The sequence below is a fragment of the Aphelocoma coerulescens genome, chromosome 10, assembly GCF_041296385.1.
Source record: "Aphelocoma coerulescens isolate FSJ_1873_10779 chromosome 10, UR_Acoe_1.0, whole genome shotgun sequence".
Taxonomy (NCBI): domain Eukaryota; kingdom Metazoa; phylum Chordata; class Aves; order Passeriformes; family Corvidae; genus Aphelocoma; species Aphelocoma coerulescens.
In genome coordinates, this window is record NC_091024.1 from 8,544,843 (window position 1) to 8,689,021 (window position 144,179).

A 144,179-nucleotide genomic window follows, 5' to 3' on the forward strand; every position below is an offset into this window, starting at 1 on the left:
AGAGTAAGTTTTCTTCATAAATGAGCCTGAATTGCACCATTATAGAGATGGAGGTGCATTTCTTCTCTTGGGAATCCATGGCTTGTTTGCTAGTGAGGGAAGAGGGATGCAATCTCCTTGGTCCTACCAGTAAATCTACCCCACATAAAAGCAAATCTGAGTAAATTGGGTGAGGGTTTTGTTTGCTTTTGTGGGGTTGTTTTGTGTGGAAACATGTGCCTTGTTAGGTGGTGTCCATCCACATCACTGCAAGTGCTCCTGGAATCCAAAAGTGTTTACAGGGTAAATTTCAAACGAAGAAAAAATTCCAGTGTCCATTTTAAATTATGGGACAACTTATGAGACAGATTTTCTGCCACATTTGACCTACCTGCTACAGTCTTGACAATTTTTTTTAAAAGCTGTCACCTCAGTACTGTTTCTTAAGTGATAGGAAAGAGGGACTATCCACTCATGTAGGAGTGCCATGAAGAGAGGATTGGGGCAATGGAGGAAAAGAGGCAGTTGTACAAGTTGTGGCTAAACAGATGATCCAAGCTGGCATCACTGGTGAAAAAGAAACTGAGATACAGTACGAAAGAATGAAATATGTAAAAGAAGAAAGGATATGGGCATCTGGAAAGGAAGGTTAAGAAGTATGACCTTGCTGAAGGATGGAAAAAAAAGCAGTGTAAAGGTTATCTGGAGGGTTGGCACAGGACGGTGGGAAAAGTGATTTGTCACTTGGTTTTTGGGATGGGCAGACAGACAGGAGGCTGTGGTGAGGAAGGAGACACAGAAAGGGGCACACAGCAGACCAGGCTGGGCCTCAGAAGGGAGGTGGGGGGAAGGTGACAGGCGGTGCAGGTTGGGGGGAGGTGGGGATGGCTGCCAGCCTGTGTGGTGATGGGGTGGCATTGTCAGTGCTGGTACTGTCAGGGATGGCAGATGACAGGAGTAGGAAATGGGGAATATGGGAGAAGAAAGCACTCTCAGCCCCCACTACTGACACGGGAGGGGTGAGTTCAGCTTCCATCTCTCAGCGTAGTTCCTCAAAATCTGGGGCCATCTGGACACAGTCCTGTCCCTCCTACAAGCTGTCAGCAGCACCGAGGGATTGCTCTGGCAGCCAGGACTCCCTGGCACATCCAAGAGCCTCTGTGCTCATGGCCAGAAGGGCAGATGGCACCGGATCCACTACAGTGGCTTTGCACCACCTGGTGTCCCCTGTTCGGGGGAGTCCTGCAGAGCCAGGTGAGCCTGGCCCTGGGCACGGTCCTGTCACTCAGCCGGGTGCTGCAGAGCCACAGCGCCATGAAGGGACACCTTAACACCTTGGAGGATGGGAGCCACGGTGTGAATGTTCAGGATGGCCACGTTTGGTTCTGGCTGGCTGTGTTGTGTCAGGCATCACGAGAGAAACAGCCTGAGATGGGTGACAAAGCAGGAGAGTGAGAACTCGGCTGACACAACGTCTGCAAAGGAACAGATACTTGCAGTGATCAGCGTCTTCAACTCATTTCCTCAGCACTTCCTCTGCCCATAAATTAAAATTTCGGCTGGTGTTTTGAGTTGCTCCTGCAATGGGTATGAGTAAGAGTTGCTGAAAGTATTGGCTGTTCCTGCTCATCCTCACCTGTGCATCAGGGATTATTTTATTCAAGAAATGGAAAGCATTCTTCCTAAGAACAACACTGGTTTATTACAGCAAATCTGATAAGAGGGATCTTCAAAGTGAGTGCTTTGGGGTAAGAAAGTGATATGTGTTTTTTAACTTAGAGCTGCAGAAAATAATGCCAAAGATTGCAGCTCTTCATTCTACAAAAAACCAAACCAAACCAAACCCGACAAACAAACACACAAAACTAAAAAATCATGCCAAAAATCAAGGTTTGTAATAAGGACATGTATGAAATTTTGTATTAGAGGAGATGACATGGGAAGCAAGTGGTGACTGTGAATTGGTTAAAGGGTCAGTTCTCCCTGGCTGAGGAGGGCTGGCTGTTTCTCCTGTCACCCCAGGCATTGCCTCCTCATAGAGGTTGTTCCTGGGAGAGGGAAGAGGCTGTGGCTGACTTGTCCAACCCTCAGCCCTAACAAACTCTTCTGGAAGAGGAGACCGTGAGACTTTTAGCTTGAATCCCATATGTGCATGTATTTCTTCTACTGGAAAATAAAAATGCTTAAAAATAAATGACATCTATTTCTGTTAAACTGTGAGACTTCTCCAATCTAGGTGTGACATTCTGGCCAAAACTTTTAAGGCAGAGATCCTCCCAGAAGAAAAACAAATTGACCCACAGTGAAGATATCCACAGACTGAAAAAGAAAGATAAATAGAAAGTTTGAACACAAGTTTTCTCTGCATGATAAATGGGTTCCTCAAGCATTGATTTATTAGTCATTCAGTAAAGTGGAGGAGAGAAAAAGAGAATAAAAAAGATTCTGGATTGATAAATTTGCAAATGTTTTAAATTTATTTTATCACATAACATGAAAACACATGCAATGAATTCATACATAAACAAATAATGAAATATCTATAAACACACAGATAAGTGTGGACACATATTGCAATTGTAGAAAGCAGAGCCCAGGTTCCAAAATTGATCTCAGACCACACTAGACTGCCCAGCTTTGCACTGGGGCATCAGTCACTGTATGATTACACACCCTGCTTTGGGGCTGCACTAACGTGACAATTTGGGAAGTACATGTAAAGGAATGATCTGAAGTGTGTGACACCAGCCCCTGTGATGGCCTGCCCCAAACTCCCCTTTTAGGGTGAGAAGATAAAACCCTGTAACGCTGTAGCCTTGGCACCAGTGCTTTATAGAAAGCTCTCAGCATGGTGGGTGTGGTTCAGGGGAGGGACGCATTAGCTGCAAATATCATTAAAGCAGCTACCAACTTAAAAATGCATAAAAGGCAGAAGAAAGGGAGCCAGATCAAAACCTGTTAGTGATAAAATTGGAAAGAGAAGCACTGCATGCCCAGCTGGTTAAATCATGATGGAGGGCAAAATCAAGTGAAAAATAAACAGCAGATTTAGAAGCACACTTGATATATCTGTCAGACTGCAGGAGCTGGTGCCACTAAGGAAGAGATGTCTATAACCACGTCAAAACTGCCCAGTTCTGTTCAGACCTATGCATAATATTTGTACCCTGCAGGGTCTCAGCCACCCCCACTTGAGCAGTAAGCAAACAGTGACCCTGCTCTGCCCTTGCTGTCCCTGCTGACAGAGAGGACTGGACTCAGACTCTCAGAAAGATTCATCTCCATAGAATCATGGTGCCGTAGAATCCTAGAACGGTTTGGGTTGGGAGGGACCATAAAGAGCATCTCTTTGCAACCCCCCTGCCATGGGCAGGGACACTTTTCACTATCCCATGTTGCCCCAAGCCCCATCCAACCTGGTTTTGAACACTTGCAGGGAAGGGGCAGAAACAACTTGTCTATGCCAGGGCCTCACCACCCTCACAAGGAAGAATTTCTTTCTAATAGCTAATCTAAATCTACCCTCTTTCAGCTTAAAACCACTACCACTCATCCTATCACTACACTCCCTAATACCTTGAACATCTATATCCCCTCTAAGGATCTAGAGGCAGTTTTGCAATCAACAGAAAAAAATTCAGGAGAATGGTATTTTTACCCATTAGGTGACTTGGGTGCTCAACATCCATTGATTTCAACACAGAAGAAGTTTTTAAACTTAAATAAAGTTTTATTTTCCTGATTAGCTCCCATGAACACAGCTTCTGGGTGTCCAAGCTCTCACGAAAAATCAAAGGAATCCTGCATGCAAAGCAAAAGCACAGTTGTCACTTTAGTTTACTCATGCTTGTCCCAGAAAATGAAAAGAGGCTCTTTCTCACTGTTTTTTTTTAATGCACTCTTGCAATACAGTTGTGTTTGGAGTTAAACTTCTTATTGTCACATTGGAAACCCAAACTGTGAATGCAAATCTCCTGATGGCTTAGTACCAGACCTCTGAGTCTCATTGCAGAGACGTCTTTGAAAATTTGGCCTCATTTTGTAGTGACAAAGTGACAGTTTCTTCTTGTAAGGAAATTCTGGTGAGCAGAGTGCCTGGAGGTTTGGCTAATTTGCTAGGATTACAATTTGGGTTTTAATGACAGTAGCTTAGTTTTCCCTCAAACCAGCCATCAAAATAGAGCCCTGCTTTTAGAGAAAACCAAATCCATAAAAATACAAAAGTAGGGTTATCCCACCTGACTGATGTTCCAAATCTCCCAGCTAAGCCTGTGTTCCCCTTGTCACATTTCCTCTGCTAGAACCTGGGTCTGGTTTTTAATGTTCTTGCATTGCTTTGAGCAGCCAGGATTCTTGGGAAACTCACTTTCACCCTGTTTATTTCAGCAATTAATTGAGATTTCTCTCCCACGCTGATCCCAAGCATATACCTTATCCTTTTAGGCTCTCCTTTAAGGACCTAGTGGGATGGGTGGGATGGTTCCCCTTCTCCCATCCTGAACTTGCATTGCTCTGCCACACAAAAGGGAAGCCTTGTGCCACAATCAAGTCCACCAATTCCTTCACTTGTTCAAAGACACTTTTTTGTGATAGAAATTCTCCTCAAGCCCTTGCCAATTAAGCTCAGTTTAATAACTCTGACCATTTATGTGACATATTTCATCTTGGAAGAGCTAATAAAACCACAAATTACTGTTCACAGTGCTCCCAAGAGGCAGATCATCATTATCACATTCTCACTCCTTTGATAGGGAAACTGAGGCAATTTGGTTTTTAGGACAACAGAGTGGAGTCTTTGCCAAACCACCCAGGTGAGTTCAGTGCTGTGCAGTCTCCCATGTGGGACAAAAGTCTTCTTCTGATGGGTATAATGGGAGAATCTCCTGTTTTTCAGGAAGATGCAAAGGTGAAAAGGGGGAGCCAGGCTGTGCAAATGATATCTGTGTATCTTCCAATTCTCTGCTGGGCATTTGAACTTAAAATGCCAGCAACACTCTTCTCCCTTGTTCTCGAGAGGAAAGCTATATCTGGAGTAGGGCAACATGCCTTAATTTGAGAAATTTAATGCCTTCGAAACACTACCAAAGCACAATTAGCAAATAAAAAAACCCCCAGAAGTCAAGGCAGGAGACCTGAGTATGTAGTTCAAACATCAAAGGAATATTACCTGTGCTTTCATCTCCCTTTCCTCTTGTGAGTCAAAGATACAACATATTACTGCATATTTTAAGCATTTTCTATTTTGAAAGCTTAAATGCCAGTGTAATTACCCCAATGGTAATTTCTGTTGTGCTCTTCCAGGCTGGTACTTCAGCAGAGTCGCCCAGTTTTCACTTGATTATCTCCATCTCTGCCTTTGATAGGTTTGTCTTCAATTCACTCTGGATTTGAACTGGTCCACATTCCCTGAAAATCTGCTTTGAATGCTGTCAGACGAGGTATGGTACTGTCTTTTGTGGGGCATTTTTGATGTCCTATTTTCACCTGGTTCCCCCATCCTCTTTCCCGAGTGCAGGATGATCTGGTTGCACCTAGACCCACAGTTCAGAGCAATCTGTAGTGTAACTACCTGGAACAGAACATAACTTTTACCTTTTTCTTTTTTTTCCCATCTTTCTTTCTTTAGAATGAACTTTGCAGTTGAGGATTATTGACAAATCTGCTTGAAAAAGATGCGTGAAGAACATCCTTTATGGTCCATCTTGTGGTAAAACGTGGGTATTTCTTTGCTCATTTGAATGTCAGTGGATTATTTATGCTGGTGCAATGTTTTCAAGAGATAAAATACTCCCCACTGTGCTACATGCAAATCTCTGCAATGTAAACATAAATAGTTGTTGCACATGCATAATCAAAGACATTTTTTATAATTATTGTTGGATAGTTCAGTCCTCTAATAGCATCATCTGGTGTAAATCAGTGTAGCTCTACTGAAGCCTGCAAAGCCCCTACCAATTTGTACCAGATGGGGCTCAAACTCTTCTCTCTAAGTTTGGTCCTTGAAAAAAAAAAAAAGAGAAAAAACCTGGTAGTCCTTGAAAATGAAGTTCTTTATGAAGTTCTTTGTTCTTTCATGGGAAGCTGGTAGGGCAAGAGTGGCAGGGAATTCTCTTGATCCGTACTCAGCCGTTATCTAGGGAGAACATTTCTGCCACGAGGGAAAGCAGGAGGTTCTGTGCCGAGTGAGTTCTTGGCCCCTCTGTTCAGACTACTGCAAAGATTTGCCAGATAATGTCATTTATAATGTGAACTCATCTCTGCCAAGATTTGGACCAAGACCACCAGCTCTTTAGCACGGGCCAGCAGACACTGCCAGATGCTAAGAATTTTCAGTCGTTCACAACCTGTGCTGCATTTTTAGACACCTAAAGGTAAAGGACTGGAAATCTGGTTTTCTGTCCCCAGAGCGATCTTGTTTCACTGTCATTCAGCATTATCTTTTCTCCAACATTGTACACAGCACAAAGAACTTTCTAAAGCTACTTTGACACCTGATTTGACTCCAGCTGAAGAAAACAACCTCAATCTCATCCTCCTGGTGCTGTGTAGAAAACTGTGCTCTGAGTTAATATAAAACACAACAATCAGCAGCATCTATTTTCACACATTAATTTAGACTACATCACCCAAATAGGTACTAGTGGAAGCTGCCCATGTGGATTTTAATGCTATAAATACACATTTATTTCCAAATCATCAACAGTGTATTAACTGCTGTACATAGTGTTTTATCAACAGACACAAAGTTAACTTTGCTTGCATAAAAAGAGGTGGAAAATTAAGAGTTTGCTCCCCTTCTTTTGAATGCTGATAGCAAAAATATCCACTAAATACTGAATATTACCTATTAATAATAGACTGGAGGAGAGAGTTTTGACAGAAGTGAAGAATACACACATACACACACTATATATGTACCCACCTTTCAAACAACTAAAAGTCTGCATTACTGTGATCAGTTCTTTCAGGTTTACCTGTCAGGTTTTTTTCCCCGTGTTCTCCATTTTTCGACAAGATCCTCCAAAAGAGTTGCTGTTTTTCTTGTATAGGCTTGACATGGACATAAACTTTTTTGCAAGAAGCCTGAGCTACTGCTAGCAGCTCCTGAAGAGCTCCAAGTCCGACGTGGGTTTAATTTGTGGTGAGTGCCATGGCAGAACTGTCTAACAATATAAGTCTGTTGGACATGTTGTCTGGGCTGTCACGTTCAATTTGCACATGACCTCCTGGCCAAAAAATGGGAAAGAAGTGGTAGAATGTGGGACTGAAAGCTTATATTATTGCTTTGACAGCTTCACTCATCTAGAAGTAATGCAAAATGCAATTTATATTTATACTCTCTGACCTTCTGTACAGAGAGTGAAACTATCTAATGATGGGCCATGGTAGCAGAGAAAGAAACAGATCTCAATACAGCTGGAATTTGTCTACATTTTTTGCTTTTCAACCATTCAATTACAGTCAAAAGATAAATGAAACATGAAGAGTGCCTTGGTTAGGTAGTGACACAATTATTTTATAGTGAGTAGGTTCTGGCTTTGAGCCTTGGCAAAGGTTGCCATGCACGCCTTGTTTCACTAGATACAGATAATCTGCCTGCTCCCACCGGACAAATCCCCTCTGCTTGGAGGTGTGTCCTTCTGCCCATCACAGGAGGAGAAGAAAGACACCAGCAACTCGGTACCACTCTTCCCCTGCATTTCAATATCCTCCAGAAAGGCTGATGCTCTAATCCTATTAACCACGATAAATCAAGTCAGGCCCAATTGTAAACGGGACGTGAAGCATTTCTGTGGAAAATAGGCAGAAAGGAAGAATGTGCCACGTTCTTCTCATCTGAGGAGCAGCACATGGGTTTGTGTCCTCCTAGGGAAAAGAAATAAATCCATCACCCTTTGATTCTGACAGGATCCACCAGGTAACACCTGAGGATCCTTAACAACACATCTCAGAGCTGATATCGTACTGCCACAGCTCAGCATCCTTCAGAGGGGTTGACTGCAGCCACGACTGTTCAGAGCAGCACAATTTGGCTCAAAAATTCAGCCTCCAGCTGCACCTGTTTCTCCCTTCTCATCCAAACGAGACACAGGATTTTCAGGGAAAGTTACTTGCAGGAATGAGCATTAAGAGAAGATAGCAAACACAGAAAACAGGAAGTGTGGGATTTATGCATCTCAGTGTATTTTGGACAGCTGCATCAGTTTGAACTCATCTCTTCACTCCATTGATCCATCCTGCTTTAAATAGGAGTCGATCCAAAGTCCACTGACCTTAGTAGTGAGAGTTTCATAAATGGTTGGCGGCTGTGAAACAGGTTTAGAAATTAGGTGTTCATATAAACCAGTCACTCCTTTTCTTTTCTATTGTAATTGTTTTGTTCTGGTTTGCCATGTTTTGTTCTTGTACATTGAACTAATAAAAAAAAATATAATTGGATGAAGATTTCAACTGATATCCAATTTTCTCCATGGAATTCTTTTTTTAAAAGATACATGTTGACAATAATAAACCGTGAAACTGATGGTCACTATACAGTTAATGTCAGAAAAGAATAAAAATGTGGAAACAGAGACTATGAGAAAGTCATGTTTCATAAATAAATACGAAAAGATGAGATAACTAAGACAAAGTAGTTCAGTGATGAGAGGCTGAGTGAAGATTAATATGTAATTTATCTTTCTTTGGGTTTGTTTCTCACTGAAAAAGAGCAGTTTGTTCAAACTGTTAGTTATCCTACAGGTTAAAAATTTCTTACTTCTGCACCTTTTGGAGCAGAACATGATTATATTTATTAAATTATCAGTAAACTTGGTATCTAGCTGATTTTGTAGCTTCTTCCCCTGGTCCCTGCAGGCTGGTGCACACTCCTGGCTTTCCAGAGTGTAATGTTTCAGCCCATGGGTTTAAGCCATGGGCCACACGTGAGGACTGGGACCCCTGGGGTGACTCCCTGGAGGCAAGGGGCAGCTCTGAGGGTGGCCACGGCTGTGTGAGGGGCACTTTGCAGCATGAACCTCGCAGCTGGTGCTCATGGTTTAATGAATACCCACCTCCCTGGTGCTCCTCCAGCCACAGAGCGCTGCAGCCTGACCAGGGGGGATCTAACCAGGGGATCTGCTTCCCTTTCGTTCTTTTTTTCCCAAGTGGACAGCTAGAATAGAAAACATGAGTTAAAACTCCCCAGACAAAAAACTCCCCAGATCCAAAAACTTGTCTAGGTCTAACTTCTGGTACCACTACAGACTTTGCCCTTGGCAGAAGGAGGAAAGGGATGAGGCCTCTGATTTGGGCGGAAGGAAGAGGAACGCCCCCAGGTAATTGCAAGGTTGCTTTTTCAACCTCTTGCCCAGCAGCTGGTACAGCAAGCAGTGTGTCCTCTCACACACTCCACGGATCTTTTCCAGCTGAGTCACTAAATCAGGAAAAAATGGAGCAGTTGAGCTGGCATTTCAGAGGACTGATTTGGAGGGGGGTGGGAGGAAGAAATTCCCCTCCTTTGTCTGTACCTTTTTTTTTTTTTTCACCAAGCTGCTGGAGTGAAGCAGTTAATAGTGATTTTTTTTTTCCATCATTTTTAATCCACAACCCTGCCCTGTACCTGCCCTTATAATCCCCTAGCATGTGCTGGTGACATCACACGGCCATCAGCTCCCAGCTCCATCCCTGTGACTGTCATTAACTGTTGCAAGCAAATGAAAAATGACTGGGAGACTCGGTGGCTCCCACCAGTGACCTTGGGTATTATTAGAATGACCTCGCTTTGGCTGGACCATAAAAAAAAAGAAAAACCTTTCTTGATATCATCGCTGGGGCTGACTGAGGCTGTTTGCAGCGAGGAGCGGGGAAAGGAGTGGAGAAAACCATTAAAGAGAGCAAAGTAAATGTTATGCAAAGATGCAGTGGCCATAAATAGTTGATCAGAGGCTCAGCCCCAGCAGCAGCCCCACAGCCTGACCCCTTGCCAGGACACGCTGGGCTATGCTGGGGTTACAGAGCACCTTGCTGGGAGTATTTTTTAACCAACCTCCTCTTTGTTATTTGTTTGCTTGGGCTTTAAAGGAAAATAAATCGTGTGTAACCACTTAAGGGCTTATTGGCCTCTCACACCTTATATTCTGACATGCTTTTCTGGTCCTACACACAACTCTGTCAGCAGAGGAGGGAGCAGACTGGGCAGGATGAACATTTTTTTGTGCAGTACAACACAAGGAAAATGTGTGTTTATGTCTCCATGTACATACACCTCCTCTGTGTGCAAACACACATGTACATTACATGTTTATTAATGTACATATGTATAGAAGCATAAATACATACACAGCACTTATAGATGTTCATATTTATGGTGGTGTAATATTCTCAATGCACAGGAATGTGAACGTAAAAGGAACAAATATTCATTGCAGGTGTCTGATGTTGCCTACTATATAATATATAATAGTATATATATATATCTGTATCATATTGTGGTCGTGTTTCTTCCAGTGTACTCTAGACATATCAGCAATAAAAATAAGGAATAAAAATGAGAGTCAGAATTAATAAGAATGGGAATTACAATGACAATGAGAATAAGAATAAATAAGAATAATTCATGTATCTGTGCTGGGCCATGGATGTTCTGCTGTTTAGTGCTCTCCCTGGCAGGGACCTGCAGGCTCCCCCAGGGCAGGGGCTGCCCAGGACCCCCAGCTCTGGTCCCAGTGTGGTGCTGGGTGACCACGACATGCTGCAATGCCCTACCCGGGGGGCTGGGTGGGGACCGGCTGCCCTCGGGGTGCCTCGTTGTGAAGCCCTGGAGGCGCACAAAGGCAACCCTCCCGCCGCTGTCTTGCCTGGCTTCTCCGCTGTCAGCTGGAAATGGATCTGATGCCCTCTGGACTTTAACTCCCAACGAAAAGGGCATTTTATTACAGGTTATGACAAGTTGCAGAGAGACTCGGAGAACTCAATAAGAAGAACCAGCAAGTGGAATGAAGGGGCAGGAGGGGGGATGCTGCAGATGTTTGGGAGGCAGAAGGAAGATGAGTTCAGACGGGAGGTGTGGGCAGGGACGCTGCTGCCGGCGGGAGCGCAGCGCATCCTCCGCCGGGCAGGGGCTCCGCGGAGCGGGGCGGGGGCTGCCCGGCAGAGCCCCGCTTCCAGCGCCAGCTCCTCATCGGGGAGCAAGGAGCAGAGAGCACCAAACCTCCTTTCCCTCCCCTATTAAATCGGTGCTTTCTGCGTGTCTAGAGAGCTTCTGTCCCTTTGCGCCGCGCAGGACATGCTGTGTGCGGCTGAGGCGGGAGGGACCGGCTGCAGGTGGCTTCCCCACCCAAGCCCTCCGTCTCTCTCCTGTTTTGGGGCCAGGAGGGCATCTCTGCCGGGCTGCAGGGGGGTGGTATCGCCCCGTCGTGCCAGGCGGAGCGGGCAGGGAGCGGCGCTCCGCCGGGCCGCGCTCACCCCGCGGCTCTCGCATCCCGCTCCTTGGACCTGTCACGTATCTAGAAGGATGCCAAGGACTTTATGGAGTCTGTCAAGCACTCAGTACTCCTGTCTTTAGTGGCATCCTCATAGACAAACTTCGCAGGTGTTAAAAAAATATGCCGGAAAATACTAATACTAATACTAATGAAAAAACCTCAACAAGCTTAACAGCTGCTCAGGGACACTGCAAACCATCTGATTTTGCAGGATAGGGCTACCATCCTAATTCTCCCTGGCAGCTTTTCAAGTGCGTTTCATCGCTGGTTGCCAATGGAGAATGGCTCTGTCTCTCCCTTCGAGCCCTGCTCGGCGCCTGCCGGGTGTCTCTGGGAGCGGTTTGGCACCGGGAAAATCAGCTCCCATCTCGGGAGCTGGGGAAAAAAAAAAAAAAAAAAAAAAGAAAAAAAAGAAAAAGAGTGCTGGTGTCTGGAAAAGAAATAATAATAATTTTTAAAAAAAACTTTTGAAGTGTCAGACTGCAAATTTAAGAGTTTCAGCCGGGATAATGTTCTGCCTTATGGCAGGTGAGCACTGTGCGGGGAGCCCCTCACCCTCCTCGGGGAAGGGACAAACGCGACAATCGCAGACAGTTTGGGGACACTCGTGTGCTTTAAGTGCCCAAGGGTGACCTCTGTGCCAGCCTGTCACCCCTGTGCAAGCCATGAGGCACACAGGGTTTCATCGGGAGGGCTGAAGGCAGAAATCAAAGCACGAAGCACTTCTGCATCCCTTCCCAAAGGATGCTCCCCCAGCCCTCTCCAGCCGGCCGGGCGACTGTCAGCTTGTTATTTCTCTTTGGCTCATGGGTCTTGTTTCGGGTTTATATTTATTTTTGAAGTGTTGAAGCCCCAGTAACACAAGGGGTTTTCTCGGAAGGAAAAACAAACCCCAACGAAATCCCAGAGCAATCTTCACCGCAAAGCAGAGCTGGCTGTTTCTGGAAATGATGCTTGCAGAAAGGGTGAAAGTCATGAGCCTCTAACCAAAAATGTAACAAACCCTGGCCGGTATCACAAGGGCAAACTTCCCATGGGCCTCAGGGTTTGCTGTTATTCTTACTCAGACTGATAAGTCCTTTTGCTAAATCCCCCAAAGTTGCTTGCTCTTCCCTTTCATGTATAAAGTTACCAAAATCTGACAGATAAGACAGATTTACTGTTTCTGGATAAGACTTATGGCCACACATAAGAGACCACACTGCAAAAGATCAGTTAAAATGTGTTGCTGCTTCAATGAAAGACTGTTGAAGAAAAAGTGGTTTTACTTTAAACGATAGCATGAGGAAAATAATAATAATATAGTAAGAGGGGAAAAGAGGCAGCTCCCAGAAGAATAAAGACACTTTCTGCTCTGCTGTCACTCGTGTTTTCACCTGTATCTGCACTTTCCAGAGCAGGCAGTGTGGCTCAGGGAACTGCTTTTCTTTTCCTTTTCTTCTATTTTATTTCAAAATGCAGCTGACACCTTCACAGGTACATGACATTATCCGCACTCACACTCGAAGATAGGGCTGGGGAATGTGGTGGAAGAATGTGTCAAGGATGAGGCAGGAAAGTGGAAATTTAGAAAATCTTGGAAGTTTTTCTAAAAGCCGTCTGAAAAGACAAATTAGTGGGGATTCCTGGGATTATAACATATAATTTTTGAACTCTTTTCGGAGACCTTTATCATTTAAGGAAGGGTGACTAATTTCCTAAGAGTCATCTACTTGTTTGTTTCCCTCCAGTGACAAGTTTTTGCCTACATTTGAAGTCGCTGGTGTTTTGTTGCACCGCTGCTTTAGGGGAGGAGAGCCCAAACCCAACTTCCTCACCTCACTTCTAAATCTCAGCTTTGCTTTGGTTATCCAAAACTGTTTGAATTTCAACCAGCGAGTCCTGAAACTTTTACAAATCTGAGTAGAGAAATATCCCGTGCAAAAATGTATTAGCACTCAGGGAGGCAAATCACAGCACAGTAAAACAAAAATTAAATAAAATAAAGTACGGGTTCTCACTGAGGTTTATTTGCAATTTACCTGTTTTACATTTTGTTTTTAGTTTTTATAGCAGTAAAAGGATCAAAAGGATGAGCAAGAGCTTTTAAGGTAAATAGGAGAGGCGAATGAGGGATCCTAGGAAGAGGAAAGCCAGGCAGGAGTGCAGCTGCTGGAAACCAGGAGTTCCTTTGCTCGGTCTCTGAGAGATGGGTGAGAAGACACAACTCTGGAGCCAGGCAGCAGGAATTGCCCCTCTGCCAAAGGCAGAGAGGGCATCGCCCTTCCCTGGGTCCTCCCAGCCCTTGGATAATAAACTCAAGTGTCTGCTTGTCTCAGCCCTGCCCATCTTCTTTAGCCAACTTGACAAAGTGGAAGAAATATGACATGTGAATTATTAAAGAGGAGGCAGTTGACTCCTAACCTCTGTTGCTTTTTCTCAGAACCCATTACCTGAGAATTTATCTTGCAGGAATTACAGTGTCTGAAAGCTTCGGGAGGAGCAGCGAGGAGGGAGGGGAGGGTTTGAATAAGAGTTTTGAAGAAATACCGCTGAAAAGCACCAGGTTTCACCTTAGCATTTGCACCACTCAAGAGGTGGATAACGTGTTAGAGAAAACAAGCCATTCCTCCTTAGAAGTGGATCAGGTCGCCACAGGGAGCCAGGGAATAAAATCCGGACTGAATTTAAAACGGCTATCACCACTTAAATACCTTTAAAAAGTAGAAAGGGGGAAATGGAGAGCTTTAGCGTGCTTAAAGTTTGTCCTTTAGCCCCGTTCTTAAAGTTAACGAGGGCTCTTGATAAATAATCTCCCCATCCGCCCTGGGTGAAGAGGGGCTCTGCAGTGGGTCCCGCTCATCCCCCGGCACCCAGAGACGGGATTTAGTTCCCTGCCAGGGATGCAGCGCCCGGAGTCTCGGGGGAAAAAAGCACAAACTCTAGGTACAGGCTCCAAAGTTTAGAGGTTCTGCCACAACCTTCCCTACAAAAGTTTGACAGTGTGGTGGAACTGGCGGGTAACTCAAGCCGAGCAAAGTATTGGCTGATTTTTCTCCAGGAATTCGTAGCAGAGGGACAGATTGAATGGCACGGATATTGATTTTCCTTTTCTTTTTCTTCCTCCCCCCCCCCCCCCCCCCAAAAAAAAAAAAAAATTGTATTTAGGAAGGGGAAAAACACTTTGGGAGAGAAGAAGACGGGGGTGATTTTTCCGGTCCTTTGGGCATAGATTTGTATCTACCGCTGCCAAGCCTAAGGTAATAATTGAATCTCTCCCAAATCTTGGTGATAGAGCAGTCAGAAATGACTCCATCTGACAGCAGAGCCATGAGGCAAGTGATGGATACTATTGTCCAAGCCTGACCCTCCATTAACACCACCTATCAGCATCTGTATTCTGTCACCAATTCCCATGCCGGAGCCAAGAGGGGTGACTCTAATATTCTGAGCACATTGAAGGCTTCCATGCTGAGTTCAACCCTGCATCAACTAAATGGGTGGAGAGGATGACCTAAACCTTGCTCTCTCTATCTCCACTCGCCTTATTACCCCACTCCAATCCCATTGTTTTGCAGGTGCCTGCAATTTGCTCCTTATCTCCTCACTGTTTATGAGGGCTCCTTTTTATTAATACAAAGGGAGAAATGTTATTAATATTAATTAACAAAATAAAAAATGAAGCAGTTTTGGGAATCCACCAAATGAATAATCTCATCCCCTAATTGGAGATGAAGTGGTGGTGGGGGGAAGGAGGTGTAAGAGAAACAGATGACCTACTGGGTGACAGGCACAGGTTGGAAGGGTGACATTTTATTGTAAGCCTCCCTATGAAAGGAAGAAAAGGAAAGGACCAGTCAATTTAATGCAGGGACCAAGAGTGCAAGAGTGTTGCTAAGAGACAGAGATGCTGCTAAAGTTCTGTGAGAAGCTGTACCCTGACCTTATGCAAATGGAGGCTTCCAACTCTTTGTGGAAAGGCTGCAAATTCCACCCACTGTGTCACCAATACCTGGCATCGAGCCTTTTATTCAAATGTTCTCTAAAAACACACACGCAGAGGATGTGACAAAGCATGACACATTTAGGGCTGGAAGGGGGGGACGCGAAGGGGGGCAGCAGGGAGGGGGAAGGACGGATCTCATGGTGGAAATGTCACCCATCCATACCTCCCAGCGCCTGTCATCTTCCCGAGCTGAGACACTAACCTAAGGATTCCTAAATTACCTAAATCCAGATCTATTAGGAGTCATAAATAGCATCTATTCCTTGTGCGTGGGAGAAGCTTTGGGAAAACAGAGGAGCCACCACGATCTGCTGGCTAACAGATCTCTGTACCTACATCTGCAGCACCTGTAGTCGGCCAGGGACTTCCTTCTGGATCTGATTCCTTCCCATGGTCAAAATAAGACAGAGAAAACCCCTAGGTTACCCCTTCGCCAGGGCCCAGAGCTATGGGAAAGCGGTATGTCTGGGGGAGCAGGGAGGTGGGAACACTCCCAGTTCAAGCACAACCTTCACCAAGGATTCAAGGTGAAGAGAGCGACTCTAGAGCTGTTTTTTCTCACTGCAATCAGCAGAGTAAATACCCAGGTAAATCAATACAGCTCCCCTCCTAACAGAAAACAAGGCTGGGGTTTTCTTAATGGAATCTGAGCTCCAGACGGGCATCAGAGTAATTGAAGAGTTATCCGGGAGAAAAAAAAATCTAAAAACCCAGTTATGCCAAATTTCTTCCTAATATAATAAACACCTGTGGATGCTGCACGCGGGGCTCCCCAAAGCCCCCAGACTTTTCTCTCCCTGCACCTTCCTCACACACAAATGACAAATTTATATTTTGCCACGAACGTGCAGGTTTGCAATGCAGCGAAAGGAAGGGCTGTTTGTGCTCAGAATGATAAATAATAATAATAAAAAAGAGCAGAATGACCTGGGCATCTCCCTCGAAAGGGAGCGAGATAACGTGCTCCAGGACAGGCTCATCCTGCCGGGCTGAGCTTGCGGTGGTTAAATTCGATATCTCTCTGTTTTCCACGAGATCTGGAAATTATCGGTTTACTTTCATTTCAGTTGATCGTCGGGGCCGGGTCGGGATCGTTTGGGACGCCGGAGGCCAATTTTCCTTTCACAAGAGATAGGATTTCTCTATCCTCCCTCAGCAGGAACTGAAAAGTGACTCAGCTGCGGTCTGCAAAGTAAGGGGATGCCAGATTACTCATCTTTGAGACACTCAGGGTTTGCTTGGACTTTAAACCGTCTCAGAAAGTCGATCTGGGAGAAGCAGTCAAAAAACTCAAAACCCCTCTGTCACCATCGGACCCACCTGATTCTCCTCGGCCCCATCCCTCAATGCTTTGGGCATTTCCTGCCCTCAGGATGCCCCAGACCAGATGGAAAACGTGACCCTTCACAAGTAAATGACTCAGCCCCGTGGGTGGAGGTGGCACTGAGAGGGCCACGCTGCTTCCTGCAGTGACACAAGGGCTCCGGGGCTGCTCCCCGCGCAGCCCCACTCCGCCCCGCGTGCCCCGCGCATCCCCCGCACCCCCGCGGGGCCAGGGCTGCAGGTCCCCTCTGCACCAGGTGGACACAGCAAATGAAGTTACCCGTGCAAATTGCCCGGTATATACATATATATTTTAATAAGAAGAATTTTCATAATGTGCACAATACTATTAATATTTCATATTAGCAGCGCGTGTATGGTGAACTTTGTAATGGGAAATTCAATCGCCGCTGTAAATATTAATAGAATATGAAATGAAGCCACAGCTTCCATGTAGCACTGACAGTAAAACGGAGTGAACATGTGGTGGCCCTGGGGCAAGATAGGCCTTTCCTCTTGTCTCTCTCGCTTTATTACATTAGCCAGAGCCTCTCTTTACAGTCCTGGGCTCAGAAGCTGAAGTTCACAGGTCAGCCATGACAAATGTCCCCACGTCTCGCCAAACAAGACCCCCTGGCCTTGCCATTACATCTGCCCAACAAGCCCCTGGAGAGTGCTTAAGGGTGGCTGGTGCAGGTAAAGAGCTTTTTAGCGCAACTTTCCGAACACATCCGAGGCGCGGAGACGCCCGCAGCTCCTCCAGGGCTGGCTGCGGGGACCCTGCCAACGCCCCGGCTCTGGGCTGAGCCTCCCCCCGTGACCGCGCCCACCGTGGGTGCCCTGTCCCCACGAGCTGTGATTTCCCGGCCATTTCCTCCCCCTCCGAGGTGCCCCGGCGGCACCCGCAAGGTTCGGGGCATCCCCGGGACGCCCACCCGCGACAGGGCGGCCTCACGGCGGGCGTGGGGTTCTCCAGAGGCGAAGGAGAGCACCGGGAGCCAAACGCCTTTCTGGCTCCTCAGCTCCGTATTTTTTGGCTGACATAGTCCCGGACCGACAGCCTCCCGGGCTACTGGGGTTTTTCCAGTCTTTCCCCTATTTCCAGGATTTTTCTTGTATAAACATCACTTCCAACCGCTTCCTTTCTACAGCGGGCATTAATCTCCATTTGTTAGGGGAAACCTTGTCAGAATTTCCTCCCGCTTTTCCCCACGGAGGTTTGGGCTGCCCAGTGATTTATGCCGTGTCTCCCCGGGGCTCAGTGCTGACTTTTCCCGTGCCTTGAGGAGCTTCAGGTGGGCGGAGAGGGCGCTGAACCCCGCACTGCCGCCGCCAGCCCCGCAAACGTGCCGGGGGCTTTGCAGCCCGCAGGGAGAGCCCGCAGAATCGGGGCCTGTCGGAAAGGGGAGTAGAGGTGGGGAAGTGGGACAAGGTACTGCGAAGAGAATTCAAAAGGGACCCTTAAGTGAGCGGAAAGCGGGAAGTTAACAAATGGGCGATAATCCCAAAGCCTACTCGGGCGACAGCTTTTTATCTCAGTAGGCAAAACTCACCTGAGAGGGGAAAAACACATTGCACCCCTAGAACCCCGTCCCTTCCTACATTAAAAAAAAAAAAATCCAGCCAAAAAACCTGCGATCAGCCCCTACCAACAACTTTTATTTCAACAAATACCCGGGAGAACTGATTTCTATTTTAAAAAAATTAATATTTTGGTATTTCTCTGACAACCTCTCTTTAAAAAAATCTAAGCACGCGTGTCTGCTGCTTCTCCAGCCGCTCCAGCTGTCCGGCAGCTGTGAGAGATGCCGAGCTGGGAAGGAAGAACCCCCGGTCGCTTCCTCCTTGGCGGGGCTTGTGCCTAATTGCATGCCAAGAAGAAACAGTTCTCGGGAGCCTTTTAGCCACCCGGGTTGTGAAATCATGAATGAAAAGGAAATAAACCCTAATGCGCAGCCAGGAACCGACTCCGGCCACTTCTACATTGACTTGTTCTTTTAACAGCTTCTGTATTTTTCCAGCATCGTGGCTCACGTACTTTGCACAGTGTCGGTGGCTTCATTAAAAGCTTTCTATTATATCCCCCAGGAAAATGCAACTGTCACCTCTCCGTGCCTTTTAAGAAGAGTTGCACTTTCAAAGAATATTTTTCTCCCGTTTTACTAAAAGAAACAGCACTGAATTCGGGTTTTGTAAGTGTTAAATAACTTTCCCAGCGTGTATTAAAGGAAGACTGTATTTTATCAACAGCTGATTGATGCGGCCATGTGATCCTCTCGGTTTGTCTATAGTATCATATTTATTTAACCTGCTGGGGGACTGTGTTCAGGGGCCGCTTGCTCCCGCTGGCAAGAGCACACACATTACACACTACCCCAGGTATTCTGATTGATTGTTCCCACCCCACAGCCTTTGGATCATAATTTAACACAGCAGGTCCTACAGCACAGAGGAGGTTTTCGTGAAATGCAGTGAGGGGTTTCTCTGAGCCAGTACCGCACAGCTACCAGGCTTTTCTGAACTAAAAATTTGATGTACGGGGAGAGGTGGAGGAGCGCCTGCAGAATCGTGATGCGAACGGTGGCACACGCAAATGCCTTTAGCCTCTGCACTTAATCCAAGCCCTTCATTTTTAACAAGTTCTTCCTGCAAATGAGCATTTCCCGGGACTTTCGGAGCAGCCGGGTGCAGCACCATCAAGCACGTCAAACGCTCCATAGCAGCAGTCGGTCAATTATATTCAAGCATATTTAAAATGCGGAGAGAGTCAGACGCCAGTTTTCCCCTCACTTTCCTCAAATGAAACAGTTCAGAAAGTCTTTTGGCTGCCAGCTGCTGTTTGGCCCCAGAGAGGAGATAAAAACAAAACATTCATTCCCCCCCCCCTCCCCCAAAATCCCCCAAACTCCTCAACCCCCACAGTCCACATCATGCCCGCCCTGCAAATTGTTTAACAAGCTCTGTGATGAATTAATTTGCGCGGGGAGGTCTGGATCCCGGCGGCTGCTCCCCGCAGCGGGGCTGCTGGTCCCTGCCCGGGCAGCGGCGGGGCCGGAGCAGGGCGACCCAGGGAGAGGTGCGGGGTGCGGGTGCGGGCTGCCGTCCCTCTCAGCCCCTCTGCGGGGCATCTAGGGCAGGTTTAATTAAGGCATTACTTTTTTTTTCATGTTTATCCTGTGTGCAGCCACGTTTTGCTACGGAAAGCAACGTTTTCCTACTGTTTGGTTTTTTTTTTTTAAGAATTATTATTTCTATTTTTAACCCCTTCCTCCAGCCGGGTCAAGGATACGCTCATGGGCAGGTCTTCGCCCCCCAGCCGTCTCTCTGTGTCCGTGAGGGACTTTTTTCCCCCTCTGGCTCGTCTGTGCCCCTTGGAGAAGTGGGGAGCTCCCTCATTTACTCTCTGAAGGCTGCACCCCTGTCCCGCTGGAGGCCCCAAACCCAGCCTGACCCCCCGCGCTGGGTGCGGGCCGGGAGCAGCCTGGCACCCGGCGGTGTTTACCCATGACTCAGGGCCAGGCGAGGGATGCAGGGGCTCGGCAAGGTGAGGGAGATGGCAAAGGAGGTGCCAGGTAATGGATCGGCTCCAGCCCCGCAGTGCCGCGGGGCAGAGGCGTATTGACAGATCACGTTAATCAGTAATTTTTTTATTTTTTTTCCTCTGGTGGGTGCTGGTGACAAATAGCTCCACTCTCCGGGCTCGTAACCCTTTTGTGGCCGGGGCCCTTCTCCCTGTCCACCTCCCCGGTACCGATGTGATCTTGTCCCGCTCACCCCTCGGGAAACTCCCCTGGGGGAGGCCGGATGGATTTCTCCGCGCACTTCTCCTTCCCAGCTTATTTTTGCCCTGGGGAAATCCTGTCACTTAGGACCACCTGTGCTGGGACTTCTTCAGGAAAGGTGGTTTTATGGTCCAAATGTGCCTTTCGGAGGAGGGCACGGGGAGCGCTTTTACTCTACAGCGGAGACTTTCCGCATTACCCATTCTGTTGACAAAGTAAAGTAAATCCCACTTAAAAACATGGTTCCTAGTCTCTGTGAGAATGAAGCATATATGTTTTTAGGGCTTGTTAGTGCCAGGTCATATTGACTGATTCCTGAATAGTTGCCATTGTGCCGCGCTTGCTAAAGGAACCCGAGCAAACACCGCCCGAGAAAGGCTTGTGGTTCCCTTCCACCGCCGGCTGCAGGCTCGCAGCCAGCCTCTCCCTCCCCTGTCTAATCTCTTCCTCCTAAATTTGTTTAGGGAAAAAAAAAAGAAGATAACTCCTGGGAAGGTGGGGAGGCAGAACGGATCAAACAGCACGGGGAGGGTCATGCACCTCCGAGGCAGTCCCGGGGCGAGCATCAGCCAGCGGGAGATGGAGCGCGGCCGGGGGTTCCCATCGCTTTTCTCGCGAAGGGGCCGATTCTCCCTTGCCCAGGAAAGGGCTGAAGCACCCTCCGCGGACTGCGGGGCAGAGTGGGGCTGTCGCCTTTGGCAGGGTGCGGGGCAGGCGACGGCTGCTGCCTCTGGCAGAGTGCGGGGCAGGACCGCACCCTGCCCGCCCCGCGCTGCGGGAGCGCCGGGGCCGGACCCGCCCCGACCCCCCGTTCCCCCTCCCCGAGGAGCTGGGGGAGGAAAACAACAACGTTTGTTCATTCCAAGCCTCGGCAAACAGCTAAACTAGTTTACACAGTTGGTTTTGACGAACGAATAAATTGTTTTCTTTAAGTACACCGTCCTAAGCAAGCACACACTTTAACTAGTTTTCCTAGGAGAGAGCTTTTTACTAGATTGCTTTTTCATTGCGTGGCTATCGGAATGAGATAATGACCAAAGAGGTGGAACCTAATCAGCCTTTTAGTTGAGTTTAAAGAGTCTAGAGGTAGCTTTAAGGTAGCTTTGGTCATGTTTGCTGGGCAGCTGCGATGTTTGCACTACCACGTTATGATGGGGAGAGTAATGTGTTCGATAGATAAGGAAAAGAGGCTAGCCAAAAAGCAAGGTCAGGTGTGATAAGACTTGACACTTTTACTCATTTTTCACACACATAAAAGGAAACTTTAAAATATGAAGCAAAAAGAATGAAAGACTCAACATGCTAACATCTATCATAAAAACTGTACATTAACAGACCTTACTTCTTATTTAATTAGCTCAAAACCTTATCATAGTTTGGAACATGTCATGCCATTAAAAAAAAAAAAATTCTTCTATTTTGTTAGCACCTAGGTATGCTCTAAAAATAAAACCTGCCTGTTCATGGGATAACCACACAATTCCCTTTCTCCTCCTTCATGTTTTATCTTCACTTTCTAAAGTAGTTAATAAAATAAGTTATAAGCTGAAGATAAGAGTCTGAGTGCAATCAATAGGGAAGGGAGGGCATAAGGTTCTAATAGAGAAAAAAATCCTGAAGGAAAAGGAAAAAAAAATTGTCTCTCTGGATGTAAAATCTGTGCAAAATAAAACCACCAGGTACTGATGAAGAAATACAAAGTGCGGTGTAACCCAACAATCAATGGCAAAACTCACTGCCTTAAATAAGACCTGTTGTGACTCGAATGGTATTTTAGAAATGCTGGTGTCCAGGAGCACAGGTACGTATTATTGGTCCTTCATTCTAAGAAAATGAAGTGATTTTTGCTATATATGCAAGAATTCTAAACCAGAACTTTCTACATTTCTTCTTACAGGAAACTTTTCTGCCATCTTCAGTTGAAATCTAAGCTACCTTTTGAAGATCAATCTCTCCTCAACACCCACATTCTATAAGAAAATTATTTCAGTCCCCATTCAACAAAAAAGTAGTAAGATAGTATTTGCAGAGCCATCTAAAACTAATTTTCAAAGGCAACTCAGTCTAGTGTACAGAGGCACTTACACAGCCATATCTAAAATGCAGCTTCTCAAAACGCCTGTGCAGCTGCTGGTCAAAATAAACACAGAATTTGTAGGCACTGCAGCTTTTTTTCCTTGAAACTTGGCAAGTGCCTAGAATTTGCCTTTGGGCAGGTCTAGGGCTCTCTATGCGTTGGCAGGGCTGAACAGCTTGGTGTTTTCTGCTTTTCCTCTGAGCCCTTCACAAATGATGTTGCTGTGCTTGCCCAGCGGGTCTTTAAAAGAGAAAATGAGCTGGGCAAAGAAGGAGGACTGACCTGCTGGCTTTTCCCTCCTGGAAGGTGTGATTTCCCTGCCTTCCATCAGTCCTTCAGGGGATAGACTAGACACAGAGAGATGGTGGTCTATGCTCAAGGTCCTCCTCTGCTGGAGAGGACATAAACTCCTGCTCCATCTCTGTAGAGAAATGAAGAGAAATGGGTCACATTTTCATCAGTTCCTCCTGAAATGGCAGCATTCTGCAGAAAAACGGGGCCAGAGAGAATGCAAACATGAGCATGGCTCCGTGTCTCAGTGGTTAGAGCCAGCACCAGGGAAAGAGAGGAGGAAATGTAGCTCTTGGGTGAAGCTGGTAAGTCTGGAATCCCCTGTGCTTTCAGGCACCTAAAGCATTGCTGCTTCAAATCCCAGCCCTCTAACTCCCCAGCTTCTGATATCATTCCAGCTCATAAGGGAATGGGACTGAATGTTGAATGGTCCCTTGATTCCCACCCCATGTTAGGACAGATCCCTGAGGACAGACTGAAAATTCACCCAGAGCAGCCTGGTTTGGCACAGCTTTCCCATGGAGCTCAGTGCAGTGCTGGGTTTAGAGGACCCTGAACAAACAAGAGCTCCCATCCACGGCTGGCACTGTCACTGTGCCAGCAAACAGCTCCTAATCAGGTGGGGCTCAAATACCTGCAATGTTCCCAGCCTGGGCATTTCATGTGCACTCACACATCCAAGCACAGGATACGCATGAACACACATGTAAGGCGTAGGAGATTTAGGTGCCTGAACACCTACAATACTTCGTCAGATCAGTCTGACACATCTGAGTCACTCAGGTGTTTTTTGTGATACTGCTCTTAAGCAGTTGCTTAACTGATGCCACATGAAGGATCTCACAGACTTCACTGAGGCACCTCATGCCCAAAAGAAAATGTTTGGGCTTTGCTTAGCAGGGATGAGCTCACACCCACTCGGGATCATGCCATGTCCTAACACGCTGCTGGATCATGGCCAGGGCAGCAAGGTACAAAGAACACACATGGGATAAACAAGGTGAACAGCAGTTTCTCAGGCTTAGCAATAGTCCTGAAAATAACCCAGCTCAGTGTCTGCCAAACCCAGCACTGCACTTCCAGCAAGGACTAGTGGAAGGATGACAGAGGGTTTTTCCACATCAGTCCAGTGTGGGACAGATGTTTGTCTCCAGCATGTTTCTTTCTCTGTCCCTGAGTCCCACAGGAAAATATGACTGGTGGCTGCAAACTTTCCTGGTAGTAATGGGCAGGCAACCAGATTATAATTTTCCATAAGAAAAAAAAAAAAGAAAAGGAGCCGTGGGTCTTCAGGAATTATTTTCTTCCTATAAGGCCACCTCATACACTTTTTTTTAAATTTCATTTTAATAATCTATATCAGTGTTGTTTTTTAGCTGATTTTAATGTCAACTGGGGATTAATGTGCATTAATTAAATTGACTGTATTTCCTTTAATGAGCACAAAAGGATTTTATGTTAATACTGATGATCCTAATAAGGATTCTGTCTACTTATCTGTGTTTTCTCAACATCCTGAAATATTTTATTAGGAAACAAATTAATTTAGTTACTATCACAGGGTAAAAACAAAAGCTATCAGGTGGCTACTGACTGGGTCTGAAGATTAAGCTGTGAGTACTGCACTTACTGTAGGACTGTTCACTGCAATGCACTATTTTAAACTTAATTTATGCCCTTTTTATGGCATTGACCAACTTTTCTGGATGGAAAGACACTATTAAATGAGTATCTGAGTAGCCTTAAAAGAGATGCAGGAATGAAATCTGGGTAAGGGCCCATTCCCCTTGCCTTGGAGTGAGTTACTAACAAGTAGGAAACAGGGAATTAGCTGGGACCAGATGCTACAGAGTGATTACAGACAGGTAGACAGGTATTCATGTATAACCCCCTTTCAGCTGCTCAGATTGATAATGCAAATTAGTTTTTAACTTGTTAAAACCCTATAATATAATAACAATCATTCACAACAAACGAAAGAAATACATTTATTTGCATGCATGAATATATCTGTGTCAATATATTTTTATACATTCACAGCTGTTCGGAGCTTGAAAGACACTTGACTTGCTGAGCAAGCATTTAATAAAAAGCCCATGGAAATGTTAATTAATGGTATTTGGTACTAAATGCTCACTTTGATGCTAAAATGTTATGCTGTGCAGATTTAAAATTCATTCGGCATTTTTTGCCCTTGTTACCATCTGCAAATTTCCACCCCACACCCCATTCTCACATCAGGTTGCTGAAATAATTTGATAGTATTTTAGCATATGCCAGTAATGAACACTAGGGATGGCTTCTGATCCCACTACACCTGTTTAACATCGTGACTCTCAATTGCCTGATTCTTGTCAGTTGTTTGCCTCTTTTCCTTCACTATCCCAACCCAAACCACCCTTTGTTTTGCACAAACATGTAGGAAGAGGGAACATCCCTCAGAGAACTCCCAAGAACTTCAGCAGCTGCCATGTTTTAAACAAATAAGAGCAATTCCAGTGAGTTCAGAAAAAATATTCTGCTGAGCTAAGTTATTCAGGCATAAAATAGTCTGAGAGATCCAGCAGCAAGTAGAGATGTAAGAAACCTGGCACTGGCTCCAAGATACCTTGGGAAAAGGGGATCTGAAGGCTTTCAGGGCTAAAAGCTCACCTGGAGCATGGAAAGGAGCTCTGGGAATGATCTCTGAATATTACTGAAAATAATTCTGGTGTCCCAAGACCTGTGGCATTGGAAATTCAGCCATGGTAAAATATACCATATTATACCATATTTACCAAATGGTAAATATATTTTTTTAGGTCTGATAATAAGGTAAATTGCCAACTCATTGAATATATCTATTTGATGGAGAGAAAAAAATGCTTACAGTTCAAAGACTTTAAAATTAAACTTTTTTACAAAAATGTGACTGATCTGATTACAGAGCTCCCTATCTTTTCATTTGCATTTGTCCTAAATAAGAACAGTTTTCCATGTAAATGAAAGCACAGCTTAAGCATATTTAAAAAGAATTCCTTTGGCTAAAATGTTGGGAAAAGGAATGATTTCTTCAAAGGTACAAGAAAATTATTTTTTTAAAAATTAAAATTCCCACTGGAAAATGATATACTGATTTTTCATTTCTAAGGAGAGAAAAACCCCTATAAAAATTCAACTATTTTATGAAATTCCAGTGGCTAGATTGCTGTGTATGTGTAGATGTTTAAGCATTTATTTCTTTATGCTGCTGCTTTTAGTTTAGTTCAAGTTTTCAATTGAATGTTTATACAGGGTTTTAATAACATTTCTGTTTACCTTGTGTCTTTCTTGACAAATTAACCTTTTTCAACAGTAACTATAAATTACATAATCACATTACAGCATTAATTAATTAAAGATATTAGTAGATGACCTATAATTAATATAAAATAATTACAGAAATTATTGTTAGTTTCGACAATCTGGAGCTGAAACCCGCTTTGAAACGTCTCATGCCAGTATTCCTCAGAGTGATTACAGTCTCTGTTACAGCAAAATATCCCACTGCCACTTTTACAGCGTGTACAGGAGAATTAATTTTTATGCCAGATATCCCAGCAAGTCCAGGCTTTGACTTTTACAAAATGGACTGGGGACATAATTATGAGCAACACATTTTGCACAGGTCACCCAAGAGCTCCAAACTATAAAAATATAATTGACATCTTCCACCACTTTGTTTTTATTGCTGTTGTCTGTGCAGGCTGTTGCTCTTTGAATACTCTGTGATTTGTGCTGGCATCTGGTCGCTGTCCTCTAAGGCTGCATTTTTCCATCCTACCTGGCAGCCTCTGCCACATCTGTCTTGCTCCTTTTGGAGCATGTCAAACACAGTAGAACCGAGGGCCCAACTTTGCCTAAGGAAATTCAGCTGTAACTTGACAAATTGCCCAAAAAAATGTCATGGGGGTAAATTCTGATTTTAAAAAGTGTTTTGTGAGACAGTTAATGACCTATCCTAACTTATTTGACAGCTGGGCATGGAAAGCAAGAATGCACCAGATGAAGACTTGAGGGAGCCTCTTTAGGTCTTCACTCTGGACACTTTCTATATGTGAAAACTAGACCATAAATTGATTAAAGTTCATCATACTTTATTTTTGTAATGGTTTTCTAAGTGTTCCTTTCCTTCATCCCTGAACAAAATGCATCACTCAATATGCAGAATCACAAACTTGCCCTGTCTCCAGAGGCTGGCTCTGAAGTCTCACTTCTAGAAACATGGTGAAATCTTCCTACCAAAGAGTAAAACAGACTTCCAGCTCCAGACTGTGGTCTTTCTTCCTTAATGAACATTTACCCTGCAGTTTGAAGGCAAAACTTTCCATATTAGACTTTCACAAGGGGTAGACTCATTTGCAAATATTTAGCAGGGCTCTGCAGCCCTCCCCAGAGGCAGCTTGGGCAGAAATGTCAGCCTGAGAACTGTAGTACTTTCAAGAGAGTAAAACCACAAAGCTCTGATCTGGCTATAAATGTTACATTGCATTTCATTATTGGCTTGGCACACGTTATGCAAGAGGAACACAGACGTCTTTATCTGGGTGTTTGAATCTCTGTACACACATCTGTCATGAGTGATATTTTTAAGGTTGCTGCCTTGGTTAGATGAAGACAATAATGTTTATTTGTGCAGGGATTGCACTAAATATTGGCATGTGTATAAATGGTGGCTGTAGTCAGAAAACACAATCCATAAAGATTTAGGGGATGTCGTTCAAAGCACACAAATCTATGTCTTGTTCATGTGCATCTATAAAGAGCTGTGTAAGAAACTCGAGGCATCAGTGTCCAGTCCAGATCACGGCCTTATAAAAGCAGCTCCTGTGCAAGAGTCCACTTTACAATTTCCTCTGCTCTAACAACCTCCTTTCATTGCAAACTTAATGAGAGCTTTCAAGTGCACGACAAAAACGAGATGAGAGAGTTTGGGGAAACCTCCTTGTCGGGGAAAACCAACACCTTGAATTAAAGGAATCAACTACTTGAGCCTCTGCAGTCAAAGCTGTGTTTTCAGAATGCAAAACTAATAACATTCATTGAACTACTGAAATACTATAAAATAAAGGAGAAAAGTCCAGTAAACACAGCCCCTAAAACTGCAAAGAGATGCTTGCTTTTGATCTGCTGGAGCCTCTGCTTCTCTTCTTCTGTGCAGGAAGGATCACTCAGCTTAACCTGTGGGTGCTGCCTACAGCAATATTTTAACCATTTGATATTGTCTAGAAACACCCTTGCAATTTATTTGGACTCCTACAATTCATTTTCCCCTTTATTATTTTTTTTGTGTGTGTTATTAAGCTAAAGAACAATGGGTTTTTTTCCCCCCTCTTATTTTGTCCATAAATTGATTTATGTTACAGTGAATAGTTGAATTACACACCCTTGTGTAAAACATGCTGAACACTAAAGAATAACTGACTATCTACCACTTGAAGATTAATCTTCTCTTTGTTTGAGTATCTGAGACTACAGGGCACCCACAGCTGGAAAAGAGCATTCTAGCTACAGGTTTGTGTTTTTAGTTGCATATGAAAGCTGTTGTCAGGTTTTTTTTCTGCAGTATTTATTTATCATCATCATCACCAGAATAATTCATTGTAATTCTACTGTACATTTCATCCCAAAACCTCAGGGTGCTTTGCAGGCATTAATTATCCCAACCAAATAATGCAACATGTAAATGATACATAGGGATAATTTAACAACTACTAAGAGGAGCTAACTGTGAGGTAGCTCCAGAGAGGTTGTAAATTAGCTGTATGGGCTATCTGAATGAGTTAGGTGTAGCCTGGGAGAGCTGAAAAGTACATTACCCAGCCAAAGCAGCAACATGTCATTAGCAGGCAGAGCATAATTATGATTTGGCCGAGTTATAGGATCAAATTATAACATTAAAGTGAGACTCACATTGAGGTCAGTAAAAGTCCTCCTCCAGCGCCATGTGTCTAGAAGTGTTTTCTAGAAGTGCTGGCATCTTTGTGTTCCCTATTCCCCAGGGATGATGTGCATTGATGCAGTCTACAGAAGCTAAGTAATTTTTACCTAGGCAGACCAAACTTGTGACTTTTGGCCCCAAAAAAATCAAGGAATAGAGAGAAGTTCTGTGTATTTTATTTTATTTTTTAAAGAGAATGAAACAATTCCTCACAAACCACATTTACAAGGCTTCTCTCAGTCACATCCCAAAGACATTTCCAAAAGCACAGGGAATGGCACTGCTCTGCTGGAATATGGGTCCCTTAACTCAGGCTGGAAATGCCAGTACTGAGCTATTATCTGGTGATCTCTGATGGGATCACACATGAGGCAGAAAGGCTGAATGTTCATAGAACTACAAATATTTCTATTGCACCTATCCAGGAGCCAGAGGAGATGTTTCCAACACGATTAAGCTCTTGGTGTGCTCCTCACCTCCACGTGGAAGGAACTCAAAACTTGTCATTTGAATGCTTTATAGAAGCTTTAATTAAGCAGCAGGGCTCATTTTACTCTTGAAGGGAATGTTGATATGTAAAAATTTTACTGAAGCTGAGGCTGATGGAATATTAATAGCTTAAAAACATATTTGCAGTAACAACGGTAATTTCCCTCCTTTTCCCAGGATTTATTAAAAGGTAATTGCCATACTTCCCATCAGCTGCTCACCTCAAAATGTGGCTGTCTCTGACATCAGTCAGGTGTTGCCATGGGAAAAAGCAAGTTGTCTTAATTGTACATGTTAGTTAAAAATATCAGAGAAAAAAAAAGACAACTCACAGGCAAAAGCAGACCAGAGAATACCTAGATGTGCTTCTAACAAAGGCTGGAATAAATATACAAGTAAAGGAAACTACTTCCTGTCTTAAGACCAGCAAGTTCAATTTTCAAACAACCCTGCTAAGGTGAGGTTTAGGGATGCATCTCCTCATCCCAGCTACAGCAACTCACTCCTGCTTATTTCAGGGATACGACAGAGGCTTTCACCAGCTGAGGATATGACCCCAATATCACTCAGATGCCACGTGAGTGCTCCATCCCCTGGGCTTTGAAGAGATGTGGAGTGGTAACCTGTACACACGTGTGGGTTTCATAGCAAAGGGTTTGTCAACAGGATTCAAGGTCAATATATATCAAAACATGAGACCTGGCTAATTTACTTTCATTCATGCACTTGGAGTTAAGCAGCAAAGAAGGGGTTAACCATAAAGTATTTCACCTTGAACCTTGCACTCTCTTTATCTAGCACACCATAATAAAAGATCAAGAGTTCCTGCTTATTATCTTATTTTTCCTCCTTGTTCCACTAGGCTAGGGCCCAGACTAGTTATGGATTAACACTGTGATCAATAGTAAGCTTGCTGTCTCGCTCTCAGCAGGGGAAAATGAACTCAAAATGCAGTCAAACTCTTATTGATCAAGGATATAGGTCTCACTTTCATTACCTCTGTCTCCTGATAACCCACATATAATGTGATGAGTTGCTAATCTCTCTGATTTTCAATGGACCCTTCACCCCTCCTGTCTGCACAGTAGAGCTTTTATTTTTGCCTCTTCTGTGTAATGCTTGTAGCATTAACTCTCACTCTATTACCACCATGCCTGGTCAATCAAGACTCATAAAAGGACTTTTAAATAGAATTGGGCCAACTGTGTTATGATTTTATTTGAGTATCTCCAAGCAAATGAGTTACCCTTCAATAACAAGCCCTGACAAGAGTGGGTAGTCTGGACTACTTGAACCCATCTCAGAAGATGTTTATGTGGATGCTTGCATTAAAAATATTAAAAACATATGCTCTGCCATAAAGACTCTATAGCTTTAATTTCATTCTTCTGTCCATTGTGGATAAAGACTTATTTCATGTCCATCTATCTCATCTATCATTTTGGATACTCACCAAGAAACATTTATTAGTTCCTTTGAATAAACTTGGTTGAGTGTACAGAGGTGAGGACAATTTGTATGGAAAGGTAACATTTCCTCATATCCCCTGGAACAAATAGCTCAGCACCAAAGGAAAGGCAGAAAAGCAGTTTATTGGCTGGTGCACGCAGAGCATTTGGTCACCTTCTGCAAGGTTTTAGTGAGCTCAGAAACCACCTTCCACTTACAATTTTCAAATGATGAAATATCCCTCTTGAATACAATGAATTGCTGACTAGAAAAAAAAAAAAGGTTTGTATTGATTTCTTCATTGAATTTGTAACCCTAAATTATGAAAATATTTCCTCTCTAAATTTTCTTTATTTTCCATTGATAATAACAATTGTAATGATAAAAGTGATTAAAAAATAAATTCTAATCAGAAGATAGAAAAAAAAAAAGAAAAGGTTCATAAAATAATGGAACTTGAAGAGATTTTGTTCTGATTTGGAGGAAAAGAATATTTGAAATACCAGAATTCCCTGCAAGATGAGATTCCCAGTGTCAGCTAACTGCGCTATCTTGAAAATAGATAATTTGCTGGTAAGCAAAGTCACTGGATTAAAGTAATCAGAACTGTGTTAGAATGTGTTAATCAGTTCCCCAAGCAGTGCTTTCCCCAGTTGGTCTCAAACAAGAAGCCTACGTACTTCTATCAGGTAATTGAACCAGGTCCCCTCGCATGCAGTGTCACAGGAATTCAAATGACAGTTCTCTAGATCCAGCCCTTGTAGATCCTACAAAGTCAGTCATTATTAGCATAATTATTTGTGTGATCTCCAATCAAGGATGTCATCACATTTTCTTAAACATAATATAGATTAAAAATAAGACGTTATTGATTGGTTCTGAAAGAGAAAGGTCTCAAGTTTCACGTGCACTGTTTGCCTTCAGTGGTAGTTTTCTTTCTACATTAGATAACACTCCTAACCTTGTAGCCATTGTGAACATCGAGTTTCCTTTTGAAGCTTACATCAATCATATAATTAAGACATCTTAGTAGTACTTTCACAATCTAGCCAGATTGCGATCTGTGCTCCCTGGGCCTGTTTCTGAAACTTCAATTCATGTTCTTTCTTTTTTGTGTGTGTGCATGTGTCACGTAATTATCGCTCTTCTTTCTTTATGCTCCTTCCAGGTACTCTTTGCGGTTGGTCCGAATATCTTTAGATTAGTCTTCCTGTTAGCTCTAAGTCTTTCCATTTTATTACAAAGAAAAATTAATTGGGTTCTAATAATGAGGTAGGCATGCGGGGCACTTACCAATGAAATACAATTGTTTGTGCATAATAGAATCTCTATGGTGGCATCTGCTTGAACAGCTAAATCAAAGACCAACCAAAATCACTGGTTGGAGATAATTATCTTTGCTGTAAAACATGTTCAGATCTATATGGTAAGATAAAAGCTCACCCATGATATCACTAACTAATACCTTTTTGAGGGGGAGAGGCACTAATGCATTAGTTAAAAAAGCAAAACCACAGACGTCATCTCAGATCAAAATATTCACATGCTCCACTGTTAAGCAGCTGATCTTTCATTTTATCATCTTAATAAAAAGGGGTCTGGGCTTCAAAGGGGTTGTTGACACTTCATGCTACCCTGACTGCCATGTCTCTTTTTTGTTTCTTCTCAGACACATCCTCTGACACCAAAAACATTCTCTGCTAAACGCGACATATCATCAATTTGTGTATGAGAGTTGAGGTTTCTTAAAAATTGCTCATTTAAAGGCGTCGGACCTCCCCATATGATTTTCTTTACTGCTTCTGTTCTGCACTGAATAGACACAAACAGAGAATGAAGAAGGCAGATGTGAGGAGGAAAAGATATTTTGTAGGGGAAAATATTTTTGTGGAAATGATGAAGGTGTCCATCATCAGGAAGAAAAGTGAGCTGAATTTTTGATGTATAAACCTGAGATACAGTCCTGCATGTGTCAAATGGATATGTCAGAAAAAGTGACAGTGGTATTTTTTCTTTTTATGACCCAATCTGATTCTTATCAAAGTCAAATCCGGCCCATAAAGATCATGGACATCAACTACTCGATGGATCTAATAAGGCAGCTTTAATCTCACAGTCTCAAATGCATTTTATCATTGAAAACCTAAAGCACACTTAAAAATGTTGCATATAAAGCAATGTAAGCCCAGGGTGTATAATTTGTTAAGACATGCTAATGCTGGCAAGATCCCCACTTTGCAGACAATTTTTTTGTAACAGATAATTTCACAACACAGAGGTTTGGTGGAATAGCTGCGGTGCTAAACCAAAACCATTTAACCTTTAAATACAGAGAATGATTGAGTTTGGTACCATATTCGTGCTACTTTTCCACTCAACTCAAGGCCCAAGTTTTACATTTAGTTATTATTCCCTTTCTCCAGAGAGACAAACAGGGACAGGCCATCACCATGTGAATTAATGAACCGCTGGCAATAATTACGATTATAGTTGACAGTCACACTGTGGTGTTATACCTACTCATTGTGACACTATGAACAATACCTGAGAGGAAGAATTAAATTCTCCAGAAAGGAAAGAATGGGTTAAAAAGCCATATGGAAATTTACACTAGGGATAATTTAAAGCAACTGCTAAGATTAAAAAAAAAAAAAGTATAATCACAAAATGTCCACCAATTAAGCCTCAAGAAAATATCCTTTTTTTTTTTACTTTCGTGTTTCGAGATGCAGAGTTCACCCTAGAGCGCTGCATTTCCATTCATGAGCATAGTACATACATAATTAATGCAATCTGCTGTCTGTTATGACTAGAGATGACAGAAATTTATGTGACAGCTACCAAATATGTATATATTTGGTTGTTGTGTATATGGCTGTTAATAGGTTTGACTGTATCTAGCATTGATAATATGCCACCAATGTGGTGAAGTTAAACCCATCCCACGTCTTCCAGGCCTGGTGTGTGGTAGGGCTATCCAATTTGAATAGCTCCTTTATGTTCTTTTTCAAACCAAACGTTTTTATTTTTGTCAATAAACTGTGTCATTTATTATAGCTAAGAAAACTCATGTTGTTTGAGGTCTTTATCAGAGTTCCTACAAATCAGGTTAATTGGTGATCAACAGAGCTTTTCTGCCTTTAATGAGCCCTGGTAGCCCAAGGCAAGGCCCAGCTCTTGATAAGGGACTTTCCCTTTCCTTATTCAGGACTCTTTGATCACTTTTTTTTAACTGGGAGAACAACCGCCGGGAATGTCATTGTTTTTTAATTGCCTGATTACCAAATGTTGGAGATAAAAGATAGATGTTCTCAATTAATAACATTTACATAGATTAGCATCACTAACAAGCCTCATTAGTAGCTGCTGACTTTTGTTTAGACTGCGTCCCATGTCAGTTGTGCTCTGATAGTGCACTGGTAACCACGTTCTCCATATTAAAATATATTTCTTTCTAACCTCCTTCCATTAATCAGGCTATATATATGACATTTTAAAGCACAAACAGGGTTTCATTAAAGTTAAGTCTTATTTCCCAGAGCATTCAGTGCAAAATTGGATATATTGGGAGGCTTTGCATCAAAAAAGCCTTGCCTTCAGGAACAGGAGTCAGGCCTGAGGTACGTTAATGTATTTAGAATAATAAACAAGCCACTGCAGCCAGTTGCTTGTGTTCCTCTGCAACTTGTTTTGCTTATTTAGTTATTAATTTTGAACTGTCAGATCATTAGCTTTTGCTGTGCCTCAGTCTACTCATCCATGAACTGTTTACAGTGATACATGTTCTTCTTAAAAGTGCTCTGAATGCAAGGGCAGAAAATATGTGGCACTCACAACATATAGAATAAATATCTGTAGTGAGAAAATAAATCTCTTTTACACCATTCTGTAGGTGCAAGTGTTATCCTTGAAATCTGACCTCCTCCTGAGGCTGTTCCTCAGCAAAGCACCTTGTCCTAGTGGTTGAATCATAGACGTCAAGGTCTTTCAGGTTTTCACTCCTTGGTCCTCACCCTCAGACTGACTTTTCCATTGGCTGACACACAACACGAGGGCTGTTGGGGTAGCAGGAGAAACCTCCCTCTGCCCTTCAAGCAAACCCTCATCTATGCACTTTAAACACACTTGATTTTTGGCAACAAAAATCTATTTGAGAACTTGTGCTTTTCTGCTTCAAGAGCAAAACTAAACTCATATCAAGCAAAAGAAAGAAAACAACATGAGGGCTCTGTTAAAAAAAATAAAAGGCTTAACATGTATAGTTTCCCAAAAGGGAAGGGAAAATGATATTCTGACTGAACTGTCAATGAAGTCAAGCTAAAAGCTGAAATATATATAGAATGCCAAATACTTTGAGAGTTAGAGACACACTTCTGCATGTCTTAGTGTGTGTGTAGAATTGGAGATACAAACATGTATGGACTTGTGCAGATTAAAAAATGCTTCTATCTATTATTTTGATCAATGGTCCTCTTTTTTTGTATTTTCAACACCTATTGCACTGATACACACAAACCCAATATTTTTTACTCCATCAACTTGAAAATCTCTAATGTCATGACCTTTGCTTCAATGTTGAAGCTGATTTCAGGGTTGCACAAAAAAAGTAAGCTCTATAGTTCAGTCAAGCAGCAGCAGTGAAGTGCTAAAGCAGAAGCTTCTGTGCTATAGGCGAATGGATTAAATAAATAAATCAATCAATAAAGGATGTAAACTTTTTTTAAAAATCTCTCTTTTCAGTAAAAAACCAAGTCACAAACTCCTCTACCCTTAATCTTCAAGAGAGAAATAGCTTTGACTTCTGCTGTGGTGTAAGATAATTCTCCCTTGTCAGCAAAGGATATAGAGACATAAAAATCAAACAGAACTCAGGGAGGATAACATGTTTTGATTTGTCACATTTTCAGGCTTTTGGTCATGTATGTTTAATTTTAATATTTTTTAATGTGGAAGAAAATAGCCCTGATCTTTGTTTTATTAATGCACTTGTTTCAAAGGGCAATACAAAGATTGGAGCAGAAAACAAAGACAAGAAAGATATGAGAACAAGATATTCCATTTGTGGCTTTGCAGCATAAGATGTCAGAACTGTGATTGCAGGTATGTACATGTACTCATTTTTAAATTAAGTATCTGTTTTAGAGGAGAAAAGGCAGCGCTAACATCTCTCGTGTGCACAGTACCACGACTGCTAAGCACCATCATGCAAAGTGTCAGAGCCCTAACATGACAGATGTGTTCAGAGAGTGAAATTCATCTTTGTTGGTAGGGCCAATGCAGAGCCTGTGAACCACTGAAACCCTGATATGGGGAGGGACACGGCCCCCAGACCCACCACCCCTGGGCCCTTCAGCAGCCTGTGATGGCCATCGCTCCCGACTCCGGCTGGGTTCAAGCTGTTTTCCCCAGGGAACTGCTTTTGTGCCATTATCTGTCTCCTGGACTATCTCGTTCACAAATACAAATTATCATTATTTATATTTTAGTTCTTCCCTGCTTTTCCTTTTCAAAGTTTCACCCTTTCTTTTTGACCAAGAGAAAAGGAAAATAAGTCGAGAGGAAGATAAGTCTAAATAAGAAAACCTGGCCCTTTTCTACCTCTGCTTTTTGAGACCAGGTAATTCCAGCATTCTGGTCCTCCAAATTCTTTGATTCATGTTCAGCCAACCAGAATATTTTCCCTCTTGACAAGGTATAATTTCAATGGAGCTGTGTTTTGTCTCTGTATGATGCACTTCGTATTTTTCATGATTTTGCATCCCTCACACAAGACTGTCAATTAAAATGATAGCTACTTATGTGGGACAATAAGTGACTATGAGGGAAGGGATTTGTGGAGGCAATTTACAACCTCTAATTCAGCTCCAGGGATGTGCTCCAGCACAGCTACCCTGCGATGGCTGTGCCAGGTAATTTGCTGGAACACTCTACTGAGGCATCAGCCTGTTGATTGCCTGATGTGTAAGAGGCCTCAGACTGGGTCATATTCCACAATTAGTTTCAGTAAAAAAATCGGGAATATTTCTTTCAGTGTTTGTTTCAAGCTATATTAAATGCTTCCACATTGCAAGGGTTAAAATATGCAGAAAGAGGGAAGCTTAAATAGAACACTAAATAAATTAAATCACTGCTTTGGTTGAAACAAAACATTGGAGATTTACCTAAGATCATGTTGTTTTGTCGCATGGCAATAAACCTTTACATCTGTCATTAAGTACTGACGCAAATCCTATTTAGATCTTGACCTTCAGATGCAGAAGAAAGAAACCCCAAACAACTATTTATTACCTAGATCTAATCTTGTCCACATTTTCTCCTTAGCTAGTAGAATATTCTAAAAAGAAACAGATGGTTTTAACCATCTTTCCAGTACCAAAATATAAAACTGGTTTAATTAGTGTGCAAGCAGTCATGGCCACGCGCTGCATGTGCAGCTCCCCGCAGTATCTCCTCTCCTCCGTCAGCAAAGTGCTGCTGAAATCCTCCCATTCCCATTACTCCTATAAACCTTTAGCCCAGATCTTCGACTGACATAAATCAGAGAAGCTCCACTGAGCTGGATGGAGTTGTGCCAATTTGTGGAAGTTGAGGTTCCGTGCTCATGTCTCAATTTTTGTTTATTCACCCCCCACTCCCCCCCCAAATATTAAGAAAATAGGGGAATATAGAAGAAATTGCGAATGTGGTAGCATTCATTCATGGTTTGGCCCTTTCCACAAATGCAAATACACCAGAATGTTTTTTCTTTTCCCCTGAATACTGTTCTCATTTATATACGGGCAGGAGATTTGCTAATGAAATGATGCAATTAGAAGCACATTCTTAGAGAATCTACAGCAAGAGGAACAGCAAAGATGATAAATTAAAACAAAATAGCTTTTGTAATTGCATTTTTCTCACAGTATTTTATCCTTTTCTGGTTTTTATGGAAATTATGATTTCTTTTTCACCAAAACAAACAATTCCTATTTACACCTCACACTGATTCAGGGCAGCTTAGTAGATAAGGCAGCCAGAGCTCACTGACAGGACCTGGGCTTGAACCATCTCCAGGTTATAACCTAATTGGCTTCCTCGTCTGAGCTCAGTGTCTCCAGGTTGGGCCAGGGAGCGCTGCCAAGGCATTAGGGAAACTTGCAGCAGAGTTGTGTGGCCTGGAGATAGACAACTTCACTTACAAGCTGTGCCTGGCCTGACCCTGATCCTTCCCTTGCACGAATATCCTCTGCCTGGTTAAAAGAAGAAAGAAAATCCATGCTCTCCCCAGATCAAAGCTGTCGTTTCTCTTTGCTTTGCAAGGCATCCGGACAAGGGAAAGGAATAAAAAGATGATTTTGGTTTGTTTGGTTTGTTTTAATTTGAATAAGGAGCAGAACTCTGGGAAAAAGTAATAGAACTTAAATCAAATAGTTGGAAAAATGATGTTTATGTGTGGCTTTGAGGCAATTGGACCCACGTCATCAAGGATTTATGATTTCTAGGATAGAAATAAAAGAATAAGTCTAAGAAGTGTGACAAATCCAGAGCCATCCATTATCTCATCAGGAGGAGTTTATTGTTATTATTCAATTATTCTTATTATTCAATTAAAAAAAAACAAGCAAAAAGGAAATCATAGAATCATTAAGATTGGAAAAGACCTCTAAGATATCCAACAATTAACCTAAAATAATCCATTAATTCTTCTTCTTAAATTTTGCTATAATTAGATGACATCCATGATGGAACTGGCTTCAATGGAGCATAAAATTTGAAGCTCAGCAGCAGGAGATTGACACCAAAAAGGTGTCAGCAGGGAAGGATCTACACTAGACAATGTTTTTTTAAGAAATCAGATTTTTAAATTAAGTCCCCTGAAATATCTCTCTTGGTATATTCATGGTTTCTCCTGAATGAATAACTATCCAATGAGGTCTTTCCATGTTTCTTCATGGAAGGGCTCTCTTTTAAAAAATCTATTGTTTTTTGGCTCTGTGCATTAAAAAAATAGATTCATCTCTTCAGCAAATTGATATAGAATTCAAGACTGATCATACTTTGGATTTTTTAGACACATTTGTTGTTTTTTTTCCTCAAAATACCTTTTGAGGACTATTTTAAATGAAGGCTATGCATTTATGAGTGAATACGTTAGCAGTCAAAAAATATTTTCTACAGAACTGTAGAATAAAACTACAAAACCATCACTTGAAGTTGAAATTTAAAAATTCTATTCTCAAAGTATGATTTTAAAAAATATTCTGGAGTTTTATATTTGCATGGGAAAAAAAGTGCAAAAGCATGTTAGTGATTTATTTTTCCTTATTTTAAACTTTTTTTTTTTCCCCAAATCTCCTTTTTTCTCCTACAGAATTTTTAAGTGTTTTCTGACTCTTGAAAAGTAACCAGAGGAAAGACAAAGATATCTTTTAGTCAGAAGATAATTTTTTCCAAACTGAGTGAATATATTGAAGTTTCTAGAGTGGAAAAATAGAGGTGAAAAAAAAGTAACAAAGAGTAGCCACCTCTGTCCTGTCAAATAAACAACACCAAACCCACCAAATAAAAACAAAACAAAAAAGCCAAACCACAAATCATGCTGTTTCAAATGCTTTAAAAAGCAAACAAATGCCAAAAAGGGGAGGAGAGTTTTTTAAAAATTATTTTTACAGTAATAAGTTGCAGGACTTGAACTATGGTGAGAAATATCTTGGAAGAAAACATCAAATTAAGCTATGAATAGGGCTCCCATTTTGCATTTCTTGTAAATACTCTTTTCCTTCCCTCCAGCATTCTTTCCTTGCGCCTCTTTTGCTTTGTACTGCTTCTAATGACAGTGATGTTCAGTTTTACGGGGTCAGATGTGCCTTGATTTAACCAGTTTATACTGGGACATGGAGCAAGACTCCACCATTTCATGCCCTGGGGCAGCCACCATCACAGCCCACGTCCTGTGAGAGCATCAGGACAGGTGACATGGAGATGGAGCTCCTGGTAGTTCATCCAATTGTCATCCCAAAGATTGGCATAGCTGGAAACCAATGTCAGTAACAGTTTTTGGCAGCCTCAGCACCATGTGGAAGTCATATCTGCTAGGTCTCAGCCCTGAACTCTGCACCAGCTGAGAGGTGAGTTAGACTCCATAAATCCCTGTTTTTTCCCAGAAACTGAAAATGAGGAAAATTCTCAGTGAGTGAGGAATGCCTGTCATGACTCTGTTCTGTACAAATCCTCATGGAAGACACCAACAGGGCAATTCAAGTCAAAACCTGACTAACAGGTAGTGGGTGCCTCTTACACTCCTTAATCCCATTATCGGCCAGGTTTGGCATGTCAGCCCTGTGCCCTTGGCACAGGCACATTGTGAGAGCACTGCCAGGTGCATGTGCCACGGGCTAAGAGTCATCTGTCATCCACTCTCCTGGAATCAGACAGAAATTATCTTTTGTTACGTTTTTAATATGTTGTTTGTTAAAACCAGTCACGCTTCCAGGCTGGGAATTTTCTGAGCTCTGTTAGGAATATTTTTTTGAGTCATTTTGCATCATTTGCAATTTCTGATGCATTCAAATACTACATTAGGTCCCCAGAGCAAAACCTCTCTGTCAATACACCTCATCTGACAGCAATCATGGAAGGGAGCTTTAAAACTCAAGCACTAGTTCTGAATGCTGCAAAAAGCTGCCCAAGAGATAAGAAAAGAGGAGATAACTGCTAGTTCTCTTAAAAGTGTTTCATGTCACCCTGAGAATCTCTTGAATATTTTATAAAAGAAAGAAAATCCATGGCATGAATCAATTCAAATTAAATACCATAGAAAACATTTTCTAGATATATCAGAATGCCTCTTATATAAATTCGAACACCTCAAATCTATTTTTCCTTTGTGTGTTTTTCACCATATGAGTGGGTATAAAATGCTCCATGGATACTCCTGTCATCTTTCCCTATCACATTGCAAATATATTTATACATGAGACTTACTGCCTTTTCCTACAATGAAAATAAATAGCGAATGTTCTTTTCAATTCACCACGTTACGTGTTTTAGAAACTTCCAGAAATAAGTCAGAACAGCAAGATTTATATAGTTAGGCCTGGCATATTTGTGTATATTAGGTAAACATGGTTATTTGGAACCAAGCTGTGCCTGTATGGTTTCTTCATGCTGTTTTGTTGTCTAGAGGCACAACGAGGCCAATTTTTTAGAAGAAAAATGTGCCATATAATTGCCATTTTGTGATGCATTCAGCTAAAATTATGGAAAAAAAGAATCTTGGTTCCCCCTTTGATGCATTGTGCTGTTGTTCCACTCTAGCTTTTACCAGCTTCCCAACGCAACTGTCCTGTTCAGCAGGAGAAAATACCTGAATTACATACACAAGTACACATGCATACTGATAAGGTTTGTCTAACCCCTGACTTGAGCACACAGCTCAAAAATTGCCACAGAGAATAGGATATATTTGTTTGAAGGGGAAGAAAAGCAACACTGTTAAGATAGGTGCAGGCTGACACGGTAAATAAAAGCAACACAAGTGTAGGCACAGTTGGAGCAGGAAATAGTTGGGAGATGTGATTCAGCACTTAGGCTGGGAGATTATGTTTAACATGAGGCATGGAAAATGTAAAGCAGTTCCTCCTGCTGTATATTCATTCTAATATGGCAAATGGAAAAATGAGGCACCAAGCTCATTTGAGACCAACAGCACAAAAGGAGAACTGTGCATGCCCAAGTTTTCCATATCACCATTAGAACTGCTGGAAAACCAAAGGACTCTCTTACTGGTGCAGTAAATAACACATCCACACAAGGCTCTGTGGCACCAGGATGATACTTTAAAAAGGTGCAATTATGCTTTCTGTAAGACAAAGATGGCCCTCTGGAAAACACCAAGCATGGCTTTTGTTTGACACTGTCACAACAGAAACGCAACAGCGAGTACCTCTCCCCTCTGCCTGTAGACACTTGATTTATGCAAGGAGAAAATAAGAGCAATGCTCGGATATTTATGTTTAACATCAAAGAAAATTCAGGTTCAGGCCAGCACATAGGAAAAATTGCTGAAAATCTGTTTGTCATGGAGAGGTGATCTCTGCAGTGCTGCCCAAAGCACGAAAAGATCGTGTTTGTTACCTGTGACGTGACTTCCGTCGGAGGGAAGGAATGGAGGTACCTTGGCCATGCCATTATTTATGCAAAAACACTTGGTGTATTTGTGGTGGTTTTGCTTCTCTCTTTTTCTGGCTTCTTCACCATTCTCCCTTGCAGATCATGCTGGGAAATGTATTTAGTGTATCCACAGTCTTCCCAAAAATGGCACTGGAGTTGCAGTACATGCATTTTGTTCCAGCAGGATGATCTGATGCCTGTGGACTAAAAATCACGAAACTGTGTGTAAACCTGGATTTTAAATGCTATTTTGTTTCTTCCTGATTTGGGACGAGAATGCAGAATTTCAAATCTCTTAAAAAAAAAAAGGATGCCTTGCAAATATTTAGCTTTGGAGGCATCAACACAACTATCTTACAACAAATGCTGAAACAAAATTTTCTGTATTGAAAATGCTGTCTGAATATTTTGTGGTTTAGAACGGAATGTCCTTTTAATTCAATATATTTGAAAATTCATATTTGAAAATGTAACATTTTTCTTTCCTAATTCTTGAAAATTTTCATGCAGATATATTGCTACAGCATCATCTCATTAAAGTGCTACAGGAAAAGAAATCTCTCCATGTGGCATCATATGCCAGAGGATATGTAATTTAAAACCAAAATATTAACATTTAATCAGAATGGTGAAGTCAAAGTGAAACAGGAAAATCTGACAGATGATACATAAATAAGAATAAAATGAAGTATGATTGCATTTATAACCAGTCATGAGCACTGCAGATAGAGCTGGTAAAACTTACAAGCTGGTTCAGTTGAAATGAAATGACATTCTTCGCATAATTTTTTTCTGAAATTGTCCAGGAAGTTATATGAATTTAATCTCATATGAAAATGAAATTCCCCTGAGTCCAGAATCCTGCTCAAAGCACATCTCTTGTCACGAGACATGAAGATGTGAAAGACCATCAGAATAGTTTCAACAACTGGAAATTTTTCCTGATGGCTGGACTCTGACCACAAAGAAATGTATCAATGCATATTTCTAATGGAAGAACCGTTCTTTAATAAACAGAGTTGGTTTGGTTTTTTTTCCCTGCCTCTCTAATTACCTGGAATTTTCCAAATGTGTGAAACAAGAACAACTTCCACTCCTTGCCATTGGAGAGGAGTAGCCATGTCTAAATTTTGTAGGGAGAATGGCTTGAGCTGCCTGCCAGTAGTTTTACAACCCACTTTAGATCAGCCACATCAAGACATCAAGGAAAACTTATGCTCAAATTATTTTTCATATTTGAAGAGACAAGGTTTATGATACCCCTTTTTCACAGGTGGTCAGTTCAAGGACTCATTAAAAGTTATACAAGTTTCCTATTGATAAATATGTGGGAATTATAGTCCAACTGTCTTAAGAAGTCATAGGCATTAAAGAACATGTGCAGCATTAAAGGGAAATAACAAATTATTATTTAATGAGATGACTAGTCTTGCTATTGTTGCTTTATTTTCAAGCAACACTGAAATGGGCTCCCTGGTGTTTGTAGTTTCTGGCTATCTTTTTTTTCTCCTCATTATTAATTCCTTTTTCTCCATGCTAATCAGCCAAAGCATTGTGTGTTTGGAAGACTGATTTTTATACCCCATTCCCTTTGGATTTAAGGGTTACTTGTCAGCCTCGCCAAAAACTTCAGCAGTAGGTAAAGCCAAGGGCACTCCCTGTGACCACTGAGGCAGCACTCATGCACAGAGTTTATGCGTCTGCCACACCTCTGGGTCAGAGCTCACCGAGGATTTCCATAAATCCAATGGGTAATGTGCCAAATAAGATTAGAGAAGACTTCACATTATTGTACAATCCAATGAAAATATCATCTGCTAAGCTCCTTCTGGTGGTGACGGGGAGGAGGTGGCTAATATTAGCAGGTGTTTGTCTCAGAGGCAAAGAGGAGGCAGGAGCACCTGCCTGTGCCCGTGCACAAGGTGGGAGCAGCCATTGCGACTTCACCTGTGGCAAAGCCTTCAGTAAAAATGCAATTTTTAAGAGCTGGAATTCTGATCACTGCCGTGTTGTGTCAAATTTTTTTCTCTACCTTTTATTACATTATGTTTAATCTCGTCCCGTTTCATATTCCCAAATGTATCTTTATTCAAAATTCTGTTTAAATTTATCTATCTGTACTTTCATATGCTACCTAATACCTGACACTGTATTTTCACATGCAGAGTTGCATTAATAAATGGAGCAGGTGGATTTTTACATCTGATCTGTGCCTGTTTTATCTATACACATATTTTTCTTTCAAACTTTGACCTGCAAGAAAGCAAGAAGGAAGAGTCATCTGGCACTTAGGAAATAATCATTCAATATGTTTGTATTTGAGAATAAAGGAAAATGATTTTTTTTTGGTTCCATGAGGCAATAGCAGAGGGAGCCTTAAAGAGGCAAGTGCATTTGCATTCTGTATTTGTCTCCTTTATAAATGTGGTTAACTAATTGCTTCTGCTTTCATCAGTTATCAATCCTTTGTTCCCGAACACAAGCAGAATCAGATTCTGATGCCATTGCTGAACTTGATGAGCTCCTGACTCCGTTAGTTATCCTCTTGAACTTGATGGTCCAGATTCTCAAATGGTATAAATCAGCATAACCCATCCCATAATCAAAAAAGCTGATCTAAGGAGATAATCTGGGGAATAAAGTCCTACAGGATGAGAGTAACAAAATTGGAATAATAACGCTCTAAAATTTTATTAAAAATCCTTATCCATAAAGCCTGAAAAAGGTAAAGGGGAATAAATACTTTTGGAACAATTAGTTGTGCTATTCTTAGATAACATGGTTTGATGGAACATAATCTGCAGTTCTGCTCAGGAGTAAAATGAATATATAATATATCTAATATGCTGACACGTATGCCTTTAACCTATTTAAAGATTGTCCACTTTTTTCAATACAGTCATTATGCATAATTGTTGGGTACTTGTGAATAATCCTAAATGTTACTCAAGCTCTGTAAATTGTGAATATTGTATATTGAGACCCCTGGAACTGAGATGTATGGCAGATGCAAATAAAGGATACTGTTACAGCAGCCTGTCTGGATGGACCTTATCCTTATAAACTGCTGTGCTTGCATAAAAATGGGGTTTGCTTCACTGCAGAACGAACCTGCCCACTGGCTGGCAGCCTGTAATTGTACCAGGAGTACAGCTGTAGTAATGTTTACAACAAGTTGAATGGAGCTGGCTGAGTACAAGATCCTGTCTAGAAGTGACCAAAATGTTGGAGTCACAATAAAGGAACAGTGCCCAAGTATTAATCCTCTGATGTTGACATGGAGGAATGATGAATTTCCACAGTTGGTGGGCAAAAGTGATGTCCCCAACCACGGCCTTGGCAATCACTCAGACCTCAGAGTAAATTAATGCAGTCTACAGCTGTTCTAAATTTTGCCAAATCGAAAAAAAAAAAAAAAAAAAAAAGGCATGTATCCCATTTCTGGCAGGATTCTAATTTGCTTGTTCTCCTCCTGGCTCACTGCCATTTGCCTTCCAGTGACTCTGTTACAACAAGGAGGCATGGAAAACATCTCTCATCTCCACTTCTCCCAGACCTTTAATGGTGCAGTGTTTGGGGGACACATGCAGAAAGGGAGAGATTGGATTTTAGTCTCTGAAGGCTCAGGAAGAAATAGACTTCAGATTTCCCTTTAGAAGCCTCCAGAATAAGGCTGCTGTCCCCGGGGTCATGGCCTGTGGTCTTCAGCTCACACAGAGGGTACAGAGTTGCTCAGCAAGCACAAGGACACCATGGCACTCACTCAAGTCACAGTTACGAGTCCCTGCAGCTGGGAATCTGTCCCCTCACGTTTATAACCTCCAGAGCATATACTACACAATTCAACTGTGTTGTCTACTCTGGAAACACAGTTAATCCAGTACTGAGGGTTTGTAAAAGACCAACCTGGTGCACAGTGAGGAAACACTACAAAAATAGAGTTCTGCTCTTTGCAGCTACTTCCAAAAGTACCATCCTATCAGTGAAAGTGGGAAAGGTCTGCCAAGGTAACACATCCCACACCAGGCAGAGATGGAGGTTCATAAGACATAGGATGAACTTTATAAAACAATTTTAATCTTTGGCCTTTAAGCAGCATAGCCAACAACAGGTTCACATCAGGGTAGTGGCATTAGCCAAGACAAGTTTACAAATCCCTGAGTGCGCTTCCATCATCCTGAGCTTGAGATATCTGTCAGTCCATAGCACATGCTGCTGTTGCTGTGCATGTGTCATGTTACTGAAACCCCTAGATAATGATTACGACCGATTATACAAGATGCCATGTTCCTTAATCATATCACTTACATTTCTGCTGAACGGCAGTGACAAGGTTTTGAAAGGAGAAGATCACAGCTGTCCAATAAAAAAAAAAATCAGATAAACCACACAGTGTTTGCAGACAGAAGATTATGCTAACCTGAAAAGTAGCTTTAGTGCTGTTGATATTTGCACTCTCCCTAACTGAGCTGAACCCTCATTCATCCTCTCTGTTTGGCATCGCGTCTGAAATGGAGGTGATTGATGCATGAGCAGGTATATTTCTGATTTTTTTTGTCTGTGTTATTTACAATTTTCTGTTCTCCTAGTGAGCATTTGAGTGGTTATTTTTTTTTTTCTATAGTTTTCCCCCTTCCCTCACCAAGATTGCAGGTCTCAGAGTTCCAGGCACTGCATACCAGTCCCAAAGCAGACAGCTGGAGTGAGAAAATCCTCTCCTTGCCCTAGAGGTAACCCCAGCTCTAAGCTGAAGACATTCCCCTCCTTTATATGCTGGCTCATTTTGGAGTCTCACTCGTGCAGAGGCTGCCAACTGTCCTGAATTAAATGCAGTGCATTTCGATATGAGTAAGTGCCTACTAATGACTGAGCAAAACCAGTGTATTCATTTAAGCAAAGAGTTCAAGCAGGGTTCCAGGAACGAGGAGCCGTGTGCCCTACTAACAAAGCTATCTAGTTCAGTGCACAGTCTGAACTATGCAAAAGAAAGAACCTTCTACTTTTAAGTAGTTTTAATGCAGTTCTACAGCACTTAGAGTTTTCGGTGGAAAAGTCAGATGTAATTACTGTTTGACACAAAGGGATTTTTTTTTTTCCTAGCTCTGCTGACGTTCTATTTTAAATAATTAAAAGTATAATTTAAAACTTAAATTGATCATTTCAATAGACCTGATCCTGTCCTCAGAGGGAGCCTCTTGTGTCATAGTTAAACTGTTGATCAGCTCAGTGTCACTGTTTCTCCTTCATCAGAACATGTACCATCAGATCTATAATTCTTTTTCGCTTATGATGGCAGAGCTCCAACATGGGTGTAGTTTGACCCAGGTTAAGCAGATTTAGCTAAATGCATAAATTGTTCACATTCTGTCATGTGAAAGATGTAGGCCTTGAGCCAATGCTGGGAATAGATAGCTCACCCAAAGAAGAAAGTAATGTATTTGCAGATTTTCACGTCTGGACATTACTCTCTTTGACTCCTAATTGTCCAAAGGAGCTATAAGGTTTAAAACAATGTTTTTGATTTCTATAAGAGTTTAGGTGATTGTGGGTTCTGACATTAACATTCCTAGGAAGCAAATTTCAAGGCTGTACAACTCTCTGAAAGTGGGCTTTCAACCCCCTTTTGGCCCATTTCCACCAATAAAGTCACATGAAGAGTAAACCCATAAGCCAACTAATAAGTCAGAAGATTTTCATGGTATAAACCACAGACCTAACAGGTTGTGAATGCCCTGCAGAGGGCATCCATTCTGCTGGATTGCTTGCACCATAACACAGAATCTGGTTTCCAGTGCATTCCTTTGATGGAACTGTGCTATCAGAGATGTCCTCCAATACCTGTACTATCTTCTCAGACTAGTTTTTGTTAGTGTAAAAGGGAATGATATTTATCCAAATGTCATAACTTGCAGAAAACAATACTGAGCCCTGACAGTATCATTTATTTGTGCCTTAAAGTACAATTTTAAACTATTATTTATTATACTAATAGTTCTGTGAGTTTCATTCTCCAGGATTTTCTGTTCTATGGAGGTTCTTCATCAAATCTCCAAGTCATAATGTAAACAAGTATAATAAATCTGTGTTTAACCTGTGATAATGGTTGAACTTGATGATCTTATAGGTCTTTTCCAACCTAAAGAATTCTATGATTCTATAAGCATTAAAACATTCCCTCTCAAAAAGTGTGTTCCACATGATGAAGATTTGCTCCTTTTCCCTCATCTCTAGAAACTGGACTTCACTAAAAATCAGGAATATGTACATAAATTAAGATATATAGCCCTATAATTGCTGTTAAATAAGGAAAGCTGCTTGCCTATGGTTTGCCTAAACCCCCTAAGATGACATCTACAGCCCATATGTGACCACAGGTGGTATAAATAAAATGGAAGTATAAAAGAGAAAAGAGATAAACATATAATTAAAACCAGCATAGCAAACACTTGTGCTCATTCATTTTAATGACTGCATCCTCCAGTTTACAGAGCAGTTGCAGACCCAGGCCGTAATAGCTGGGTTGACCACATGCCATAAAATACATCAGTGTAGGCTGGGTTCAAATTATCCAATACTTGTAATAAATCCATCCCATTAACTAGATAAATATGCACAAGCAAAGACTCAGGAGATAATGCTGGGAAGTGGCCTGTTGTTATTTAGCAGCAATGCCAGCTCGCAGGACCTGATAAATAGCAATGCTATCACCTTTTATTAAGAAACAAACAAACAAAAAAGATTAGTTTGGCTTTTAAGATCTCATAACTATGTCTCTCCTTCCCTTATCTGTAACTTGAGCTGAAAAAAGAGATTGTGGCCTTGAAAGCTTCAGTTCTGATGACTTTTTTGTAAGCCTAATAAAAGGCATCAGTCACACCATGTATTTGTGAAAATGAAATCTTCATATATTGAAGGTCAGTTTTAGTTGAACTAATATAATCAGTAAAAGTCAAGGTTCCTTTACCATTAAAATTGCCCATGCTCTGAGTCTTTTGATATTCTATGCTTAACCTTGGATCATGCTGTGTGTGTTGTATGCAGGGAGGATGGTGAATTCACGTTACAGTATAATGACTGAGTCATCCTGGCCTTGATTTTCAGCTGGGCAAAGCAGATATCCAACAAACACAAGGCTTCTTTAAAATTATTTGAAATTAATACATCCTTGAAGCACTTCCTCTCACCTCAGAATTTGGCAGGTCAGCCAAAGTCTACAAACAGCTTTTCGTTACAGTTTTATGAAATATTTAATATCACTCCTGAATATATTTCTGAAAGTTGAAAGATGGTTACATATAACTAGAGCAAGTATTGATATTGAGAAATGCTTTGAGGTTTGCACTGCATAAATCACACGATAATCCTGACAGGGGGTGCAGCCAGGTGGGAGCTGGTCTCATCTCCCAAGTAAGAACTGGCAGGACAAGAGGAAACTTCTCAAGTTGCACCAGGTTTAGGTAGAATATCAAGAAAAATTTCTTCCCTGAAAGAGTTGTTAAGCACTGCAACAGGCTGCCCAGGGAAGCAGTGGGATCACCATCCCTGGAAGCATTTGATTTGTTCCAAAACTCTCCCCTCTCTCTACCTCTTCCCTTTTCAGTACAACCATAAAATAGGAATCTGATATTTGCACTGAGGAATGAAAAGGCAAATCAGTGTGATACTGCCAACCCTGGATCAGGGCAGGGTCAGGCTGGATGGAGGCTTTGTGTGAAGGACATTGACCTGAGAGCACTGGCAGGGCAGAGATCTTCACAAGCATGAGTGCCACCTGATTTTAAAACAGAGGTCTAATTAAAGAACACATTCAAATCAGTTGGCTCAGAGAAGTGTTAAAAGTATCACACACAAAACTGCCAAAAGTAAGAAGCAGGGCAGGTTTTCAGCAGTGCCACTCTGCTCACTCCAGTGGAATGAATTCTGATTTTGATCTGTGTAAATGGGATAAGACCAAGGCCTGAGTCTTATCTCTCTGGAAAGGGCTATATGGATATGACACAGAAATATCTGTTTTGGGTTTTGAAAGCAGTCCTGCATCAAGAGAGAGTTTGAGGGATTTATGTGCTGAAAGACCTAGAGAAAAGATGTACAATGGGAAGTGAAAACGAAATATATGGATGTACAAGATGAATTGGTCATTCTATCCATGATCACTCTGTTACGGCAAAAGTCATTTTTAACCTGTGGATTCCTTAATTTGTTTTTTCTTTCCCAAAAGCCATTCCTGTTCCTTCTCAGAAAATTATTAACTAGAAGCAAAGGATCTGTTGATCTTAGTTTTGATTATCCAGTTCTAAATTTTAACTTTCTTTTCAAAGTGTCAAGTTTAATGGCAGGTCAGAAGAATACTTAATTACAAACCCCAAGCCAGCAAAGACAAATTTCTGGTGCAGGACTGAGAGCTGGTCCTGGCAACAGAAAACAACTCTTTGAAACCCTGTTTCAAACTGGCTCAAACTTATTATTATTATTTTTTTTCCCCAGGATATCTGCACTGAAGAAGAGGCAGTGTCAGCAGTCTATAAATAGCTCAGGACAGTATAAACTTTTGAACTGTGAAATCTGGGGGATGTAATCTTCCTGCTAAACAGAGGCTTACAGCAGATATTTAATGCTCTGATAGGAGCGTCGCCAGTGTTTGAGCTATGAGAGGAAGGGAAATTCTGAATTACTGTTAGCACTGTGCACTGGTGTGGTAGTTCAGTTTGGTTTGGAATCCCTTGTCTCAGCTGTATAAGCTGGTTTGGTTGTTTTTCTGTGTGCAAGTTTGTGCATAAATGTACTGAGGCCAAACGACTTACCAGCATTAGATGTCTAAAAAAGAACCTTTGGATCTAGAACAATTAATTTAGCAGACATTTAGATTTTATGACACACTCCTTAACAAATGGATTTGTTGGAAGAAACAGCCTGTATTGCTGTTTTCATCACTTTTTATGGTGCAATTTTCATCAGCTGAGAGTTTGTCCAATGGGAAGTACCACTGGTAAAAGGTCACAGCAATTTCCCTGGTGCTGTTGAGTTCCTGCCTGTCACACTTGGAGCACACTCAGGACAGTGCCACCTTTTACACAAGAGGCAGCGAAAAGCAACATCACTTCCCAGTATGACTATCATGCTATCAATTAACACTCCTGTATGGCTAATCCCACATAGCAGTTGTGCTGTGTGGAGAAGCTGCTTTTCAGCGAGGTGAGGGCACAGCCTGGGCACTTTGTGGGAAGGAGAAATGAAGACCCCACACTGAGTCCAGGTGTATATAAAATGAAAAGGCACATGTAATGCTTTTTTTTTTCTTTTCCTGGTAGCACCTGTGTATATTTGGAGAGCTTTAGCCACCAACACTTTCAAGCAACTAGTATGGCCACGAACTGGACTATAAACACATAAACCTCCTGACTCCGGGAATTGGCAGGGCCCACATCAAGGTGCTGCAATGTGGTGGACATCTCCCCCCAGTGGGGCCAACACCAACTGGGAACACCCCCTTCCTGCTCCCACAGCTGCCTTGTGGGTGGGGATGGAGGTTTTTAGCTGTGACCCCACCCTGCCCTACCATAAAGGAGGTGGAATGAGAGCCAGTTTGGCTGTTGGAGGGGGAGTTGTGGTGCTCCTTCATGAGTATGGACAGTTGTGGGGCAGGAGCTTCTTGGGGCTGGGCTGCTCACTTCTCCTATCAGTCTCCAACATGAGGAACCACAGACAGTTCAGAGCAGATCTTTCTGCGAGGCCTGGCTCCCTCCATGGAGAGATGCAGCAAACATGTGAGTAACCCAGAGTCTACAAAGACCTTTTGTACCTTTTGGTTGTGTGAGGGCTGAACATGCCAGGTTGTTGCTGGGCTGGGGGCTCTGGGGGTGCTTTACCAAAGCCAGCAGCGCCTCTGGGTGCTCCTACCCTTGAGACACACATTTTTTGTTGTGGAAACTGTTCTAGTGAGTAGTGGTGGGGGGTTTGAAGCTGGCACCTAGCTGTAGGAGATGGGGTTGGTAGTGGTCCTGGTGGGGCAGAGACAACAACCTCTATATTTTCCAGCTGAACATTTATTTGTCCTCTTGCACAAGTATTTGGGTTGTGTTTTCTGTTTGGCTTGATGTTGTGGCAATGGTGGCATGGCCAGCTATCCCTTCAAACATTAAGGGTGGTCTGTGTACTTTGGGAGAGCTTACATTATTTACTCCTAATATGAAGACAATTGCCAACGTGAGACACAAACAAAAAAGATCCGCTCCGCATCAATATGGACCAGAGTGTAAAGATGATTTTACCCCATGGGGCTATGGAAAAAGGCTTGCAACATCTCTTCTTATGCCACCAGTTGCCTCAGTAGTTGCATTAAAGCAGTTGGATAGGTTGGGATGTTGGCTGAGTAAACAATCTAATGCCACATCCCTTGCATTAAGTGGCCTCTTAGCAGATGTCAAAGATGTGAGGCATGCAACTTTGTAAAATAGAGCAAAGTCTGTGGTGGCCCTGTGACACTGAGCTGTGTGGCTCACTCTGCCAGGGGTGCATCTGCAACACACATACAGGTTGTGGACTACCATGTTCATAAGTGCCTCAGAAAAGGGTTTTTTGGGGGCAGATGATCAAGTTCTCAACCTTTGCCTTTGTAAGCTGAAGCTTTGTGATGAAGGGTGGAGTGAGTAAGGACCTCCCCTCGTTAGTGGGCCAGGCAGGGGTTTCTGTGTGGTACAACAGCATCCTTTGGGTGCTTGGTTTTCTTGGTGGGCTACAAGTGGAAAACAAGGCAGATGTGACACCATCATGCCTAAACTTCAGCTCTGGAAATTAGTAATGGCTGCACAGACCTCTGAAACGTGGCCCTAGGAAGTGAATACTGTTCTCCCCAGTGAATTTGCCCTCTAAATTGCAAGAGATGGGGTTTCTACTTTACTTCTGTAGCTATATTGATTTTTTTGCCATCTTCCTTTTTAAAGCTGAAGGAAAAATTCAAATAAAACCTAATGATGTCTTTCTGTTTCTGAACAGTTTTGGAAATTGCAGAGCAATCAATATTAAGTACACTTTACACCAATCTAGAGCCCTATTCTGTTCAGACATGTGCTTTATAGAGCTCTGATTTTTGAGTAATTTAGGCTGAAAAGTAGGGTAATGTGGATTTTCTAATTAGCTTGTGTTAAGTCAGTGTTCTTCCACCTGAATATTTTTATTAGCTGGGTTTTTAAAAGCATGCATGTATATATCCAAAGTAGGCGAATAAAAAGGAAGATAATCTTTTCAGAAGGATGAAAGACAAGTGGATTAATGCAGACTTTGAGATTTTGTGAGAAATTCAGACACACAGGCTGGTGCTGCAAGGAGAGCTTCTACTTGTGAAACTGTCACTTGTTAATTAAGTTAATGTCTCCGGTGCTCTGAAAATGTAAAGCAGTATGTAAGTGCTAAGTATTATTATTAATGATGCCAATTTTGACAGGTTTACTGGAACAGGCTTTGCAGTACAATATAAGCTAATGTTCTAATGCTTTACTCATTTACAATGAAACTGTTAAAAATAAGAAAGTGGGAATAGAAGGCCAGCAAAGGCCAGCAGAATAGATGGAGTCCCTCATTTGGTGTTCTCCCCAAGTGCTGCCTGGGAATGAGGTCAAAGGTAACATGGGGCTGTCTCTCCATCTTGTAGAACTCTTGGGGGAAAACATCAGGTGCATGATGATGGGCTGCACCAGATTATTGTGGCTTGCAGTTGTCCTCTTAGGAGGTGTGTTGGCCCTTGGAAGCTGTAACACAAAGAGTTGTATCCATATGGGCAGTGTGTCCTGCCTGTCACCTGAAGACTCATTCCTGTCACAGACTGCAGAAGGGGACTGGAGGAAGGTGTCAGCCCTGTGTACCCTAAGACTACTCGCTCCTCTAAGGGAAATCCCCACTGGCCAATTAATTTGGTTTGTGGCCCCTGCCTCCCTTGCCCTGAGCTGCAGAAGGAAAGAGTTCTGGTGTTGGCTGTATTGGTATTAGTGCCCAAACAGCTGCAGAGAGCTTGTCAGTAATACGTATAAAAGCATATATCAAAAAAGAGTGATTAAATTACCTTTCACATTTCATGGAGTCATAGTAGTTTGCAAGTCATTTGGATATGGAAGCACAGCTGCACACAGGTATCTGACCCAGCAAATGGGATAGTTTCCTCAAAGTCTTGGGCACATTTCCTTTCATGCTTTTTCTCTGAGCAAAGCTATCAAATCTGTCCTGTAAAAGGGACAGCCTAATCTTCAGATGTGTTTCTTAGATGCTCTTTAATTTATATTTTTCATTATCAGACTCAATTGTCTTCTGTCTTAATGGCTTTGAAATGAAGAAAACATTCCATATAAGTCATATAGAAGCCGTATAGAAATTGGAATTCTGGTGTTTTCCTGCAGGTGTGCCTATGTGTTCCCATTCAACCTTACAGGAGTTTCCCCACAAGTCAAGTCCAGTGGATGTCCTATTGGCATGGTCAGGGTGGTCTATTTGGCTTAATTGCTGCAAGAGAAATTGATGGATTCTCTTGCAGTTGGGCTGAGTTCTGCTAATGTGTCGAGAGTGCACGTCCACACACACCTACACTCAACAATTCCAGCCATACGAGACCAGCACTCCACTGCCTAATTGAATTCATTTACTGGCTGGCAGACACTCCACCTTTCAGTGCCATGTGGATCCTGGTTGTGCTGGAAGAACTTCAGGGCCAGTTGTTTTGTTGTGTGTTAGAGACTGAATTGTTGTGTCCTCATTTAATATGAACTTTGGTATTGTGCTGCATTAGTCAAACACTGCAGGCAGTATTGGAAGAGGGATGATGTGGTTACTTTGGGGGCCTGGGAAATTATTTCTTCAAAATGTAGCAGCAGCAAGATGGACTCTAATAAAACTATTTTCTTGCCTCTTGCTATGTCATCAGTTATTTTAGTGTTGGACTTGACCAAAGGCTGCTGGGAAGCAGCCAGGGCTCTGTCCTCATGCATCCAGAAAAGTGAAAAGCAATCCTTTTTCTTTTTAATATTGGTCACTGATGAAGTGTTATGAGAATATTGCACTCTTCACAAGATGAATCAGTGACCTGAGTAGGAATGGCTTTCCAGAATCAATGCTTTGATCTGTCAGAGCATCTAGAAAATAACAGTCCTCCTCTGCAGGCAGGTACAAGGAATGTCTTGGGTGGTAAGGTCTATCAGTTCACCCCGTTTTCTTCCCATCAACCACCAGTCAGGTGTTAATCACTGGGTAAAGTTGTCTTGAAATCTTCTGAGGGCAGCTTTGAACCTCTGCTGCTTAGGCCACAAAGAGGGGTCTCTGCCTTGGCCTCCTTGGAGCTGGCTCAACTCTTGATACCCAGGTGTCTCCTGAGCCAGTTGGTGTCCTAATCACAGAATTGCAGTGCTGGGGTTTGCAAACTAAGTAGGTTTACACTATCAGGACTCTGTAGCTTATTCCCCATGCAGAAAAGGAAGCAAAGCAACACAACAGAAATAAAAGAACAGATTCTAGCAGTTGCTGGTGTTTTAATACAGAAGAAGAGTTTTAAAAATCTAGGGTCGATGACTGGATGTTAATCCTGGAACTATATTAAATATCAGTTGTATTGAGATCTGAGTCTTTTGAGACACAACCTTAAAAATTATAACCTTAAAAATATAACAAGGGCAAGCTTCTTGCCCTTTTCTAAAGTGCAGTAATAAGCAGTAATTGTAAAGCAGGTATATGGGCATCTGCTTTGAATGCTCTAGTTACAGAATATGGTGCAGGTAGTACATCAACCCTGTCATGAAAGCACAATAGTCAGAATAGAGTCCTTAAGGCATCACTGTCTATTATAAATCAGTTAGAATAATTCATGCTATAGATTTCCCAATGCTGCAAAGCCTCTTATTCAGTGGAGTATAAATATATATCACATCTTATAGATTTTTCCCCCCCTTCTTGGCATGAAACAGACTTAAAAGAATTCTGCAGGAGAACAATGCACTGTACAGACAATTCTCTAAAAACTTTCATAAAGAGGAGGTGGAATGGAAAGATATTCTTTATCTCCAGGATCGTTTTAACAGCTCCAGTCACACCTTTGTTATTAAGTTTGGAGCATGTTGTGTAGGAGCCAACAGTAAGCCTGTGTGTGGAGCATACAGGGGCTGTGTCTGGAATCAGGCTGAAAATGCAAATAGGAGTTTCTTTTCTGGTTTGGTTTCTCAACACAAGTTAGAGCAGCTTGCACCAACTGGTAAAGGCTGCAAAGGGCCATTTTGCCAGCTGGGAGGTGCAAGGGTGTAATAATGCTGCTGGCTCCTTGCCTGTGCCAGCCACAGGGAGGAGAGTGGCAGAGAAGCCAATGTATGTCTCAGTGCCACAAACCAGGCTTAAAGACAGCTTGTACCACTTGGGAGTGGGGCATTATGGATCTGAAGTATCCAAAGGCCTGCCATAAAATATTTATGCTGCAACTTCCCATATTCTTCATATCACTTACAAATCCCTAAAATTTCCAGAAACCCCCATTACATTGAACTGATTTAAGTCACAAAGCCCTGTCTGATGCACGGTTCTCTAGGTTCTGATAAATGGCCTCGGGAGTGAAGGAGTTAACTGACCATCATCAATTACAGCATCAGAGGGGGTGATTAGGACTGAAATTGCAGGGAGGTTTTTAATTTAGCAGAGTAGAGGAGACTCCCCCAGCTTAGCCAAGCTCATCAGATCATACACGTCTTCCTGCTTCATCTGCTTACCGTGCGCTGCCACTCAGGGCTATTGTGCATGGAGAGGGCACCGAGCAGACTCCAGGATATTATATTATTCCCTTGTCCAGAAATCCACCTGAGGCTCACTGATGCTCTGCCTGCCACACAAGTGTCTAGTGTGCAAAATTCTCAAAGACCCCAACTGGGGAATCAATCAGCAAATTATGTGAAGGAAAAAATGGCAAAGTTTAAAGCTTAATACGACCTAATTTGTCTGGATTTTTTTTATTTTGCTGGTGAAGTAGGTAGGTCTACTTCTAGGAGTAAAGATACATACAGGCTTGTGTTAGGATCAGGGACGAATCAGTTGTATACTTGTATTTTGTCTGCCTCTGTGTGTATTCAACACTAAATAAAGCATATGGAGTGCAATGTATAGGCAGCTTTAACTTCTCTGCTGTTTTCCTGGTAGAATTGATTACCTTGGATGCTTTGGTCATTGCCTTGGGAAAAGGGCAGCAGGCCATGAAGAGTCACAGGAGGGAAGTGAAAGGGCTTATAGCCCTGACATGAAGCTTTTTGGAGAGTTGCAGTCACAGGCTGCTGGTGGGATGAGTCTCCTCTACCTGCTGGGACCCTCTTGGGCTGCTCTGTTCCCAGGATTGGGGATGCCAGCTCTACCCTGGGACTGGCTTGGCACATGCTGCTTGTCAGGACTATGAAATGCAGGAGAAAAACATCCCTGACATGCACCCAACCCGGTGGTTTTCATCTACTCTTTTTATTTCTGGTTTCTACTGCTGTTGCCATTTTCCTTGAGTATTTTGCCTCTGGGTTTTAGAAAATTTTGGAGTTTATAGGACAAACTGCAAGTGGACCCTGTTTATAGAAGCAGACTTCATGTTCCTCATGTGGATGGGAGAAAAGGACAGCAGTAATCCAGCTAGAAAATGCTCAGGATGGGCCTGACTCAAAATTCAAAGGGAGTTGGGCTTTGGTGATGTAAAGATAAATTTTTAGCTGCTTTTGCATTTTGAAGTCTTTAAGCAAACGCTCTCTTCTAGTGAAAACTTGAGAATAACAAGAATTGAGATCAGGGAGGTGCTGGTGCAGCACTAGCTGTGCAGAAGCAGTGGGAAGCAGCAGCCCCTTGTGCTCCTTCCCTTGGGTTTTGTTGCTTGTAATGTTGTAGAGCTCCTGCCACTGAGGCTGGAGTTTTCTATATGATCATGTAATTAAAGATTGTGCATAGTGTGCAGGCATATGGAGGCTAAAACAGTTGCCCGTGAAGCACTCGGCAGCATTTTGTGTGGTGTTTGACAAACCATTTTTATTTTGATTTTTGTTAATATGGCACTTTGTGCAATCACGGAGACACTTAGCATAGAACATCAGTCACCTGTGTAATCCTAATGAACTCATGTAAATGGAAATAAGGGGCTTCTGAAGACTGTTAACAATGAGGTGCCATGATGCTGGAGGAGACTTGGCAGCCCTCTCAGCCCACCCCTGATTTTGAAATGTGAGAGCATAGCTTTTCCCTTTGCTGAGGAAGAATAATCAGACCTAGTCCTTGAAATGGTCTGTAGTGAAGCAATGGATATTTTAACTCCAGGGTTATCATCCTTACTCAAACAAATTCCCATTGATTTCAGAGATGTTATGCCTAAATACAGAGAAGTGCAGGCCTTGAGTAAGCCTTGGTGTGACCTGCTTCTGTTGTGTTTCTTCTCCAGCCCACAGTATTTGTGAATTGCTGTGTTATTAATACAATAATTTGGATATATTGATTACTGTCAGTTCCCCCTGTGTGGTAAAATTCACATTATTCATACAAGGCAACTGAAAAGGAAAATCTACCTCCCAAACCTGAGAGCAGCCAGTGGGGCCACAGTTGCTTTGCTTTTGGTGTGCTCTGTGCAGTGTCTCTGTATGGTTGTTTCCTTTTGCAGTGCTCTTTGTAAAGGTGGAAAGGAGATCTTGCTTAGGTAGGTAGAATTTAGAGCTATTCAAGTCTTTTTGCCTGGGTCTGAGTAATCCATTGGATGTGGGAAATTTTACAGCTAGAGGATCTAGAAGTGTTTTCTGTGTTGGAGGTGAAGCATGAATTTTTTGGGAATGGCTATAAAACATGCTTAATGCAAAGGTTTGTGGGTTGCTAAAGGATTTGAAGTGGAAATTAGAAGTGTGCAGTGTTTTCTGGGGACTTGGGCCATTTCTTCTTTCCTCTAGCATGTAAACTTACACTTTGTAAGAAAACGTGACTGCTTTGTTCTACTGTGCTGTTGGAGACCTTGTGGGTCCTCTGCACTTCCCAATGCTCACAGGGGGTTTTGTAGACCCCCCAACACAGAAACCACAACATTGCTGGGACTCACCAAGGAGCCTCAGTGAGTGAATCTTTGACAGGTCCATGCCCAAAGTTGCTGCTGGCTGTTTTTCAGCTGTCTGTTTTTATTGTAGTCTGCCGTGATGCCCTGAGAGCTACTGCATGTTACAGCTCTGGTGTGATGTGTGCACCAGCTGCTTGTCCAGACCTGTCACATTTTGTGGGTTTTTTTGGGCTGCAACTATTTCTGTGCTGCTGTTGAGTAGGAGGGAGTTGCACCCTGGGCTAAGTCAGCAGGGACCTCTCTGTGCAGGTTGATGTTGTGTATTTGGAGAAAGCTCCCTGGGCACCAATATTTCTGCAGAGGGACAAGAGGGAAAGAAGCCACAGTATGCCCAAAACGACTTGAAAGGGTGTTTCTACAAGGGCAGCCTCCCAGAGATTGCTCCCTCAGAGCCTTAATGTACAATGAAAAGTAGGACTCTAACCCTGGGAACAGGCACATCTTCTCATGCTGTTTAATGTCAGTGGTGCTCAAGCAGTGGTATCAATTATTATTATTAATCCTAAAATAGATTATAAAAGAAAAAAAATGGAGCTGCTGTCTGAAAATTCAAGTAATTGTGGCAGAAAGTTAAGCTGCAGTAGTTCTTCAATTTGAGAGTAGCTCAAATCAAAGGAAAGAAATTCTGTGAGCCCGTTGAGGATCCTGGTCTGAGCCCTGCTGAATTCAGGGAGACTGTTAGAAAGATTTTGGGCAGATTGCAGGACAGGGACCTAATGAATATTTTTGTTATGTCGGAAAGGATTTTTGCATCTTAGTTTGCTGAATTGATTAATACTTGCACTTTCTAGTACCAGCATAATAAATACCATATACATTTTTCATTTTTTCTAATTCATCTTATTAGGAAAAATGGGCAAATAACAAATATGTGAATATATAATGTTATACTTTAATATAAGCTGTATGCTGCCTTCAATAATGAATGTTGTTGACTACAGTAATTAAGTATGATTCCAGCTCCAAACAGTTATTTACTTGTCAATATTAGTGAATCGGGTTCATCTAAAACTGCAGGCAGTTTTCTGTTTACTATATAAACAGTAATTGTCTATTTAAGTATTTGCTAAAATATTGTTTAAGTCTAAAATCAGGATTGCAAGTGGATTTCAATAACCTAGTTAATCTGCTTTAATTTTGGAATTCTCTCTCTGCATGGGAAGAGAAATATGAAAAGTAATTTCATCTCTGTATCGTTGATTTAATTGTATGTACTTTTGATGGATTAAGTTTCCAGTTAATTGTGGAAAATGCAACAACAATATTATAAAAAGAGGTTTAAAATAAAACAATTGCTGTCTGCTTTGCATGCCATTTTTAAAAAATGTTTAACATTATTAATTTTACAATGGTAATTTATAAATATTAGTTACATCTTCCCACTTAAAGCCCCCCAATGGATGATTTTAATCATACTTATTGATATTATCTACGTAATTATTTTTCATTATGCAAATATGTCTCAATTGCTGTGTAATAATGTGATGGAAACAGTTTTCAGTGCTTTGAAACACTTGCTTAACTAAATCCAGGAGACAACGGAAAACTGGTGTGAAAACTAGAAAAAACTGGGCAAACATTTTTTTTTTAATAGCAACAGTAGTTTTATATGAGTAATATTTAACATTTTGAAATCATCTGAAAATTCTGTAAACTATGAAAAAATGAATGAGCAGTAATGACAGTTTAAGCCTTTTAAATAATGATCTTTATCATGTTACTTTCTGTCCTTAGTTAAAAATGACACTAGATTAAAGTCTAACTGATTTCTAGTAAGTGGCATGTTTTGTTACTTTGTATATTTGCAAAAAATGTAAACAATGAGCTTCTAATTCACGTACATTTCTTAAAACATTGAGGGTGTCTTTTCCCAGGGAGAAGCGATATCCAGTGTTACAAGATTCTGAAAAGTTTATTTGAAAATATAATTGACAGAGCATATTAAAAAAAAAAGAAATTGACATCCAAAAATATAAAGGTTTCATTTTGAGGATTCTTTTGCTTGGAATTTAAAGATTGTCAGGAAAAGTATAATTAAGGGAGTTGCTCAGGACAAAATTACAGCATTAGATCTAAGTTTTCTGACTTTTCAGTGTAACTGTATGATTGTGAGCTTAAAATAATGTAGGCAATGCTTTCTTTTGTCAGAATAAATTATTATAATTTCTAGCACTTGGGAACTTGCAATTTGTTCTTGGGGGTTTTTGCATAGATAGTTAAATAAGCAAATAAGACAGCTCTGGGGTTTTTGTATAAGGATTGTAGTGAATTCGGTGGAGTTTTAAGATTTAAAAAAAAGTAAATGGTTATTACTCTTGGTGAAAAAAGCCCAGGGTTGTCAAAATAATTTATTGGATATATGTTCTCAGTGCATTTTTCTTATAAAAGGTTGCTCTAATGCTTTATTGCTTTGTTAAAGAAATGTATACATTTATGTAAAACCCTCCACATGAAAGTGTTGCTTCAGCCTTTATTGGAGCATCACTGTCTGCAGCTACAATTTCAGCCCTAAGCTTAACTTTTTTTTGCAAAGTATGTCGTTTCCATTAAACCTGTAATTAGTATAATTAATAATTATTCCCTAATTGAAGCGCAGGTTAACAAACTTCCATATGTAAAAAGTAAAGGGGGGAAAAATGTCATTCATTCACACTGGGCTTTATAAGCCTATAAAACTCTTCAAAGGACTTCAAGATATCAAGCAATCTTTTATTCAGCTAAACCTACCCCCCACCTTCCCTCTTACACACACTTAAATACGCAGTATGCTCACAGCTTGGAAAAAAGCAAGAAAAGCCTTAATGGATCACTGGTTTTAACCAAAGAGGTAGGTATGTATTCCATATAAATGGTTTCCAAACCATTTTGGTGTTAGTATTAATAATTTTCATCAAATGCAAACAAGCGTCTGGGCGCTATAGAAAGCGAAGCTTTCAGCTGTGCACTTATTAACACAGCTTTTATTTCAAGCTCAAAACATCTAAAACAATTACACTGGAGCAACTGTGTAATTTGCTCCTTTCTTTGCTACACAGGTATAGCCTTGTAGACAGAGGCTAATAAAGATTCAGGGGTAAAGTGGTGAGTTGAGGTCCAAATTTTGTTCGTCTTTATGCCCGTGAGTAATTAAACCAAATGAATAGGCTGAGACAACATCAGGAGAGGTATTCACATGTGCATGGGTTGCAGTGCCCAGTTCGAGTTAATACTTTACAACTGATGTAATAAATCAAAGAACAAAATAATTATTTCCCAATTTACTGTGACACAGATATCTTGTCATCACCGTGGTTATGTGTACATTTAAGAAGTGGTGAATGCTAAAAATCTATTTAGCCACGTCAGTGAAACAGAGCTAACACAGCAGGAAATATTCCTTTGTCTTTTTTTAATATAAAATCACTTGTCAAGATATTTGCTCATATTAGAAACCAAATATTTTCCATCTGCAACTGAGGTTCAGAATTTCATACCTTGGACACAACTATTTGCTTTTAAGTGGTTGCTTATTCAAATAATTAAAAATATTTTGATGTTGGGGATATTTTATATTCTTAGAAAAAACACTAGAAAAGTCCTATATTATGTGCTTTGTGAGCTGTTCATTTATCTGAAATGTTTTTTTGCAGTTTAAAAATAGATATCTTAAAATTTGCACAAAATATTTGTTATTTATATTGGATACTTCTGAAGTGCAGGTATAGACACCCTCAGTGCACATTTTTCTGCAGTTGTGTGGAAGTGATGGAGTTATTTGTTCAGAAATATTTCTTCAGTAAGTTTTCTCTGCATCTGAAAGCACAACACTGAGCTAAAATTTAACATTATGATAAACTAAACACTAAAGTGTTCCCTTAATATCAAACTTTAATTTTAAAGTAGTAACAAGTCATGGAGAAATTGCTGCTGTGAGGTCCAGCGGTGCGCACTGAAATATTATGAGCTCTGCTTTCATAATGCTGCCTTTCAAAATCAGTTATCTGTAGTTATCTTAAAATTTGAGTGCTTTCCAGAACACCAGAGTTAAAGCTTCTCGGGAGAATATACTGTTTCAATCAGATAGTTTTATAGAGTGCACGTTAACAAAAATCCTTACAATTCCCTGTTATCTTTGTCCTTTTTTAAATGGGAGAGAGAATGCAGGGGATAATGGCTTATGCTTGAATGCAGTTCAATGTATTTTGTGTTTTATTGATAAACATATGCATCTATATATATAATACCAGGCAGAGGTATGTGTTTATTTGTTAAGTTAAAAAAAGCTGTTACAGTTCCCTCACCACGATTTAGCAAGTTTGTCCTACCTGCACATTACTGATAAATATCAAATCCAGCTCAAATAATAATCAAATTCTCAGGGTGACTGAAACAGCATCTTTTCCTGACTTAATCTGTCTAAACAGGTACAGATGTATTAAAAAAAAAATCTAAAAACCCCACTGTCCCTTCAGCTTCCCTGCTGATGCCTGTCAACTTTTTAAAACAATTTTTAAGCTGTGGTTGGGAATGCAGAGAGAGTAAAAGCTCCTTTCAATTACAGATGATCAGTGAGAACTGTGACATGGTGGTCAAGCTTCTCTTAACTCTTAAGGGTGTCCTTCATAGTTCACAAATATGTTCAAACACTCAAAAGTGTTTGAGATGCACACGGGTGGTAGGGGGGAGTCATACCTCTGTTAGTATTGAAGTTTTTCAGAGTTGCTAACAGGTGATACCCACTTCTGTAGCTGAATCCACACGCTGCATTACAAACTGGGGACCAAAATGTCGATTTATTGCATCTACAGGGACCTACAGCAGTGCCCTCATGCATAACAGCCATTTCTATTTTTATTTCATGACCTTACTGCAAAAGTTTCTAGTGTGTGCTTGTTATGAACTCAAAACTTGTTTCACAGAATGGCAAATATCTAATAGCTAGAAAATTGGTAGTATGGTACAGTCATGCTACTTAGAGATGTGTGTTCTCTAAAAATCAATACAATAAACTTGCTTGTTCATTATCTGACTAGTAAAGTGTTCTGTCTCAATAGGATTTCATTTACACTGGGTAGATCACCCAGGAGAGTAACAGACCTCTTAGTTAACTACTGCATTTTGCTTTGATTCTTAATTTGTGAGTAATTATAAAATATGCTTAACTATTAGTTTTCTATATGAACATAGCACAAATGCATTTGAATGCATCTCTTGCATAGATTTTTTTTTTCTCACCTGAACTGAAAAGTGTTGTTTTTAATTTAAGGGTATAATTTTAGTCTATTTTTATTTGTAGATGGAAATATTCAAACAGACAAATTTTCAGATAAAATCTCTGAACACCCAGAATAAGGCTTTTTTTTTTTTTCTCCTTCTGGTTTAGTTTCCCTAATTTCTTTTATGGGGCAATTTTAATAGACTAGGTCAGTCTGACAAAAGTATTTTGCAAAGTAAATTAACTACATTTTTGTGGCAGTGCAGAGATCTCATAAAGGGCTGAATCTTCCAGCATTTTTCCTTGTAAGGAAAGTAAGGTCATATATGTGTGAATTTGCTCTTGTGCCAGAGTTGGAATGCGTAGGTAGAATACATATGCACATATTTCAAGTACTGGAAAATAAAGCAATGTAAAATAGCAATTATTTAAGGTAGGCCATAGTCTTGGCATACATCTAGGCAGCATTTAGCATCTGTGGGCATTATCATAGCAAAAAAGTAGTACTGGAAATTAGCTTGGATTAGTTGCACTTGTAAAGCTGATTTGAGTGTAAAATACAAGGTTTGAGCCCCAAACCTGTATTTTCCAGTATGCACTGCCAAATCTTCACCTTGTGCAGACAAAATGCTTCTGCTTTAGTTGGCAAAACACTTATTTCTACAAGAGGAAGATGTAGCCTACATCAAAAACATTCTGATTGCTCGACAGCTTTCAGCACTTAACACATCTCTAAGCATGTACTGGAAAACTACTTGGGAGGAGATGTATGTGCATGCATCTTACCCCAAAACACTCTAGAAACTGATTAATCTGTTTTGTTAATCAAAGATTTCATCTTCACATTATAGCACAGCCAGATTAGCAAAACTGTGATGGTGGGACACAGGATAATTTGTTAAGTAAAGTCAAAATTAATGGCAAATAAAATCAGTTTCCCTTTGTGGTTATTTCCAGCCAGCTGCATCCAAATATAAAAGAACTATCAAAGGGAGTAAAATAATCAACCCATTAATTATTAACTCAGAACAACTTCAGAAAGCACTTCTTAAACCTCCATTGACATCATCCTGACAGGATTTCCTAATCTTGAAAAGTTGTTGGTAAGAATGCATTAGGCTCAGCATGCCACCAATTCTGACTGAACAACTGCAACTCGAGATGTGCTGCAGCAGAGGTAGGAGCACATGGGACAAACTGCAGTCTCTTAAGACATCTGTGAGTAACATTTACTCACAACATGCTGTATAATTCCCCACGTAGCTCTACCTCTGCTGTCAGCATAATAGAGTTGTCAACAGCCTAATTGCAAGATGCAATATGTAGGGGGGTCATCCAAAAAAAGAAATCTCAGTGGAAAGTAACACAAATCAGCTGTCATTATTATAAAGCTGGACCAACCTTTGGCTAAACCATTTAAACCTCCAGATTAATCCCTAGATTTATCTTTATAGATTGGGTCAAACTCAAAGTTTGACTGCAGATGAAAGAGGAACTTCAAAACGAAGGCTCTCATTTATGCCCATTAGACAATGCATTCGGCTAATGATCTACAACATGCATTAGCCTGGAAACAGTGGTTTTAAGGCTTAACTGTTGCATCTTTTTTCTTTTCATGTTATACTTCAACCTTTATTTCCAGCTTTTATTTCTTAAAACATTTTTGTCAGAAGGTGAATATACTTTTTTTTTTTTTACTGAAGATTTTTTTAGTTTCTGCCTGTCTCTTTCTGCCAACTTACATGATTAAGCATCTAGTCTAGAAGTTAATTTGGAAAGAGCTTATTTGATTCTGTGGCATCAGTAGATCTGTTTATTGCAAAATGTATATGCTAAATCAATCAACTGAATTAATTTGAACAGTTTTGTAGAATTTTATGCCACTGATATAAAATACAAGCAGAAAAACCCCCAAACAATTAAAACCAACCAGTGTTGGAAAAACAGTAATTCAGTGAATTGGGTTAGGTTTTATAATGGTCATCTGAAGCTACCAAATTTATTCCTATGTATATCAAAAACCTGACATCATCAGGCTATTCTAACTCTACTGTTTCTTTTTTGTTTTAAAAAAGCCAAGCAAACTCAGTCTATCCAGCCCCCTCCTCCCCCCTGCTGAACAGAACAGGCTAGTAGTTTTCATTCTTCAGAAAAAAAAAAAGATACTAGCCATTCTCTCATCTTATGGGGGGACATTTAAATTTAGAGTAATTACAAGACAACAATAAGCAGCACTGAGCATGAATGACAAAATGCAGCTCAACTTGATGTTTTAACACAGTTTTCCCCTCTCATCAGGGATATTAACCCTTCTGACTACTTCAGTAAACATTCTTACCCTTATTTCCCAGACCGTGATGTGAAAGACAGCTTATCAGAATATTAACAGTTTATAAACACGGATGAATGAACAATGAGCTCAAGTATATATTTTTCATATACTACCTCAAATTTCAAGACTCCATATTTCTTGCTGTTTATGATATAGGCCTTGCAAGGAGCCAGGCAACAGATTTGTTAGAATTGTTCCTGGCTGGATGTAAAGAGAAAAGCAAGTTTGCTGCCTTATCTCAATCAAAATAATTAGAGTTTCAAGTAAACTAGAATCAGTATAATTTCCTCTTTTAAAAAATAGTTTCCTACCTTTGCTGGCCTGTTTCATCTGTTTCATTAAAGGTGCAACTTTTATTGATGCTTCTGCTCATCCTATGTTTTCCTCAGTGTGAAACCTAAAATGCTCTTTGCCTAAAGTGTAGGTTAATATAATAGCTACTTGAAGCAGGAAACCTCTGCTATGTGTCTATAGTTGTCTTTATTTGGGCCTGTGCAGCATTTTGTTTGTCCTCTAGCCTTTTACGGCAGCTGGACCCTGACCTTCAAGTTCTTAAAAAGAGGGGGGGAAAGTATTCTTTTCAGATTCCAAGTTCCTCCCTTTTTACCCTCCCACTGACACCGTCCCATTCAATACTAGAGATAACTTTATTCATCTATACATCATTGTATCAAATTCAATAGGCAAACTGCTTCAACATGCTTCAGAGCTGGACAGGGCAGTAATGTCTTCATTTTTTCTTAATGCAATGAGTTTCTTATCGCAGTCCTTTCAAGCACAAAACAAACACTGTAACAAAAAATGATCTCCAAGTTTTTCCCACCCTGCTATTTCACCATGGGCTTATTTCTTTGTTCCATCTTTTAGTGGACAGCTACAGATACAAAGATGTAAAATTGATTACATGCATACCTACCTAACAGGAGTTAAAAAGGGAATTTGAGGGGGAATCTTTTATAATTAAATACTGTATTGAGAAGATTTACTTCGGGTTCACACCATGAGCACAGAAGTAATTTGTTCCTGAATCAGCTGTCATCCTTTAAACAGGGATACCAAAATTAAGTGGCATCTAGAAAAACCAGTAGAAATGCCATGTCAACTGCAAATCTGGCTGATCACTATCTGAAAAGATGGATCTTTTTCCCAACTACAGGCAGTGTGGATTTATACACCTAATGTTGTAAGCTCTCTGTCTGTCATTAACTGCCAAGCTTGACTTTAAGCCAATGACAGAAGCTCCATGGATGTTAGGAGAGCTCCAGCAGCAAGCAGTCCAGCTTTTCCTCGTTGTTCTGAGTCCTGCTCACCTGCAGATGAGTTTAAAGGAAGGGAAATGAATGCTTGTCCCACGTGTTCATGTTGTAGTGTGGTTTAAGCTCGTTAGCTGAGCTAAAAAAAAAATGCTATGAACATTCTGATAAGAGGGATAGATCAGTATTTTAATGAATCACTTCAAAGGTTTTGTAGTGCCTTTTTATTGTAGCATGAAATATATAATATTAGGATACCCAAGTCAAGCTCATGTCTCATTGACATCTTTGTCTTTTAAATGGAAAGCAAGGCTGGAGGGGAAAAAGTTGGTTAAAATACAGAACTTCTGAAGTGCTTAAACCACTAATGGTGCTAGATCTCATTTTAGATTCCAGGGATGAAAAAGAAAAATAAAAAAATCAGACTTACGTCCCTGACTGGGTGTTTTCCACTATAGGCCCTACATGTTTATGTAGAGGGTATTGCGAACGTTTGGAGGGATTTGGGAGTTTCAAAAGGAAGAAGTTTATACATTAGTGCTGCAAGTTGCAAAACACTGTTGATATTCAAATGTTTATTGTGTAAAATCTGGGATAAGCTTCAGCATGAGAGCTCCTTTAAGTGCCTACAACTATTGCTAATTCCCCTCAGCATTGAGGCTTGCACAAAGGCCTTAATCCAATTCCACTTTTTTTTTTTTTTCAGAAAGCCTATGCTATTTTCTCTCACATAAACTAACAACACTATCCCATCACACTGCAGAATGGGTCAAAGAAAAAGGGCTCTGTGTTTATACTTCACCAACACTTGGTGTTTCTTGGCCAAGTATGGCAAGAAACTTTAAGTGTGTCCCCCAGGCCCCATGCCATCTTTAGAAAGAAAAATAAGCCTTCAGAGATTGAAAACACACTGGTTTAGGCACTAAAAAAAACCTATGAAATGTCAACTATTCTTTCAGTCACTATCCCTGAAAAGAAATTGTTACTCCAGCCTCATTCTTCCAGCTCTGATTTAAATTATGAAACACAGGAACTGCTTTGATATGATAGTGTATTCTACCTAGACTATAAAATCCTTGGAGATATTTTAAGAGTTTTCTCAGATATTAATATTTGTGTCTACGCATTTTACTCTACTACAACACTGGTGCCTACTCATCAAAATGGCTTAAAGCAGTATGTTCCATCAGGGAAAAGAAATTTTATAACCTCTCTAGGTTTACTTTTATGAAGTGCAAAAGAAACGGTCTTGCTTTATAAAGCATATTTGTAAAAACTTCATCAGTAATCTGGTCTGTACAGGAGATCCCAATCCAGCTCCAAGTGGTCAGGTATTCCCTGTATATAAACATTTACTTATTTCTGACAATGCCAACAGTGTTGTCAAGGTTTAAACAACAACAAAGCCTGAGCTGCTTTGAGGTTTGACCTTCCACTGGCAGGAGGGGAGAGGCTGGTCTGGCTCCCATCTGATCATCTTTGAAACCGTACAACAAAAATTCTTCTATAACTAGTGAGGGTGCTAAAATGCCAGAGCACAAACCAGCCTTTAAAAAGGGGAGGGGGAGGGAAGGGTTTGGTTTCAAGCAAGAATTAAAATTTATTTTATAATCAGGGCTACTTCATTTGTAGCATGAGAACCCAGGTGTAGCACCAGTTGTGCTAATTTAGACAGCATCAATAGCATCAATTCCAGCCTCCAGAGTAAGCTCATAGTTACTGTCCCAGAAGGAGTAAGAGGAATTCAGCCTGGAAGGGGAATAATTTACTGAAGGCTTTGACAAGGTGGAAGTTATTCTTCCATCACACTGATTTTGCTCTTGAACGTGTGTCTTAGTGGCCAAGCTAAATCTTCCTGTGGTGTTTTTCTGTGTGTTTTTTTTGCCCCTCTCTGATTACATTTCTGTAGCAACTACAGTGACTGCTGTAAACTTGAATGAGTTTTTTGACATTTTTTCATGACTTATATTAAACACACTTAATGTTCCTGTGGGCTTTGCTTCCCTGAAGAGTTCCAGTTTGTCCCGGGGACCCGTTTTCCCCCCACCTCTCTGAGGGTCCGTCTGCATGGGGACACTCGGGAGGGGATGGCAGGACCTGCTGGCCTTGCGCTGCCCCCTGCAGCCGCGTCAGCCCTGGGCTGTGCCCAGCTCCCATTTCCCCCGGAGGGCTGAGAGCAGGGGGAGATTCCCACACCTGCGGTGAGCAGAGACTGTAAAATCTGTGTCGTCCACGTTGCACGCAGCAAGGAGGCTGAAGCAGAGTGTTCCAGCCCGTGCACGGGTTGCTTGTGAATTTACGTGAACTTAACCCACTGTTTCATCAGAACGTGGAAAGAATCTGGAGGGTGGTGGTGGCTGCTTTGAGGCGCTGTTTCTTATCAAATACTGAAAAAGCTTATTTTCCAGGGTAGTTTGCTTCCTTCAGCGCTTTTTCTGAAGTATTCATGTGTTTCCATGGGCTCTTCTCTCCTGACCAGCTTTTTTAGCCTTTTGGATCATGTTATACCTGTTAGCACACATGGATTAACTGAGTGCTGAAATCCTACTTTGAGGGTTTGGCTTCTTTCTGAATAGCTTGCAAAGCTATAGCTGTAAGAGTTAGCTGTTTTGTGTGTTGGGGTTAAAATCATCCTGCATAAACATAGCAAACACGAAACTTAATTATAGCCTGGATTGTGTTTAATTTAGTTTGAGCTTTGTGGCAGGGCACAGCCATGGTTTTTTCCACTGGAACTGCCTAAAAGGCACCTTTCTGGAACATCCTTTTTTTCTTTTGTTTTATCCTTTGTGAAAAATATACCTGTGCAAAAAAAAAACCAACCCTAATATGCTCCCATGAAGGATATGCATTAAAATAAGGCCTCCAAATATTTCAGAATAGGCATCACAGTTCTTGAGATTTTCATTTTGCTCTACTACAGAAGTTAAATTAAACACATGCATTTTATATCTGCAAACACATGAAGAAAAGTTCATTTTGCCCCAGGAAATAGAAAATCTGGGATTTTTTTTTTTTTAGCATCATCAAATGACTAAATTTTTCTGGTGAGAGATTAATTTCTTCTGCATTGTGCTGCATGCAGTGCTTATTGTAGAGAATTTATAAGAGTTGATATTTTAGTTGACTGACAAGTCTCTCGATGTATTTAACAACTTTAATTATACTTGTCATTTTCAAAATGAGTGAAGAAATGTACAAAACCAACAGAAATATGTCAGTTGGTTATTAGTTACAGCAAAGGCTCTCTTTTATCTCTCTTCTCTCGGGTGGAAACCATCCTTTCTATTAAATAGGGAGTCAGTTCAAAAACTTGAGACCCATCACTGTCTTCAGGGTTTTTAATTACTCCTCTGCCTTTTTCTCTTTCTTTCGGATTGTTGCTGTGTTAGATGACTTCTGCGTTTTTAGATTTCCTCCTTGCCTACTGTCAGCACATAGTGTCTTTCCTTTATCATGTCATGCAATTCAGATCTCTGGTTGTCTCGTTTTGGTGCCATACTTGCTCAGAAAACGTGTCCTTTGTGAGGGGGAATGTGCCTTGTCATCAGGAGAAAAGGAAGGGAGAAATGAGTGGTGGTACTGGGAGCAAGGAATTAAAGTGGAGGAACTGATGGGTGTGGTTTTTTGTCATCTAAAAAATGTCCCCCAGCCCCCATTTACTACCTGCTAAAGTGAATATCTTGCTATTTTATAAATTAACTTCCCTTAAAGGCTGCATTTTCCTTTCCCCTCTATTTGTGGCTCAGTCTTTCTTGCATGTGCAGGTTCTTTCTGTTGCCACTCCTGTACTTCACTGAAAGGTTTCCGTGAAATGTGGATGTCTTAAAGGGTTTCCTTTCGGCCTGGCATGGTGCTTGGAGGTTCCTTCTGTGAGCACTGGAGGTTTGGATCTAATATCAAAGGGTTTAAAACTAATGATTTTAAGTATGGTTGAATTTTATTGCTCCTCTGGTGGGCTAAAACCTTCAGCCACTCTTTGACCTCTTCCCAGTCAATCCAATTCCATCTAATACTCTGTGACTAATATGGTGGATATTTAATCTACTTTGCTGCTGAAATTACTTTTAGAGTCACTTTTTTCCTTAAATCTTCCTCTTTAGAGAAATTGCTGATCGTAAGCTCTAAATATGTTGCACACTACTACAGAGGTTTTTTTAAAGAAAAAGCTTTTCTTTTAGTAAAAGAAAATTAAGAGATGTAATTTCTTTTTATAACATAAATGAGATGAGGGAATATAATTATATTGCAAAAGTAAAAGCCAGGTTAAAATGAAAAATTGACAGAAACTTCCCTGATGATGCTGGTAATAGATACCATGATGAATAGCCACACCTTAGCCAAATATTTCCTGTAATGTCATTAAGCTTTGAAGAGAAAATTAAAGAAAGCTCCTAAAGACAGTACTTCCACCCTCTAGGCAATGCTTAGTTAAAATTTGGAGCATGGATCTTTTCATGTAAGTAGCACCAAGAAGCTGTGCTGAATTTTGCTTATACCATATTTATTTTCTTAAAAAGTGACCAAACTGAATAGATGAGGCCATGGTTGAAAATTCACCCTAGTGCCTGTGATGCTTGGCTGCTTTGCCCTGTTTTCATCTCTTAAGACATCCAGGATTCCAAGGATTCTGCAGTGTGCAAACATGAGCAAAAGGGATTTGCTTATCTGATTTATGTGAGGACCCACCAAAATGGGTCATGGATAATGATCACTACATCCACAATCCTGTGCCTTATAATTTCGTCATGGGCATAGACACATTGAATTCACTGGGCTTGAGTAATCTGAATTTAATGGAATTATTTATATGCCTGAAATTAGGCATTTAGGGAAGATTTTGCAGGATTGTGGCATTAACCTATTCCATATGTAACCTGTTTAAATAAGTGTACCATTGCATCAGGTGAAGCAGTGCAGAGTTCAATCTCAACTTTCTTTCTGAATCCAGAAAAGGCTGATTTAATAGCAAGGGTGATATGAAATGAGATTTCTGGTCACAGCCTAACTACCAAGAAAGATGGACTTGCTGTACCTGAAAGTTGAGGTTTTCACTGCAAGGAAGGAATGGTAAGAAGAATCTGAATTCTCTTGCCTGCCCGTAACATGAAGAATATTATTGGTGCAATAACACGGTGCTAAATTAAGGGTGGAAGTGTGAACAAATCTTTGAACTGTTCAAAGAGTGAATCTCAAAGCAACCTGAGAGTAGGAACAATGGTGGGAACAGAGAAAGTGAACCCTCAAGCCAGACAGTTCTTGCTAGAGGTTGATTAGCCTGTGAAAAGGAACGTGTGGTCTGCAGGAGCTGGGAACTAGACTTGGTGATCCAGTTTAGTTTCCCTAAAAAGTTATGTTAAGGGATGAGATGCATTAAAGCAACAGTAATGGAAAGGATTGTGCTCTACTACTCTTGCAAGTAAGTGAAGGACTTCACTCTTCAGAGCTGCCCATATGGCAAATTTCACATGCGCTAAAATTAAGAGAGGGGTGAGGTGACCCAGCCCACATGTATTAAACATCCGTCCTGCTTTGCATGGAAGCGTGTGCCGAGGGAGTTGGCGGAGAGCCTGGGGCGTTCTGTGATACAGCCTTGCTTAAACAGGGACCCTGGCTCACAGGAGCAGGAGGCAGGCCTGGGGTGTCTTTAGAGCATGAAGGAAATACCTGGGGTGTGTGGATTTCCTTAAGAAAAACTCCCAATTAGAGTGTTTAGCTGCTGACATGAGTGCTAATTACTATTGGAGTGCATAAAGGAATGGTTGGTGTTGGTATGGACACTGTGGAATTATTGTGTGGGTCCTGCTGGATGATCTGGCCTCCAGACCACTGCCACTAAAGGCATAGCTCTGTTCTTCTGTCTGTAAAATCATGGAATCATAGACTGGTTTGGGTTGGAAAGGACCTTAAAGGTCATCCCCTCCCGCCCCTGCCATGGGCAGGGACACCTTCCACCAGACCAGGTTGCTCCAAGCCATGTCTAGCCTGTCCTTGGACGCTTCCAGGGATGGGGCAGATACCACTTCCTTCAGACATTGGTATTTGAAGAGAGCTCAGCTCTTGAAATGCAGGAGAAATACAGGGTTACTTCCTCACCTTTTTTACATATGGCTGATGCCTTGAGTGTAAATTGCATATAAAAATGCAAAAATACGTAGCTATGTTTATACTCCTCCTCTTTTTGTCTGATGAATAGAGCTGTAATTGAGGGAACACAAGTGATGTATTAAATTTCTTGAACACATGGATAAAATAAGCCAATGTGAAAACCACCATGTGCAGTTAATTTATAGACAAATATATTTGGAGCAGGTACAAACAAAGGTGTAAAGTACTATGTTTTAACAGATTTTCATGCCATATGCATTTGCTTTTACTGTCTGAAAGAAAAAAAATGATTGAACCAGATAGCTTAAAAAAAAAAAGTTAAAATACCTTTTGAAAATTAACTTTTTTAGATTGCAGGAGCACTGTTCTTCATGGCATATTAGTATGTTAACAGTTTTAACTATTTTAGATTGTTTTAATAAATTAATGGCTTTTTCTTGGCCACTTATTTCATTTAAGAAAGCAAATTCAGAACAAAAAACCCCTGAACTTTGACATTCTGTCTTGTATTTATTGCATATGTTTGGAAATTACCTCATTTTAGCAATTCACATGAAAACAGTGGTTACATCTCGTCATCTGAAATGAGGTCTGACAGCTCAGAAGTTAAACCAGTTTAGCTTATTTTAACAGCTACACTTCAGTGAGTCTGGGTTATTAAACTCTTTGGGAAACCTTGCACACTTTATTAGGGAAAGGAAATTTATACAGTGGAAAGAAGAAAAATATATGTAATTGCCAACATATACATAGTGACTCTGGTAATAACATCACTTTATATAGATGGTTAGTATCCAGTACAGCTTTTGTGTGAAGGGAATTATATTGGCATGATGAACAGCTTCCCCTAAAACAATCCTCAAGGCAAACAGGAGTGACTTTTTTTGGGAAGCTAAATTCAATTGGTCAGGCCAGAAACTAAATCTGAACGTGTGGTTTGTCCCCCACTTGGATCCCGTGGTGGAGCTGTGGGAGAAGATACTCAGAGTAAGGTTCATCCTGTCTCCTGTCACAGCTCCTGTCTCACACTCTGCTCTCTGGAAGCCGTAGACATGCTCATTCAGCAGCATGTGATGTACCTGAAAGGATCATGACTCTGTTCAGAGAATAGAAAAGCATCTTGCTCACCAGATATATAATATTTCTACCTCAAAGTCAGGCTAACTCTTAAGTTTTCTGCACAATCTATTTAGATGGAGGGCATTTTAGATCTCTTCCTGCACATCAGGTTTTCCAAACTTTGACTATTTTAAAAATTTGGGAGAAGTGATTTTAGTTTTCTATATAAAATAACTTGTTAATGACTAAATATCACTGCTACGTATATTAGTTGTTCTCCCTCCTTAGTTTTTCATCCCTGTTTATACATCCAAGCATTACAAGCAAATTTTAGTCACAGCTGGTGATTCATCATATTCTTATCTACTTTGAAAATTTGTGAACATAGCCCTGTTCTATTTCCTTCAGGTTTGTTGATGTGTACACTCTGCAGTAGTGGATCAAGAAATGCTGTTTTTTGACTGATTCCCTGTTAGCAGCATCTTGAGAGCCATCACACAGTTTTCAATCCCTTTAACATATGTACAATTGGTTTTAATAAAAATATCATGTAGTAATGATTGTGTCTGTGCATTATCAACAAAACTTGAAGCCCAAAATATCTCTGTCAAAACTGTTTGCCAAGGCTTATTTTCAGTATGTTTGCTGGCCAGCGTAAGGCCAGCACCCTTGCCCTGAAGTAAGTGTTTTAAGGGCTTGTAAAATATTTCAAACTGACAGTAACTGCTAATACTGGCTGGTAGAAGATAAGTAGGAACATATTTTGCTGTGTTTCATAGTCTAGGTAAATACCAAGGTTTGAACAGGCATTCAGACAGATGCTTAGTTGTCTTCATTATCTCTCATAAGTTACTGCTCTTAGATTTTTAATGAAGAGCAGTGACTTGGGTGCTGATAAGAAACTTCAGGTGAGGCTTGCTGCAAAGGTATGAGGAGCATGTTCATGGGCTGAGCATGTTCAGAAATCCCAAGGTCATGCATGACCGTGATTGCATGACCTGATGTTGCTCTCCTGTTCAGTCAAGGTAATCCATGAGCTAAATGACAATAATTTCCATTAAAAAGCCCTCTAGGAAAGCAAGAGTGTGTGAAAACTTCGCTCAATGATACATTTTCTTTGATCTGAAATAAATGGAATGCATTAGTGCTGTTTAACTTTGCCACAAACTGTCAAAAAATGGGAAAAAAAAGCTGAATGTAGTGTTTATTTTCAAAATCCTACTGCCAAAGTTTTTTTTTTTTCTTCAAGGAAGAAGAATTAAATTTCCTCTTCACTACCATGGTCATTATATTTTATTTTTAGAAAAATTATGCTGTCTCAGTACTTGAAACTTTCTGTACAGGTGGTTAGTGTGAGCGCGATTGCAAGAGATCCTTCCAAGCAGTTCATGTGAAGGATAACTACAGGGACAGGAGAGAAGAAAGGCAGTTTTAATGTACTCACATATCAACATCTAGAGTTATTACAAAAGCTGCTTTTGGTTTGGAAAACCCCTTATCATGGTTATCATATCATCAGAGCAGCTTTCAGTGTGTGAAGGGGCTACAGGAGAGCTGAGGAGGGACTTTTGACAAGGGCATAGAGTGTCAGGACAATGGGGAATGGCTTTAAACTGAAAAAGTTGAGGGTTAGATTGGATACTGTGAAGGATTTCTTCCCTGTGAGGGTAGTGAGGCCCTGGCACAGGGTGCCCAGAGAAGCTGTGGCTGCTCCTGGATCTCTGGAAGTATCCAAGGCCAGTTTGGATGGGGCTTGGAGCAACCTGGTCTAGTTGTGGGTGTGCTCATGGCAGGGGTGGACTCAGATGAGCTTTAAGATCCCTTCCAACCCCAAAACATCCTATGATTTGATGGGGATAAGTGTGGTTTTAATACTTAGGCAGATGTGGAGAATGTAATGTAATCAAAGGGTGAGTGTTGATATTTTCTGGGATGTTTGGGGACTTAGAATGGTGAGGATAACTGGTGTAGTGTTTGTAATCCCTAGGTAGCAAAGGGAGAGGCAGAAGGCTGTTAAACTCATAAAAATCTATGGAGAAGTGCAAAGGTATTAGTAAAACATGCCCCTACATTTGCTCTACACAGGGTAGCATTTTAAGATTATATAGAACTAATTTGGAGAAAAGGAAAAGATGAGCGTTTGGAAAAGACTGTCCCATAACGTGGCCTATGAAAGAGGCAAGTGGAGCAGTCAGAATATTCATTGCACATATATATTTGGAAAAGAAACAGAATATAGTGAAACTGTGCCTTACCTCAGAAACATTTTCACAAGTCCTGTGTTTGGTTTAAAAATGAAGGATCAAATTTGTGAAAACGCAATCATTTTTCCTGTTTGGCAGATGAAAAGACAATTTTCAAACTCAAAAGATGACTCCTGGATGTTTGCATTGATGGGGGTTTCTCTTCAAAGCAATTTAAAAACTATTGCTTGAGAAAACCTGATGTAATTAGGTTTGCAGCATACTTCCAGGTTTACTGTAGATCTTTTGCTTAGAAAAATAAGTTGACACAGGTTTCCTCTTCACAGGCTTCAAATGTAAGAAGCATAGCTGTTATCACTTGGTTCTCTTCTCCATTTGTGCATCCATTAAAGATTTAGATGGCAACTTTATTGAGGAAGTTGGGATTTTAGAATTCTTGTGGCTAATTCCTTCCTCTGACTAAGGGCAAAGTGGCAGAATCCAGCTCCAAACTGCCACAAGTGCCTTTGATATGCTCTCCGTATTTGGGTAGATAGGGGTTTGTGTGTAACAATACATACACAGCCTCAGTGCATCACTGGATAAAAAGTATGTTTCTAAAGAATATATTCATCCTGTGAACCATCTGAGTTGTGAAACTGAAACTTACTTTGCAAAGTTAAGTATACTTGAAATACATTAAAGCCAATACTTGAATTATCTGCCATTCAAACACAAGGACTACTTTTTTGTTTTTATGAATGTAGCATTAGGCTTTCAGTGATGGTGGTGGGAAAGGCTTTAAAAGAAAGTCACACCAACAACTCAGTGGGAAATGCTCATGTCTTCCAGCACAGGAGCTAGTGCAGTAGATAAAAGCACAAGGATGTAATCAAGGCACTGCAGCAGCATCGTGATTATTGTCTCTGACAACACTATGGGACTTTGCATGTAATGTAAACCCAAAACTGGACTATGCTAGAGATATTGAGCTAATGGCAATTGGAAAAAAAATAAGGTAAAGTGGTTTTGAGTGCCAAATTCTTCCCTCCTGAGGGAAGAATCAATTGTCCAGTTTAACCAGTGCAGATGTGCATTGACTTTGGTAGGCACTAGAGCAGACTCTGTAATTCAGGTTTCCTCTTGGTTTATGCTGTTTATTTTATCAGACTGCTGCCAGAGTGACCTTGAGAATGACCTAAAGAAAAAGGCAAATTACACTTCTGACTTTTCTCTTATTTTGTTTTTAGGCAAGATAAGAGAATCAGTAATAAGCAGAGGGAGAAGAAACCACATGAAATAGTCTCCTCCTCCCAAAATGGGCAAAGAAAGAACTCTTTTAAGAATCAAAGCCACAATAAGATGTTTACCCAGGAGACAGGTTTTTTTTCTCCTTTACACAAATGTCAATCAGAAATGGCACATTGAACCGTTTTGGGTTATATCTGTAGGGATTCAGCTGTAGTGCTGAATTCACCTTTGCATGGCATGAGGGGCCATATGATTCTCCATCACTTTTTTGGAACACATTTTGTCACAGAATTTTTCACCAAGGCAGACCTGATGGATGCTAGTGAGACCTTATGTGAGAGTCCAGGACAGGTTCAAAGTGGCTGATACTCCACTGTTGGGCAGTTTTGAGATAAGTACAGATCCTCAACTCTTTTTCTCAGGTTCATATACATGGCGTGGAATTTGGTTTCTTGCCTTGTAGATCCGTGAATGACTAGAGCAGGTTTTATGTGCTAAGCAACATGGAAAATATAAGAAAAACTCAGGATTAAACAGTAATCTATATTGTGGTAGTAGCCATGTATTAGTGGTACATGTAGTGAGTAAAACTGCACCAAGGAGATTCAATTTCAAGTCTGCTGAAGGCCTGCACAATCTGGGCAATCTGTTAAAGGATAAATGAATGTTGTACTTCTTTGTAGCTGAATGCTTAAAACTCATTTTCACTCTCTGTTCTCTCAAACTGAGGTTGTCAAATTGGTGCCAAGTAAGACAAGTTTATAATATATATTATGTACCTTGGAAGTTGGTGGAGGCTAGTTCCACTCAATTTAACCGTGCTGCTTTTGAGGACAATTTGTTCTGACCCAGCGTGTGAAGCCTGTATATGAATCAGCTGTTTTACATATGTCACCAAAGAACTTGTATGAATGATTTTTTTTCTATTAATTCAAGCAAGTCTGAGCAGGGGGGTGGGAGAACATGGTTTACACAGAACCAGTTAATGAGAATGTGTTCACCTACTGGTTGGTTTCCCTTCCCCAATTCAGCTGAAGAAAGATCTTATGTTTAAATTACTCGGCTTGGACTCGGGAGAGTTGGGATCTGTGCTAGTGGTTGTTTTTCAGCCTTGCTGTAAGACTCTTGGCAGATCACCTCTCTCTCCTGTGCCTTTTTTTTTTCTGCAGCATAAAGTGAGGAAAATTGTATTCATCTGTTTATTAGTTATTTTTTTGGAAATATTGGAGCTACAGCCTCAAGAAAGCTTGTGGTATTAACAAAGTAGAATGAGATCTGTATGCTGAATAATAACACATCTGAGAAAACTGTAGCCTTCCATTTGAAAGATGCACTTTGATTTGTTGTTGAGGTGTAATTTGGCTTGTGCATGGGTATCCAGCAATTTTAATTTAAACTGTGCAGTTTAACTGTGTAGATTTTATTGATAAGAGTCCTGAAATACATGTGGCCATGTGAGTCATATGACATTCTTGTCCCCGATTGTTAAGTTTCAAGGACAGATGTTCTAATTTTCATAGAAAAAGTAAATGATTAAGAGAACTTTAAACAGTTAAAGTTCTTTCTGGGTGGATTTTCTGTGATAATACTCATAAGTTAATTAATCTCATTCCTTTCATGCAAAGCAATTCTATATCATTTTATTTGACAGCTGTGAGGTTGGATACTGCTTTGGTCTATCTGAAAGCTTTGGAGCTCAGGTAAGGTATTTAAATACTTAGAGTAAAGAACAAAGTGCTGGCAGGCAGGGGAGGAGACACCATATTCTATTTCTTAATTTGGGCATGGGGGGTGTTTTAAAAATGAATGAAATCTATGTTTATTAAGACACCATACTCACATGAGTAATGATTGGATTAAAATGCAAAACCAAACTTGTGTAACTTTACTATACAAGCTCTACCTGTGGAAGTGCTTGGTATGTCCTGCTATTAGAGAGGAAACATCCAATCCATCTAAAAGCAATAAAACAATAAAAAGTCATTAGCTCTGTTTTGTGACCTCTCAGGCACAATTAGATGTTGTCTGAGAGTCACCTGTGCAGTGTTATAAGGAGCTGTGTTGCAGAGAATACAAATACAGACCACTCAGGCTGGTGATGAATAGTTATGCCAATTGTGATTGCACTCTAGTTTTCTGTTACATATCCTCTAAGGTACAGCAAAAAGAAATCTGCCATTTTAATGATTCTTTCTGGTGTGTAGAGAAAGACAGTATATTCAAGCATAGGTCATCTATAGCCCTCAGTATCAGCTGTAGCATACATGCCATTATATCATAATGCCATTTTATCCCTCATGATCTTTGATCAGTGCTAATGATCAAAGTTTGCATAGCAGCCAAGAGAATCATGAGACACTAGATATTTATAGCTTATGGCCAATTCTGATTACTCTATAGCAGCTTTCCCAGTGTTCTGTAGTTTGATTGATGTCATTGGCATGCTCCAGCATTCAGAATATATCAAATAAATTTGCTATGCTTTGAACATGAAAGGGAAGTAAAACACTGATAATTTAAGAAACCAGAAGATAGGAGATACACATTACTGCATGTCCTTTGGCAACTAACAGCACACAATGCTTTTAGCAGTACCGTGCATGCAAATTGCCGGGCATCCTCTCTGAGGCGAGGCTTTACTTCCACGGTGAGAGCGTTGCTATTCAAAGGGGCTGGTAAATGAAATCTGAACTGCATATGCTGCAATGGAGAGGAGGACAGGAGCAGGAGACAGCTGCTTGGGGTGACTGCTTTACAAGCAGAAGCCTTTCAGTTCCATCAATCAGACAGTGTGAAAGGCCCAAATCCACAGTCACCAGCATCCCACCCCTTTGATCCCGATCCTAATAGCGTGCCAGTCACCGATGGAAATGCATTACAAAGTGAGAATGGTCCATTTTCTTCCTCCTTTTGCTGAGAGTCTGTATTTATCAGATTTAACTAGTTAATGATTCTGCCCTCTCTCTCCTGCGTGCTGCAAGGAATTGCGCTGCAGAGGTGGCAGTTGTTTATTGTCACTGGGCAGATGAAGCGTCAGCAATCCCTGGGATCTGAGGGAGATGTTTGGCTGAGGCCTGCAAAGGGTTAAGCATCAACTCACTTCAAAATCAATGGCAAAATTATATCTACATCTTGCTCATTGGGGCAGTATTTGGTTGAGCCCTGTAAGGCCATGCCATGGGGGGGTGGGTAGCATTGATTCCTGTGACAGTGAGCTTGTGGTGGCCTCATGCCAAGCCTGCATCTCTGGTTTTAGGAAATGTGTGTTGTGTGCCTGCCTCTGCCAGAGCCTTGTTGCCTCTGTCAGCACTCTCTGCCAACAACAAGGCCAATGCTGCCCACCAAATGAGTTTTTTCCTACCTGTGAGGCTGCAAGCACAGCTGCAGTGTGTCCTTGAGCTCATGTGGCACCTTGTCTGCCCAAATACATCAGCCATATCACCATGTATGAAATAGCTGTGAAGATGCTGAGGTGGACAGACTGTGCAGGAGGTAAAGCATGCCCTGTTCACAGGTGAGAGGCCATGAAGATGCTCTGAGTGATAGAAACTAGATGGTCTTAGGCCTCAGATTTTTGTGGTGTAAGCTTCCATCTGTGAAATGGGCTTTACAAAATATTCCTTTGTCTGTCATGCCTATATAAGCCTTTTTGGATATCTGGCATCTAGCCCAAGGTCTCCGATTCCAAGCCCTACAATAATAAAAATAATACTTCTGTGTAGAAGTCTTGTGGAACCTGTCCCTTCATCTGTAAAAGTCACTGTCTCATTTTTTCCAGTGTGAAGCATCTTACCAGGTTTTCTTACTGATTTGCAAACACGAATATTTGCAGGGTAATAAAGGAATGGGCAGCACACTTGGGTGATCTTCTGCTTTTTTCTTCTTTAAAAGCAATTTTCTTGGCAGTGAGTACGATAACAACGGAGTTAAACTGTGTCATTAATTTCCATAGATGGTAGATGGAGAATGTTAAATTCTAGGCACCTGAGTGAATCATCAAACTCTTCTACCACATAATGACTCTAAATAATCGTATTCATCATAATTAGTACCGTTAATAATGTTAAAAATAAACACTTGTACCTCAGACCATTAGTAATAGTAATCTTGTCACCGTCCATGAAAATTGCTAGGCCTGGTTATTTTTCACAGTGGGGCGCAGATATATGAGGTATATAATTAAAATATTAATTACATATTTGATAGAGCTTCGACTATCATTATTGTATTACCAATGGCCTCATTATTATACTTTCAATATGTTACTTTGTATATATTGTGTTTAATAAAGTGTTAAAAAGTGGCTTTGGGTTTCCAGGATCAATATATGTTAGAAAGAAAAATGTACATGAATCCAAAGGTACGGAAGAAATGGGATTCAAACTGTGGTTAAATGAATTTCTGTCATTCAGCCCTGTACTAAGAGGTGACAGAAAGCTGACACAAAGCTAATCCTAGTCATAAATCCCCAAAATAGAATTTAAGTGATACTTAGGTGATACTTAATGGTTATTTTTACCTGAGTAGATTAAATGAAATGAGTACTAGTTAGCTGAATGGGAGAGACGAGCTTTAGAAAAGAACAACGTGTTCTAAAGTTTTTTGCTCTTATAGGTATAAGGTTTTTTTTTGTTATCCTAAACAGGAGCTCTTCTAATGTCCATAGGGGCAAGCAGTGCTTTTGCATGCTAAACTGAATCAGTATGAGTAAGGGGCAGGTGTAATTTGAGGATAAATAATAGTGACACAGCACATCTTATTAAAAGTGATGGTGCATTTACGTTTGAAATATCTTTTGTCAGGAGGGGATTTTTTTGGTTTGTTTCTGTCATGGTTAATTCCCAACTTACTTCTTGCCTGTCTGTAATGGAGTTTTGCAGGTTTAAGTTTGTTGCCATTATCTGAAAATAATGTCATCATTTTCCTGTAGTAAGATACAGTTTCTGCCTGTTTCAGATCAGGACGTGCTTTCACTAAAAGTAAATGCTCTAGAACTAAAACACAGACCCCATTATGATGTATGCATCCTTAATCCTGAAGGATTTTGAGGACTTCTCTAAGGTGGTGGTTGTGCTGTCTGCTCCTGTTGCCTTGCTTTGCAACATTCAGTGGATTTTGTGGTATCTTTCAGGAACAATATAATTGGAGATGATTTCACTGTGAGAATGCACCAGAATTTGTTTTTCCTCTTTTTAAGGGTGTTTTTGCGAAAATTTCTGTATTTCTTTTAACTGGTGCATTTAAACAGTATCAAAAGAAATAGCTTCCAGACAGTTTTTTTTTTTTTAGTAATTTATTGAAGAACCTTTAATGTACTTTTATTCCAAAACACCTCCACACCTTCTGAAGCTTAAAAGATAATTAAGTAATGAAGTTACTAAACTTTAGTTTAGAAAAGTAATAATGCCAGCCCCCAACCACCAAACAGGTTATATCTGTGGAGGATGGGAGAAGATGTTTCCTAAATATGAAATTGTTTTGGATGGACAAAAGACAGTTATCTACAACCTATCAAGATTGAGAAGCTTGTTCCCCTGCTGTGGTAGGGAAGAGTGACAGTGTCATTTGCCTGGGAGCAGCTGATGGCTGTACAGACCAGGCATTTTCATTTGCTTATTCATAAACTGGAATTAAGGAAAACCGAAAGATGCCAGAGTTGTTTCCCAGCCTGTGCGTGCATGGCTGCCATCCTAACAGTGATTTCAGGTCAGACTTCTGGTATTTTGGTGACTGAGCACAATTTATGGGGACATGACCCCTTCTTGCTGTGCTGCAGAGCACTGAGGCACCCACACAGGCAAGTCCAGTGTCTGTTTTGCCCTGAAGGGGGGGGTTCAGGCAGCCAGTTTTTACCTCCCACCCATTAAAGGTATAACATGGTGGAACTTTTTGCCCTCTTCCTGGGAAGTCAGGTTTCCTACCCAGCCTAAAGCTCTAATGTACAGCTTTACACACATGGCAAGTAATTTCTTTCAGAAGTAAGCAGCAATAATAAAACCTTATCATCTGCTCCAAGCCAGGTATTATGAGTATGGTTGTAAATAAAACCTTATCACCTGTTTTAAACCTGAGAACATAAGCAGTGATCACACTAGGATTTCATTTTTCAGTTTGACCCACTTTACTGGCTTTATTTAGTGCGACAGGCTAAAGCTACTTTCCCCCTCAACACATTTGATATTTCACAAGGTTTGGGGAAGAGGATGCTTTGAGTTATAAATTAATTTAGAGGACTCCTTTTAATAGTGTGGGGTATCTCCTCTGGTAAACCATTAGCCAAGCCATAGTCAGTGTGGGGCAGTCAGATGAGGACAGTCAATACAAAAGTCTGGGTGCCTGACTGTCCAGGAAGTAATGAAATTCTTTCAACAGCTTGGGAAAATTAATAAAACTTGCCAAAATGCTATTTTGGATGCTCTCTGTGCTATATATTACTCTTGCACTGAAAATGCCTCATGGATTTCTTCATATTATTGAGACTTTTAATAATTTTTACATTTACCCAGAGCTACTCAAGTATGACATCCAGTGGCAGGGTTTCAAAGTTTAGGACACGAACAAATTTTATCATCAAATGGAATTCTCCTTGTGGAAATGAGGTGTTTATTCTCAGTAAATTGAAGATAATCTGTTCCAGATTTCAGAGCTGTCATGACTGAAGGCCTAGACTTTGGAGGAGGCTGATGAACCTAATAAAACCTCTATGAAAAATTCAACTCTTCATTAGATCCTCCTTGTCACTAAGGCTTACTAGAGCCGCTTATTTGGGATTAGCACAGAAGACAGAATGTGTTTAATATGTTATTAAACTATTTAGACTTAATTTTGTCCCTATTTGTGGTATTGAGTCTATCAGGGAAAAACCCGAGTTGTTCTGTATGTACATGATTTTGTTTTGCTTAAGTAAGTTTGGTATCAGATTTTTGTTGTGATGTCTAAGGCATAACTTGTGATTTTAAAATTTAATGTATAGATTATTAGATAATTCCCATCTTCCCAGAAAAGAAACGAAACTTCATTTTACTGCATCCCTTGATACTCTGAGGTGTAGCTGCTTAATACAGGAGTTGAATCACTTATGGATTCCTCACAAATGGTATTGTGGTAATGTGTAAGAATAGCAACAGCATATATTAAAACATCTTTATAATCAGAATAATAATGAAGAGCCTGTAGATATGAGAATCCCAAAGTTTTCCCAGTGCTTTAATAAGTACTGAGCTACCGTTACAATTCCTGAATTATTCAGGGCTATAATTTGGAGTCACAAGGCTTTAGTATGCTGTAGATGTAGCACTCAGGCTTCCAGGGTCATGGTAGATATTAAAAATTGTTATGGAGAGATCTAGATTGCTAATCACACAATGGCAGGAATGTTGTGGAGTGCCCTAGAATTACAAATAATTTAACAGGATCTAACTGGTGCTAAATCCCCTCTCTCCCATTCCCCAAAACACAGGATGTACAGCAGTGCTTCTGTGACAATAAAGGGGTGCAAAATGTCCTCAAGTGTACATCTGAAGAATCCTATGAGCAATGGAATAAGAAGAGCAGAGCATATATAGAAAAGAGTCTCCTCATGCACTGGAATGACAGTAACTAACCACTACACTGAGGTTATAATTATAATTTTGTCGCAAGAGTAGGGAAGTCAAGGTTTCACAAGGAAAAAAAATCTATTTACAGGAAAATATTATGCTTTTCATTTGATAGAAAAAGTAATTATTGCAAAGGGACCCATGGAAGATCTTGAAGACAGTCACCCTCCTTTTAATAAGTGCTTGTGGCAGCTAAGTGGGGATCAGGAGTATTCTTTATCAGGTTTGCATTCAAGTAGTACTAAATATATGCAGGTAGGAATTAAATAGTATCTGAGTTTAATTAAAATTATAAAAAAAAAAGAGGGAGAAGAATGGTTGGTAGACTGCTCGACTGCATTTTAACCAGTAACCTCAGACCCTAATTAGAAATGCTTTTCATATCTCCTCCATGCAAGGGCTTAATCTGACGTGAGTCTGTGAGCGAGGGCTTGGGGGACCAGTGTTAATTCTGCATTCGATCTTGGTTTGTATGGAGGCAGGCAATGCTGATTGACCGAGTTGCAGCACAGATCCCATGACCTTGCTGGGATTTTCGTGTGAGGTGTTAATTGAGAGGGTGGGTTAATCTTTGAGCATCATTGTCCCCGAGCTGAGGACAAAGTTTGTGCTCTCTGTTTCCTTACTCAACAGTATATTTGATCTCTACCTCCTCCCCTTTATGACAGTTTAGCAAGCCTGCAGAAAATTCACTCTTGATAAATTTATTGGTGGGGGATTATCTCTTGCAGGTTTTGTTTGATTTTTATGATCTAGTTGTGGAGAAAGGGTGGTTAACTGGGCTGAAAACCAAAAAACCAAAATATCCTTCCCCTGACTGTCCCCCCACAACCCACTCCAATGAGACTATCATAGCAGGTGGGGGGAGTGACATCTTGGATTAATTATACTAAAGAAAACTACAAGGCATGATTTCAAAGTTATTTCATCAGAGTGCTGGGAAAATATAAGCTCTTTTTATTCCTCCGGAGTAGAAAGCCTAAAATAATTACAAAAACAAAGAGATATTACAGGGGACAGAGCTTTTATAATAATATACAGGTTAGAGTTTTCATCCTGGATTTGTGTAATGCAAGAAAAGACAACCCTGCCATTCTGCTTTTTTTTATAAATAATGAATGGCTTTTTTAAATTCATGTTTTGTTTTACAGGCCTGTCATTTTCAATGTGAGGGGGAAATTTTTACTCTGGGCAGGACTAATGTGTACTGGTTGACCTTAAATATGACTCCCAGGGAGCAGGATGGAAGTTAAAAGTGGCAGAAGCAATAGAGCTGTGAAACAACAGTGATAAAAAAAGCATGAATGATATCTGTCCTTGACATGCAAAGAATTTATCTTGTTTTATTGTAAAGTACAGGCAACTTGTGCAAAGCCCAGCAGGGAAGCTCTGTGCCCTCAGCAAGCCCCAGAATCTGTGGTGTGGATGGGAAGGAGACTGTCCCATGTTGGGAGATGGTGGGGTGGTGTTGGTCCATTGGGGAGTGAGAATGGTGGTTTTGTCCTTGGATCCCTGTGGAATACATCCAGTAAAAAAGGGCAGCCATGGCTTTTACATGCCTGACTTGGTGGCTGTGTGACCTTCATGAGAATACTTTCACCTGAGTGGTGCTATTGCCTATGCCAGAGTAATTCCAGAGGCCTAAGGCAGGGTGAGATGTTCCTGTGCAGAGCCACAGGAAAAAGTGGCTACCACTGCAGACCTGGCCTCATGACTTTCAAGCTTTCCTAAATAGTTCTGAGGCAAAAATTACAATCCTTAGGTAATTGCCCTTTGAAGGGACACTGGGAGATTTTTTTTTTTTTTCCTTTTCAAGAAGTGACACATTACTGGAGAGTAACTTAAATCAGCAAGAATTTAATAGCTTCCTTGGCTGGGTGAAAAGCTACGGGTCAGCCCTTGGATTTATATCCCTCTATAGGTTCCAGTTGTAGAGAGTTTCTTGTAGCAGCACTCAGCAGTCTTCTAGGGCTGTTACACCAGATTGTATTTTTCTTTTTTAAAGTTTAAGAATATTGATAGAAACTCAGTGGGAGCTAGGAAATGCTGGCGTTCGCTCCGGCGTCTATATCTTGCTTCGAAGCGAGGCACTGGAGCCCAGCTCGCCTGAGTTGGGATTCACTGGGAGCCAGGAGCTGGGTGTGCTGCTTCTCTGCTCTTCCCTCAAGATGCTCTGACTCCACGATCCCACCCTTGCCCCTACCACACTAATTCACCCACGTGTTATCTGTAATTGCTGACCACTATCTTAAGCCACCCTGCAGTCTCTGAGGGAAAATTAATTTTGGAGCTGTGAAAAAGACAGAAATTTTGTTTCGCAAAGGATTTGGAGAGTTCGAAATCTGGCTTCTGTTCATCCTGGAATGAAATGTGACATTTTCAAATTCTTGGCAGAAGAAAAGTCTCAAAAAAAGCTGCCTTTCAGATTGATCAAAATGGTTCATTCTGGGTTGGACTTGCTTGATTTCATAATTTACCAGAAAAAGCTTGAAATAAAAGTCACTTCAAAATGAAAAATCGAAAAGGTCAAAACAAATCCCCCCTCCCCAAAAATTCAAGGCAAACTGGCAGGGTTCATAAACTCATTTCAGTTTTATTAGTCCACATTCTCCAATTCAAATGGAGACTACTGATGTTTCGGGGGTTTTTGGGATTTTGTTTTGGTTTTTCCTTGTTTTTCCACAAACACCCTGAGATTATCCCTCAGTTGCTTATGGAGGAGGCACTGAAATGAAGGTGGTGTCTAGGGAGCTGTACTGATACCCAGATTTTGATGAACTTCAGTAAAATAGGTATTTATGGCCTGATTGTTTTTGTCTTAAGAGGTGAGAATTATTTCTGGTGTTTGTAGCAAAAGCAACTTATGGGCTACAGAAATGCAATCTGCTCTTTGTGTTAATCATAGACAGTTATTGAAAGGATACCCTTAATCATTGGGGTGATGTTAATATTTTAAAGGTTTCACAATAGTAATAGTTATTTTTAACACTGTAATTAACTACTGTCTACAGGTAGCTGCACTGTTTTCAATAATTTTGTCTTGGTAAAAAATAACATGTAGACAAGACTTTCTTCACTAGGTTTGATGAAACGATGAGATTCTTAATGATTTCAGATGTTTCCCTAGGTAAGACTCAAGGCTTGTGCCACCTTCCATTAAGAAAAGGGAAAACTGTGAACCATTCTTGCTTCCTGCCCTTGCTGGTGGCTACTCACAGACCCTATTTATGCTTTGGGATAATTAGGTGAATTTTTGAAGTTGATAAAAGGAGGAATGAGGAACAGACTGTAAGATAGTTTCCCTTTCCAAGTGACAAAGTCATTAAAGGAAGAAACCAACAGCCAGTGTGGCATTCCCCAAAGGAAGAGCTGCTTGGTGCTCCAGGCTCTGTGTAGGTCCCTGTGATCTGCTGTGTAATTTTGTGTAGAAGAACAATTCTCTGTTGCAGTTGGTGAAATGAAGTGATGGAATGACCTGATGGAATGACCTGTAGTTTGAGGGGTTTTCTGTGTGTTGTGTTTCTGTAAGAGCATTTTGGTTTGGCCCTTTCTGTACTCTTAAGAGAAGAGGAATGTCCATCAACATCATCTTTATGGACTGACCATAATTCTGTTAATAGGCAACTATAAATCTATTATTAGGCAGATAGTTAATGTTACCCCATGTAATTTTGGACAAAGTACAGAATGACTTGTGCAGCATATGAATTACTAGTTTCGTTTTTGGGGCTTTAGGCACAATGGTCTTACAGTGGTTGGTTGTTGTTTTCTGTCACTGCCTTTAATCTGCTTTTTAAAAATTCCACTGATTCTGTATTTATAGAAACCGCTTCACCTCATTGCTCTGGATGATCTTACCAGTTAAAATATGTCTGGCCCGACATAAGGAAGCGGTCTTCTGGTACGTTCCATCTGTGTGATGTACTTTGTCTGTAAGTAATAACAAAAGGCTTCATTAGAGAGCTAATCAGCTCCCTCACCTTTGAGACCTAAAGTAATCATGTATTTCAGATGCACATCTATAAGAATGAGCCTGGTAATGGTGGATAGGAGGAACTGTCTTTAGGCAAAGGCAGCAGGTGCTGTGGTCGGCTTCCTCCTCACTGAGCTTTGCCTCTTAATCCTGAGCCTCTCTTTCAATAAAGTTTTACTTTGGCTTCTTGCAGAAAAAAGGTTTCGGAAGCTGGGTAAACAGAGCCTGAGCCTGCACGAAGGGGATTAAGGAGGAGAGGCAAGAGTGGAAGGGAAAATGAGGATATGACAGAGGCCATAGTGAGTTCAAACAAAATTTGGCCTGCAGAAGGCAGAAGAAATCCCACTGGTGACAGGTGCCATCTTGTGGGTCATTCTGCCACTCTGCCTCCTGCCACTTTTTATAACGAGAAGAGATAAAGGAGGACTGGGTTCTTAGAGGCTTCGAATTGGAAAAGTAATTCAAAGGGATGTGAGCATGGTTGGCTTCAGGGTTTGCATGATACTGTAAACATCAATACTTTGCTTGTCAGCACTCTATGCTATTTAAGAATGTTAAAGTCCTCTATGAATAGAGACTATGTGCATGTCTAGAAACATGTAATCATAAATAGTATGAATGATAGTCAAATTATTTTTACTTTATAGTAATGCAAATAAAATATTCATGCATCATGTAGGCCTAGGAAAGGTTACAGCCTGCAAACTGTGCTAATTAAAATATAATAGCACACACCGGAGTATATGTAAGAGTTTCTAATGTCCTTTTTTTCCCCCCTCTTTCTTTTAAGATCTTATCTTTAATGAATACATGAAAATGCAATGGTTAGCTGGTACTTTAGTTCTGTGGGATTTTTTCAGGAAATTTATTTTGAAGGAGTGTGCAAAAATAATTGCGGCATCTACTAAGCCAAAATCAAATATACTATGGTAAAGTATATATAATTCTTTTTTTAAATGAAAGGCTAGTATTTCAGGCATGATCCTGAATTCCATCAAAAAACTACAGCATGATTCATTCGTAAAGGTTTCCCAGTTTAAAAGAAAAAAAATAGAACAGTATTTATGTCAAACACGATGGCATATCTCAGTATTATTTTTACACCAAATTTGAGGGTCAAATTTTTCAGGAATAGAAGTTTGCATTATAAATTACTAATTTTAAATACTGTCAGACAAACAACCCAAACTTAGAATTAGCCTTAATTTCCTTTTCTCATGTTTTATACTCCTGTCTAAAATAACATTGCTGTTTTGCGGACGTTTATGAAACAAATTGCATTGGGGTGAATGGATGGTAAGGAAAGGAAGCTTTAAGCTGATATGTACAAAAATTCTAAATATGCCTTATTGTAAGAATTAATGCATTATTTGTGCCAGAAGGTCAAGTAAGGAATATAACATTGTCTGGGTTAGGGAACAGCAGCAGTGCCATCCGAGAGCGCCCATCACAGCTCTAGGTGAGCTCTGTTAAGAATTCGTAAGGAGAAAGCAAATCCATGAAAATGTCAAGTAAATTTGACTGATTAAAGCATTTGAAAGGAATTCTTATGCCTTTGCAAGCATTCTGTTGTTATGAGGAATATGAAGATCATCGGGTGCATTATTCTGTCCCCATGATTCGCTTATCCCCGGTTGTGAATCAGTGCATGAGACTTGACTGTCAATGGCTGGAGTCAATGGCTGTATTGTGCATGGGCAGAATTCCCGGCGATGGAAACTGAGCTCTGGCTTCATATTCTTTAATCACCTAAGCTTAGGAAGTTGCATAAATGTGGCCATGCTTGAAGCACTGTGAAACTCTTCTTTGCATGTAAAAAAAAAAAAATTAAAAAAAATTATGTATATGTTCAGATGCTTAAGGGCAGTGAAAAACTTTGGGCTGTGCCTTTCGGTTAGTTGTTCATTAAATTAAAAAATTATTTGTAATAGAAGTTCTCGGTGGTTAATTATGACATTTTAATGGGGCGAGCTTGAATTCTTTCATGGGGTTATGAAAACAAATTAATGTTAAATATGACATTTTCCTTTGGATTTATGACATATGCCCTGGCCCCTCCCTCACCCCACACAACGTGTACAAAAGGAGGTATTAACAGAAAAACAGAGATGTTGTGTGTTCTGTTATGAACAAGCTTTGTGATCTCATCCCAAGGTTTTATCCAAGCTTGAACCATCTGGCTTTGAGCTGGGGAAAAGCATGTCAGGCTCTCCCCCAGAATTTCAGTGTCAGGGAGAAGGGGCAGAGTGCCTGTGCTTAATGCCAGGCCCCCTTTCCTTCCCTCCACAACCCTGCGAGAAAGACAGGAGTCAGGCATTGAAAAGCATACCAGGCATTTTTAAACACAACCCTGACATTTCCTCAGCATTTCCATAGCTAAGGCTTTCCTTTTCCCCATCCCCCTACCCCTCTTTCAATCAAATAAGGCACCCGCTCTCTCATGCCTAGTGCAAAGAAGGGAAGGGAGGAGGGGGGGGAAAAGTTGGCAATTTAATTCAAACAAAAGAAGCTTGAAATCTATAAGCACAGCAACTCCGAGGCTTCTGGCAAATAGAATTCTAATTAGTATGCTGCTATTTTTCTTTTAGACAGATGAGGGATGCCCCCTATTGACTCTAGCAGGCAGGCTGGTTAAAAAAAAAAGGAAAAAAAAAAAGGGAAAAAAAAAAAAAGAGGGGGGCAGGTGGGGGCTAGCCAGCAAACACTGCAGATTGCAAATTATATCGCAAACCCTGCCAAGTCCCAGCTCTTGGCATCAGATTTTTAATGACACCCTGGAAAAGGGAAAAAGAAGCCCTCAGCTAAGGGATAAAAATGAGGGGTTTTACACTGTGATAAGTCTTTGCTTAAAACCCAAATGGCCAAGCACACATTAGGGTTTTAAAATATTCATAGATAGAAGTGAAAATGAGGATATGAGGATGTACATTTGTTGCTTGGTCAATTGACAACTCATTCTGCATATTAATAAAAGGGATGATCTAATTTTAAAGGGACAGTCTGTCTTTTTCAACCATGACTTTTTGAGTATTACGAAGCTGAGGGCAAAACATCACAGAGGAGGCCAGTGATGACACAGAATGTTGTTTTCTTTTGATGTAGACCTGGTACTAACTACTACTTTGCTCAGGAATTCTGGGGTCTCTAAAAATACGATACCCTTCTTGTATAGTCTCTCTGATGTATGGCTGCTGAACACTTTGATTTTTTTTCTCTCTCTCTCTCTTTTTTTTTTTTTTTTTTTTTTGCAGTGCATGAGGCCTTTCACAGTTGTAGGATTTTATCCACAAACAGTCAGACCATCACAGAGATGGAAGCCATTTCTTTTAATAATTAGGCCACCTTCTGTTCCAGAGAACTGCTTTTGGCATGCCTACCTCGAAATAATGTTGTTTTTTTTTTTTTTAATATCACAGTATATCTCCTCCCATCCAATACTATACAGTAAGCATTCACAACAGTGTGAGCTCATATTAATATTACATACACTACCTTAGTTCAACTAAGAGAAATCTCTTGGTCAAAGCATTAAAAAATAAATCTGGGCCTGTGCATCTCAAGTATTTCTGTTCAAGATTCACTTGAGGGTTAATTTAAAAAAAGCACTTTGATTTCGTTACACCTGCAAATCCTAGTCACAATTAATGCCATGAATGTGTGTGCCTACCCTGAGTCATGGTTAGGCAGTTAAATACCAAAGAAACTGTCTGCTTATAATTAAAAATGCAAAACTGAACTAAAAATTATTTGCATTTACAAAACTGTAGGCACTACAAAGGGAGGCTGTGTTAATACCAGTCTCAAAAGTCACAGCTAATATTAATTATCTTTAAATACACACCCGTATACAAATGAAGCATTAACTCAGATCATGTAGCTTGCAGTATTTCTAACAGGGGGCTTCAGACATTCTGTAGATTTTTATGGCATCCTTTAGGCTGCAGATGTACAAAAATGAGGTTTTACATAATCATTTGCTTTACCTCTCAGTCCCCTCCATGTGCGGTTGCTTTTCTCAACTGAATTTGACAGAAGGGCAGAAATGTCGGTGATAATTAAGTTCTTATAAGTTTGGTTAAAATCAGTAGAGGAGAGAAAGTTAAATGAGTGCCCCCACCGTGGGGAAGGTGGGCAGGACTCAACCTTTCCACGCTGGCTTTGGGAACAGCTGGCGGGCTGCAGCATCTCCTCGTGCTTTCTGAACGGAGCGTATGGTGAGGAGATAGAGGAGCAAGGGCTAAAGGACAGAAATCTGAAGGAAACCATGCTAGCAGAAGAATTTAGATGTGTGTTTTTTAGGAAGAGAAGCTAGCTTACCTTTTCTGACATCTAGCCTTTTTCCAGAGCAGGAATTGTGTTGGCATTATAAGGAAAAATTGCTGCTGTTATTTAAGAGAGTCTGCTAATCACTGTTAAAGAAAAGAGTATTATCCCTATAACAAGATTATAGTTGCTAAATGCGTTCTCGAAGTTTATATTTAAAGACACAAAGGTGGGAAGTTTCCAAAGTGGGATGCTTTGTTATGTGGATCCCATTAAAATTAGCAAGTTCATGTGATTTGCAAAGTGATTTGCACCGTAGTGTGAATGACACAAAGAAACCTGTGTTAGGTTAACAGTACCTGTGCTCTACTATTGAATAGTTTTTTAAGGAAAAGGAACTGAAATGCATGAACTTGAAGGGAATGGCTGCAATAGGATGGACCAGAATGGAATTTCTCAGCACATTGATGAATTAGTCTTGATTGTGAAGTGTCCAGGCAGTGACACTGTTTGCATTTATTCCCGGAAGGAAGAAAACCAGTCCATAAAGCTCCCATTGATTGGTCAGAAACTTTCTAGGGTGACCTCTTGTCAGGAACTCACAGTGGTACCTCTCTGGTAGCTGTGGCTATGAGTCAATGGGAACCATTGCTGATGTTATGAGAGCAAATGGTCCAATATATATAGGGTAACATAACCTAAAAAATAGAGCTAAGGTAAGAATATGGTGGGGTCTAGCTGATTTAATTGGAATGTTATTGAATTCTAGGGATATGGGACCAAGTCCTTCATATAATTCCTGTTGTTACCTGGCAATTTGTTTGCGTGGTAGCTTGAGAGATCATGAAAGTGTTGTTGATATACACAGAAACAGAGCTAAAAAAACCAAACCAAACTCCAAAGCTGAGCTTTTGGTTTAATTGTGCCTACTGATACTGAGTGTGAAGCAAATTAGGTATGCTTATAGAGGGGTGTTGGGAGGAGGAAGTGTTTTCTTTCTTTTGGCAGTTGCTCCAATATTAACTGCACATATCTACGTGGAGTTTTATGGTCAGAACAGTAAGCCCAAGTATAAACTTGAACTGGATGTTGAACAATAGGCATCTAATTAATAGATAAATTAGATTACCAAAAATGACCTATACCAAAGGAAGAGTTGAAATGACCGTGTAACCCACTCTGTATTTAATGATCCAGCCCAGTGGGAAAAAGAAGAGGTAGTTTGAAGGTATCATCAAGAGTTCCAGGTCGGAGTACCAAATATTGCTCTGTGGTTCAGAACTGCTATAGGAAAAGTCAATGCCCTATCAATTAGTAAAAATTGCAATTACTACTTTCAGGAAAGGTTTTTGGCAGAAAATAATTTTCCCCTCCTTTTCTTATGGACAAGTTACATTCAGTTTGCAGGTGTAGGAATCTGACAAGTAATTTTAGCACCCAGTGGCTTAAAGGAGTTCAAATGACCACTAAAGTCATATTAACTTGTCAGATTGACCAGTATTTTCTGCCACTGAAACAGTAGAATGGATGGCTGGAGACAATAAAATTGTTTCAATTATACTGCATTAAGCATCTTCACGAAGAAGTGAAAATGCAGAAAGCAAATAGGAAAGGATCTAGGAGACGAGCTCGACAATGACAAGAATTTCACTGGGACTCTTGAGTGAATACCCCATTAAAGAGGTGTATTGAAGAAATACCTACTGAAGGTGCATGCAGCTAATTTGTACTTAAGAGTTGTAGAATCATAGATTTGTTTAGGCTGGAAAAGACCTCTAAGATCATTGAGTCCAATTGTTAACCAGCACTGCCAAGCCCACCACTAAACCAAGGCCTGAAGTGCTGTGTCTCCACATCTGTTAAAATACCTCCGGGGGTGCTGACTCCACCACTGCCCTGGGCAGCCTCAGCCATTGCTTGACAACTCTTTTGGTGAAGAAATCTTTCCTAATATCTAATCTAAAACTCTTCTGGCACAGCTTGAGGTCATTTCCTCTCATTCTGTCACTTGTTATGTGGGAGCAGAGCCTGACCCCCACCTGCTTGCCCCCTCCTTTCAGGGAGTTGTAGAGAGTGAGAAGGTTCCCCTCGACCCACCTTTGCTCCAGGCTAAGTCCTCCCAGCTCCCTCAGCTGTTCTTCAAAAATACAGAGGCACAAACTCCCTCTTAAATATTAACAATGGTCTAGGAAAATAGGTCAATATTCTGAAAAATGCCGCTGGCCTTTAATATGTGACAAAACAAATGCTTATGCTGTCCAAGAGTTGCTAGGCTCAGCATTTCCTCGAGTTTCCTCCTTGGGAGAGGTGTTTTGCTCCCAACATATATATATAAAAACTTCCCTTGCCATAAAATTTGAAAGTCAGTTGTAACTCTCATCTGCATGTAGGAAAACTTTTATGCTAAGTGCTTTAGCAAATGAGGTTTTTACATTTTGTTATGTAATGTAGAAGTTGTTAGAGCCATGCTTTCCTGTATGTTCACATGATGATGTGGAATGAGGATGACCAGCCTCTTGGTTAGCTGAGTAGGGCTGCATTAAATTCACCCTGAAAAACACCAGGACTAAAAATTGTCCAGCTGTAAAGGTGTTGCAGGATGTGATACAATGCAATCAACAGCACTGCTGATTTTAAAGAAATAAACTATTCTTTCATTTAGAGCTATTGCTGAGGGGTGGGGTGGTTTCAGAAAGTGGGGAGATAAAGGTAGGGGTTAGAACAGAGGGCTGGAATAGTTTTTGTTTTTTTTTTTTACTGAAACTCATGCTAAAGATTTAAGGTACTAATGAATAGGTATGCAGCCTTCCTTCACTTCCGTACATCTTTAAAAAATAGTTCCATGGATTTCATAGAAAGTTTTCTTCAAAGGTGTTAATTTAATCCAAAACATGAGTAGAAAATACATGTGATCATATTCTGCCATCCTCCTCACAGTGAGCATTTTTATAGTTTGCACCTTATGGGCATAATCTGAGCAGGAACATGGCAGGAGGGGCAGAATTGCTGATCATACAGGTTGATGAATCTAAGGCTAAGGGGTGAAGCCACCCGTTATTTTACACTGTGATGGGTGACACTATAAAAAACCACACACAGGAATTCTGCCTCTTGTGAACTGAATACCAAAGCCAAGCTCCAAAGAAAAGTAATGTGGAAGTCAACTCCTGTACCCAGAAAAACCTTGCTAGAATAAAACCCCCAAATTGGTGTTAGCTCTTGGCTATTTGTCAGCCCAAAGCTGCAAGCGTTTCCTTTGTGTTTGAATGTATATGACTTTTCTTTACTCACTGGAATGCATTAGAAGAACATCCTGGAAAAAATTCCAATTGGCTAAAGTGGAAATGAAATATATATTTTCAGAGGATAAAAATGTTACAAGCATCAACAAACAAGTGGGAGAAAGTTTGATATAGTAAGAAAATGACCACCCATGACCTTGCTCTGATTCAGTTCGACTTCTCACTTACTTAAAACCACATTTGTTTTTATATGTCAAGTTATATATTTTACTCAGTGAAATGTTTGGTTTACCTAAAAAATATAAAAGTATAGCCAGTCCCACCATCCAATTTTTCTTAGAGCACCCACTCCAGTCATTGTGCTCCTCTGCAATGAATAAATCCAGCAGTAAATTATGTATGATTCAAACACACACACACAGATTTATATTTATGCTTACAACGTCAGTATAATTTTACAGTCAAGACACAGTACATATACTCTGCTGTAAGTACTAGCTTGATATAGTAAACTCAAAAGAGCACATTGGGGGTTAGCAGTTAGAGCTGAAAGTGAAAATCAAGAAACAGCAGTAGGACTGCTTTTGTCTTCAGCATGCTCTTCAAGATGTGAGATGCTCCAGTGGGTGGGAGACCTATGCACCACCCCCCCAATTCTGGGGATAACCTCAGCAGATATGCTTTACAATTACCTTTTCTTAAAATGCCAATTAACCCTTTCAGGGTTTTGTGGCATACTGTGAGCAAGCAGGAGAGGGGCACTCATTTATCCCTTATATTGAACATCAAAACCAATTGTAAGGGGATTGGGGTGGGAGGAACAGGTCTTATGCTACTGGAGATGTATCTGGAGTGCTTCCTGGGTTTATCCTTGTGGTTTTTAACACTTAGGAGGGTCTGCAGTTGCAGTTAAAAATACGCTAAAAGTTAAAAAAAAAAGAAAAAGTAAAAACCTACAGGTAAAGGCACCACTTCATTAAGTGAAATTGAAAAAAGGCTTTAATTCTCTTTGGCAATATTGTTTGTACTTGTTAAATCTTACCAGCTCACAAGGTAATGACAGTTTTAATTTTATCAAAATGTTCTATTGTTTATGCTCACAAAAAGTAGCCACCAGTGTAAATTAAGCCTTAACTCTATCAAAGTAATTAATACCAGGCCACAGGGAGACTGAAATTTCATAATAAAAATAACCTAAAAAATATTAAGGTTCTTAGGGGAAATAGAATAGTACTAGGATGAACTAGAAAGAGATACTGCTAGAATAAACCTAGAATGGCATTAATTAACCTGAAGATTAACTTAGCCCATTTAAATATGTTTTGCTACTTGGACCTGATCCTTCAAGTCTCACATCGAGATTGACTTTTCCATGGGGTCTCATTAGGGTAAGTGTTACTCAGTGTGAGTAAAGGTGAGGGAAACAGTTGTGTTGTGAGTAGCTGGTAACATTTAGGCAGTGTACACAGTGGGGGTTTCTTTGGATGCATTCTGTTTGTAAGTTGTTGGACAACTTTATGAATTCAAGTTATCTTATAATTTACATGAGAAAGGTGAGAAGGAAAGGGTGCTAAAGTTATGAAGTGAGTTTTTGATAAGTATGTAATATTTTTTAAATTTCTGGTAGCTCCCATTAAACTGTATTCATAACCTTTCCACATCCCATACCTTCTGGGGTCAGAGGAAGAGGCAAGACCCTGATGTTTCTGATCACAAGAACTGCTATCGTCTGATTTAGGGTAAAACACTCCACAGAAGCTCTGTGATTGCCAATAACTGAGGTCAGGCTGCCTGTTTGAGTCAGGAAGAGATGATGCATATGGAACTGGCTGGTTACAAGCTTTTAAGGAAAAGCTGGACTGTGACAACTTCTGTTGAGCTGGAACAGAAAGAATATGGGAAGATGTAGACTGTGGGTGTCTGCATTGGCAGCCTCACCTCCTGGAAATGATTCCCAGGCTCCCATTAAGACAGGATGAGTATCACCCTTACCAGAGGATGCAGCTGTGCTCTCTTCTGATTTCTGCACACATTCAGCTTGGAGCAGAGGGAATTTGGCTGAAGTAGATGAAACTACACAAGGTATGAATTGGACTTGGACCAGTGAAAGGAAGGTGGCAATTAGGTGGATTTTTGAGTAAAATAACTTAATTTAGCTCAGTCTCATCCAGAATATTTGCTTGTCTTTGCACTAGAAGTGCAGTGTTCAGCTTGTCTTTGGTATTGGATCAAGATCTCACATGAGTTAAGGATATGTTTTCCTTCTCAGAACACTCAAGGCTGAGCACTACCGGATAATGTGAAAGCAAGGCCCTCTTCTACACTGAACATTGTAGCCAGTGTTAAGTCTTCAAGGTAGATTCTTCAATTATTTTTTATACAAATACGAACTGTTGCTGATGCTTTGAAAGGAGAATTTTCATTATTAAGCTTTTGCAGTCAGCAGTCATCAGGTACTAGACAATGAATGAGAGCTAACATTTGCTTTGCAAGACATTGAACATACTGGAAAGGTAAAACACACAAAATACATCAAAATACCATGATGACACCAAAGGCTGTGTTTGTGACACCTACATTTTACAAAGTGCAGCACCTACTGAACGGGAGATTTGCAAGCATCTAGCCATTTAAAAAAGATTATATGTGTGTCCTTTATATACATGTATGTATATATTTATATCTAGTTGAGAAATGATGTTTATATAAACATAGATATGTCAATCCTGAATTGCATGTTGGATTTTTTACTGCACACATTAGACATGCATCTTTAAAATGTATGTAACCAAGACAAAAGTTAAGTACCTTTGCTCTGTCCAAGTCTCTGCCCTTTACCTGCTGAGCAAGAGGGTGAGGGAAAATGATTTAATACAGAATAAAGAAAATGCTATTAATGTCCTTAAAGAAGAAAGAAAGGAAGCAGTGTCTATCACTGTTTTAACTGCTTTCTGGATGTCCAGATGTAATGAAGCAGCAGAACTCTGGGTGATCATACACGCTGCCTACGGTGCACCAGTGAGGTAGAGCAGGGTAAAGGAAGTATAGTTTTAGCAGCCCCTGACGGTGTAGGTAGAGAAATAGGGGTCTATTATAATGATTTCCCATGGAGAAGAGTGCCAATCAAGAGGAAAAAAGAACCTCTGAAGGTCATCACCAAGGAAAATTACTTACTATACTTTCTCTAGCATCCAAGTTAGATCACAATGCTCAAGAAAATAGCAGGAAGATATTTGTACTGGGCACACACACCTATGTGCATTGATTTGCTGTGTACTACATAATAATACTTGGGGTTTTCAGCACCTGGGGTTATAATGGATTCTCTCTGGACAGGCAGAGCAGAGGAAGATGAGATGTTTGGGTCATGTCTTGCAGAGAGAGGATGAGAGCCTGAAGATGGTGATTCTGCAAGATTGAGTTACACAAACATAACTATAGGGTGGGAGGGCTGCTGCAGCACTGTCGAAACATCGCTGACGGGTACTTGCAGGTTAACCAGACAATGAAGAGACTTAGGGAACACTTACCATTATGCCATTAGCAGTGTTACATTGTGTAATTGATACCTTTACATCATTGCTTAGTTTGTGCTTCAAAGTTTTTAGCCAGCCATTTACATTTTTATTTTCTAGTTCCATAAAATATTATTTAATGATACTATGTTTGTATTTTTCACACAGGGCATTTGTGTGTGATACTTAGCCAGATCTTTTTTTTTGACTTCCAAGTTATATGACTTTTTAATCTGTTTGTTTTAATTGTTCTTTAAATTATTGTGCACCTTACAGAGAACTCTGTTTAAAAAGAATAGAGTGGGATCATCCTTAACTCCAAAAATATATAAAGAGCACTAGGCTCTAGCACTGACTGTGTCATAAATTCTGTCTCTCTTCAGGCTGTCTATTCCTCCTCTAATGATTCTGATTTTTAACCAGTTAGCAGAATACAATTATCTCCTTGTTAAAATAAACAGACATCAATGAGCTACCGAATTCATACATATTTTAGAAACATAAAACGTGTGTTAATAAAGGCACTTTAAAGAGAATACATCAACATATTATATAAATTATTTTCTCACTTCTCTGCATCATCTCCCCTCCATCCTGATACAAGTCATAGGTAGCAACTAATCTGGAAAGCAAAGTTGAGGAGAACAGAAGGGAAAGGAAAGGTACAGTTTTCCTTCTTGTCTAGAAAAAGCTTTGTGCAGTGTTAATGAAAGACAGTTTCTTCTGGGGAAGAAATGCTAATGTGAAATTTTCTCTTTCTCTCAGCACAGTCATACATTAGAGATATTTGTAGCAGTGGAAATGCAGACTGCAATAGGTGGATGGATATTTACCCAAGAAAATTTGAGCCATGCCCTTTCATTTTCAGAGAGCTGCTACCTAATCTCAGTGTAGCATCAAGACAAAGGACACATCATTCCGTTTGCGCCTGCCCTGCAAAAAAAAAAAAAGGGGGGGGGGGACTTGTGGGGGGAGAAAAAAACCTACAACGCTCTCTGAATGCTATTAGAATAATGGTCTGGGGAAAAAAAAAAGATAAAATACAAATTTCACTCCGATCTGGGTTGGATTACTTCCCCATGCCCCTGCCTTTATTGGGCGATTTGGAGTTTCATTAGAATTCAGAATTCCTGCAGAAAGAAAAACCACAGCGGCACGGACTTCTCTTTCAAGGGGATTGCAGGCTGACCCATCAAAATGAAAAGGCTCAATGTTTTGCTGACAGGTCCCTGAGCAGGCCTGAGTGACAGCTTCATTTCAGCACTTCTCAGATGAGATTTGAATTGGGGGGTGGAGGAGGTAGTAGGAGAGAGACTTTGTTCCCTAAAAAGTGTCAGTGTCAAACTCTGCAGTTCAAGTTCTAGTGTCTGAGGTACAAAACAGAGTCAGAAATCATCTTCGACTTGCCTGCTTCCCAATTTATTATTAATGTCTCTCTAATATTAGCACGCATGAAGCTTCATTTAAATCTTAGAGTTCATGTCGAGTGTGTGTTGCTCTTTTATTGGAAATAAAAAAATGTAGAAGGAGATGGATTAAAGTACAGTGAACTGTTGTATAATGTCTGCATCAACGATTATTTAGTGGCATTTTTCTATTGTGATAATCAAAACATCAGTGGGAGCTCGATCCTACCTCTTGTCTGTGGGAATACCAAATTTTTTCTTATAAATTTACCTGGGTCTTTCTGCCTGCAAAGTAAATTTGGATAGAAAATACCTGAAGGCATTCTCAGTTTAAATTTCAGTAGCGGCTTTATGTCTGCTTCACAATATCCTAAATGAGCAACTTTTTATTGTTTATCTCAATAGAAAAAAATGGTGAAAACTTGGCAAGCCTGTCCCTGCCATCCAGGCAAGGGGAACCAGAGAAGTGTCTCAGCCTCTTCATGTAAGGGAAGTAAAACTCATTCACTTCATACTTGTTCCCTTACTAAAGGTTGATTTGGTATCTGTAGGGTCATTAGCAATTTTTTTTCCTAAAAGTTTATTTATTTTCCCAGGTATCAGTTACTGGTATTCACAGCTTTTATGAATCATCTTCTTTTTCCTCCTGTCTTGTGAATATTGATGCATGTCTTGGTGTGACTACAAAATCCAGCTGGTGGAATTTGCTTTTAGGAACCATCAAAAAAAAGTTAAACTAATTTTTCAGGTAATATTAGAAAATTAGGTTTCAAAATGCAGATCTTCAAAGTAGCATTGATCCTTGTACCTTATTCCTATACCTTAGAAGTCATCTCATCAGTAGCTGTATCAAAATGAGATATTATTCCATAGCACAAGTCTGTTCTTCAGAATCAAACAGAATTTTATGTATTACGTTCACTTTGGAATAAATTCCTCTCTAATTTATATTGATGGGAAGCTGTAGTAAATTTAGCAAAAGTACAGGCTTTATCATCTAGGTAGAAAAAGTTTTGGGCTAAGAGAGAAGCATATTAAGCTCTAATTCTTCGGTGAATGTGATAAACGGGGCTGTGTTAATGTTGTTGGATTGTGTTTCTATTGAATGCAAAAGCCAATAATGGCATAAAATCCAGTAAATGATCAGTGTATCTTAGGACCATCCCAAGGGAGCTTCATCTTGTAAAATTTTTCTAATTGTTCATGGTTTGCTTTTCTTTAAACAAGTGTCTGCATTCCAAAACAGAGAGCAAAGACATTAAAACTGCAAAGCCTCCTAAAACAAAATTTACATCTTGTTCTGCTTCTACATTTTAAGAAATCTTGCTATCTTTACGTCCTTATGTTTTATTGAGCATGGAGCAAAAAACTTACTATGCTCAAAACAAGCCTCCTTGTGTAAAAGGCAAGTGTCTTTTATGGAGAAGGAAATAATACTTCCCTCTGATCCTAGGGAAGGCCTGCACTATATTCCTTATGTACTTTGATAAAGTATTTTTATAATCAAGTTTTTATCTCTTGTGAAACTCGGGGGCCAATTTCAGTTCTGAAACCAAAAGGTCTAGCAGCCTCAACACTCACTTATCCCAGGGAAGAATTTGGTTTCAGACTTAAAAAGATCAACTCAGCAATATCCTAGTTTTGAGATTAAATATGCAATGAAAGAAAATGTTCAACAGAGAGGTACAAATTCTCTTTCTGAAATCAGTGTGTGAGTTCAACTGACTTTGTAGTAGCACTAGGAGATGGAAATGCGAAAGGGCACATTTAAAAAAAATACTTAAAATATAAAATTATATATTGCAGTTTGTGAGAATCTACCTTGGTACTCCAAGATATTTTTCAAGCACTGGAGGTAGAAACAGGATACTCAGAACAGTAAGGCAAATGCTTAGAGAAACACAGAGTTAGAAGAGGAAGATACAGTCTGAAATTTAAGATGAACAGATCAAATCCAGTTAGGGTAAGGCAAGTACTACTTAATGGAGAAATGTGTTACTTGGATCTTGTAAAGCCAGAATGGACAAAATATTAGTAAATTGCATTAGGAAAAAATCCTCTGCTGATTGAATTGACCTTCATGTCCTTTGCACAACTTCAAAAAAAGTACCAATATCACGTATGAGCAGCCGCAGAAACTGAAGTCTGCATGGGGATTTGTCAGGATTCAGCCTGTGGGTCAGTGGCAAGGCTAGATGAATTGAACCTGCTGCCAGTTCAGGGTGCTGCCAAAATTGCTGGTTTGCTCAAGCTTTGTACTGAGAAGCGTGTGCTCTGTTGACTTTTCTTGCTCCCTGTGTTGATAAAAGCAGAAGAGTGCTGCTCGAAGTTGTGTGCTGTTTTGTGAGTACCTGCCTGAGCTAATGAGGGAGGGAGGGCAGGAGAGGACTTGGCAGTGCATGTCCCATGTCTGAAGATGAATCCTCTTGTTTTCTCTTTCACTTTGCCTCCAAACTTGCCCTTCTCTTCCACATGCTCATCGGAACTGATTTGGGTAAATCTTGCGTGCTAAAGGGGAGTTTGAAGCAGTGAGGTGGGCAAAGTTGAAGGAGATACCTGCAAGCTGTGCTCCCGCCTCATCCTCTTCATTAGCACCAGGTCACAGAGGTGGCTGCAGGGAAACAACAGGTCAGTCCTGTGTTTCAGCTGGGCTGGGTCTGTTCTGCTTTATTCCTTTATGTAGCCCACCCAGTTTCAAAAGGGATGCCCTTCTGAGGAAGGTAAATCAGAGTGGCTTAAAAATGTGTGTGCTGTAATGCCATTGTAATGTATTAGCTGGTCTATTTTTAGATCAATCTAGCTGCACTGTGCTTTCATCAGTGAAACTGTAGATGTAGAGTCTGTCAAGGGAAAGAGGGGTCTTTTTTGGGATTTTTGAGGGTTGGAGATACTAAATCAGCTCAGGTGTTACAAATATTGCATAAAGAGCTTCCAGAAGAGAGTAGATAGGATGAGAGACTGTTGTGGAGGAGTTGCTTAGAGAAAGATACTTTTGTAATTATGAAAGTTAAAACCAGCAGCAAGCGATTAAGAAGCTTGAATAAAAACATTTTCTGGACATTGACTCTTCATATGAATAAGCTATACAGACATTTAGGTCCCAACATCAGCCTGACGTATAAGCAGAGGGGCTTAAGTACTTTTTGCAATACAGCTATTTTCCACAAACAGAACTATTAAAAGTATTGAACTTCTAATTTCTCATGATACTGTCCTCATCTGACATGCTGACCCATCTCATGGTTTCCTTGCAGCACTTTTCAGCAAGGAACTATCATCTCATGTTGGCATCTTTGGGTGTGATGTAACCCAAGAAAAAAAATCTCCATCCAGTTTTACCACGTCATCAATTTTGCTGACACTCCATTGTTCATAAAGCACCAAAATGCAACTCTTACTTTCAAACTCTTTCCTTGAGTTCAACATGATAATGAATGTGAAGGAGGTGGCAAAACTTTTTTTTATTCCCCCTCCCCCCCTTTTTTTTTCTCCAGGTTCACACCAGATAGGCATTTTTTACAGCCTGAAAGGGGATGTTTTCTTTTGTTAATAGCTTACAATCAGATGAAAGGACTCATCACTCTATTTTAGTGCTCCACCACATGGCGTGTATCTTTTATAAATTACAGGCTGGCGTTGTGTGCACTGGGGGAGAGAAAGGTTGGTTTTCTTGCTGTGAGCCATCCTGCCTAATTGTCGTATGCAAATAAAAGCAATTATAAGGCTTTTAGGGTGAAGGGATGACAGCTGAGTTTGGCAGTTGAGGAGGCCTCACCCACCTTGTTGTCATAGCAACAAGGAGGAAAAGGACAAAATGGTGTGTATACAGTGGAAACATTTATTTTGGTTAAAGAATTAAAAATACATATACCGCTGTTAGCATGCAACATCAATATGTGTAATGAATGGGTTTGTTTAAAACATTAGAGAAATTAAACTGCATTTATTCCTTGGCCCTTTAACTGATCCTTGTCATCTAACTACCATTTACAAACCATCACTTGTGATTTTATCTGCTACTTTTAAAGTTATGAACAGATCATAACAATCCAGTCAATAATTAGGAGATTACAAGTTTCTGTGTTTTAGTGCATCTATTTCAATGTTACCAGACCTAGAGCTGCATGAAGGAGAGGAACATTCAGTGGTGTGTCCGTGAAGGGGAAACAGTGAAAAATAATAACCTATTAGCAGTCCATAAAGTTCAATATAAAATATGTTTGTACTAAAGTGTTAAACAAGTAGAACAAATAGCGTGCTAGTAGCATACAAAATTAAAACGAGTCACAAATGGATATTTTCTATGGCAATTTATTTCACAATTACTCTTGTGGAAGCTTTCATGAATTAAATATGAGTTCTATCTTGAAATTAGGTGTTATAAGGCTAAATTACAAGAGGCAGCCAGTAATTGAGGTGGCTGAAACACGGGGTCTAGTGAACTAATCTCTTGCTGTGCCACGTGGCTGTCCCCTCGCCAATGGGAAACCTCCCCATGACAAAAACAGAGGCAGCTGAGAAAAATTGATTTCTCATCTGAGCCATATTTGATAGCTTTTGAAATCGAAAATTGAAATTAACTAACCTAAGCCCCATTGTAACAAAAGAGCAAATTAAATATGCAACATGGCTTCCTATTGGCAGCAAGAGGGCCTGCCAAGGTAAATTTGTAAATAGAGTTTAAGATGCAGTCCTCCCCCCTCCTCTTTTTCCTTTCTCTCAGTGCAAAAAGTATAAATCTGCAATAGCTTAATAAATTATTTATAAAAAAAAAAATTCATCAGCTGCAAATGGCCACTGTGGTTAAGGTCTTCCACTGAGAAAATCATTGCATTAGAAGAGATCCTTGAATGAAGCAGAATTAAAATTATCCACAGTCATCCCTGAGCTTGGAATAAACTGTACAAGAAGAGACGATGTTTTCTTCTCAAGAAAAGTTTTATGAGTGGAAGTTTACCAAAAAAAAAGCAAAATGCCACCCCAAAATCAGACCAATCATTTAGACTTTACAGATAGCTAGAGCTCAAATACATGTTTTTATTCTTTCTTTTCATTAACCCCAAAGAGTATTGGCTATTTGAGCTTCGTGGAATCTCCACATGCTTGCGTTTTGTCTTGCTTTTACACATCCTAAGACATTACGAAGGATTCTGACAGTGAATGCTAATGATTCAAAAGGTGCTTCTGCAGAGCTGTGGATTTATAGTGGGATTCCCTGAAATGAAGGCAGCCAACAAAATCAGTGATGCCATGCTCTAAATACTGTTTTCTGTCCTTTTAAAAAGAGGAGGGGGGGATAGAAACAAACACAGCCAAGACATCAGCCCTCAGCATTCCTCTCTTACAGGGTTTCTGCTTTTCTCTGCCCAGATTTGCATGGGAAAACAAATGATTTCATTCCAATACTTGAGCAGAAGCGTGTATAAAGATATAGAGCCAGATCCCTGTCTGCATAAATCAGGATAGCTTCTTTAACTTCAGAGGATTTATGCTACTCTATATCATCCGAAGATCTATCTCATGAAATTGTTCCACTTTCCTGCCGAGGCTGTTCAGATCTGAACTGTATAAAATCTAGTGACAACTGTAATGGAGGATATTACACTTAGCCTGTCTGTCATCCCAGGGATCTTGTAAAATCATTTTCTGTTCTAATTTATTACTTTTAGTGTCAATCAGCTGCTGACAAGCTGAGTAACATCATTAGGCATTGAGTTCATCTACTCAGCACTTTTTAAATGCAGTTTAAGTAGTTGTCTCATTATGTGTAGTAGGACAGAAAGTCAAGGTTCAAGGAGTTTTCCTTTTTGGCAGAGATATTGTTGAAGCCTCTACTATTATCTTTGAAGGAAAAAAACCCACAAGAAAATAGCCATTTTTTATTTTTAAGGATATGAAAAAAAATGAAAAGAAGGCAGTGAAATGCAGTAAAACTCACTATGGAAACTTTGGTTCTGATTTCCCACTGCTTTACTTTGTATTTATCTCAGATGCGTGAGTTGAAAGGTGTGAGGATGGAGAGAGTCAGTGATGAATCGGGGATTTTGTATAATGTGGAGCTGATGGCTTCCAGCCATGAACTAATAAGTGGTTGGGGTTCATCTCCTTACTGAGAGCCTGCTATTGCTGTGCTGAGAATATAATGGGTGGAAATAAACCATGCACCAATCCTGTAATAGAAAACATTGATTTTACCACCCCCGAGTAGAGCGTGATTTTATTTAACACTATTACACGTCACAGGTATGTCCACAACACTGAAAAGGTAAGGGTGAAACTGCTGTGAGTTTGTTTGGAATAATTTTCAGGGCTGTTTTAAAAATAAAATATGAGTATCAAAATGTCAGGGCAGACAGCAAAAGCCTTCCAGCTTCATTCCCTACTAGAAACCTGAGAGTTTGACTCTGGGCTAGAACCCAAAGAGGGGCCTCATGGCTATCCCTCAGAAGCTCCCTCATCCCTCAACCACTTCCCAGCAGCAGTCCATGTCAGAAGATAATGTTCCCATGTCAGTCTCATGTTTCTGCTCCATCTGAATATAGTTCTTCTGACTGTGTCCCTGTAACAAACAGTTTGTCTTAAAAAGTCCCAAAGCTGCTGAGATGTAGTGATTCAAGGACAGTTAAGAGTGATGGTTGTTTTTGGGAAGCCCCAACTAATGGGTGTAGTATGAAGCTGAAGAGAGTAAATACAGTGCTGAGCTGGGTGGTGACTGTGTGATTTTTCTCTCTGTAGCAGGCAGGACATGGCCATTTCGTGCCTATTTCTTGTATAGTTTTATGTTGTTTAGGGAGAACAAGTAATCATCCTTTTGCAGTGGAATGGAGTTTACCAAAATTTAGAAGCGGCTAATTTCAGCCTGGAACAAGTGGTTAAAGAGGTGAAAGGAGGTCAGGAGGGGACAACTTTTCTGATGTGAATGACTACTTAGGATTCTACTATCTTATTTCCCTTCAAGTCAAGGGAAGAAGAGCAAGTTATATCATGTAGAAATAGCATAGAGAAAGGATACTGCATGTTTCTAAAGGATGCTGAGGATATGCTCCTTTGATGGAGTAGTGGAAAATATTTTATAAGTGGTTTATCATGTTCATGCTGAATTGATGATTTCATCAGGGAAGCTGTGAATGGCATTAATTGTGTCTTAGTGTGGCTGAAGCTTTTTCTAAATGCATTTTGTTTTATAAAGAAAATAAATACAGAAGTTTTTTACCAGTCCTATCTAAAACTTTTGGACCACAATCATTCCTAATTAATAATGGTATCAAATATTTGTGGTATAATGTTCCTGTTAAACAGAAGCAAAGAAGGCAATATGAAGCAGCAAATATGTTGATAAGCATTCCCAGTTCACAGAAGATTATTACTGGTTTAAAGTCCAGGCTTCCTCCCCTTGGTAAGCTGCCTTATATGACATTCTGTACATTTTAGATGTAGTTACCAAAGCCAGCAGCTTTCATAGTATCCATCCAACAGGATATTGTAGTCAGAGTGCCAGTAATTCTGGGAAGCATCAAAAAAATGTTTTAGAGGCTGTTTAGTCAGAAGAAAATCACAGCAGAGGCAAATCTGAACTGTTTGAGCAAAAGGAAAATTTCCTGCTGAACTGTAGAACAAATTCTACAAATAATTGCACCTACTGGACAAGTTAGATAAGGATGCAGTACACATTTTAAAATAGTAATCTTGAGACTGCATATGTAGCTGTAGAGTGCATACGGGTGCATCTTGCTATAAGTAGTATCTTTGTATTATGTGTGAATTGCTCACTTTGAGTTTACCTTTAAAGATTATCCGTTTTCAAAATTTTTATTAGGTTAATAATCAGAATTAGGAGAATATTAGTATATGGCAACAGTTACATTGTGGAAGGGCATCATTTTCTGCATCCAGGACTGTAATTCTCTTAATAAGCACAAATCCTATAGGGACCCCAATATTAAAGTTGTATTGTAAAGTCCTAAATTAGGCTTCAAACTAGGATATATTTAAACATATTTAATGTGAATAATTTGGCTTATATTTGTACGTCAAGGTAAGCAAATGACAATGGGGGGAATCTCAATTTTTAAACTCAGTTTCTTCAAACTGAGTCATAGCTTTGTGCTTTATATAGCAACAAGGCTCTGATTAAGCACTTAAGCATGTGCTTAAGGTTAAGCATGTGATTAAGTGCTTTGCTGACCTAGGGCTTAAGTACCCTGTAAAGCACTGGAAAAATGAATAAATCAAATTTAGGTCAAATCCAGCCCTGTGCCACACACCTATGGTAAGAGCAGAGCAGGAGGGAGGAAGCTTTGCCTTCAGAGGCTGCAAACAGCAGGGCAGGATTACAGCCTGACATTCCGGGGAGCGGGAGCAGGCGACTGTGACAGCCCCTGCCCCCGGAGGGCTTGGCCAGCTCCCGAGCTGGCTGTCACAGTCTCGGCTGCAGCCACAGGAGCCCAGGGCCAGTGCTGTGCTTTTCGCAGAGCAGGGTTTATTCGGGTGCTGCGGGGCGGCCGCGTGTCCTCCCCCGACCGGGTGGCCCCGGTCCTGCAAGGATGCTCGATGCTGCTCCTCTCTCCCTGTTCTCCTCCTCACCTTACATCCTGGGAGGGAAATGATGCAGGGGTCAGAACTTCCTTTGAGGATAAACAGCAGGGACATCTTGCTTGTCCTCGTGTGGAGTTCAGATGTCCAGTTTAGATGCTGGTGCTGGAAGCTCCTCTGTGGGGACCTCTCCCCATGGGACAGTCCCACCGCCCACAGGGATACACCAAACACCTGCTTTCGTGTCTGACTGCAGCAAAGGCTGATGGTGAGAAATGGAAACATTTGGGAAACAGGGACTGTATTGATAGAAACTAGACAGGCATTAAAAAAAGAAAAGGGTTTTTTGTGAATGAGCATTCCCAGAAGTGCTGGACATTGTTCTGAAGTTGCCTAGCCTTCTGTGATCTGGCACTGAAAACTGTAATGAAAAAGATATTTTGACTTTGTTATTTTCTTGGTCAAAACCGGCCACTGCAGAATGTGCTTTAAAAAAATCTGTGAGTTCCCACAAAACCTGTTTTGGTAGTTACAGCATTCAATGTGCTCGAGAAGGGTAAAGCAAAGAGAGATCTATAAAGGGCCTCAAATATGAGGACAAGGTGAAATTTAAGGGACATAGATCAAGTATGTATCCTTAGAAGAGAAAAAAGAATCTAATACAATTCATAGTTCCTACTAAGACTGGTATTGTGCCACTTAAAACATTTTGATTCTCTCTTTTTCCTTACCCCTGTCTAAAACCTGGCTTTTGTCTGGAAAAAAAAAAAAAAGTCTTTCAAACTCTGTAACTTCCACATAGTGGAAAAGAGGGACACATCGTGTGCTGTCACTGCAGTTATCCTCTCCAGTACCACCTACAGTGGAAGTCTAGCTGCAGGCTAGAGGTATACAATATCACAGAGAGAGATTAAGCATTACATTTATTGTGGTTGCTGGAAGGGGATATTATTGCTGTTTCAGTGGAGAGATTTATAACAATACTTAATGAATGCTCCTAGTTTTCTTATCAGTTGGTAACCATACACATGTGCATGTGAAAATATTACATGAAGTCTTTATAGAAACCTTGGAAAAAGTTGGATATTAGTGTTTGTGGCAGATTTGGCAGCATAATGGAAATGTGGTAGTATAATGGCATGGTATTGTTAGGTTGGGCATATGATGTTGGAGAGAATACAGGCAAAATTATCCTGATTGGTTTTAGGCATTTTCCAAATGAAGAAATTCTTTGTCATTTATCCTTGGGAATGTGCAGAGTGTTATAGTTATCAGTCTCAGTCTATTTTTATGAAAATATCATAGGTCAGAAACAGTTCAGAAACTAAATGCAAATTAAAAAAAAAATACAAAGCTTTTAATGATATTTTCCATTTCAGCTCTTTTTAAATCAGAGTTATATGTGAGTCATCAGCAAAATAGGAACTATTAAGATGGATCAGAATGATGTGAAACTTAGGAGTTCCTGCAGAAAATATATTCTAATTTCATTGTAATCAAGCCGATCTGCTGGCACCCACTCCTGGTTTTTTATGTAGTAGAGGGCCCTAATGAGAAGCCAAAAGGTAGCAGTCAGTGCAGAAGATTGACTTTTTCCTCTCCAGAATCTTCACTTAGAAGCACTAAAGACTGAGCATCCCAGTAAATCTGTGAGGAAAAAAAAAAAAATGTATTTAAATTCTTTTAGATATAACATTTATTCTGCCCTCTGACTGGGTGCATTAATATTCTATGATCATGCATAGATAGCTGCATGGTAAATATATATTTGTACATTGAGCTGAAGTGAAGTTTTCATTAAGATGATCACAGGCAAATTATTAGGCTTAGAAGCAGCTTTTTATGTCTCAGTGCAACATCTCTAAGTTCATGACTGGTATCAAGAGTCATTCACTTGAATGCTTGTAGGTGCAGCTTTTTTTCCTTCAGAAAGAGAGATTTATTACAAGATCCTGCTATTGAAACCTCAGTCAAGATTAGGTGTAAAGACAACACAGAATAGGTAAATAGCATCTCTGGCACTTGCCATCAAAGGATGCGATAGAGTATTCTCAGGTGGAACAGACAGGTCTGATATTGCATATTAGTAGAGTTAAAGATATATGAGGTATTGAAAATATTCATGCCTCAGCAGTGATGGAGAGAAGGCAGAAGCTTTTGGCTTGGATGTTTTAGATAATTAAGAGCAACAAAAGATTATGTTGGAAGCAGATTTGCTGCAGATAGTATATTCTTACTAGAAAAATGGGATATCTCTTATAGTGGTCTGATGGCCCTTTTTCTTCTCTCTTTTAAAAGGAAAGAGCACTTCTACCTTCTAACTGAATTGTAGGATGCATAATCAGACTCATGGCAAGTAATGAAATGACTTTTCCTCCTCTAATAATATTCCTTCCAGAATTTATCAGTATTTTGCAACTGTACTTGCAGTCTGAGATAACTATTACATAGATAAATTCCAAAATTTGGATAAAAGAAATCGACTGTATCATGGAATTATTAAAGAGAATATGAGTGTATAAATTAATTTGACTAGTGTTGAATAAAAGCATCTCATTTTATTGAACTTCCATCACCTTTTTCTAAATGGTAGTGAAGTGGTAATTAAGAAAGGCTAATTATATATTATTGTAAAGGGTACATTTGTTATTAATTTTTTGATGTGCATTCTTTATTTTTCCTGGCTGCAGTTTTTTGCATAAACTCTCTGTTCTGACTTACCTTTGGGGATAAAAGGCTGGGGCTTGATGCTGGAGGCATCTACAAATGGGGATTATAAAAACTGCTTCTGTAAATTGTAGACTCTCCTCTCTCCAGGCATTGTATTTCCTTTCTTGGCAAGTGTTCACAGTCATGTCCCAGAGTGAAGTTTCCTGGCTGTGGTTTGTGGTCCTTTATTGGTCTGTGGGGCCATGCTCTGCAGTTGTAGCAAAGTAGAGGTCCCCAGGCATAAAGTGATCTTGCTGAGTGACAGCATTAGTGCCTCTGTCTGAGTAGAGGACCCAGAGAAGCAAAGACACCCTGTGGAATAGGAAAAATCCCTCTTTTTTTTTTTTTTTTTTTTTTTTTTTTTTTTTTTTTTTTTTTTTCCAAAACCTGCATGGAAAACTCCAAGAAATGTTGAGGACTGGAAGTTCCCAGCTGGGCAAAACCAACTCAACACAGTAGAGACTCAGAAACGTGACAAGCCTCTGTTTACTTTAAAATAATTGAGTGAAAATTAACTAAAATCCCAAAGTAACATTCTGCAGGGTCTCCTGCACCTACAGATGTCTGCAAGGTCTCCTGTGCCATAAGGAGCAAGCAGACTGCTGGAGGAGTAACTCTGCTCAGCTCTCTCTCAAGGATAGGCTGAGATGCTTCCCAGAGGTTTGCAGGCAGTCTGAGTGATGAAGGCCATGCCATTGTTACCTGTTGGTGACTGTCATCACTCACAGCTGCTTCACCTTGGGCTGTGTTATAGACCTGCCCTTAGAGGAGTTCATGTGAGTGGCCATTACTGATCTATTAATGTAAGCCTTGCCAATGTTTTCCTGATAAAATTCTCAGGAAGTGCCATTTCTTAGAATGGGCCAAGTAGCCAGGAAGACAAGTTAGACACAATTTTTATGTTGCAGGTAGCCTAGCTCTTTACATGATTAGTTGTTTAAGCACAGATGGAAAATTTTGATGTCATTTAGAAAGAAATTAGACAATTAGAAAGTTATAAATTAGAAATTTATAACATTTCACATCATCTATATGTAGGAAATGCAGACCTATCTTTTAGTGTTTACTTACTAAAGATGCAAATTGTTTGTCTAAATAATAAAATAGTTAAGGTTGGAATTCATCTTTTTAATTAAAATTTTCCCAAGGCAAGTAAGATTACTGTAGCATGGAGAGATTTGCTGATACTTGTGTAATGTGTTTTTTGTAATGCTGATGGTGCCAGACAAAGTCAGTTATGTGCCACTCTTGTTGGCTGTTATTAATATTTTTGTATCAATGATGAGAAGAGCAGCAGCAATGATTGCAGTCGATGAGCCACAATAAATAGCAGCAAATGCATTCTAACCTCTGACTCTGTGGCAAACAGCATGGGTACTATCTGCAGCTCTGGTTTTAATTTCAATGGCATCAAAGGGAAACTCAAGAGCTTCAGAAAATAACTCTGGCACCATGGCTTAGATAAAATAAAATGCTTACCCACAGACATAAATTACCACGGGAATAAAAAGACTACACCAAAATGACATAGTTTCATAATGCTCTTAAATCAAGAAATAGAGTACAGTGAGATCCCAAATTGCAACAGTCACACTGCTTGATGAGTGGCTTTTTTTTGGCACTAGCTAGCCTAACAGGTTTCTTCAAGAAGTGGTACTTGATGGCATGCACTCAGATTGTGTGGGGAAATTCAGCAGGATGACACTCCCATTTCATGAGAATTAATTCCACACACACATTAGTAAAGGTATTTTCACAGTTCTGACTACAGTGTTGCACTGTGGGAGCACGTGTTCCTGTGAACAGGATGCTTTGTTGGACTTTCATTGCCACTGAACTCATTGAATTTGAAGCTGCATGTAATTACTTTAAGGCATAGTAAATCCTGCTCACCTTACTAGTGATGGCACTCCAAGAGCTACTGTATTTGCAGTCAAAGCCAAGACCACATTGCAACAAGCTGGAAAGTCCTGGGCAAAGCATTCTGCAGGAGGAGGTACATACATACCTGTCATACGTGTCTGTGTATTGTTGCTGCAGCAGCTACACAGCCTTGTTCACTAGAGTTACTATTATTTTAATCTGTAAATTCCTCATGTTTTATTCCTTATTCTCACCTCACTTCATGGGATTTTTTCATCTAGTCTAGGGGGCGTGATAAGCTGACCTGGCTCTTCTTGGATTGACAAAATACTGGCTTTCAGACCAAGCTCTGATCACCAAGATGGTCGTCACAGTTCAGACCATACTTTCACATGCATTGAAGAAAAGAGGGAGAAAACCCACTTCTGACCATATTATCCTGTACACAATGACTGATGTTAATGAATGATGTTGGCCTCTAATGAAATCACTTCTTCATTACTGCAAGAGGAATGGGGCCAATTCTACTCTGGCATGGATCCCATTTGTGGTACCTGTAGTGATGGTTCAGACTGGCTTCCCATGAGAATCTAAAATTTCAGTACAATTATGTATTATGTTCAAATGCAGTGAGACAAAAGTAAGCTATTAATGTATTACTGTTGTTATTTTTTAGTTACCCACTGAGGTTTTCAGTACACTGTTTTGTAAACTTCCATGTAAAATTCCTCATGTGAAACCAGCTGGAGCTCACTGGCGCTGCAGTCTCAAGTTGATCTACTCGAGGTTCTAAGAACCCAGTGGCTCAGAAGAGATTTTCATTACTGCAGTGAGAAGCCCCTCTGTATCTCCTATCTCATTTTAGGGGGTTTTAAATGTCTGATAATCATAGCCTACATAGAAATCAGTTTTCTGTCTGAGTTGTAGAAATAGCGCTGGTTGCCAGACACGCTTAAAAGGAAGTGATCACTGAACGTGATTTTTTAGGCTTAAGAAGGTTTTTTGGCAGGTTTTCAGTGCATCTTCCACAGACTGAGTCTTCACACAGAGGAACAAAAACCTCGTGTTTAAGTTCATCTTGTGGATGTCTTTCAAGAAGTAAGGGGTTCTGGTACCATTTTTTTTATCTCAAGGGGGGAAAAAAAGTCTTTTGATATTTTTATTCCTTCAAAAAACTATTTCAAAAGAAGAGTAAGAAAGGACAAAAGCAGAAAAAAAAATAAACCTGGTATCCTTTTCTTCAGTGATAGAAGAGAATCCTGTTTTGACCACTGTACTTGAAAAAAACTTCCTCCTCAAAACACCGGGGAAAAAAGTGGACATTTATTTTGAACTACAGAAAAAACTATTTTCTTCTGGAAAGTTAAAAGCATTTACTTTTGGAAAAATACTTGTCAAAGTTTGTAGGGGGAAAAAAAGAAAAAGACAAAAGCCCATATCACTTCAGATTTTTGACTAGATCCTTAGATACAGGTGGTTTTTAGAAAGCACAGTTCAGGTGTGGGACTATATGAAAGCTCACCTTTGCACTCCTGTAATCTTAGTCACTTGTTCCAAGCTGGAAGATGGCTCTAACTTCTACCAACATCAAATAGCACCTGGACCATTCTGTCTATGCCTGCTGTTCCCCACAGGCCATCTGTGATCTGCATACCACCCTTTGCAATTATTGATACAGTGAGTAATTATTTCTGATGTTAGATATAGCTCCAACTTTCCATTAAAAAGAAGACACAGATGAGTTATCCTCTCTGGAATTCTTGGTGCCAGAAGTAGAAGTAACCTGGTGGGTCAAAAGGTGTCCAGGTTGACACATGCTGCATTCAGTCAAGAGACTTGACTCGTCCTCACTTCAGGCTCAGGACACGTTTTGTGAGTGTGCTTTTGATCTAAAAGGCTGATGAAAAGAACCCAAGTGATCTGCATCCTCTGGTGCTCGTAACTTGGTGCTGTGCTGGTCCGAAGAATATATCCTTCCAACAAACAAGGGAAAATCACATCTTTGCCTTCTGTAAGTAGGAATTGCTGACTTCTTATTAATTTTCTTTCATAAACCTGGTGCTTGTGTGGAAGTGTTTTATGTAAATGCATTTTATTTTACCCTGTTTTCCCTTGATTCTATATGAGGCTGACTGCTTACTGTGTACTGGAATAGATCTTTAAGCCAGTCCTAAGCTTTTCCCTTCATTGTGTGAGGCACTTTGGAGAATCCCAGGCATTATATCCTCCTAAAATATGTGACCCACACAATCCAGAGATTTCAAACTTCAGGAGTAATTTGTTTTAAGAACAAGTGAGTACCATAGGGGAGAATCACTCCCAAATTATGTTATGGAAGGTGAAGCCCAGAGGCTGCATTTACACTGCTGTGCAGCACCAATTTGTAGGTAAGAAGAAGAAAGACCTGTCCATAATGGTTAGGTTTTGGGGTTTCCTCAGAGCTGTCCTTTGCACTTCTGGTTCTTTAGGGCTGCAGTTTCCAGCAGTTTCCCTCTGGTTTGCGTGTCCTGCTACGATGTTATGATCAACAAAACCCACAAGGCCACTGTTGTAAAGTTTCCCAATTTGTCCACAAATACATATGGAATTACAGGTACTGTGAAATCCAGCTGGCATTCCAGAAAGTGAAAACCTTGGCTGAAAAGGAAGCTAAACATGAAGTGGTAGATCATGTCCATCTTCACTCTTGAGCTTTACTGGCTCAGGTTACAGGGTATTTTGTCAGAAAAACAGTGATTCACAGGTCATATAGAACTGAAGTCTGGAAGAAAAAAGCAGTTCCCAAGCTTCTTAGTGGCACAATAATATTTACACACAGGAAAACAAGGTTGAATCCTGTGGATTCAATATGAGCAGCGTAACAAACAAACAAGCAGGGAGTTTTGTGAAGACTGAGTCTAGTCTGGTTCTTAAATGGTTGCAGATTGTAAAGGTTCTGAAGAAAATCTATGGAGCTGAAGATAGAGAAGAAGATCAGGATATTTGCTTAGATTTAAGCACAAAACTAACCTTAAGAAATCACCATATTTATGTCATGCTAAATATTTAAGGAAAGAGAGACTGGAATTGCTGTTAACTGTCTGTGGGAGAGGATGGTTTATGTGTTTTGTAAATGATGGGGTAAATCCAGCAATCTTGGCTCTTCCAGGACAAAACTGGCCCAGTTCCTTAGCACCCAGAACTATGGGGTGGGAGGGGGTCATATAAATTTGGTTTTTACTCCTTTCATCAGTGATACAATTCATGCTGCAGACTAACCTGGGGGTATTGCATGTAACAAATGAGCACATACAATGGTGATTTAATTATACATAGCCCTTTCTACTCAGCTACACACCTCGTTCCTTGGTCTTACACTGACTCCAAAGGCAGAATTCATTATCTGATTGGTCAAAGTGCTGCTCTGGGCCCATTGCTTACTTAGCAGAATAGATGTGAGTTAAAAGGAGGATAAGGGACTATTTCTATGTGGGCTGGGTTTTTATTATTTTAAAATTTAAATAAGAGTCTGAATCACCATAATATAAAGAGACCAAAATCAAACAACCATGGTTCATTCCTGTGCTTTGATTTTTATACCCATGCATGTTTAAAAAAAAAGAAAAAAAAAGAAAACTAAACATGTGTGCTGCCTTTTAATAAAGATCATATTAAAAATTCAATAAATAGCAATATCTCTGATCTCTTAACAAAAGCGTCTGGTGTACAGGAAATTAAATGAAAAAAAACTTGTTAATCCTTTTTGATTTCTGTACATGGTAGCTGGAAGCAGAATTCTTTAACTCGCAGGATTCTCTTTTTGTCCTCCCTCTTTTACATTTCTTCTCCGTTTTTTTCTTTTTTTTTTTAATCTTCTCCAGCACAAACGTTGTCTGGGTAACCTCAGTGTAAATGCAGTCTGTTTCTCTGATACATTTGAAAAATAAATAATAAAAGAATAATAATAATAGTAAAAAAAAAAAAAAAAAAAAAGAAAAAAGCTGTCGTGTCATTGTCTCATCCCTGTGGCCTTGCTGTGAGGGATCCGTCTCGAACCAGGTGATAACCTGATAGACTTTATCTTGTCTTTTCTGGGCCTCCCTGAAGCCTGCCAACACTTCGGCTGGCTGTTAGGCATTTTAAATATCCCCCATGAGCCCTAACCTTACCCCTTTTCTCTTCTTGTCATCTGGAATGTCTCAGAGCTGTCAGAGGCTTGTTGCTTATTGATGTTTCCGTGTGTTTTATGTCTTTTCTGAGATATGACAGCCCCTGACACAGTGCTGATTTCAATCAGCCGGCTTCTGGAGAGGCCTAAGATTTTGTCCTCACGCGGTCCCAGCCGCCAGCGCACTTCAGAGGCCTCCATCTAATGAAAATGTTTCAGCAGGCGGAATAAAGGCCCGCTGCTCAACAAACAGCAGCTGATGAATTCACAAGACCAAAAAAAAAAAAAAAAGGAAAAAAAAAGAAGAGGAGGAAACCCTCCCCCCCCCCCCAACCCCTCTGCCTTTGTTATAAGAAAAGCAAGAGGAGAGAGTGACCTCCTGAGCCAAAGGTTTTGACACTGAATCAAATCCCTTTAGGCCTGAACTGGCAGGCTGGGCCTGGCGTTGGATTACTTTATCACATCTTAGAGTGATGCTTGTATGTACCTCAGGACACCCTACGTGTAAAGAGTGGATATTTTACCCCCCTTGCTTATTAAGTCAAGTCTCGGTGTCTGGTGGGAAGGGAAGGTCTATCTGACGGAGCACCAGGAGAGGAAGGAAGCACATCCTTGCTAAAAGCAGGGAGGGAGTTGATTTGCATGGAGAAACCTCTTTGAGAGAAAGCAGATCGTGGGCTTGGCTTGAAGTTGCTGTGGGGGAACAGATATTTTTATTCATGATCAGCTGAAAAAGAGAACAAGCTTTGAGGCAACATAGAGCATTTGCTTTGTGGGTTTTGGTCGGGTCTTTAAGGCCTCATGGAGCCACCTGCTCAGCCAGGCTGCTCCCAGCTGCTGTTTGTGCTGCCTCTGTCACCCAGCCTCGGGTACCAATGCTCCTTCTCATGGCTCCTTTCAGCCCCTCTAATGGGGAACCAGCGAAGGCAGCCGTCATCCTCCACCTCCACCTGGAGAAGCCTCTTGTAGGGTTTCCTTGCATTGTCCCAGGCAGCCCCATCCCTCTGCATTGTCTGAAGCCACACAGATTCCCTAATTCCCTGATTTCAGCTGAAATTACACTCATGTGAGGCATCATTATCCAGGCTCTGGTGTGTGTGTCTGGAGTCGGCCCCTGCCACGCAAGGTGCTGCACAGGCATAGCAGGAAAGCACAGCAGCTGCAGCAACAGCCTGAATCACTAATGCCAACGCTGTGGTCATTTCCTCCAGGATGTACAGCCCATGTTATGTACTTTATCTATGTGATGAAGCCCAGTGATTTCTTTTTTTTAGAGGGATTTTACCCATCTGAGCCTGGGCTGTGGGATTAGGTTCATCAGTGGGTGAGATATGTCCAGGTTCATGTTTACTTCTTTATTTACATGAGTTTGGTTGGGTTTCTCACTGTTTATTTTTGCACAGAGGAAAACCAATCTCTCCCTGTTCATCTAACTAACTAAATAAACACAGCCCACCCCACTTTTGAACAACATCAGTGAAATTCATATCTGCTGTGACTCAGATGGTTTTGTTAATAACAGAGAGAGCTCTCAGTGTAGCCTGATTCTGTTCTTTAGATGGGAGGCTTTAATCCCGAGTCTTATTTTTCACAGCATTCAGCTACTGGTTTTTGAGCAACAAATTACATCCATGCCTCCAAGCCAAACAAGGAGTGAAAATTTCTATTTAAAAAAATGTGGAAATAATACTGTCTATCTACCTACAGTACAATTCCATTTTTAAAGTGCTTTGATATTTTTAACAATATTAATATAATAACAGCAGCATGTGCCTATTGGATTAGTCTGTATTTTATAACTTGGTATCCAATTTCTCCCTTGTTTCCTGCAGGACTGTCACTATTAATTTCTACTCTCATTTTTTCCGTCAGTGTGAACATTGTCATTGGACTATTGTTTGTAAGTGATAAGCAGCCCCTAGTATTATTATTATTATTTCACTCCTGCTTGTTGAGCATCAACAAATCTACCAAAAATATTAAAAATTTGGTGGAAGTTTAACCCTCTCTTTGCCAGATGTTCCCCTTTTATTCAGCTCAAAAGAGCATACTTGCTACTGTATTATCCAAGAACGAAAAAATAGGAAACTAGTAGAAAGGCAATCTGTCACAGGGAAAAAAAAAATACCTCAGGGGGTAAAGAATGCCTTCACAGTATGGCTTTAAGGTTTTAATTTCTATTGGTCCTGACTCATGACACAGCCAGAGCAAGCCCAGGCCTGGGAGTCAGGTCTCCCACTGACCTCCACATAGACTGCTGGGGAGAGAGATGTCAGCTGAAAACTCCCAGGGATCATGGGGCTGCCAAGCGCTTTGGAAATGCCTGCCAATTTGGCCTAGTCTCAGTTGAACACATGCCCAAGAGGGAGGGAATGCCAGTAATAAAGCAGTTTAGAGGGGAAAGATATTTCTTTTGAGCTCCCAAACCTTTCCAGCCTTTTTCTGTGACAATATGGTTTGCATCATGCGTGCTCTCTTAGACACACCTGCATGCACATGTGTGTACACTCACTTTCAAAAACAGTCTGGAAAGTATTGCACGAGGTGGATGCCCTTTCTATGGTCACTGTGCAGCCAACCAACCCCTCGTTAATTACAGAAGATAACAACAATAGAAGTGAATGAATTCCAAAACACATTAAAAACCCAAACTCAAATCCCTGCAGGCATTTATGGTGCAGAACAGGTGAATACCAAAGACACCAGCAAGCCCCATCCTATTAAATTTAGGTATTAAAAGTTCTGATTTTTCAATAACGGGAGACAGTGTAAAACGGCAAAAAGATACAACTTTGTTAATAAGTTGTAAATGATGCAATTTTGTTAATAAGTTGTATTTTTGTGGACATTTTTTTTCCAAATTCACGTAATGTAAGTAAAGATTTCCAGGGCTTTTTTTTTCTCCCACTCTTGCCTATAAGATCTAAAAGTATAGAGCAGGTTGGGTGCTCCTGTTCATGTGAGCTGTTGTAAAAGAAACACAATTTTAAACTTGTTGTCCTGAAATCAGTTTTTCTTTTGTTTTATTATATTTCATTATAATGTTTCAAGGTTAAGAAAGGAGGAAAAAAAAAAGCTTTATTGGATTGACTAAAATATGAGTTACTGTTCAGTTCACTCAAGCTTTTTGCTATTTGTTTTACTCAGGTTAGTGCCACTGGAGTAAATGGTTTTGCTCATTTAAGTAAAGGCTGCAAGACGAGGCCTAATATGAAGATGTGGAAAAGAGAATAGGGAGAAGAGTGGGGGGAAAAACCACCAGCTGCATTTTTCATGTCCCAGAGCAGTGCATGAAGTGTGCCAGAAGTAAGAACTATTTGGTGCATGTGACATGACAGTTAAGAATACCTAGATGAAAAAAAACAACCCAACAAAGAAAGCACTGCTTGGCAAGCACATTCATCTGCTGCAGCATCTGCCTCCAATGTGCTTTACACTTGCACAGATACTTTTGGGAACTGAAAGGTAACAAAATTTATCAAAGGATTAGCAAGCACTGATGCTGCCACTCACAACTGTTACAAATATAAATTGTCGTAATCATATTACATGTTCCTCAGTTTAATTTTTGCCAGGATGTCTTTTGTCTGAAATGCCAAAATGTAATCTGGAATTGGATGGATGCTGACACAGCTGAAATATTTTGCATTAGTCACTATGTAAAATGCCTCCAGAAGTGTGGGGGTTTTTTGTATTTGTGACTGTAGTGGAATAGAAACTTAACAAAGATGATAGTATCTCCATACTTCTTTCATTCCATTAAAAAGTTAGAGTTTCTCTTTGAAGGTTTTTTGAAAAACACTGGTAAGGAGGATGATGTGGATGGTGTCAGTTTAAGGGACTCGTGACCTACTCAGCAGTCCCACAGTTACAGTTTGTATATGCAATTAGAACACAGGTAATTTCAAAGGTATATCTATTCAGACCAGCACAGAGCAGAGAGTAGTGTCCAGTGAGAAACAAATCCATGGTTGCTTCAGTGACACATGAAAGACAAAATGCAACTCTCAGAAGACCTGGAGATTTTGGGAATGGTATTTAAGACAATGGTTATGTTTTGCAGATTTCTGGTTTACTTTGTGAGCATAGCACAAACCAAACCCAATTCTACAAAAGCCCACAAAAGACAAAACTGGTTAATATCTTGCTTCTATTAAAGGGAAATACTCTTATTTGAAATCAACACAGCTCTGTATCTGGCATTAGTTTTTCCTCTTTAGCACAGGTCAGGACAACAGAAATGTTACACAATTGTGTCTGTTCCATGTCAAGAACACACGTAAATTCCTTTATATTCCTTTATTTTGAATGCAAAGTTTTCTGAATTATTTAGTCTCTTAGGTTTGGGCCTTCATCCAACAGACTTCAGGTCAAATCTGTCTTTGATATTGGCTTGATTTATTTCATTTTGCATGCACTAGAGAAAGTTTAAACCTCAGGTGGCGAAGTACTAAAGTATGAAACTGCAAAACAGAATCTGGTATGAGGAAAATGAATGGATGTTCTGCTGCCCTTTGCTCACTGGGACTTTCTAGTGGAGGTAAGGAGCCATAGTTTAGCTCAATCTGCATGATGAATTATGTGTGTTTAATGAACATGTTACTTTTAATTGTATGTCTTACAGTGTTAGTAACTTATCTTACACAGGTAGTGCCTGCCAAGTGGAGCTGGCTTCTTGGAAGAAGAACAAAAGATGAGTAAGGAGAAATGAAAACAAAGTTTACCTACTTCTTATTTCTTCAGTAACACTCATGTGCTGGATATTTTCCAAACATAAAGAAAGCATAGTTGTGTCCACATGAGTTCACAACACCCAGACAGTGAGCTGGGGAGAGCAGTACAATAACTTTAAAGGAACAGTGTGACAGCCAGAAGACCGAGATGGGGAATTTTAGACATGTTAGTGAGCAGGGAAAAGAAGTCCAGTGAGTGAGCAGTAGTGATTCATTGCTGTACTAAATAAAAGGAAGGGACAGGAAAAGAGAAGTGATTTTTAGGGATATTAGATAGACTTATATGCTTATGTTCTTGCATTTACACACTACTTACATAGTCTGTGTTCAGATGATAAAACAGACAGGGTTCTGAGGTAATGCAGATTTGGACAGACTCTCTGACAGAGGTAAATGGGAAAAGAACGAAGCCATAAATCAGGACCTTGTTCTCCAGGCCTCATCCAATGTCTCATTTGCTGCTTCTAGCACCATTGAAAGACCTCTGAGCATTATGATACTATTTTTAATAATAGCTGTATCATGATTTCTGCTCAGAGATAACAGCCTTAGGTAGTGCCTGCTCAGTAATCTGTGAGCAGTCGCTCTCCACCTCCCGAGATGCCAACAACAGAACATTCTGAGCTCCTCTTGTAGCACTTCTTGTTTCATTTGTTCCCTTGTCCACACCTCTGATCACTCGCAGCAAGGTCTTCTCTTATCCTGATACTGAAGTTCTTGAATTTATTTCTGTGATGTTGCTTTTCTCCCTGGGTTCTTTTTCAGTAGGACCAGTGCATGTTGTGGGCAGACAGCAAACTTCATAAGGAAAGATCAAAACTGCTCCACCATCCGGTGTCTTTGCAGCAGGAAAGACATGGTTGTGGTTAGACAAAAATGTGCAGTGGCAAGTCTTGGGCAGGGATGAGATAAATGAACTCCTTGTGTGCCCAGCAAAACCTGTGGTTTGCCCTGTGACCCAGAGGACTCACTTCTAGTGAAAAATGTATAGTTTTCTGAAACAAAACTTTTTCGTGTAGTATAATATGTGATGTTATGAGTAAAACAAGACAAAGACTGACAAATCTGTAGGAATTTACAGAAACTTCTCTTAACTGCTAAAGTGATTTATTTTATTGAATCTTTATTGAAGATTTATTTTATTGAAGATTTTATTGAAGTGTGAATTTTTGTGTGATCAAAGGTAACTTTCAACAATACCATATGAGGACAGAAAGGTGGATATCAGTCAGTAATTAGTAGCAACATTTGCTGTGTCTGCTGGTTTCCTGAGGAAAATCCAGAGTGTTTTTCTTCAGTGTTTGGTTGGTAGGTGGTGCATTGATGAGCAGAGGAATGAAGCACTTCTCATTGCTTTTTTGCCAGTTAGGAACAGCAGCTGCAGAAGAGAATACTCATTTCTTTTACCATATTCATCACCTTAGTATCCAAGTACCCTCTAGTAGTACATTAAGCATGACTAACATCTGTTCTGTGTTTGTTTTCTCACCTCCTCTCCAAAGGGAATGTATATAAAGTGAACTGTTCTGGTTTGTTTTGATATATATGTTACACTGCTAAATGTTTATGTCAGAAGACTAAGTCAAAGAAATCCTTTCTGAGCTTAGAGCACTGGCTCTCTATAAAGCTACCTCTAAGTCAGGGAGACCTGGTGGTTTTTCTTCTCTTTTCCATGCACTCAGAATGGCCAGAGGAACTTATACTGGCTATTCAGTTGGATCTTTTTTACAGGGGAATGAGTGGTAAAGAGAAAACATTTTTCTTTTTTCAAAAATAGAGTATGATAGCTTGACCAAAACCACATTTTTCACCACTGACATCACGTCTTTGCATCTTAAATGATATGGGTCACCAGTGACCCCAATGATCTATTAAAATGATGTACCTAAGAAAGATATTTGAAAGCCGAATGTATCTGTGGCAACGTGCAACCAATCTGTCAGTGCAGTGGTGATGTAACTTGGCATTATCCCCTATCAATGAGCTGCAGAAACATATCTGGTACTTGAGTCTTTGGGGAAAGATCAATATGGTCAGCCCACATATCAGCCAGGAACATTTAGAAGAAGCAATAAAGAGAGTAATATAAAGATATTTTGTGCATATGATGAAAAAGGTGGTGCCATTTATCCCTGGGAGAGTATAGAAATGGTCATTGTAGAAATGAGATGCTGAATCAGCCCAAAAGAGCCATCGCTTACATTAATATTGAACTGTTTCAGGATGGGAATTTTGAATAGTAGTAAAAAGACAGGACAGTTGCATGTTTGTCTTTAAGCAGAAGACATTCATAAGTTAGTGAGTAGGGTTGTTAGACCTGTTTGACAGCTGTGTTTATTTGCTGAAGATTTGTGGCAGTTTTTCATTAGAGACTGGGTACAGACAGTGTGAGTGTGGCTACATTTCTACAGTTATCCTCCCTGAATTTATCTAGTAGCAAGCAGCTTCCAAAGTAGCCAGTGCATTGCCTATGGTCCCTCACTGTCCTGCTTCCATAGTTAACACTTTCTAAAAAGGTTTTCAGTGTTGCTTGTTCTCGCTCTGTATCTTTGCCTAGGTTGTAGAGCAGTTTTGTTGTGTCAGATTCTAGCTGACTACCCGCCCTAAATCATATAACTGGTAATTTTTTGTACCACTGGTAGCCCTGTGTCTCTGTAATTCTAGAGAACAGCCTTTTCAGCATGATGAATGTAAACTTATTGAACAGGAACACCTCTATATTCACTGTTCAGGTTAGCAGAGCAGTAAATACTGAGCAGCACAGCCACATTTCAGCCAGTGCAGAAATGTCCTTCCAGCCTCTACAGAGTTGGACAGGCCTGTCAGTTCTTACCTATGGTCTATAGATTGGCAGCATCTCAGCAGTAAAGCACATGTTGGGAATCAACATTTGGAACAGTGCTTGCCTTCTTTGTGCAACAGTAAAAATTTTGCAACTCTAACATTCACGCTTAATAAAAGATAATCTTTTCCAACATGACATAGTAGGAGGAATGCAAATCCTCTCTGGTGTCACATAGCTACAAGGAGCAGAGTTTCCCCAGGACTCGGAGAGAAGCCTGCCATATCAATGTCTGCCTAGCAACTGAAAGGTGACACGTGGAGCCTCCTTTTCAACTCATTTCCTCTTGATGAGAGGAAGGGATCCTCCTGCGAGTTATTACCTGAAATAATACCATATGGTAAAATGTAAACAACATCTGCATATTCATGTAATAATTTCATCTGTTTAATTAGTTCCAGCAAAGCAGTTTACCCTCTGAGGCCCTTGCTGTCAGCTCCATGCTCATACATCCATGCCCTGCTGTCGAGCCTGACAGCCATCTATTGTTCATTCACTGCTTCCACCTCGCCACTTAATGTAAGTGAATCTTCTGAGGGGTGGAAAGCCTGTCCCCATTGATCCAGATGTAAGGGCTGGGGGGAGAGAGTAAATATCTGTCAGCCTAGAATACGGATACTAAGAGCAAACTTGACAGATCAGGTGGCTTTGTGGGTTTTTTGGGGGAGAGGGAGGGTGGGTTGTCTCTTGGTTTAAGTGCTGATCTGGACTGCACACTTTGTACAGTTGTCCAGCCTTTGCTCTCAGGACAAGGCACTTCCAAATGTGGTGAATTCAGCAGTGGAATAGCAGCTTTTCCAGTCAGCTGTGCTTCAGTGTCAAAGTAATGACAGCACGCCTACTGGTGCAGCAAAACACAGGGCCCTAGAGGGCTGTATGGATTGGCCAAATAGGTTTTCGGAAACGCACGTCAAAAAACACTGCTCAGGACAAACTGAGAATGTAAAAGCATTAAGTCTAACTGGAAAGGTCCCTGGAATGTATTTCTAGAGTCTCCTGGCTCATGTAAATAAATTATATTGTGGGTCACATGTAACAATAAGCTGTTCTACTCACCTTTAAAAGGAAACATTTACATTATGGGAATATAAACACTTCATGGTAATCTTACACCTAAGTAGAGGAAAGTACTGCAGTCTGATGTGGTAAAGTCAATACCATAATAAGGTACTACTAATAATACTTGCTACTTATATGGCCTTTTACAGATTTGAGCAAACATTAACTGATTAGTCCTCCAAACACCCTGAAGGAAATAGGTAAGTAAGAATTATTGCCTTGTTGTAAAAATAATCCGTATCTTATCACACGCCCATCACCATGGTATCTACACAAATAACTTCTGGCAGATAGTATTCTTTCTATTGCCTTATGATGCACAGAGGTGAGATAGTAAGGTGTAAACTCAGATAGAGAGATTTATCTTCTGCTTTGCTGAATGATGATCATATCTATATTAATAACATCATCTTTTTCGGAAGATTTCCAGACCTTGTGGCCAGTGGTCAGGAAGGAGAGATGTCCCATGTGTTTGTGATCTGTCCTCATAGAAACGGCCATGGCTGCATGTCAGGGAAGGAAACGTTTCTGAAATATCTAAGGTCCAGATACAAAAAAGCAGAGAAAAATTGCAGCATACCTAGATAGGTAGACTGCACTGGAATAGTTTATCCTTCTTTTTCTGTGTTCACAAGAGACTCTGCCTGTGCATCTTGGATCTTTGGATCTTTTTTTACTATGCAGTGAGCAAATTTAGGCATAAGCTGTAGTGGTTAAGTAAGAGGTACTAATGTGTTCATCTGCATCATACTCTTACCTGAAGGAGGTAAAGAGGTCTTTCCTGCTTATAAAAAAAAAAAGACTGGGAACACCAGAAACCATCTACATGCTATCAGCTGGACTGCTTCAAATTTCCCTCTAGCAGCTCAGAACAGTGCTAGAATTATTCTTTTAATGCTCTTAATCTGTCCCATAAAATAGCAGCTCACAATAGGCAGAAAATCAAGCCTTTTTAAGGTGAGTTATGTTGCCAAAGTCTCCATGACCAGATAACATCAGAAAAGGATCATAAACATCCCCCTTGCAGAATTATCCATGAGATAATTCTAACTTTTGTATCATGTTACCTTTTGTTGTGGGCACAGAGTACAGATATTGTAGTTTCCTCCTTATGACTATTTCATGCAGTCACAGAAGTAAACTGAACTAACCTTCAGATCACAGAAGTTAGAACAGATTACCTTTTCAAAGCCAATGAGTAACTGTTCTAATTGTTACCTCGCACACAGTTTTAGGATGTTTTCATACACACTGCAGTATAAAAATTAATCTCTGGAAGCTCTTTGAAAAGTTAATTTGTCATAAATTAAAATAATTGTAATTTAATAACAACAATAAAATGACACTGAATTAATAATGAACTTTACAAAATAATATTGACTACAAGAAGAAATTAATAATGCGTTCATGATAGGTTCACCAGACTAAAAAAAAAAACCTCTAAATGAGGTTCTTTTTCCCTGGAAAGAATGGATGCCTATTACTTAGGAAATGGGTGCATTGTGTTTCCCCATCAATATGAATCCAAGTCTATAGGAATAAACTTTCAGGTTTGAGAGGTTCTGCTTGTCTTGGTGTCCATTTTATAATGCTGTGTGCTGAAACAAATTGGAAATATACAATGGTCAGTGGATATAATGTCACTTTAATTTGGGCAGTGTTGACTAGAATTAGACTATTCACACTGTTTTAAATGCCATTATTTATCAGTTTATAAGAAAATAATTTTTTATGATGAGAAACAAAGTAATCTGAGTTTGACTTTTAGACTTGCAGATTTCTGATATCTGATGTGACATTATTTAAGTCAATCGTTCTGGACTTTTTTTTTCTCTGAGCATAATGTTTTTTCTTTATCTCTTTGTCACACTGAAATTATATCCATTCTAGGCAAGTCTATAAAGGAGTAAAGACATGAGCTGAATTTGAAATGATGATCTATAAGTAATATATTTATTAATGTAGAGTAATAGATACTCCAGCCATGTATGGATATTACCAATGGTATTTTAAGAGTTCAATTACAATGGGATTCTAACATTATCCTACATACCTCAAAAATAGTTGTATTACTTCAGTACTAATCTAATGGTCTTGCAAGTCAGCCAAAATTAGAGCACAGGTAGTTGTATATTCTAGCACATTTCAGCAAAGCTATGTTTCATTAATATTCTGGAAAGAAACCCTAAAACTAATGGATTCCTTCCTCCTTTCTCCTCTTTTAAGTGCAATAAAATTGTTCTTTGCCATTTTTTCTCCATTAAATAACTTACATGAAGCAATTTCAGGCAGGCCTTGAAATGCTTCCTAAATCAGATGAAAGAAAAGTCCATTATATTTTAAGTCTATAATTGTTACAGTGTTTTTATGCACAGATCCGAAATAGTTTCTAATGGATGTTTTAGGGGAGGAAAGATAATGGTGCTTTAGTGAGGGAACACTGCTGGCCACAGCAGGGCTAATTTATCAAAATAATTTTAAATGTACTTGCTTAAAGAGTGTAACTTCACAAATTTTGCCTAGCCAGAAGTTTTTTTAACACTTCATGACAAAACTAAGTGCATCCAGAACGCTTTGGTATTTTTATTTTTAATACGGAAGTTAAGATATCTGGGTTATGTTCCCAAAACAGAAGCCTTAATGACCTTTATTCTATATTTCTGGCCATAGATTATTGCGATAAGGAAACCCTCGTGTCGCGACCCACTGGCGTCTGGCTAATCCGATGGTATTCGTCGCTGCATTGTCCGTGATCAATAACTAATTATCAAAGTGGCATTTCTTTTCAAGAGCTCCTTGTTAAAAAATGGCTTTTGGCTGAGAGTGGAGGAAAAAGGTCGCCACTTTGACATTGTTGCAAGTCTTTCAAAATCCAGTGGGCCGTCCGATTGAATTACTGTCCCAAACTAATTGATATAAATTTGAACAGAAGAATGCTTGTTACTACAGAATGTCATAATGATATCCTTGGCAAGAGCATGTCAGTGGGAAAAAAGGAGAAAAGACCAGCACTAGTCACAAAGCATCTAGACAAGTTGCAGCACAAGGCTATTAACAAAATTAACAGGAACAAAATTGTACACCAGTTCCTTCTTCCCAGCCAGTCTGATCAGACATTCAAGAAAGAAAAGCATTAACATTTCCTTTTGAACCTCATCCTTTATTTGAAAACGGGCTTTAAAAAAACCTACTGGAAAAAATAATGGTAATGTACAAAGGACTGAAACTTGATGATCAGTTGCAGAAACTTGATGATCAGTTGCAGAAGTGTCATTGGCTCTACGGGGATCACGAGTGAGTATACGTTGGAATTCAGCTTTAGTCATAAGGCAGAATTTGGCATATAGTTTCCTTAGCAGGCTTCTAAGCAGCCTTAAAAACTGTGCCTTTGAAATATGGTAGCCTTCTCTAGAGAAAGTTGGACTGTATAAGCCACGTGCCTTTGAACTGAGAGAAAACCTCCAAATACTTAGGATACAGTAAGAGAAATCATAAAAAATGTGGTGAGAATGGGAAAATGTTCTTGTACTATTCATGCCTGAAATCTAATGCATTTTCTTGAATGTCATTTGGAGATTGCTGTGGAAAGCTTGGAAACCTCAATTTTCATTACAAAGCAACTGGGCTTGTGGAAGTTCTGGCTTTTGGGTTTTTTTTTTTTCAGATCTGACTGAGTTCTACTCCATGTCCTCCATTCTTCCCTGGGCAGGAAATTGCTAGAGAGTTCAGGAAAAAGTTACCCTGTAAAGGGTATGGCATGTTCTGGAAAAGGGATATTGTAGAAGCCTTTTAGGGGGCATAACTGGGCTTAACTCATGACAGAAGTTGATAAACTGAATCTGTTAGTTGTGTGATCAGAAATGTTGTCAGGTAGTTGGCCAAAATGTGCCGTTTTCGGCACATCCAGAGCAAGTCCTACGGTTGCTGAGGAAGATAGGAGAGAAAGACATTTGTACCTAATTGCAAGGAGTGAGTTTATGTGCTTTTTAATCTCTGATCTTGAAAGGCTCCAGCTGGATATAGTAACGAATACCTTTTCTGCACATGTACTGTTTTACATTTCCTAATGATAAACCAAAGATGACTAATGAATTGGCACAGGGACTTTCATCTCTGAGTAGATTTGGAGATTCCCTTCAGACTGTTTCAATCAGCAAACTGAAGTTTGTGGTATCTGATGACTTGTCTGTAGTGGTGGTAGTGTGAAATGATGAGTCTCCACACAAGCCTTCTGGTCGAACTCCAGTGCCAGCCCTGTGCAGTATTTTTGGCACAGCTTCAGTATAGCTCTCAGGAACAAATTAGTTGGAGACACCAAACAGATTTTGGTGGTGGAAGTCTCCTTGTTTGGAGTGGGTTGTGGCAGGTAACCATTTTGAAAATAGGTTGGTAATGCCTAGCTCAGATTTCATAGAAGTCTGACAGGTTGTTGCTTGAGATGGATTTATTGTTTGGGTAAGACGACCACCAAGCTATATTTTCCTGGTATGTCAAAGCCACAGAACAAAGTGGGAAACCACAGGGTCTGGAGATTCAGATTCACATGGTTCTGGTTACAAAGGGGGAAGTCTACTTTTGCTGAAAAAGGATCTAAGGTAGTGAAGTTCACCACATTCAGTTCCCACTCTGCCTTCCATATATGACTTTATGACTGTCCTCTTTTGCTGGGGGCAGGAAATGCCTTGTGATGGCAAATAGCTGAGCCATCTCTGACAGACTTACATCATCACAGAGTCACTAGGGAGCCGTCTTCTTGTCTTCCATGGCTGCTTTAAAGACACTTTGTGAGGCTTTCTTCTTTAGCAGACCAGAGAATTCAGTCTGAAAGCCTGTCGGGCGGGTCAACCACTGTCTAGGTCAACCAGTCTTGCCCCTTAATTATTCCCTCTGGCACTACATTCACAGGGTGATGGAAGTAGAGGCTAAATATAGGCCCTCTATATATAGGCTCTCTATATACTTGGCATACATGAAACCACGTCTATACTGTTATTATTGGAATATACGTTTGCATCGTTGTGTAATCTGGAGGAGGAGTTGTACTGTGTGTGATAGAACTGAAAAAAGACTGTAATTTGTGAACTAGTTTCAGGTTCGACTGAAAACATGACACTATCAGACTTACTATGTCATTAAAAATTGTAAAATTTATATCAACTCCAACAGGTAAAAGTAATTGCTCTGAAAGAATTAGAATTTTGTGGATGATTTGATGCCGAACTGCTTCCTTACAAAAATTAGTGTAATACAAAAATCAGTGTAGTCCCTACCAATCAGATTTAAAATCAGTTAATTGTTCTAAAAATCTGTGTCTAAATGAGATTCTTGGATGTACAAGAAAGAGAACACTGAAAAAGAGTAAGGTCACTTAAATACCAAAACACAACAAAAACATTTAAGAGGATTCTGAGAAGAGAGACATAAATTATTTGAGATCTTGAAAATACTTTTCCTATGGAGAAACTTGGAGAGTTTAGTTAACTTATCTGACAGAAGCCTAGAAGCTTATTCACTCCTGGTCTGCTGAAATTCGAAAGATATTTTTAACTGCTGACAGAGAGGTTTTCCTGTAGCTTAAACCCCAAGATGATTAGAGCTAACAGAAGTTAAAACAGAAAAATTCAAATTTGAAATAAGGTGATACTTTCAATATTTCATTACTTACTGTAATATTGTTATGAGAAATGTGACAAAATATTCATACAACATTTGAAATTTCTTTTATCCTTAGATGGGAATCAGGGATCAGATCTTCACTCTTCCTAACATCACTGGTCATGTTCTCGGCAGGTGCCTGACATTCTTTATTAATTTTGTAAGCTCTTCCACGAAAGAAAAAATTTATCTGAATTTTAATTATGTAGTAAACCATATAATTTTGAATCCAACTAATTGTTCCAAAGTAGTGAATATATAAATAGCTCTGAATATCTCACACTTACTGCTTCCATTTAACACTTCCTGTGTTTCTCCTTTTGCTGTTTCGACACAGAACCAGAGCAAAGGGCCATATGTAGCTAGATCAAAGCAGGAGTCTGTCCAGAAAGGAGTTGTGACTCATGAATCATAACTAATCCCTTGATTACCCTCAGATGGTACATTTTATCTCCTTTCTTGTATCTGGCCAGCTGTTGCTCCTACTGCTGATCCTGCTGGTGTTTTACTGCTTTTATTGGCACTGCTGATGTCTTTCGGTAGTTGTGTAAGAACTGAAATAGGGATCCAGGACAGCAGTTGTGTTCCACCCAGCGCATTCACAGCTGAGAAGCTGCAGTGGAATTGGCAGGAGAGTCTCCTTTCTTCCTCTAACAACTCTTAAACAGGCCTTGAAGTTTTATTGTGGCAGTTATCGCTTTAATATCTGAACAGCTCCCAGGTTAGCTGAGTGATGAGCAGGAATCTTATGGTTGCTGGATGTTGGTTCCTCTCTTAGAAATCTTTGCTGGTAAATGTAGAGGGGAAAAAGCTCAGAAGTCCTTGTCTTCATCAGCATTATGATGGGAAAGGCTTCTCAGTACTTTGAAATTCATGTTAACATTTGTTTAAAATTATTTACAAACAATTAATTTGTCTGTGTACACGTATACTGCTTATTTACAGCTGTAATTTTCCTTTCATTTCCAGTTCTTTGCTGTAGTATTATGAGTAGTAAGCCTGGCTTAAATTTTTTATTTGAAATTTTAATACAGCATTTGAAGGAAAAATTGGCAACAAAACAGGCCCAGCAAAATAGTTTAAAATAGTTATTCATGCAAGCAGACACCCAGCTATAGCTGTCTGAATCTGAAAATCTGTGAGAAAAGCAACTATAAAAGTTGTTAATATCATGCACTCAAAAAAAGAATAGAGCTAGAACTGACTCTGTAAAATATGGAACAATAATCTTGCAGCTATTTCTGTACTACACACAGCCACAAGCCCCCAGGTAGATTTTCATTTTTTTCTTTAGCCAGCAGCAAATCAGCTAAGAAAACCCAGCACTTCATCTATGGACATTATTGATCTAAAAATTGTTTTTCCACCTAAGCCAAAGTGACAAAAACTTCTCTAAAGTGAAACAAGTTCAAGCACTCTCAGCCTGGTTCCCATTAAACATCACAAGAACATTGTGGTTTGACATTTATCTGGCAGCCTTAAATGTGAAAGACCAGTGTAGCTGGTATACAGAGAATGGAAAGGCCTCTTTGGCATCACTAGGGATGCTTTTACCAGGTTAGGGTCAGGTGGAATGACAGCAGAGTGGAAGGAGGTAGTCTCACTTCACTGCAGACTTGAACTATATTTGACCTCCAGGGTACCAGTGACTTACTTGGAAATCGCAAGAACACAGAGCTGCCCTTTATAGAATTATAATTCCTTGCCATTCAAACAAAAAAAAAAAAGCTAATTAAGTATCCCTTATCTGATGTAACCCTCATCCAAACAGAACCAGGGATCATCCTGTTGCCGTTCTTGGAAAATGTAACTGTCGGAAACAATGGTGTTGGTGGCTGCGATTTGAATGTAGACCTTAAAGAATCATGATTCCAAACTTCTTGGTGCCCTTTCCCTATCAATCAAAAAGAATCATATGAAATAATTATTAGGCTACATAATTATTTTACAAAATAGAAGGTGTTTTTACTGCACATTTCCATTTTAGTACCAATCATTGCTTCCCTGAATACTAATAACAGCGTTAAGCATTAATAGCATGTTTTAAGGTAAAGGGTCAATAGTCTAAGACCTATGAAAGAACTCTGAGCATTTGCAATGTAAAAGAAACCTTTCACAGAAAAGTGTTAAATAATAAATGTATTTCTGGGGGAAATGTTATATTGTGATCCATTTGGAGAGAAATGACAATTTATAGGACATCACTCAGCTGCCTCTGTATAAAATATCTTTAATAATGCTGTGGCTTCACACTTAATACAGAGGTTCGCAGAAAGCTTACAGGTCTCTGCAGAGGTCAGTAGTATTATATTCATTGAGGGGAAACTGAGGCACATAATCACTCAGTGCACCAGTAAAAGGAAAGGGATCTGAACTGGTGACTCAGTCCTCTGAGTGCAAGAAAATGGTGCCTTTTCTTTATCTCCAACTAGTAAGCCATCTTCTAATAGTTCTTTTAAAAGTATAATATGCACACAGGGGATAGTGAACCTATTCAGAAAAGGTAAAAAGGTGCTTGAAACTTCTTTGTTCAATCTGGTTTAAGCTGCACAATTTGAGGAATGGAGGGGGAGAGGGAAGAGGAAGAATGACGGCATATCAATTCGAATATCTTTTTTATGCCTTCATATGTGTATTGACAGAAGGACCACAGGAACTGAAGCTTCAAGAAAGGCAGCTCAAGTCTGAAATCTCCTTGGCCCATTGAAATCAAGGAGTTGACTCTTCATCAAGAAATTATCTTCTCTCTGTGGCATTATAAGTCTCCCAGTTTATTCCTTTTCAGATTTACTCAAATTGTTTTTAAGGATTAAATGAGATATAAATATTTAATATCCCAGTAAGCTACCATTTTTCCTCATTAAATTTTTCTCTCCTTATCCTGTAGCTATGTCCATCTTCTCAGACCTGTGGCCACTTTGGATTCATCATCCTGAACCACTTTTTAAGCATAAATACCCCTACCTTACAAACACTAGTAAGGATTCACTCATATGCACAGGCTGGAGGAAGAACCACAGCTTCTTCTTATTATTAATATCATCACTCAAATTATTCTTATTTACTGATATGTGAATAGTTGCTGAGGAAAAGGGTAACATGAGTTCAGGTGAGTCAGAGGTAATAACAGAGGTGGTTGTCATCTGCATATCCAATACTTAAGAAATTCCCTCCAAAAAGGGAAAATATCTTCAGCTTAGATTTCCACTTGAAAAAATGATTATTTAATGGCAGCTTCATATAAAATGTACCCTATCTATATGTCCTCTAATCTATAACCAAATTTGAGTTTGCCATATTTTTATTTCTTTTTAATGCCTAACCAATTGAAACATATGTTTGCAGAACATGTGAAACCAATGAATACTCTTCCAGGAGAGCAGATTCTTTTCCCATAACCCACAATGAATCAACAAGTTTCAAGTGAGATCGAGACTACTTGAGATTCTTTCAGATTCAGGTTAGTCCTACAGGTCTGCTCATGTTTCCTTGAGCACCACAACTCCCACATGAGTCAAATATTCCCCTTCACCAGCTGTCAGCAGATTGCTGGAAGTCTCTCTCATTGTGGAAGGGAGTGGATTTCCTTTCTGGGAGGAAGCTCCAACAGCAAATATGACACAGTCTGAGTGGAAGGTTGCCTCCATCAAAGTTGTCCCATGTTCCACTGTCATGGAGTTTTTCTATGCATCCATAACAAGAACTTAAGAAACAGTAAAACAATAGAGCTTGTGACTGTTCTTCTGGTCATTAACAACAATTATTTTATAATGCTATAGAATACATATCTGACTGTTAAAGAGTTAAAGAAAAAAATGAATCCTGTAAAAAATCAGGCCATCGTGTAATGCCTCCTCATTGCTATAATGATATCAGTTGCAACAAGTCCAATGGCTGACCTCATTACAAGGGTTTAATTGCATTGTTACACAGTTTCACTTCTTCTCTCTGGCCTCTTTCTCTTTATGACAGCTTTCGAAAGGAATTTCAGCTTGAGGTCAAAGGAAATTAATTACTGCTTTCTTAATCTGTGCTCATCTACATTTAGAAAACTTGGGGCTTTTCACTAACATATTTGTGTCTCATTTCTGTGTAGACCCAAAGTTATAAGACTTTTGTCCTTTGTGAAAGTGCATAAATAGCCTTTTTCATATCAGAGGCCAGATTTTTTTCATGTCATTTTTCAGTTGTGCACTTATGGACGGATGCCAATGGAACCAATGGAATGTCTCTGAGTATACATTCAGTGTGGCTGAGGTAAGGCAGTTGCAACACATCTTTGGTTCAGACTAAAGACTCATGGCAGATGTCAGGTGTTAAAAGAACCATTAACTACAAAAGAACCCAGCCCAAGAACAAAGGAAAACCCAACCCAATAAGAAGTTACACTTAAGATAGAAGTCAGAAAAAGAATCTTCAAAATTAAGTAGATACTTCCGTAGAGAGAAGGGTGAAAAAATACGTCCCTATGACACCAGATTTTGCCTACTACCTACCTTGTGTTTTTACTGAATACATCATTTCTTAGTTAAGGAATATCCAGTTTATGTCTCAAAGAACTTGTCATCCAAGTAACATAAATTGCCATCAGAAGGGGACAAAGGTAGAGACACCACAACAATAGTGCTTGGCTGGAAAGCAAAACGTGTGCAAAACATGGTTAAATGCTGTTGTAGGGTGAAATATAAAAATAAAACCTCACATATTAGGGCCCCAATTATATCCTGTAATTAGGTCATTTGAATTGATCATTGTCTCTTCCATGAACTCTGGTTTTGAGAATAACTAAACTTCTACCAAAGAAAACAATGTTGTTAGTTTGCTTCTTGAGGGAAAAACTTTGGAAGATAAGTTAAAATCAGAAATGTCTCTGGGATAATTTGGCAGATTAATGTGAGAGGATATGCCATGCAGTGGGGATAATCTGAATAACTATTACCGCCCTGCAAGCATGATCTGGTAGTTTAAATATTTGAAAAATTGTTATGTAATATGCATGTGTTAAACTACAATACAAGAAACACAGTTTTCTGCAAAACATAAGTATTTCTTACATGTACTTTGTGGTTCTGATTAAGTCATGGAAATGTTGACAAAGATGAAAAATTGGTAAGTTTTGAGTCCTTTGACATAGGACATTTCAAGTTACACAAATTTATTCTCTATCTTTTGATCAGCTTTGCCACCCACTGAAATTCCTGCTGCCAGAGCTGTGTGCTCTTTTTAGTTTATTAGTTACTGCCTCTGTCTCCCCTTTCAAGCAGTAAGATTGGCAATAATAAAACTGCAGCTGCAAAGCAAAGCAAACTCATTGAATAGTTTACCCTTCGTCTATCTTGACTTAAATTCAACTCTGTTAAAAACACCTGGTAAACATGAGACCTACTTGCATTTAAGTGAGTTTCGTTCTCATGATTGCTCAGTTTGTAAAATGTGTCCACCTTTTCCTTAATAGTTCTGCTTATAAGGCAAGCTTGGACTTAAGCATGGGTTGTGGCCTAAACAGAAAAAGCAATGTAGAGAGACATAAAGTTCACCAAGACATGGAAGCCATGGTAAAAAGAGGTCCAGAACAAGCCTGAGGTTCTCTGCAGCCATAAAGAGGTGTAATACTACACCTGAGTGGATGTGTCTGAACTAAAGCAAGTACCTTGGATAACAGTACTGGAGTAACAGCCACATGAACTTCAATATGCAGTTGTTACTCAGGTGAGCAGCCAGTTTCATGAGCTCATACTCAGTCAATTGAGAATACACTGGGACTGATACTTAAGGAACTTATATCAAAGGTAGCTCTAATCATGCTCTAATCACATTTTTAATTTTGTCAGAGAGATCCTCTTGTAGGGTCTGGACCAAGTCACAATGTAGCAGTGGTCTCTGAACTATTTCACTGATTGGTACCAGGAGTTTTAGTTAATCAATTGTCAAAGATGAATCATAGAACTGCTTAGATTGGAAAAGACCTTTAAGATCACTGAGTCCAAGATCATTAATGCAAGACTGCCAAGTCCACTACACCTTCATGTCAGCTGGGACCTCCCCAGTAAAATGCTGGGAAATGATGACAAGTGGCTTGGTGAGCACTTGCCACCAGCTCCCTCGGTACCCTTGGGTGGATCCCATCCAGAGCTCTGTGTGTCTAAGAGGTATTGCAGGTCATTTTTCCTTGGATGATGGGGCCTTCATTTTGCTCCCTGTCCTCCAGATCAAGAGATTGGCTACCTAGAGAAGAACTGGTCTTACTATTAAAGAATAAGGCAAAGAAGTACCTCAATCTTTTCCTCATCCTTTGTCGCTTTGTTTTTCCCCTGCATCTACTGAAGGATGGGATTCTCTTTAACCCTCCTTTTGTTGCCAGTGTATTTACAGAAACATTTGTTATTGTCTTTTACAGCAGTAGCCAGACTAACTTCACACTGGTCTTTGGCCCTTCTAATTTTCTCCCAGCATAACCTCCCAACATCCTTGTATGTCAGACTGAGGTGTGAGGGGATTAAGTTGAAAGGCCTAGTTAACACAGACATGGCACTGGTGACAGAATTAAGTGCTAATGATATATAACAAAATACTATTACATGAAATAGGATCTTTTTCATCCAGTTTTTCGATTCTGTCTGATAGAACTGGTAGTAGAAAATGAAAAACTATCCATCAATCAGAGGTCTGGCTGGGTCAGACACTTTGGTCAAGCAATGTGAGCAATTCCACCTACCTGCACTATAATTTACTGCAAAATTAATGCTGTAACATGCAAAGCCATTGTTTGATAAAGGTAATTATTAACCTCAGGGGAAAAAAAGCAAAATTTGTTTCTTTCTCTCTCTCTCTCTTTTTTTTTTTTTCTTTTTTTGCTACCCTGACAAGACAAAACCTTTATAATAATTGGAGGTTTGAGGATGAGTCACTTCTAATGACTGCAAAAAGGACCTGAAGCAGGATTTGATAGACTTTCTCAGTCATGGATAAACCAAGATACACTAAGAAAGGGAACAAAAGAGAGAACAAGGTATTCATTTTTATTAAAGTTTGCCTGCTTCATGACAACAGAATGAAATCAAGTCATAGTGAAACGAATAAGTTTTGATATACACTACTTTTTATGAGAGTTTTCAGGACAGCTTATTCTTAACCAGGATAAATTACAATAATTCACCAATTCATTGTCTTAATGGCAGTGTTGCAAGGTAAGGAGACTAATGGCATATTCTTATTTTTAAAATGTTTAATATTATAGTTTGTTCTAAAACAGGTCACTTATGTCTGGTATTTGATTGGCCTTGATTGCTTAGGAAAATTAAATTGTTACATTAGCTGTGAAGTACTTTGTAGCTTTTAAGGGTGTTCTAAGGTTTTCATTAAGTCTCATACAGACCTACAGTTTCATCAGAAACTAAGTGGAAATTTAAAAATTACCCAATGCCTCCAGAATTCATAGCAAACCCTCACAACACTCTGTTGGGAACCTTAGAATATCAATTCTCCAGAAGCTGAGGCTCACAGAAAGGATTTTTCTTTTCCTGGAGGCTCGTAGATATTCCTCCAGCTGCAACTTTTCATTTATCCCTTTCCTATGCTGCTGTGGTGCATGGTGTGTTCAGCTGTGCAATGTGAAGAGGAGCAAAATCTCATAAAACTCTAGGGAGCAAGAAAAGGAAAGAGCATCTCTCAACTATCCGTTGCTCTTTCTCTTGGTGTGCCTCATGAATAGTTTGAAAGATGTTGAAACAGATGAGATTATTTACCTGCTCTCTATTCCACCACTTCATTCCCCCATCTCTTTTTCATATATATAGTGTAACTGATACCAGCAGTTGAATGTGGGATAACAGGAGGAGGTAGAGTTGTTCCTTGCAGAGGATTTACCCATGTTGTCTACTGTTTCTTTGGGATTGCCTGAATGAGAATAGATTTAGGAGATGGAGACTCTGACTAGAATGAATCTGAATAGGAAACAAAAGAGTAGGGAGCAAGTGCTGCAACTATCAAGCAGCTCCAGATGGGTTGCTACACATACAGGATTTCAGATATTTTTCCTTATGGGTCTATTTACTCTGCAAGGTATTCAAACACTGTGTCAAATAGAATTCTTATTTTAGTTTTGTCATCTATGTAAACTGATTTTAGGAGAAAAAGAGGTACACTGAAAACCAGGAGCTAAATCAGGAGTGTTACTACAATTGCCAGATGACTTCCAGGATAAAAGGCAAAAAGTACAGATAACAGCATTCAACTTATCAATTAGAAAAAAATTTGTTTTGCATTTTAATGCAGGTGAGGTAACCATACACAGTAGTAATGCAGTTTATATTTTTAATAATATCTCAATTAAAAATATAAAATGGAAAAATATCGCAAAGATATTGCTACAGACAAGTCTTTCTTTCCTGTGTTGTTTCTTTTGAAAGAGGTTGCAGACTGTAAAATCTGGTGACCTGCATAAACTTGTATAGCAGCTACTGTAGTGGTGTGATTCTATTATCCAGACTTCACAACTTACCTGCTGGGAACTTCCAAGAAATGATGTTATAGTACAACTAATCCAGTTTTTGTTGTGGCTTCCTATAAATATTGTGGGGACCTTCAAGCATACAGTCTCCACCTGTGCATGTGTATACATGGAATTGCACCTGAAATTGGGTACCTGCAAACACCTGCAGAACTAAGAATAGTTTTCATTTTATCCAACTAAGCCTTTCTGTCATCTAACACCCACATGCTGACTGCCCTAAAAGTTTGCTGCCACAAAGCTCATCTGGAACTGCTTAAAGACCCAAGCACAAGATTTTGATTTGCATTCCTGAACTTTGCAGAGTCTGGACAGAACTGTCAGCAAGTGTATCTTAACAGCCTCATATGGTTATTACATTTCAGTGATTTAAAGGCCATGTGTGGCTCTCACCAGTTTTTGTTGGTGTAGCATCCTGGTCAAGATCTGCATTTTTCCGGGATAGCATCATGGTGCAGGTGTTGTGCAGTTACCTAGTGAAGTACCAACTGAAAGTCCTTCCCAAAATTCACTGGGGTAGTTCAGGAAAAGTATCAAATACACCCTGTGCTGTCCCCAGCAGGCAGATACAAGTACAGGTGTTGGAAACCCCTCTTGGAGGTGCCACGGTACCATTTGCAGGGTTCAAAAGAAGTTTTGTATTTCCCAAGAGCTTTCACCCATGCAGTCCCCATTGCAGAGTCAGCTTCTCACTTTTAGGTAATGCCTATTTCATCTGCTGTAAAGGCATACATGAAAAAAGGGCTGGCATTAGCCACATATCCATAAAAGCCTAGCAACCAAGAGTATTATCTTTATTCAGAAGAAGTATAGCACTTTTAAGGTTCAGAAACATATATAAAAATTGGGTTCTGAAATGGTCATTTTTCCCCTCTGCTATGCCATTATAGCGATCAGCCAAGCTTCTGCAAGGTAAATACTTTTGGAAAATAAGTGGAAATTTGCTGCAAATCAGTCCCTTTTGTGCATGGCCACAGGAGCATGTTGAAATGTTTGGACACTAATACCCATTCATTTTCTTGGCTCCATAAATAAAAGCCGCCAGCTATGTGGCGGCCGTGAAATGGTATTCTTCAGGACCCAGCAGGAAGCCCCATCCTTATTACCACTGCAGGGGGCAGGACAGGCCCAAAATAGCAAGACAACTAAATCAAGACATTTTCAATGTCTAACAAAATGACTGTGGTTTAGAGAGAAGCAAAAGGTTGGAAAAAATTGGACAGCTTTTATACTTAGCATAATACTTTTGTTAAAAGAGTTCAGATAAGAAAATCAGATCTCAAAAAAAAAAAAAAAAAGCATAAGCATATTTCTGAATATCATTTAAAATATGCAAAGACCTGATGGAACCAGAGACAGAGCATGGTGCTATCTGAAAGGACATCTTGATCAAGTCATATTTTCCAAATGGTAGCCCATGGTTTCTAGTAAATAGTGTCTTCTGGCAATATTGTTGTTTCTTGGGTTTTGATAGGACCAAAGGATTTGAAAAGAGACACTGGAAATTTGTCAGTAAAATCTGAAATCTCTTTTGGCCCACAAAAATTACAAAAAATTTACCATACTTACATGGAGGAAAGGTTTTGGACTAAATCCTTCATTTTCTTTCTACAGGTTTACTTAATTTTTAGGGGTTTCCTACACCAGGAAATGCGATCCTAGATTTTGGCATAAAAACATCCTGAAGTGTCACAGTCAAAATAAATATGGTGGTGTAACTTGCTGTTTT